Source organism: Hyperolius riggenbachi, chromosome 3, assembly GCF_040937935.1.
Source record: "Hyperolius riggenbachi isolate aHypRig1 chromosome 3, aHypRig1.pri, whole genome shotgun sequence".
NCBI classification, from domain to species: domain Eukaryota; kingdom Metazoa; phylum Chordata; class Amphibia; order Anura; family Hyperoliidae; genus Hyperolius; species Hyperolius riggenbachi.
This window is the reverse complement of record NC_090648.1, coordinates 464,194,585-464,338,763: the sequence shown is the minus strand read 5'-3', so window position 1 is coordinate 464,338,763 and position 144,179 is coordinate 464,194,585. Positions and strand designations below refer to the sequence as shown.

The window sequence follows — 144,179 nt, the reverse complement described above, 5'->3', positions numbered from 1 at the left end:
GGGCACAGTTCAACAGTCCGTGGAAAAGAGGCCTTAGGGCCGGTTTCCACTACAAAGTGATGCGAACGCGGCTATCTCCCGATGCGGAAGTGTATTGGAGGAGATGGGACACGGCTGCGGGCGAATGCGGCCATGCTGCAGATTCTCGGACCGCTCCGCATAACATGCACGCAGTGGAGACTCTTCCATTGCTGTGCATGTGTTTCATGACACCTGCCGTGCGATGCGGCTATGTAGCCGCATCACACCGCTCCTAGTGGAAGCGGGCCCTTGCTGAACAGGAAGAGCTGAGATTCAAATCCAGGTCTCCTGTGACAGAGGCAGAGCCACACTATCCAGCCACAGCTCTTCTAACTTCTCACTATTATGTTGTGCTAGCTCATTGAAGCATGAAGCATGGCTGTAGTGGGGACGCCTGTAGTGAGGATTTCTGTGGGACCTGCCCCCTCTGCCATTTAGAGATGGTCAAGGTTGAAATATGATTGGTCCAATTTCAAGATGCATAAATTTGCATACAAAACTTGCATAACCTGGCATCAATTCGGAATGATTTACATCTAATTGACCATCCCTTCTAGTACTTCCATTATAGCACATTACCACAGTGATCACCTGAGTGGAAGGGCAAGAAGGTGAAACACATTACAAAAACTAAACATTCCGCCACACTGAATTTCTGAATGTCAAATGCCTGTTTTTCCACAGAAATATTAATATTAATTATGCATTATGGGTGGAAAAAAGTAGTCAAAGGCATTAACCCTAAAGTGTACTTGAAATGGAGTAAAGTGCAGTATTTATACTTACCTAGGTGGTCTGTGGGCTAGAGGGAACCCCAGGTGAGTATAAATATTGCACTATAACCTGTCTCAGGTTTCCTTTAAGGTGTTAACCCTTTCCAATTCAGTGTCGGACTATGCCAGATAGTGACCTTTTCCTCTATAGGTTCAATGTCGATCATAGTCCAACATAGGAAAAATGGCTGCCGCTCTATGGCACTGTTGCCAGATAAAACACATCGTCATCCTCTTCAGATCAAAGTGTCTGACTCAGTCCAATACCCTGATGGCCACCGATCCTCCACTGCTGCCCTACATTAAATAAATATTACATGGGCGCATTGGGGCTCGCTGTAAAAGCCCCCCTGCCAGATCTGGTAAAGCATGGCACCACTAGTGATGAGCAGAAATGACCCTCATGTGTAATTACGCATCGTAATCGCAATGTGAAATTTTGAGGGAATAGCGTAATTTATTTCGTAGTTTATTATTCCAATTCGTAATTACGCATGAATTTACGCGTAATTTATGTGACATTTCATGCTGACTTTGGCGGTGAATAACAAAGACCCCATACACGCTATTGCAACCAAAAGGGCTACATATGTTAAGAAGAATAGTGGCTACAAGTTACAAAAATAATTGTTCAAAAAGACCTTGTAGTTTTTGAGAAAATCGATTTAAACAATACAAAAAAAGTTTTTAAACTAATTTTTCTGGGTTTAAAAACCATTTTTCTTTGCATATTTAAAATCGATTTTCTCAAAAACTACAAGGCCTTTTTGAACAATTATTTTTCTTACTTGTACCCACTATTCTTTTTAACATATGTAGCCCTTTTGGTTGCAATAGCGTGTATGGGGTCTTTGCTATTCAATGCCAAACTCGGCACAAAATTACGTGTAAATAACGTGTAAATTAATGCGTAATTACGAATGATTATACAAAGTCAATTGAATTACGAATATGTAATTACGTAAATGCGTAATTGTGGAAATTTACGCGTAATTTTGCATAATCGTAATTAGCAGATTACGATCATCACTAGGCGTCACCCTATCTCGGACAATGTCCAACACTTTGATCCCCTGCCCCCCCCCCCCCCCCCCCCCCCAAGGCCAGAACAATAGAAAAAAAAGTGCAAGTGCTGGGTAGGACGTGGGTGATTGTGAAATAGGATTGGAAAGAAAAACAAATTTAAAAAAAGTGGAATAAAAAAGTTGAGAGAAAGGGAGACAAGGTAAGGGGAGGAGAAGAAGGAGGAGAAAGAAACGTATAGCTCTCTTTTTGTCCAGAAATCATCTATGTGGAGGAATGCCAACAATGGGGACAGAGAATCAAGTTTACTATTTCCAAGGTCAGTTTTTCAGGTTTGCAGTGTAGTGCAGTGATCTTTCGCCTGGCAACCACATATAATTGGAAAATGGCAAATGACACACTATTTAAAAGTTCAAAAGTTAAACTCATATTACTGCCAACAAGAGAAAACAAAATCTGGTAAGTTATGATTGATAGAGCGCTGACATCTTCCGCAGCGATGTACAGAGTATATATTGTCTTGTCACTAACTGTCCCTCAGAGGGGCTCACAATCTAGTCCCTACCATAGTCATATGTCTATGTATGTGTCGTGTAGTGCATGCATCACAGTCTAGGGTCAATTTTAGGGGGAAGCCAAGTAACTTATCTGTATGTTTTTGGGATATCCGGATATCCGGAATCCAGATGAGCATCCCTGCTAATTATTACACCACTGTGTATATCACTGGCATGGGATAAGGCCAGTTATGCTTGGAACACACGATACAACTTAGGCAGGAATTAGACTATTATTTCCGACCTGTATGATCTGTTTCTGCTTGATAAAGGGATTGATTTTTCAAACTTATCAGAAAATTGATTGGGAGCAGTTTAGACATGTACACACCATGCAACTTCCCATCAGATTACCCTCCGATCGGAAAGGAAATTGCATGCTGTGTTCCCAGCATTACACCTGCTTTTGATGGAACAGATGTATCAAAAAACAGTGCAAAAAATAAATAAATAAATAAATGGTACAAAACTTTTAAAATACTAGAATTCTCAATCTGCACTACCTCTGCACCAATAGTCCGGTCTGTCTGCACTATGGCCTCGATTCATAAAGCATTTCCGCATGAGGAAATGCAGAAAGCCGCTCGCTTTACCGACCACACAGCAAAATATGTATTCATAAAGGCTTTTTCCGCATGAAAAGCCGACATCCACGAGCAGAGTGATCAATCACCGCCTTGCGCGGTGATTATCACAGCAAAAGTAACAAATGTCAATTCATAAAGATTAGAGGTAGCGGTATGCGGACGGGTATTACCGCTACCTCTGATGTGGCGAGAAGCGTGCGGAATCCGTTGCAGTGAATGGGACAGACCTCCCAAGCAGCTGCAGAGAGAACACCGCACGGAGGGATTCCGCCTGCTTCTCCGGCTTCCGCATGTCTCCCGACAGCCTAACGCCTGCCTACAGCGGAGTATCTCCGCACGCCTGTCAGAACAGGCAACATTTTTATGAATTACCACCCTGAAGGCGGAAATACCGACAGCGGTGTTTCCCCGCTCCACTTTCCCCGCTCGCAGGCACTTTTATGAATCGAGGCCTATGAGTAGAATTAGAAGCTTTGAGTTTAAAGGGAATATGAACTATTGCAGCCAAAGAGATCAGCAGGATAGCAAGGCAACTGGCATTGCTTAAAAGGAAATGAATATGGAAGCCGTGCTTTAGGTTCCCTTTAAGCTGGCCGTACTCGCATCGATTTTTTGATCACTGTTATCAAATCTGCCCAGCAACGAGCTGCATCGATTGTAATTTAGATTGATTTGCGGCAAGAATCGCTTGAAATTACAATCAGATTGTGAATTTTGGTAGATCGGATGTGGTGGTTGACTGATGGCACATAGCATTGCATTTATACTATGTACGCACCGCCGGCATGCCGAGACCCGAGTAGCGGCTCTAACTTCCGGGTCTCTGATGTCACTGGAGCGCAGGAGGCGTTGCAGCTCTCATTGGACAGGCAAAGGACGCGTTCTCAGTACGCTCTCCGCCGATGTAAACAGTAACCACGTGTGTGTATTGCGTGTCAGCTGATCAGCTGACACGCTTAGCATCTATTGGTTGTTTTCAATTCTGTTTGCTTCTGATTGGTTAGTCCTTGTATTTAAGCTTGGTGAGCGCCCCAGACATCGCCCGTGATAGTATTTAGCTTTGGCTTGTTGCTGGGTGTGCGCTCTCTTTCTGAGGGGGGAGCATGGAGGCAACCCCAGGAAGAAGAAGGGAGGGAAAAGTTGGACCGCCCTCCCCGCAGCTGAGTCCAAGTGAGGCCGTGGCAATCCCCTCCATCTCCCATGGGGGCACCTACCTATCTAACATACAGTGCTGCCCATAATTATTCATACCCCTGGCAAATTTTGACTTAAAGTTACTTTTATTCAACCAGCAAGTAATTTTGTGATAGGAAATGACATAGGCGTCTCCCAAAAGATAATAATATGATGTACAATAGGCATTAATGTGGAGAAAAAAAAATTCTCGGTTTTTATTTAAATTTGAGCAAAAAGTGTCCAGTCCAAAATTATTCATACCCTTCACAAACTGTCACAGTCTGTGGAAAAATCAAATGTTCTATACCATTCCAAATAGTCCAAGCTGTTCTAAAGCATCTTAATTACATTGATTAATTGGGAACAGCTGTTTTAATCAATTCAACAAGAAAAAAAAAACAGCAGCTCTCTGCAGTTGGTTTGTTGACAGTCATGACTAAGACAAAGGAGCTCAGTGAGGACCTGCAACTGTGCATTGTGGCTGCTCACAAGTCAGGAAAGGGCTACAAGGCTATTTCTAAATGTTTTCCAGTTTCAGTGGCTACAGTGCAAAGTATTATGATGTTCTGCACTATGGAAAATCTCAGAGGATGTTGTCGGAAGCCAAAAGTGACACCTGTGCTGGTCAGGAGGATAGTGAGAGAGGTGATAAAGAATCCAAGGATCACCACCAACGCCATCCTGGTGAATCTGGGCTCTGCTGGTGGCAATGTCTCGAGGCAGACAATGCAATGGAAACTGCTGGGTTCCACAGGTGCAGACCAAGGATAACGCCAATTCTCCAGATAAGGCACACAAAAGCTCGCTTGGCCTTTGCAAATGCTCATTTGGACAAAGAAGAAGACTTCTGGTCTTCTGTGAAACAAAAATTGAATTGTTTGGTCACAATGATGTTTCCTTCATTTGGCGTAAAAAAAAGAGAAGTCCTCAACACGAAGAACACCATCCCCACTGTCAAAAATGGTGGTAAGATCCTAATGCTTTGGGGTTGTTTTATCAGCCAATGGACCAGGAAACCTAATCACAGTAAACTAAACGGCACCATGAAAAAAAAGAAATACATGAGGATTCTCAATTATTCTCAGGCAGTCTGCAGAGAAACTTGGCCTTGGCCACCAGTGGACATTTAAGCATGACTATGACCCAAAACACACAGCAAAACTGGTGAAGAAATGATTAGCAGACAATAACATTAAAGAAATACTGTAGGGGGTCGGGGGAAAAAGTGTTGAGCTTACCCTGGGCTTCTAATCAGGGCCGGCCTTAGGTTTCACTGCACCCTGAGCAAAACCGGATTTTGGTGCCCCCCATCCTCTTTGCGCGCGTACACACATACGCACGCACACACACAGGCCCATATATAGCACCAACAATTTGCAACACTCGTTATAGCTGTGGTGCGTCCCTCCCCAAAAAATGCCCTCAGACTCAGTATAGGTTGGTGGGTAGCCAGGTATAGGTGCCTTCAGTGTAGGTAATCAAGCATAGGTAGTATAGTTGCCACAGTAAAGGTAGCTAGTATAGTAGCGCTCAGTATAGGTAGTATAGTTGCCTCAGTATAGGTAGCTAGTATAGTTGCCCCCAGTGTAAGTAGCATAGTTGTCCCCATATAGGTAGCATAGTTGCCCCCAGTGTAGGTAGTATAGTTGCCCCATATAGGTAGCATAGCTGCCCCCAGTGTAGGTAGTATAGTTGCCGCCAGTGTAGTAGCATAGTTGCCCTAGTGTAGGTAGTATGCCCCCAGTGTAGGTAGTATGTGCCCAGTGTAGTAGCATAGCTGCCCCCAGTGTAGGTAGTATGCCCCCAGTGTAGGTAGTATGCCCCAGTGTAGGTAGTATGCCCCAGTGTAGGTAGTATGCCCCCAGTGTTGGTAATATGCCACCATTGTAATAGCATAGCTGCCCCCAGTGTAGTAGCATAGCTGCCCCCAGTGTAGGTAGTATGCCCCGTGTAGGTAGTATGTGCCAGTGTAGGTTGTATGCCCAGTGTAGATAGTATGCCCCAGTGTAGGTAGTATGCTTCCAGTGTAGGTAGTATGCCCCAATGTAGGTAGTATGCCCCCGGTGTAGGTAGTATGCCCAGTGTAGGTAGTATGCCCCTGTGTAGGTAGTATGCCCCAGTGTAGGTAGTATGCGCCCAGTGTAGTAGCATAGCTGCCCCCAGTGTAGGTAGTATTCCCCCAGTGTAGGTAGTATTCCCCAGTGTAGGTAGTATGCCCCAGTGTAGGTAGTATGCCCCCAGTGTTGGTAATATGCCACCATTGTAAAAGCATAGCTGCCCCCAGTGTAGTAGCATAGCTGCCCCCAGTGTAGGTAGTATGCCCCGTGTAGGTAGTATGTGCCAGTGTAGGTTGTATGCCCAGTGTAGATAGTATTCCCCAGTGTAGGTAGTATGCTCCCAGTGTAGGTAGTATGCCCCAGTGTAGGTAGTATGCCCCCGGTGTAGGTAGTATGCCCAGTGTAGGTAGTATGCCCCAGTGTAGGTAGTATGCCCCAGTGTAGGTAGTATGCCCCAGTGTAGGTAGTATGCCCCAGTGTAGGTAGTATGCCCTAATGTAGGTAGTATGCCCTGTGTAGGTAGTATGCCCAGTGTAGGTAGTATGCCCCAGTGTAGGTAGTATTCCTCAGTGTAGGTAGTATGCCCCCAGTGTAGGTAGTATGCCCCCAGTGTAGGTAGTATGCCCAGTGTAGGTAGTATGCCCCAGTGTAGGTAGTATGCCCCCAGTGTAGGTAGTATGCCCCAGTGTAGGTAGTATGCCCCCAATGTAGGTAGTATGCCCCCAGTGTAGGTAGTATACCCCAGTGTAGGTAGTATTCCCCAGTGTAGGTAGTATGCCCCCAGTGTAGGTAGTATGCCCCCAGTGTAGGTAGTATGCCCAGTGTAGGTAGTATGCCCCCAGTGTAGGTAGTATTCCCAGTGTAGGTAGTATGCCCCCAGTGTAGGTAGTATGCCCCCAGTCAATCCCCCCCCCCTTCTGCGGCAGCGGGCCAGGCAGAGACTGACTTACCTGGCTTCCACACTCCAGCGCCAACAATATATACTCTGTACAGCGCTGCAGAAGATGTCGGCGCTATATAAATACTAAATAATAATAATAATAATCTGTAGTTAGAGCAGGGCTACAAGGAAATGGCGGCCGACTGTCCGCATTTCTGGACATCGGCGACCGTGTTCTTGTAGTCCTGCTCTAATTACAGACGGAGAGGACGCAGGGAGAGACAGTGGGGCGGCAAGGGGCGACAGGGCTCATGCGCCCTTGAGAGCTGGCGCCCTGAGCAACCGCTCTGGTCGCTCATATCAAAGGCCGGCCCTGCTTCTAATGGTCCCCCGCAGATGTCCTGTGCCTGTGCAGCCACTCACCGATGCTCCGGCCCTGCCTCCGTTTCACTTCTGGAATTTCCGACTTTAAATTTGGAAAACCATTGCGCCTGCTTTGCCGTGTCCTCGCTCCCGTAGACGTCACCAGGAGCGTACTGCGCAGGCACAGACCATAGTGGGCCTGCGCAGTACACTCCTGGTGACATCAGCTGGAGCGAGGACACGTCTGCGCAGTCGCAGTGGTTTTCCGACTTTAAAGTCTGAAATTCCAGAAGTGAGCCGGAGGCAGGGCCGGAGCATCGGTGAGTGGCTGCGTGGGCACAGGATGTCTGCAGGGGACCATTAGAAGCCCCAGGTAAGTTCAACTCATTTTCTCCCGACCCCTACAGTATTCCCTTAACGTTTTGGAGTGGCCCAGCCAGAGTCCTGACTTAAGTGAATCCAATTGAAAATCTGTGGAGGGAGCTAAAGATCAGAGTGATGGCAAGAATACCCTCCAACCTGAAAGATTTGGAGCTCATTGCAAAAGATGAATGGGCAAAAATACCCGTGGAGGCAATTATAGGAAGCGTTTGATTGCTGTAATCCTACTAATAAATGGGAAAGTTTGGATGTTTGGATGCTTGTTACTCAATCACGCAAAAATGGATGAAAGGATTTGAATGAAGTTTGGCACACACATAGTACACTACCTGGAATAACATATAGGATACTTTTTACTCCCATAACCAAAAAGCGGGCGGAGACAAATACAAATTTCGCTGGCAAAATTTAAACAGCAGCCATTCTTACACTGTTAATGGTAGGGTTCTCAAACTTTGTACAGTGGATCATTGGGTGACTGGGATTAATATTCAGAAAAGTGGGTGGAGCCTACATAACTGTGTTAGAGTTCAGGTCCATTAAATGTAAAGATCCCCTTTTTGTATGTAAAAAAAACAACAATAAAAAATTCCTGTCAACAATCCTTTCCTCTCGGTATGAGGTGACTTTTTATGTGACGATAACAGAGGAAAAAAATTAACAGTGTAATGACAACGTAAAGGTTTTGTTTTGCATCTACTGTTCTTATAAGTGGAATGGTCATCTGGTCATTGTGACCCTAATCTTTTGGGTAAATATTGACAATAGCTATGAGTTATGACCGTCATTGACGCATTGCTGCATTGATTACGTAGCTGAGCAAACATTTTAGAATGGATCTTTTTTTTTTGTCAATGAAGCAGCCATGATTAGTTTTTCCGCCTCATTAGGCAGAGCTCACTTTAGGACCTCTGAGCTGATGCTCCAGAAACAGCAGAGCCTTGGGCAGTGTGACCCCGTCATTCAGACTAACAGAAAACATCCATTGCATTGTCCTGCACTCTGAATGGCTGGAGAGCAGTACATCTGTTAATGACAAATAAGTGCATTTCTTCACTGAAGCAGCAAACACCTCCTCTGATTTTTGTCTCTTTTTAACTGTTTACTAAACAGTAAAATACAGAATTAGGCCAGGTTCACATTAGCGGTGAGCGGAATGGAAGCAGAACGTACACTGTACAAATGGTCTGGTATGCGAACGGATCCAATGTTAACCAATGGATCCGTTCACATCCATCCGCTTGTACGGATCTGTTGTCTGCTCCGCTCAATGGACAGAAAAATGCAGCAGGACCTATTTTTCCGGACCGTTGTGCACAGCGGAAAGGAAACGGAAGGTTTTGCAGCCACATAGGAACAACTAGAAAAGTGACAGTTTACAGCACACTGGCGGTAAAAACTGGCAGTTTTTACCTGATCCTGATGGCTGGATCTGTATGGCCCATTTGGCAAAAAAATGCAAATGTGAACCGGGCCTTATATTAAATATTTATTTTATTTCTAATTGTGGCCTGTGCTGTGTTAACTATTACTGTCTACTATATGCGACTCTTCTCTGTGACTGTTGACAGTACATTAGACAGGGATTCAAGTATGTGATTGTTGCCAGTATACAGCCTTCTGTGTTTATAGGTAATTGTTGTGAGCGACAGTTTGTTGCTGGGAAAGGCATAGGGAAATGATGTTGGCCTTGTGACTTACCGTATTCTATTATTCTTCTTATCATTGTGTGTTTATATTGTTGCTTTGGGAATGTCTGACCCAGTCATGTAGCCTCCGTGGGCTCCAGCAGAAATAGCTGAAGCTGATCTGGTCCGCTCTATTGCGCAGATGCAAAGCAGAGAGCTGACCCAATTGGGCTCAGCTATTGCCAACGGAGCATAAGCAGGAAGCCGCAAGTGCGCCGACAAAGAGGTCTTTCGGGGGTCCCAGCACTGGATCCCCTTTACTGCAGAGGATGGGGAAATCCTCTTTAGGATCCAGAGGCTTCCCCCACCCAAAGTAAGTACTCCCTAGAGGCACTTTTTTTCACTACAGGTTCACTTTAACCACTTGAGGACCACAGTCTTTCTACCCCTTAAGGACCGGCCACTTTTTTTCCATTCAGACCACTGCAGCTTTCACGGTTTATTGCTCGCTCATACAACCTACCACCTAAATGAATTTTGGCTCCTTTTCTTGTCACTAATAAAGCTTTCTTTTGGTGCTATTTGATTGCTCCTGCGATTTTTACTTTTTATTATATTCATCAAAAAAGACATGAATTTTGGCAAAAAAATGATTTTTTTAACTTTCTGTGCTGACAATTTTCAAATAAAGTAAAATTTCTGTATACATGCAGCGCGAAAAATGTGGACAAACATGTTTTTGATAAAAAAAAAACCATTCAGTGTATATTTATTGGTTTGGGTAAAAGTTATAGCGTTTACAAACTATGGTGCAAAAAGTGAATTTTGCCATTTTCAAGCATCTATGACTTTTCTGACCCCCTGTCATGTTTCATGAGGGGCTAGAATTCCAGGATAGTATAAATACCCCCCAAATGACCCCATTTTGGAAAGAAGACATCCCAAAGTATTCACTGAGAGGCATAGTGAGTTCATAGAAGATATTATTTTTTGTCACAAGTAAGCGGAAAATGACACTTTGTGACAAAAAAAAAGAAAAAAAAAAGAATCCATTTCTTCTAACTTGCGACAAAAAAAAATGAAATCTGCCACGGACTCACCATGCCCCTCTCTGAATACCTTGAAGTGTCTACTTTCCAAAATGGGGTCATTTGTGGGGTGTGTTTACTGTCCTCGCATTTTGGGGGGTGCTAATTTGTAAGCACCCCTGTAAAGCCTAAAGGTGCTCATAGGACTTTGGGCCCCTTAGCGCAGTTAGGCTGCAAAAAAGTGCCACACATGTGGTATTGCCGTACTCAAGAGAAGTAGTAGAATGTGTTTTGGGGTGTATTTTTACACATACCCATGCTGGGTGGGAGAAATATCTCTGTAAATGACAATTTTTTCATTTTTTTTACACACAATTGTCCATTTACAGAGTTATTTCTCCCACCCAGCATGGGTATGTGTAAAAATACACCCCAAAACACATTGTACTACTTCTCCCACATGTGTGGCACTTTTTTGCACCCTAACTGCGCTAAAGGGCCCAAAGTCCAATGAGTACCTTTAGGATTTCACAAGTCATTTTGCGGAATTTGATTTCCAGACTACTCCTCACGGTTTAGGGCCCCTAAAATGCCAGGGCAGTATAGGAACCCCACAAATGACCCCATTTTAGAAAGAAGACACCCCAAGGTATTCCGTTAGGAGTATGGTGAGTTCATAGAAGATTTTATTTTTTGTCAAAAGTTAGCGGAAAATTGATTTTTATTGTTTTTTTCACAAAGTGTCATTTTCCACTAACTTGTGACAAAAAATAAAATCTTCTATGAACTCACCATACTCCTAACGGAATACCTTTGGGTGTCTTCTTTCTAGAATGGGGTCATTTGTGGGGTTACTATACTGCCCTGGCATTTTAGGGGCCCTAAACCGTGAGGAGTAGTCTTGAAACCAAATGTCGCAAAATGACCTGTGAAATCCTAAAGGTACTCATTGGACTTTGGGCCCCTTAGCGTACTTAGGGTGTAAAAAAGTGCCACACATGTGGTATCGCCGTACTCGGGAGAAGTAGTATAATGTGTTTTGGGGTGTATTTTTACACATACCCATGCTAAGTGGGAGAAATATCTCTGTAAATGACAATTGTTTGATTTGTTTTACACACAATTGACCATTTACATAGAAATTTCTCCCACCCAGCATGGGTATGTGTAAAAATACACCCCAAAACACATTATACTACTTTTCCTGAGTACGGCGGTACCACATGTGTGACACTTTTTTGCAGCCTAGGTGCGCTAAGGGGCCCAACGTCCTATTCACGGGTCATTTTGAGGCATTTGTTTTCTAGACTACTCCTCGCGGTTTAGGGCCCCTAAAATGCCAGGGCAGTATAGGAACCCCACAAGTGACCCCATTTTAGAAAGAAGACACCCCAAGGTATTCCGTTAGGTGTATGGCGAGTTCATAGAAGATTTTATTTTTTGTCACAAATTAGTGAAAAATGACACTTTGTGAAAAAAACCCAATAAAAATCAATTTCCGCTAACTTTTGACAAAAAATAAAATCTTCTATGAACTCGTCATACACCTAACAGAATACCTTGGGGTGTCTTTTTTTCTAAAATGGGGTCACTTGTGGGGTTCCTATACCGCCCTGGCATTTTACGGGCCCAAAACCGTGAGTAGTCTGGAAACCAAATGTCTCAAAATGACTGTTCAGGGGTATAAGCATCTGCAAATTTTGATGACAGGTGGTCTATGAGGAGGCGAATTTTGTGGAACCGGTCATAAGCAGGGTGGCCTTTTAGATGACAGGTTGCATTGGGCCTGATCTGATGGATAGGAGTGCTAGGGGGGTGACAGGAGGTGATTGATGGGTGTCTCAGGGGGTGGTTAGAGGGGAAAATAGATGCAATCAATGCACTGGGGAGGTGATCGGAAGGGGGTCTGAGGGGGATCTGAGGGTTTGGCCGAGTGATCAGGAGCCCACACGGGGCAAATTAGGGCCTGATCTGATGGGTAGGTGTGCTAGGGGGTGACAGGAGGTGATTGATGGGTGTCTCAAGGTGTGATTAGAGGGGGGAATAGATGCAAGCAATGCACTGGCGAGGTGATCAGGGCTGGGGTCTGAGGGCATTCTGAGGGTGTGGGCGGGTGATTGAGTGCCCTAGGGGCAGATAGGGGTCTAATCTGATAGGTAGCAGTGACAGGGGGTGATTGATGGGTAATTAGTGGGTGTTTAGGGTAGAGAACAGATGTGAACACTGCACTTGGGAGGTGCTCGGACGTCGGATCTGCGGGCGATCTATTGGTGTGGGTGGGTGATCAGATTGCCCGCAAGGGGCAGGTTAGGGGCTGATTGATGGGTGGCAGTGACAGCGGGTGATTGATGGGTGGCAGTGACAGGGGGTGATTGATGGGTGATTGATAGGTGATTGACAGGTGATCAGTGGGTTATTACAGGGAAGGACAGATGTAAATAATGCCCTGGCGAATTGATAAGGGGGGGTCTGAGGGCAATCTGAGCGTGTAGGCGGGTGATTGGGTGCCCGCAAGGGGCAGATTAGGGTCTGATCTGATGGGTAACAGTGACAGGTGGTGACAGGGGGTGATTGATGGGTAATTAGTGGGTGTTTAGAGGAGAGAATAGATGGAAACACTGCGCTTGGGTGGTGATCTGATGTCGGATCTGCGGGCGATCTATTGGTGTGGGTGGGTGATCAGTTTGCCCGCAAGGGGCAGGTTAGGGGCTGATTGATGGGTGGCAGTGACAGGGGTGATTGATGGGTGGCAGTGACAGGGGGTGATTGATGGGTGGCAGTGACAGGGGATGATTGATGGGTGATTGACAGGTGATTGACAGGTGATCAGTGGGTTATTACAGGGAAGGACAGATGTAAATAATGCCCTGGCGAATTGATAAGGGGGGGTCTGAGGGCAATCTGAGCGTGTAGGCGGGTGATTGGGTGCCCGCAAGGGGCAGATTAGGGTCTGATCTGATGGGTAACAGTGACAGGTGGTGATAGGGGGTGATTGATGGGTGATTGATGGGTAATTAGTGAGTGTTTAGAGGAGAGAATAGATGGAAACACTGCGCTTGGGTGGTGATCTGATGTCGGATCTGCGGGCGATCTATTGGTGTGGGTGGGTGATCAGTTTGCCCGCAAGGGGCAGGTTAGGGGCTGATTGTTGGGTGGCAGTGACAGGGGGTGATTGATGGGTGATAGGTGATTGGCAGGTGATTGACAGGTGATCAGTGGGTTATTACAGGGAAGGACAGATGTAATTAATGCACTGGTGAATTGATAAGGGGGGGGGGGGGTCTGAGGGCAATCTGAGCGTGTGGGCGGGTGATTGGGTGCCCGCAAGGGGCAGCTTAGGGTCTGATCTGATAGGTAACAGTGACAGGTGGTGATAGGGGGTGATTGATGGGTGATTGATGGGTAATTAGTGGGTGTTTAGAGAAGATAACAGATGTAAACAATACATTTGGGAGGTAATCTGACGGCGGGTTTGCGGGCGATCTAATGGTGTGGGTGGGTGATCAGATTGCCCGCAAGGGGCAGGTTAGGGGCTGATTGATGGGTGGCAGTGACAGGGGGTGACAGGGGGTGATTGATGGGTGATAGGTGATTGGCAGGTGATTGACAGGTGATCAGTGGGTTATTACAGGGAAGAACAGATGTAATTAATGCACTGGTGAATTGATAAGGGGGGGGGTCTGAGGGCAATCTGAGCGTGTTGGCGGGTGATTGGGTGCCCGCAAGGGGCAGATTAGGGTCTGATCTGATAGGTAAAAGTGACAGGTGGTGATAGGGGGTGATTGATGGGTGATTGATGGGTAATTAGTGGGTGTTTAGAGGAGAGAATAGATGTAAACAATGGATTTGGGAGGTGATCTGATGTCGGATCTGCGGGCGATCTATTGGTGTGGGTGCGTGATCAGATTGCCCGCAAGGGGCAGGTTAGGGGCTGATTGTTGGGTGGCAGTGACAGGGGGTGATTGATGGGTGATTGATGGGTGATTGATGGGTGATTGACGGGTGATTGACAGGTTATCAGGGAAGATAGATGCATACAGTACACAGGGGGGGGGGTCTGGGGGGGGGTCTGGGGAGAATCTGAGGGGTGGGGGGGGTGATCAGGAGGGGGCAGGGGGCAGGGGGGGGGATAAAAAAAAAATAGCGTTGACAGATAGTGACAGGGAGTGATTGATGGGTTATTAGGGGGGTGATTGGGTGCAAACAGGGGTCTGGGGGGTGGGCAGGGGGGGGTCTGAGGGGTGCTGTGGGCGATCAGTGGGCGGGGGGGGCAGATCAGTGTGTTTGGGTGCAGACTAGGGTGGCTGCAGCCTGCCCTGGTGGTCCCTCGGACACTGGGACCACCAGGGCAGGAGGCAGCCTGTATAATACACTTTGTATACATTACAAAGTGTATTATACACTTTGTAGCGGCGATCGCGGGGTTAACATCCCGCCGGCGCTTCCGTATGGCCGGCGGGATGTTACGGCGGGTGGGCGGAGCCAGTTGCCGGGGGAAGCGCGCGTCATCAATGACGCGATCGCTCCCCCGGCATGCCTAAAGGACGCGCCGCCTGAAGGCGTATTGCGGTCCTTTAGGCGTCCACTTTGCCGCCGCCCATGGGCTGTGGGCGGTCGGCAAGTGGTTAAAGTGAACCAGAGATGAAGCACCCTCATGTATTTTACCATATATACCAGTGGGAACAGTAGAGAAAACACCTACCCTGCTTTCTGTTTCATTCTGCACTGCACAGCTTGCTTCTTAACCTCCCTGGCGGTAACCCCGTGTGTGACACGGGGTAAGCCGCCGGAGGGTGCCGCTCAGGCCCTGCTGGGCCGATTTTCATAATTTTTTTTTTGCTGGACGCAGCTAGCACTTTGCTAGCTGCGCCAGCACTCTGATCGCCGCCGGCCCCCGCCCGATCGCCGCTATTTGCTGCGGCGCGCGGCCCCCCCCCCCCAGACCCCAGCGCTGCCTGGCCAACCAGTGCCAGGCAGCGCCGAGGGGTGGCCCGGGACTCCCAATGACGTCCCGACGTCAGTGACGTCGGTGACGTCATCCCGCCCCGTCGCCATGGCGACGGGGGAAGCCCTCCAGGAAATCCCGTTCTATGAACGGGATTTCCTGATCGGAGATCGCCGAAGGCGATCGAAGCGGGCGGGGGGATGCCGCTCAGCAGCGGCTATCATGTAGCGAGCCCTCGGCTCGCTACATGATTAAAAAAAAAAATTTTTTTTAAAAACTGCTGCGCTCCCTCCTGGCGGTATTTTTCATACCGCCAAGGAGGTTAACAGGCCTGATAAAATCCCCGACTGAGCATTCAGTCTGGCTTTGTTCACAAATCTTCTTCTGTCTTCTCTGGTGTCTTTTCAAGCCCAAATCTGCCCCCTGCTGGCTCTGCTCAGGAATAATTATAGCAAAGCCAGACTGAATGCTCAGTCAGGGATTTTATCAGGGCTGTGAAGAAGCAAGCTGAACAGTGAAGAATGAAACAGAGAGCAGGGTAGGTGTTTTCTCTAATGTTCCCACTGATATATATGGTAAAATACATGAGGGTGCTTCATCTCTGGTTCAAGACCTGGTGCAATTTAATGCTGGGATACATAAAGTCTCACTTTGCTAAGTGAGGATACGCCAATTAGAATGAAGACTATGGTGGAGATTGCAGCTTTGGAACTGATAAGAAGGCAGGCAATTCATCAGTAGTGTAGTTGGGAGAATGAATTTGAAAATTCGGATTCATCCACACACCACACTTCAGCACCCTAAGCAGATGACAGCGTCACATAGAGTTCTCTCACTTGTGGTTCTTGCTGGGCTTCATTTGACACCGATGAGTTCTTCTTGCAGCTTCAACCGAACAGCCACACTATCGGCCAGACCTTACAGCAAAATTTTTATTTAGTAGAGTAAAGGATCAGCATTTCAACCAGAAAAGAGCATCACTTAAAACTGGGTTTAATAACGTCAGCTTCCATATTTGTCTCATCCATGCAAATTTATAACAAAAGAACAAATGACTCTTAGAGACAATACAGACCAGTGGCTAAATAGCAAAAAGTGGACAGAAGACTGATGGTAAAATGTTTTTTTGTTTTAACAAAAACAAACAAAAAAGAATATCAAAAACAGATGAATATCATTCGGAATCTACTCTGAACACACCTATTCAAAAAGAAAAAAAAAAAAAAAAAAGCCTCTTCCTCTAAAAGCATGCCAATTAGCAAAGGATTTTTTCCTGCTCCTGCAAACTGGATTTAAAAAAACAGACAGGCCATGACCCTGTCAATGAAAGCCTCAATAGATGTCATAGGATCACTGACTAGACTGAATTACATTTCTTTGTCGCAGTCTGACAAGCATCAGTCAAAAAGACACATGAAAACAATCAAACACATCGAAATAAATGCTGCTTTTTTTAAAATGTATGTTACACAACTAGATACTAGATACAAAATACTAAATATGGATTAAAGCGGAATATAACCCTGCGTTTCAACTTTGCTCTAAAACATTATTTACAGCATATTATATGCAACCGGCATTTTTTTTTTTTTTTTTAGACCAGCATTGGAAGGGTTAAACACAGAGGTTTAAAGTTAGGTGGAGAGATATGCAGAAGTTCAGATAGATACATTTTACTAAATAGAATGTAACAAGTGATAAATGTTACACACTCTTTGGCTGTCCTCCAGCTCCTTCTCAGTCAGAGAGAGTGAGTCACAATCCACACAGATACATTTATGTAAACAAAATGTATCTATGTAAGCTTCGGATGCGTCTGCATATCTCTCCAGGAACTTTAAAGCTCTGTGTAACCCTTCCAATGCTGGTCTAATAAAAAAAAAATGATGGTTGTATATAATATACTGTAAAAAATGTTTTAGAGCAAAGTTGAAATGCAGGGTTATATTCCGCTTTAAAGCCATTTATATTATTGTTAGAAAAGATTTGTGTTTCAAAAATTAATCCTCTATAGCCTTTACACCTGGGAACCTTATAGTCAATCCTTTGTTTCCCTCAAAATGACCTTTCTCTGACACACCTCAGGTCTGCTTTATGTCATGTCATGGGAGTCTACTTGTCATCAGCCTCATACATGTAATTCAAATTACGTGAGAATCCAACAGGAAGAGGGTATTTTTACTGAATAAAAATCAAATCAAAGATAGCTTTATTGGCATGGCCCATATTCATACAGGCATGGCCAAAGCAGGGGGGAATGGGGGACATGAAATGGGGAGGGCAAGGGGTACAGTGGGATAGCAACAGGGCCGGTTCAAGGGGCCCTGTGCCCCCATTGGGCAAACTTCAGTGATGGCCCCCCCCGCACCCCCCATTACCCCTTTGCTCCCCGGGGCCCAGCTGCAATTACATTAGCAGCGATAATTACCTTATCCCCCTCGGGTGAGCGATCGGGCAGCGGCTGCACTAGGAGACATGCTGTCTCCCTCCCACTCTATGACCCAGCACGTGAGCGAGCGGGCAGCGGCTGCACTAGGAGACATGCTCCCTCCCTCCCACTCTATGACCCAGCACGTCATGTGTAAACACGCGCTGCCTGGGTCATAGAGTGGGAGCAAGACAGAGTGTCTCCTAGTGCAGCCGCTGCCCGCTCGCTCACCAGACGGGGATAAGGTAATTATCGCTGCTAATGTAATTGCAGCAGGGCCCCAGGGAGCAGTGCGAGCGGGCGGGCTGGCAGAAGAAAATATCGCAGGGTCGAGGGCCCGAGCAGAGGTCGGGGCCCCGGGGAAATGCCCCTTTTTGCCTCTATGGTAGCGCCGGCCCTGGATAGCAAGGAATAAAAATCCTTTGGCTATTGATGGTGTTTTTCTTCATGTAAAGATCTCTCATGGAGGGGATACATGTCATTGTAGTTAGTTTTGAAAAACACTGATCTGTAGCATGGTCTGGCTCCCTCTGCTGGCTGACCTGCAGTAAAGCATCCATATCTTTATCAGGTCTTTAATTCTGTGATGTTCAAGTACAAGCTCAGTAGTGTAGCTAAGGAGCTATGGGCCCCGGTGCAAGTTTTACATGGGGCCCCCCAAGCACTCTATACATAACAATTGATACCGCGCATCAAAACCTGCCAAGGACAACAACAGTGTCAGAGGTGCAAGTAGGGGATGGGAAACAGCTTGTTAATGATTACCACTATTTAAAGCATCTATAGAAGTTATTATTACCAACACAGGGCCAATAGAGAGCTTATATTGTGCTTGAGGGAGGGCCCCTCTGACCCAAGGGCCCAGATGCGGTTGCTACCTCTGCAACCCCTATTGCTATGCCACGGTACAGGCGTTTAAAAGTCTACCATTATCCCTGCTTCCATTGCCTGCTTCAACTGCCATCATTTTTTCAGACAGTTCTTCAGATTTTGGGCAGTGGCGCCTTCAGCTTCACATTTTTAGGGGGCACAAAGGGGGCATGATGGCTGGCTGGTGGGCATAGCTCCCAACAGTCACTCTTTTGGAGGGACAGTCCCTCTTTGGGAGCCATGTCCCTCTGTCCCTCTTACCTCCTCATTTGTCCCTCTTTCAGGACTATGTTAATATATATATTTCTCTACTGAAAAATGTGTTTGATTGACTCAAACTTCAGGGGTCGAGTGGGGCGTGGACGCGGGTGGACGGCGTCCACTTACTATTTCCCGAGGGTGGACGCCGTCCACCCTGGCAAGGCTGGCATGTGTGTGGAGTGGAAGGAGAGCTGTGAGCAGTGGTGGAGAAAGGGGGCCATCCCCCCCTTCCCTCACCTTAAGGCTCTCCATCCCTCGCTGTCCCTTCCAGAAGTAATGTGCGGGCAGCCGGCAGCGGGCGGGACTTACCTCCCCTTGTTCCACCGCCGGATCTGCGTGCCGCTGCTCTGGTCTGGAACAGACCAGTCTAGCGGCAGTGGAGTGCTCGCGCCGAAACGAGGAGAGGTAAGTCCCGCCCGCTGCCGGCTGCCCGCACATTACTTCTGGAGGGGACAGCGAGGGATGGAGAGCCTTAAGGTGAGGGAAGGGGGGGAGATGGCCCCCCTTCTCCACCGCTGCTCACAGCTCTCCTTCCACTGCGCTGCTCCCCTCATGCTGGAGGGACACCTGACTACCTATTCTGGGGACATATACCCCCTGACTACATATACTGGGCACATATACCCCCTGACTACATATACTGGGCACATATACCCCCTGACTACATATACCGGGCACATATACACCTGCCTACGGCGCAACCTCACAAATTTGCCCCAGGCAGCCCTGGCCCATACACACGGCGTACAAATGTCTGTAAGGACACGTGTCGCGCAACAGTTCATTGGTGTGTATGCATTGTGCGACAACGACAGTCTGCAAACAAGGTCTTGTCCGGGGGATTAAACTGCTCGCTGCTTTTGTTGTGCAGACCGTCGCGTAGTCTGTAGTTGTCCAGCTGTGTCTTCAAAAATCTTCTACAGATGGCAGAGTTGCTACCAACAGAGGTCTGAGGAAACATCCGGTGGAGAGTCGGCTCTATGTAGTCCATGGCAAACAGCTTCTGCCGTGTCTTCACCTTGTTTGTTGTCGTGTGTGTACAATTGTCCCAAGCTCAAATTGTAGTTTCTAAAATGTACTCTGTTGTCTCTTGTCTGTTTGTCGCTACAGATAAATGTATGCCGTGTTTATCTGCCTTAAGCCTGCAGTGCCCACTGACAGAACTTCACCTAGACTAAATACAAAGTGACCACTGTTAGAAACTCTGACCACACTATAGTGCTGATGATGGACTTACCTGATTTCCTGCAGTTCCACTCTTGTACTGTCGTCCTCTGGGAAATGCTTTTGGTCTCTGATGTGAACAAGGTTGACGTTTCATACCTCATGCCATTTCAGCATGGAGGATTTTTTACAGACCCTTATCCTGTTCAGTGCATGCTTCTGGATCCTGGAAACAGCTAACTGTATGTTACTGAGCAGCGGGCAGATGGCCAAAAACTTCGTTTCGCAAATTTCGCGAAGTTTTCCGCATCGTAAAACTTTGCATTAAACTTCGCGTAGTAATTTACGAAGTTACGGGTACAGCGTAGTTACGGCTACGATACTACGCGTGTAAATGAAATTGCGTAACATAATTACGCATCACTTAACTAGCCAGTGCGCATTCGCATACTATATTTTAATGCGTACAATCATGCTTATGATGCGTATAAACATACGCATTAAACAGCGCATGCGCGTCGCTAAAATTTGTAAGCGTGCATCAATGCAAAATGACTAATATTGTAATGAACCGAAATTTCGCGAAGTTACGAAGTCATACGAAATTACGATACATAATTACGGTCCACACGTAATTTATTACGCATCCTCCCGTAAATTTCGCATTATGATTACGATGGAAAACGGCGAATTACGATGCGAAATTTCGTGCATGCGAAATTTCGAAGCACCACTGGCAGCGGGCGGATTCAGAGGGGCACAGTGATCCCCAGGGTGGCCATTGCCCCTGTGTAGCACCATCACCGATTTCGGGTTATAGCTACTGTTGTGTTGGTGTTCAAACTTGGGTTATTAAAATTCAGAAACCTGAATTCGTCCATTACCTTATCACACTCCAGTACCCAGACATGTGGACGGGGAGGGGGGGGGGAATTTATGTGCGCAAATAAACAAACTACCCCTGACCCTGCCCACATTTCTAAGTGTGGTGATGGACAGATTTGGGTATTCAAGTTTCGATAACCTTAATTTGAATGCCATCACTATTATATAGCGTCTAATTGTTCCTGATAGGGCCTCTGCTGTGACTAAATCACTAGATCACTGGATGGCGTTAGTCAAGGTAATGCCTCTGCCATGCGTGGCTTGTTTGCCATATCATCACTCCTAGCAGGGACAGATTTATACATTTTACCGCCCAAGGCCACTATCACCAGCTGCCCCCTGACAAACAACAAACCCCCTTCCACACACACACTTTTATTGGTAGTAGTAATGCATATAAAGATTCTTATTAACGATGCAATTTTACTGAGTGATCAACCTTCTGATTGATTGGATTGGTTAGTGTTGATGGTGCCAATCGACAAAAAAATGACCAATTTATCAATTATTTTATCAATCTGCTTTGTGTATCGATTACATCAGAAGTGATTGGAATAGTTATAATTGTGATTACATGTATAGGCCAAATCCATGCTTTCTGCTCTGATAGGTTGGATCTGTGTGGAGGGCGGAGTTGGAGTCGAAGAGCAGCCGACGATGATGAGTGGCAGCTCAGGTCACAGACAATAAACTGCCCACATTTGCTGCCACTTCATCCCATGAGTCCCAGACACTTGCCCAGCTGCTGCAGTTTACATGTTTGGCATGACTGCATGAAAGTGCCAGCCCGCCACTTGCTTCCTGGGGCCCTAGGCCATGGCCTTTGTGGCCTTGTCTGAAATCCGGCCATGGCTCCTTGTCATATCTCATTCCATTTTCTTGCAGCCTGCATTTTTCCTGCCTTGTCGTCTGACTGCTTCAGTTTCTGCTGTTAGTCATTTGCAAGCTGCTTCCAGCTGAGTGATTGAGAGGGCTGAAAATCAGGAGTTTCCATACAGGCAAGTCAAACTTTTTGGCAGTGGGTAAGGAGAAGGGCCAGGCACTTCATAGACTGATTATGACAAACATAATAAAAACTTGTTGCTTGTAGAATATGTAAAATGTTGCATATGTACAATTCATGCAAAGAAGATTTTTACTGTACACATAAGGAATAAAATGATGTATTTCTACACAATATGTATTAAGAAAGTAGCTAATGTCTGCCCATTGTTAAACCTTACCTCACCCTTTCTTAAAGTAAACCTGCAACCTTCTATGGCGAGAATGTAGATACTGACCTCAGTAGAGGGAAATCTCTAGATTATCCAGAGGCTTCCTGCGTCCTCCTCCCGCCCACCGCTGGACATCAGTACCCCCTGAAAGTCCATAGGCAAACACAGGGGGGGGGGGGGGGAATTACAGCTGCCCAGAATCCCCCCTCAGACCAGGGTCAGTGCAGTGTCTGGGGACAGGCACAAGCTGAGACACCAGAATATCTGCATGCATCCTGCAGCTCACAGCACTGCCCACTTTCTTTCCCTGCTACAGTTGACAGCGTGTGTACAGAGCATGGAGCAGCAGCGTGTGAACAGAGCATGGAGCAGCAGTGTGTGTACAGAGCATGGAGCAGCTCTGGGGAACTTAGCAGAGTCAGGTATGAGCACAGCCCTGTGCCCTGCTGTGTGAATGCTTCACTTTCCCCTTCATTTGTAATGTAAGCTGTCCTCATTATTATCTGTATCCAAACTGCTCCTGCTCGATCCTGTTAACGATTGGGAGCAGATCGGACATTTAGGAAATATATGTTAGATCCCGTCGGCCGGACGGGAAATTACATTATGTGTACTCAACATGATGTCCTACCAAATAATTATACTGTATTGTGCGTGGCTGAGGGAGACCTTTCAGGAACCCTCCCCACCGAAAATCCTGGGTTTGCCCTTGAAGACTGTGATGCTGGCATCTCCACTCCTGGCAAGGTGAATCACTGTAGAATATCAATGCCTTTCCTCCTCTGCTCCCAAGAAGTGTTCTGGAGGAGAAGTCTCCATGACATCATACCCTAAGCTGAACATCACTGCGAGGTAGGAGTTACCTACCAATACTACATACAGCAATACATATCCTGTAGCTATTATCAGCATTTCTGATGCTGAAACCAGGAAAAATAATGTAAAAATGGGTATTTAGAATAACGTATTGCATCCTACTATATGTCATTTAAAGCAAGTCTGTGAGAATAAAAATAAAAAACAGGTACCTAAGGAGAGGGAAGGCTCTAGGTCCTATAGAGCCTTCCTATTCACCTCACAGTGTCCCTTTTCTCCCGCAGGCTCCTCCGTTTAAATCTCCTGCCGCTGGAGACTTCGGCAGTCTGCGGCTCTGTACTGCACATGCATGAATGCGCAAGAGAGGGCGATAGCGTGTGCGCAGTACGGGGTCCTCACTTGGGCTTCCGAAGACTCCCGAAGCCAGCCCAATGTGAAAGAGAGCAGCAGTCTACGACCCACCCCAATGTGGAAGAGAGCAGCAGTCTACGACCCACCCCAATGTGGAAGAGAGCAGCAGTCTACGACCCACCCCAATGTGGAAGAGAGCAGCAGTCTACGACCCACCCCAATGTGGAAGAGAGCAGCAGTCTACGACCCACCCCAATGTGGAAGAGAGCAGCAGTCTACGACCCACCCCAGTGTGGAAGAGAGCAGCAGTCTATGACCCACCCCAATGTGGAAAAAAGCAGCAGTGTACGGCCCACACCAATGTGGAAGAGAGCAGCAGTGTACGACCCACACCAATGTGGAAGAGAGCAGCAGTCTACGACTCATGGGTCATAGACTGCTAACGGGGGAGCCTGCGGTGGAACACGATCACGGTGAGGAGACTGGGAAGGCTCTATAGGATCTAGAACATTCCCTCTCCTTAGGTGACTATCTGTTTTTATTCTCACTTCAGACTCCCTTTAAATCTGAATCTGCTGCCAAGTGTGTCCGGGTGCACATAACAGGTTTAGAGCCTGCCAGGACTCATTTTGCTAAGCAGAAAGGTAAACATGCTGCTTCCTCTTTGTAGCACAATCTCTAACTAGCCATATTTGCTCCTGCAATGCATTTTAACCGGTGCAGTTTATGACTATTTTATTGTTCCAGTCGAAATGCAGATTGTTCTTGTTTTCACCTTCTCAGTCATCAATATCTGAGAATTAACAAAAACCCCAAAATTAAAAGTCTCCATGTACAAAAATAACCAAGCCCTTACCACCTGCATGCATAGCTCCCAACTGTCCCTCTTTCGGAGAGACAGTCCGTCTTTGAGAACCAAATCCATCTGTCCCACTTTCTTCCTCATTTGTCCCTCTTTCAGGACTGATGGACAGATCTGTGTTATTATAGTTTTTTTTTTCTACTAAAAAATGTTTTTAACTGACTCTAAACCTTATTCCTTTCAATTTAAGTGCACCTGAACTCTTGCACAGGACAGAAGGAAAACATGTATCCTGTATGTATTTCAAGAGTTTAGCCTGTCTAACACCCCCCCCCCCCTCATCTGTGCATAATCACAAGCTGTAATTTGATCCCTCACTTGTGTCACCTGGCTGCCATGGCAGTGATTGCAGATAAGCTCATTTGAAAGTACAGGATGTTAACAATATGTCTGCCTCCATGAATCAGGAAGTAGACATAGTGCACATTTATTTTAGGATTTGTATCAGCTGTAACAAAGAAATGTTTTTTTGTTTAAAGGCTATCATGCCGTTGTGTGTCTTTAGAGCAGAGAGGATGTTCCGAGTTCAGCTTCACTTTAAATTGACCTATTTCTAATTTTCATATGTAAAATGAAGAAAAACTACAGATGATAGAGAGGACCAGTGTGGTTTGAATAATAAAACTATATTGTTTGGTTCTGAATTCTTTGTGATATCCATGACGACAAGGGGTGTGGCGGGGGCGTAGTTAGAGGTGTGGCAGGGGCATGTCTTAAAGCGTCCCTCTTTCTTATCTCAAAAAGTTGGGAGGCATGTCCATGTGATAGGTTTCAATAATGGATTTTTTTGTTTAAATTCTGTAACCTCCCTGAAGCAGTAGCCGAATGACCACTAAGCAAAGTACTACCCCCCCAGTGACAATAATAATCCGAACATTTGTATAGCGCTTTTCTCCTGTCGGACTCAAAGCGCTCAAGAGCTGCAGCCACTGGGACGGGCTCAAGAGGCCACCCTGCAGTGTTAGGGAGTCTTGCCTTGAACTCCTTTCTGAATAGGAACTGACCCTAGCCAGGATGTGAACTGGTCTCCCATGTCAAAGGCAGTGCCCTTAACCAGTACACTTTCCAGCCACAATAAGGTGCCGTACGCTATTCTGAAGGAACAACACCATGCAGATGTACAATAGAGCGAGACATGAGTACACAGATCAACAATAAAACATTTGCAAAGAGCTTTTCTCCCGTAGCACCCAAAGCATGTAAGCTTCTCTCAAATTAGAGCGTAGTGATGTGTTGCAGGGGGGAAAGTTATGTGATCATAAATACCAGACTAAACAGGTGGTTTTTCCGTTTTGATTTAACCGTGTCCAGGGTTGGAGCTGTTTTGATTGGGTGTGGCAAGGAGTTCCAAAGGGCAGGGACAGCATGACAGAAAGCTCTGGCTCCAAAGGTTTTCAGCTAGACTATGCAGATAAGTATGTTGTGGTGAAATTACTTAGCTAAATGGTAAGATTTTTAGGGGGGAACATCCAAACTTCTTGTAGATGTTGACCTGGCTGGGAAGGGTAGGGTATAGTCCCTCTACCCTTCACCCCCACCCGCCAAAGCCATAAGGTCAAAGAAAATACAGGGTGAGCAGCAGCAAATTTCTCTATCCCCTATTCTGGTTTGATATCCCCTGTAGCCTAATAAGTTCAGAGTATGCAATCACATCTCTTCCAATTTGTCGTGAATAGGGTGTAGTCCGTCAGGTGTATGGCACAATTGTGGAGCTTTTTGCATTTACAGTTTGCATTGGAAAAAAAATGAGTGGGAAATTGCCGAATCGCCAGGGAAACTGCATAGCCGTGCTATGGCTATGGGATTTTCCAGTGCTCTTATAAAGGTATACGAGCTGAACAGCACAGAAAACTTGTCAGGATGATGACTGCGCTCGGGAGAAAATCGCAATGCAAACGGATCGCACTTATGGAAGCGGTTCTCCGAGATTTTCGTTGTAATTTTTTGCATTCTCCGATGCAAAAAATTGACAAAATACTCCTCGAAAATTGGAAATTCAAAAATCTGAAATACAGAAAATTGGAAAAACGGAAATTGGCATTGGTGATAGTTGGAATTTCCACCGAATTGGAAACAGGCATTACTGACCATCCCTACTCGCATTAAGGGTTGAATCGCATATCGCTGGTAGTGGAAAAGGACCCTACCAAGGGAAGAGAAACATACTTTCTGGTAAATAATATACAGCATTCACTAAATAAACTTCCCTGTCATATCGAACATGGTGGATTTATGGCTATTTTTATATCTCAACAGTTACAACAAAATGTTCCTTTCAATGCAGTCTAAAAAATTTGCAGTCAACATTTGGAATCAATAACCCGTAATACAGCTAATAATGTATACATATAACGAAAGAAAAACTTGGAGGAGAAAAGAACAGTATTTCATCAAAGGAACAAGAATGACTCTACTGCATGAAAAGAAATCTGTTTTATGCCGGGTAAAGTCAACTTAAATTAAGACAATTACCCCAACAATGGCATGCTGGTGCAAATCACAGACGTGAAATATGCACAGCATGAGAACTGCTGCAAGTACAGAAAACTTCAAGTAATTCATCTGATATTCCTCCCATCTGTTTATATTGCACTTGAAGTTTTTAAGTACTAGCCATCCTAAATCCCAGGCAGACATCACATTTACTTAAACGTTTACAATGAAGTGTTCCAAGTCCTTCGGAGAAATTATGTCTGTAAACACTTAAAATATTATCATGTGGTTGCTGGAATGTACATCTCACTGAAAACTGCTTTATTCAGCGAATCCAGAAATCTGGATCCAAAAAAACTGATGCAGAACTGGTGGAAATAGGCCCTTACTATCGTTTTTATGATGGAAGTTGTATGTAGTGGCGGACGAAGCCAACGGTGGGCACCTGTGCAGAATAAATGTAGGGGGACAAATCTAAGTGGGTGTGGTCTCATAATAGATCATGGGTGGGTCCAAAAATTGTCAATAGTTTAAAAGTATGCGGACCTCGGTTGCATTCTGTATGCAATGGGTTAATGTGCCACTTACAGCAAAGTCCCCGTTATCCGGAACTCAGTCAACCAGAAGTCTCAACTAGAGGCCTGCATTGGGTCGGGTACCCGCGGGTTACTTGAAATGCGGGTCGGGTTCGGGCATCCATTTTGATTTTAATCAGGTTGGGTGTGGATAGCGGGTCTGCAGGTGCGAGTCGGGTGCGGGTACTAGATTCCCCACAAAGCGGGTCTGAAAAACTAGACCTGCATAGGGCATTAAGTCGGGTACCCGCGGGTTACCCGAAATGCAGGTCGGGTTTGGTTACTCGCTTTGATTTAATCGGGTTGCGGGTCGGATGCGGGTAGCAGGTCTACAGGTGCCGGTCGGGTGCAGGTACCAGATTCACCAGAAAGCAGGTTGGGGGTAGCAGGTGCGGGTCTGAAAAATTAGACCCACGCAGGCCTCTAGTCTAAACTAGTCGGCATGCTTGAGGGGACAGTGCTTTGGGGAGTTTTGCAGGGCATAAAATACTCACCAGCGTCAGTGCACTGCTCCTGGTGTGTCACATGACATGTCGGGAGTCGTACTCCGAGGAAAAGCCACTAGGAGCTACAGGAAGGTTTAAAGATAGCGCTGAACACTCGGTGAGTGTTTTATGCTGCTGAAGGGGGTTGTGCTTTTCCGGCCAGTTGCTCGAGCAACCGGCAAGCACATGTATGCGGCATCAGGCCATCCCTGCCGGTGCTGGATACTGGGGACTTTGCTGTATTTTCTATCAATTCACTAAGTCTCATACCTGACTGGGACAACACTAATCCTCAGAAAGATGAACGCTTGCAAAAAATGTAAATAGTCCTAAAAAAACATACCATACCATTATAAATAATATTATTATTCTGTATATAGCCCCAATATCTTCCTTAGTGCCTTTACAGAGTACAGTCATGTTACTCATTTACAATCTAATCCCTACCATAGTCAGAGTCTAAAGTCTCTCTACCATATTAATTATTGCATTAGTGCTGCCATCTCCTGCAGCACATCACAAAGTACATAGTCATAATGAGCGACAGTCACATGATGAAAATTACATGGAGTGAAAGACATCTACATGGAGGGTAGTGATGTAGAGAACATGGTGTTCATGAACGGGCGAATCTGTTAACCGCCATAGACTTCAATGGGCAGGCGAATTTTAAAACCTACAGGGACTGTTTTTGGCAACAAAAGTGATGGAAAAGTTGTTTCAAGGTGCCTAAGACCTGCACTATGGCATGCCGGAGGGGGATCCATGGCAAAAGTACCAGCAAAGATTACGTAGTTGATGCAGAGTCGTGTTTTAATCTCTAAAGGGCAGAAATCCCAGTACATTCCTAAATTTGTGGAATGAAGTACTTTAAGACGTCAACGTCTGGTTGATTTGCATATATTCAGCAGTGATGCACTGGCAGACATCTCGGAGCTCACTCCACCCTGAATTATCGCAAATTCTTTTTGTTTTAAGAAAGCAAACCTTTATTTTCTTTAGCATTTTAGTAAGGGGGCTTTTTGGACCATTATAACCCCTTACACACTCCAATGAGTTCTGGTTCAGATGAGAAGATCCGCAACGTCTAAAATCGTAATTTATTGAAGCTCTTTTAAAAAATGACAAAGCATATAAAGGTTCAGTGTGAGCCGGGTCTCATGACGCACAGCTTTTGGATCCAATATCCTTCCTCAAATGAGAGCCATTACACACTACATGCACTAGCTGACATCCTGTCTATATATCCCCCATAGGAGGACCTGATAGAGAACTCCATCATTAGCATACATACATATTCATATTGTCAAATGCACTAATAGCAAACCTGCATTTAACCACTACCAAAAAGCACATTAGGTTTATTAAATATAGATGAAATCACTCAGAAATCCTAAGTCCAAGCCAGCCATTACAAGTGCATCAAATTGCACTCAATAAGGGTGAAAATGTGTCAAAACCCATTTATCACACCTAAAAATCATAGTGCACAAGCGCTGTCAGGACAATTGCGGGGTCAGCCAGTAAAAATCCCGCCGACAACGCCCGCTTCACTGGATAATAGGACTTCACATGATTCTGGCCAATCATATCACAGGCTACAACGTCTGCTTCTAGACTGCGACAAGCCTTCCCAGCCGCCAGCCAATCAGCGTAAAGCCTACAGCGTCCGCCGCAAGACTTCAATGCGGGGAACTAAGTGTCCCGCCCACTGCACCACATCCAATCAGGAACTTGCCGACAACGTTCGCTTGTTCCCAGTGCGACCCTATAAAGCATGTGCCGATAGGGTCGCATCATTACAAAGATAATGATGAGGTGGCAGGGACACATTTAGGACATAATGTAACTCATAATAAAAACCGGCTATCATCATATTCAAAGCCTTATAACACTAATGACAGCGCTCATGCACTATGATTTTTAGGTGTGATTAATGTGTTTTTACACACTTTCACCCTTATTGAGTGCAATTTGATGCGCTTGTGATGGCTGGCTTGGACTTTAGGATTTCTGAGTGATTTCATCTATATTTAATATACCTAATGTGCTTTTTGGTAGTGGTTAAATTCAGGTTTGCTATTGGTGCATTTGACAATATATGCTAATGATGGAGTTCTCTATCAGGTAATTTCTTGCTTGGTGGGAGCTTTAATTGCATTTTATTGATAATGTTGTGAAGATGCACTTCACAAATCATGTCTCACTGCTGCACTGTAGAACTGCTATTAAGCGCTTCTTAATTGCAGCAGTTTATGGATGGATTTGCACTTTTGTTAACTGTAGTGCAGTTCTAGAAATCCATGGTAAATTGCTGCTATTAAGTAGGATTTGAGAAGCTTCATATTATTATGCAGAACAGTTCCTCACTAATGCTTTGATAAATCTGGCCATCAGTGCTGTAAGGCAAGAGTGCTATCCACTACATGAACATTCTGTTCATAGATAAACTCTGCCAAAAAGACTCATCATCAAATATGGAGGATCAGAAGTTTCAACATCGTTCCCAGGCAGAGGCTGGAGAGGCTCCAGCCTCAGGGCGCAGTGTAGGAGGGGGCGCACAATTCATTCAGTTGTCATTCCCAATTGTGTTTGAAGCAGAAAGAAATAGGAAAAGGGGATACATGGCAGTGACTGCAAGTCAGATAACTAGAGATTAAGGTATTAGGGAGGTTGGGGGCCCTGGGGCGCCTCTTAGTCTAGTAGCAATCAGTGTGTGACGGCTGGGGGGGAGGGATGGAGGGGCGCACTTTGGTGTCTCAGCCTTGGGTGCTGAAGGACCTTGTCCCAGCTCTGATCGTTCCCCTCTAGTTTTGTAATAGTGACTTTGTTGGTCCTTCTTGCCGTTCATGTCTGCCATTTTGACATTAGTATAATCGTCCATTTGGCCACTAATTTCAAAAAATCTGATTTTTTTTTACCAGAACACATATTTTCGGTTTATTTGCTTAAAATACCAACTATAAAGCCTACTGGATCTTCAAATCAAACCTTTGATGGAAAAAAGAGGGAAACGTCTTACTACAGTAGAGGGAACCCCCTTGATAATCCAGAGGCTTCTCCAATCCTCCTCCACTAGTCCACTCCACCACTACTTGCGGGGATCCTCGTTTTATCCATGGCCATGCTCCTGTCCACGTATGGGCGTGGCCGCACTGCACAGACACAAGCATGGCCAACAAGGTAGCACAAATACACTCATGCACAGAGAAAAAAGCCATGCACAAGGGGCTCTATGCTACTGCAAAGGCATGGACCATACTTTGCGGTACAGCTGCACTTGTACACCGATTGTGAAATGGCAGTAAGAACATATGATATTTGAAGAGGCTTGTTAAATATTTTCAGAGAATCCCAGAAGGGGTCCCCAGCAAAACTTTGATGGGACTTACCCCAATGTTTAGACTGTTTCACTTGCCAACCCCTTGTGACCCTCACAGCCCGGGGACCATCTCGCAAGGGTCATAAAAAGTGTGGCCATCATGATTTTCACATCCATAACAAGTGTGGGCACAAAAACTTTTGATCTGAAGGATGGACTCCTTTATCAGTGGGAGTGAAGTAGTAGTTGGGATAGTAGCAGGGACTGCTCTCCTCTAGTTAAGCCCCTGAGTCCCAGAGATGGAGCTGCAAGGTCGAGGAGGATGAGATACTATCCAGACTCAGCCCCCAATGAGCTAAACATGGGTAGATATAATACTAACATTTGTTAGAATCTGCCTCTGTACACCTTTAATTTTATTTTTTTCCTTGAAATAGGTAACAGAGCAGTGTATGCAGAGAAAGCAGGGGAACAGCAAGTGGAATACAACCTAATCTTTCCTGAAGAGTAAACAACAGCAAAGTTTTACTTGAATGAACAAACACTGCTGATTTTATTAGATTGCATTGCACATTGAAATGGCTGCTGTACACCTTTCAGAGATCAAATTTAACATTTTAAGGTACATCAGAACTGAGTAAAAAAAAAGTGACCTCAGTGGTGGGATGCCCCTGGATAGTCCGGGGCTTCCAAGGTCCTCCTGCAGCCCCCTGTTCCAGCAATAGGTTCCTCCATACCTCTTATACTTGTGCAAGTAAAGGATTCTTCCGGCCATGCAGCCTTGGACAAGCTCATCTGGACTTTGCATGTGTAAGTAACGTCTGTAGAACAAAGCTGCTCATGCACTGACACTTTCTTCTACTGGACATATGTGGAAGAAACCTATTTGACACAAATCGAATAGGTGAGGAGAGACCCTGTGTTATAAAGGTGAGCTATAGGAAGATCTGGGAAGATCTTCACACTACTGAACGTTTTTTTTTTCTTCATTTCAGGTGTACTTTAATTTGAAAATAAAAATATGAGACTGCAGCTAGTAGAGCTGCTCAAATCTGGAACCAGGAGACATCCGGATAGTTCTATCCAGATATCTCCCAGTTACCTGTGCGGGGTGGGCGGGGGGGGTCAATCTTACCTGTCTGATGTCTTCTTCATCCGTCCCTCGGCACCACCCACGATGCGGTCCAAGCGGTGGTCACGTGATTACAAACACTTCCTACTTCCGGGTTGAAGGAGGAAGTGTTTGTAATCACGTGACGCGCGTGGAGCGCATCGTGGGAGGCGCCGAGTGACGGACCGAAGAAGATGTCAGACAGGTAAGATTGACCCCCCCCCCCGCCCACCCTGCACAGGTTTACTGCGAGAAATCTGATAGCAACTATCCGGGTATCTCCCGGTTCCAGATTTGAGCAGCTCTAGCAGCGAGGTTCTATATAATATTGCTGCTACACATGCAATAAATTATCTCATAAGTTTATTTTCAGTTCAGGGTTGTTAAAGCAGAGTCCATTCCAGTGGTAAATCTACAATCCATGGGACCCCCCAGCAAATCTTTGATGGGGCCCCTGAATGTTCCCTTGCCTCCCCTTGGTGCCTTTCATGGTCTTGAGGCCCATCTCACAAGGGTTATAAAAGAAGTGTGGCCATCATGATCATCACACCCATATCAAGCATAGCCACAAAACCACCTGATCTGAAGTATAGTCCCCTGTATTGGAGGAAAGGAAGGTCAGTAGATAGGGTCCCCCATCGATCGCAGGGGCTGCTCCCCTCTAGTTACACCCCTGGTCCTTTCTTAAAGGGACAATAAAAAACTGGAGCACCTGGCGCTCAAACAACAGACACACTGTGATCAATATGATCCAGATATAACAAGCCCTGTCAATGTGGCAATATCTGATGTAGCAGTTCCAGCACAGTTCATGTGGGAAAAAGCCTATACTTGCTCAGACTTGATATTGTGTCCGTTCACAAATGAAGATGTATCACAGTACCTTTCCTAGATGGCCAATACTTTCATACGGAAACCTCTGATCCTACCGTCCGTTTCAGCGTGTATGGATAGTTCCTATTCCGCGCGGCTCGGATCCGGGCTCGCGCGAGACAGCTCACAGCCTCCGTCAACTTCCGCCGGCAGCAGCGTCACCCTCTGCGTTCCAATACTATCCCGGGTGGTGTTGGCTCACTTCCTGGGTAGGGATACGCAAGAGGGACAAACAATAGGACCATCCCCTGATGAAGGCGTGAGGCCGAAATCCAGATCGGGATATTGATTTTATTACATGCAATAAATCCAAGAAATCGTCCGTAAGTGTGTTTCATAGCGCAGCGTCCTCAACTCACGGCGCAGTCTGCACTATTGTTACTATCCATATACGCTGACACGGACGGTAGGATCAGAGGTTTCCGTATGAAAGTATTGGCCATCTAGGAAAGGTACTGTGATACATCTTCATTTGTGAACGGACACAATATCAAGTCTGAGCAAGTATAGGCTTTTTCCCACATGAACTGTGCTGGAACTGCTACATCAGATATTGCCACATTGACAGGGCTTGTTATATCTGGATCATATTGATCACAGTGTGTCTGTTGTTTGAGCGCCAGGTGCTCCAGTTTTTTATTGTTTCTTCCTTTTAGGGCTTGGGGACTGGCCTTGAGTACACCTGTGCTGCTCTATATTTACCCTGCACCACTGCCCACATATTTTATTATACTTTCTTAAAGGGACCCTGAGCACTCACTAAAAATGAAATAGTGACTTAACTTGGGCTTCCTCAAGCCCACTGTAGGCCGCAAGGTCCCCCTGGCATCTTCCTGGATCGTCTCCCGGCTCGTTTCTCCGTTATGGGTCAACTTCGGCCTGAAGTCATCAGGTCTGCTTCCCACTTTGCCGATATGCGTAATTATGCCAGGCTGGCTATGTGTCATCACAGTGTGAGAGTCTTGCACATGCGTGGTTCAATATTAGAGAACCGCAGGACTCTCACGCGTAGTAGGCTAGCAGGTTGTCGCAAATCGAGGAAGCAGCCCTGACGACTTCAAGCAGACGTTGTCCCATAATGGAGCCGCAAGCCTGGACCGGGAGAGGAGCCGGGAGGACTCCAGGGGACCTTGTGGCCTACGTTGGGCTGGAGGAAGCCCCAGGTAAATCACTGTTTTCGTTTTAAGTGAGTGCCCAGGGTCCCTTTAATAATCGTACTATTGTGTAAAATCTATCGAAGAAGAAGAGAAATTTTGAGAGAAATTCTTCACGGTGTTTTTAGAATACTTTAAACACAAATATATGTGTGTGTGTGTGTGTGTGTGTGTGTGTGTGTGTGTGTGTGTGTGTGTGTGTGTGTGTGTGTGTGTGTGTGTGTGTGTGTGTGTGTGTGTGTGTGTGTGTGTGTGTATATATATACACAATCATATGATATCAGCAGACTAGTATATATACATACAGGACCCTATCCTAACAAAAAAAATCTAATCACTTTAAATGAAGAGTGGCATATTTGTGTCAGCCATATGGAATTTCACCATTTTATGAAATTGGCTTCTTCAATTCATAAAAATCCAATAAAACGCACATTTTAGCTTTCACTCACTTTTAAAATACGGCAATAAAATTATCTTTGCTCGCTGTACCTGTTACTTAGCGCAACAGGCATTCCTGACTCCTCCACCATCCCCTTATGTCACAGCTGTCCGAAGGATACACTCGGTGCAGCGCACTCAAGGTGATCGCAAATCTTCCCGTCATAACGTTAAACTCTCCCTCATGACTCCTGGACGCGTTATTCATCCGATAACCAAAAACACCTGGCTACAAGGAATTTCCTGCTACAATTCTGCCTTCATTTCCTCCAACAGTAAAAACTTAATGCTCGCAAAGGTGAAAGAAAACAGCCGTTAATCAAGAGACTCACCACGGTTGCCACCATAACATTGATACTGGACTTAAATTAAATTTTAATTCCCATCTGATGGTCCACTATGAATTATTTTTATTTGAACCATTCTGTTCATATGCTTGTGAGTACGGATGATTTGTAATGGTTCCATTAGCAAAAGCTATCGCAGATACCAGATTTTCGAAGTTCGAGGCTGAGTTGCTTTTATGTGTTGGGCCCTAAATTGAATACTCAGCAGTTTAGCCTAATGTGCCAGAGGTGTAGGTTACTGATTAGCCATTAGCCAATGATATGGATTTTCTAAGAAGACAAGGATTACATGAAAATATGGAATAACAATTACCAAAACAAATAACTGGTATAAGCAATTTGCTGTAATCGGCATGATATTATTATCCTGAGTCGGTACCTATTCAGTAAGAAAGCAAGACTTCCTAACACTGCAGGGTGGCCTCTTAAGCGTGTCCTTAGTGGCTGCAGCTCTTGAGTGCTTTGAGTCCAACAGGAGAAAAGCGCTACCAAAATGTTAGGATTATTTTTTATGCCTTCTTAAAGTAAACCAGAGGTGAAAAAAATTACAAAGTAATGTATACCTGCTTAAAGGATACCCGAGTAATGAAAGAGTGTTCACCTACTTACCAGGGTCTTCCAGCCCCTGTAGCCTTGTAGGTCCCTCGCTGTCCTCTTGTTCCTCTTCCTTGATCCACCGTGCGACTTAGCCATGTAAGGCACTACTGCAAATGCGCCGAGCCGGCGGCACGCTTCCTTGTGAACGTGGATGGGAGTGTTCCGTACATGTGCAGTTACAAGTCTTAACAAGCTGCACATGCAAAGAACGCTCCCAGCTAGAGGAGCATGTGGAGTGCGTGGCAGTACGCAACTTGACTAAGTCACACACTTAACTGGGCCGCACAGTGGATCAACAGGTTTCAATCAGTGAGATGCAAATAATACAGAGTTGGTTCAGATTCATTCAAATCGTGTGTGCAATTTTATGCTTGAAAATGTACCAATAAAATCCTGGAGTTGGATTCAGCTTTCAGGCTCCAAAAATGTACATAATCCTGCATCATCCTTAAAGCTGGCACACACTTTCAATTATGATTGGCCAATTACTGACCAATTTTACCACCCCCATGTAGTATAAGGGTATACCTACACAATCTGCTCATAGTAATTAATATTTGTTGATCCTCATACTACAGGGACTCGGGCAAACCCAGGATTTTCAAAGGGGGAATTCCTGAAAGGTCTCCCTCAGCCATGCACAATACAGTATAATAATATGGTAGGATATCATGCTGGGTACACATAATGCAATTTCCTATCCGATAAACCAACAATGGGATCGTTTGCATACAGATAATAATGACAGCCGACATTGGTAATGAAGAAGGAAGCAGAGGCACAGGGCTGTGTTCATACCTGACTCTGTTAAGTTCCCTAGAGCTGCTCCATGCTCTGTACACACGCTGCTGCTCCATGCTCTGTACACACGCTGCTGCTCCATGCTCTGTACACACGCTGCTGCTCCATGCTCTGTACACACGCTGCTGCTCCCTGCTCTGTACATACGCTGCTGCCCCATGCTCTGTACATACACTGCTGCTCCATGCTCTGTACACACGCTGCTGCTACATCTAAAGTCAACTGTAGCAGGGAAAGAAAGGGGGCAGTGCTGTGAGCTGCAGGATGCCTGCAGATATTCTGGTGTCTCAGCTTGTGCCTGTCCCAAGACACTGCACCGGCCCTGGTCTAAGGGGGGATTCTGGGCAGGTGTAATCCCCCCCCCTGCGTTTGCCTATGAGGGAGGTGGTAAAATTGGTCAGTGATTGGCCAATCATAGTGTGTACCAGGCTTTAGAGTTTGACTACTTGTTATGAGGCCTGAACAGAGGAACAGGTAATGACCACAATGTGCAGTGATACAAAAAACTAAGGCCATAACATAAGGTGCAAAGTAAGGTTTTATTGTGAGCGGTGTATAATATAATGCAAATAAGAAGATGCAACCACATGCACAGCAAGCTATATACAGACATCCAGGGAATGCAATGACAATAATGCAAATATGATGCAAACGGAATATATACAGTGAAGCTTCCACAACCAGACAAACAGTGTGCACACATACAATTAACCCCTGACTATCTGACTAGCTATTTACAAGCAAACGCACACAGGATAATATATACATACAGTATATATACAATAGCGTGGTAACAAAGGGAGCAAGCAAAGACAGGTCAATACACGTATCAGGGTCAGCAGCGGTAATGCAGATATATTGAGGTACAAAGGAATGAGCAGAGGCAAAGTCAGGACTAGCAAGGTTCAGCAACAGGTAATCAGATCAAGGAACAGGTTACAAAGAACAGGACTCAGATACAGGAGTGACCAGGAACTCAGACCTACAGATTGATGTTCTGGCATTTGCTTGGAGAAAGAGGCAGTCTAAAGCCTCGTCTACACGAGGTTATCCGGCGGCTCGATTAGCCGCCGGATCGCCTCTTCCGCATCCCCGCGCGTACCTGCCGTGTCCCCACTCGCCTGCACGTGCGCCGGATTCAATCCCCCGCTCGTCCCCGCCGGCACCGCTCAATTCCCTGCCATTGTCCCCTCGTGGGGAACGAGCAGGAAATCGGCGGTGGCGAGATCCGACCTGTCGGATCTTATCAATCGAGCCGCATTAGCGGTTCGATTGATAATACACATCGGAGCGTCATCTATGCGTGTAGATGAGGCTTTAAATAGAATCAAGATGCAGCTGGTGGTAATTAAACAAAGTCCCATAGAAGCCTCTGCAGGACAGACAAAGAACTGCAGCTCCTTAGTACAGGCAGCATACAGCCACCTGCTGGTGGAAGGTGGAACTTCAGGGCTGCTAAATGTCCACTAAGCCCTCTGCTGGTGGCACAGTGAAAGTCCAAAGTTCTCCAAGTAAAAGTTGCCACCAGCAGGCAGGAGAAGGCAATGCATAATTCCTAACATTACTGTAACGGCAAAGGTGAGCAATGGTGTCAGAGTTCAGGTACTACAGAGCTGAACGTGGGATTGTTGCGGTGCATGTACAGCCAAGTTATGGTATCAGCTATATCTGGGTAAATCGTTTTTATTGGTCATAAAAAAGGAACAGAAATAACATAGAATACACAATTAAAACCAGAATGAGGTATATAATCACGTCAATGTCAACCCCATGTACTAGAAACTCACAGCCAGGATATATACATCCAAAATACCTGGCACAAGGCTCAAACTCAAAGTCCATTAGTGGTGACAGTGCTTGTCAAATACTACGACATCAGGACATCTTGAACTACACAAGAGTCATAAAATGTTCAGAGTAGAGACAGGGCCACAAGAGTCATAAAATGTTCAGAGTAGAGACGGGGCTATCAAGTTTTCATGCCCGTCTCTAATAAAGCAAATTTGTTACGTGAGCCAGTCTCATACAGTGTGGCAAAATATCATCCAGATATCATGCAGGGGAAAAATTATATAAAGCAAAATGAAATAAATCAAAAGAAAACAAAAAAAAAAGAAACACAAATTGAAAGTCATATTGAATCTAAGAAAAGGCTCAATAACCACCATAAATAGCATTACACCTGAAAATTCATATGTGAATCCAAATGCTGGAATCACATTGTTGTATCACTATTAAAAAAAAAAAAAAAAAACCTTATCCCCAGGGCAGAATCCCCCACCCCCCGTACACTAACTCGTAAAGCAAACCCTGATATAACTTATGTACAGTGGCTTGCAAATGTATTCGGCCCCCTTGAAGTTTTCCACAATTTGTCACATTACTGCCACAAACATGAATCAATTTTATTGGAATGCCACGTGAAAGACCAATACAAAGTGGTGTACACGTGAGAAGTGGAACGAAAATCATACATGATTTCAAACATTTTTTACAAATCAATAACTGCAAAGTAGGGTGTGCGTAATTTTTCAGCCCCCTTTGGTCTGAGTGCAGTCAGTTGCCCATAGACATTGCCTGATGAGTGCTAATGACTAAATAGAGTGCACCTGTGTGTAATCTAATGTCAGTACAAATACAGCTGCTCTGTGACGGCCTCAGAGGTTGTCTAAGTGAATATTGTGAGCAACAACACCATGAAGTCCAAAGAACACACCAGACAGGTCAGGGATAAAGTTATTGAGAAATTTAAAGCAGGCTTAGGGCCCTTTTACACTTAATCAGTTGCTCTCAGTTAAAACGGAAAGAAAACTGATTTTCAAAGTAATGCCCATGTTTTCCTACGGCACCTTTTACACTTAACGCGTTTTAACTGAAATCTTTTTCCCAATGCACTGCTATGGAAAAACCGTGTACTAACGCATACCAACGCGTACTAACGCACACTAACGCACACCAACTGATTAGTGTAAAAGGGGCCTAAGGCTACAAAAAGATTTCCAAAGTCTTGAACATCCCACGGATCACTGTTCAAGCGATCATTCAGAAATGGAAGGAGTATGGCACAACTGTAAACCTACCAAGACAAGGCCGTCCACCTAAACTCACAGGCCGAACAAGAAGAGCGCTAATCAGAAATGCAGTCAAGAGGCCCATGGTGACTCTGGACGAGCTGCAGAGATCTACAGCTCAGGTGGGGGAATCTGTCCATAGGACAACTATTAGTCGTGCACTGCACAAAGTTGGCTCTTATGGAAGAGTGACAAGAAGAAAGTCATTGTTAACAGAAAAGCATAAGAACTCCCGTTTGCAGTTTGCCACAAGCCATGTGGGGGACACAGCAAACATGTGGAAGAAGGTGCTCTGGTTGGATGAGACCAAAATGAAACTTTTTGGCCAAAACGCAAAACACTATGTGTGCCAGAAAACTAAGACTGCACATCACTCAGAACACACCATCCCGACTGTCAAATATGGTGGTGGCAGCATCAAGCTCTGGGGGTGCTTCTCTTCAGCAGGAACAGGGAAGCTGGTCAAAGTTGATAGGAAGATGAATGGAGCCAAATACAGGGCAATCTTGGAAGAAAACCTCTTGGAGTCTGCAAAAGACTTGAGACTGGAGCAGAGGTTCACCTTTCAGCAGGACAACGACCCTAAACATAAAGCCAGGGCAACAATGGAATGGTTTAAAACAAAACATATCCATGTGTTAGAATGGCCCAGTCAAAGTCCAGATCTAAATCCAATCGAGAATCTGTGGCAAGATCTGAAAACTGCTGTTCAAAAACGCTATCCATCTAATCTGACTGAGCTGAAGCTGTTTTCCAAAGAAGAATGTGCAAGGATTTCAGTCTCTAGATGTACAAAGCTGGTAGAGACATGCCCTAAAAGACTGGCGACTGTAATTGCAGCAAAAGGTGGTTCTGCAAAGTATTGACTCAGGGGGCCGAATAATTACGCACACACCACTTTGCAGTTATTGATTTGTTAAAAAAATGTTTGGAATAATGTATGAGTTTCGTTCCACTTCTCACGTGTACACCACTTTGTATTGGTCTTTCACGTGGAATTCCAATAAAATGTATTCATGTTTGTGGCAGTAATATGACAAAATGTGGCAAACTTCAAGGGGGCCAAATACTTTTGCAAGCCACTGTATCTCTAGGGCCTCCAATAAAAAGAGCAAGTCACTTAAGCCACTGGGAAAAGATACCAAATAGACACAATCATGTAGTTGCGTTCCAGTGGCCAGGAGGAAATGGACAGCTTAAAAATGAGCGTGAAGTCCTTTTACTATATATCATCAAGAAACGAAGTGCCCAAAGCTTGTACCCAGGATGGGTACAGAACAAAGCTCTTCCCCCACCTAGGGCACCCCTCAGGAGAAGATACACTGTAGCTTTGTGCTTGCGTGCATAAAGTTTCAAAGGAGGTCAAGGTGCTTGCAAAATCCCCTTTTGAAGGACCCCAAGCAGCATTAGCGCTTGGAGCCTTCGTAACCAGTTACCGCCCAAGAAAGTATAGAACTTCAGAGGGATAGGTGAACAGTTATTTTAATTGTGACCAATCTACCCTGTTCCATGACAAGGGGTAATCATCTATTCCTGCCGGAAGTAACATATTGTTGAATGCTGGGCATAATGGGCCCACATAGGGGGAATCCAGGGTGACCCTTCCCTGAGAAACGAGAAAGGGAGTCGTCACAGTAGGTTTCATTCACAATTCACAATGCTAAGATGTTATTTAAATATCATTAGCAGTATTCAATTAACAGCAATATCCAGCGCCCTAATTACCATTCCCAATTTGGTAATATCCAGCGCCCTAATTACCATTCCCAATTTGGTAACTTCAAGAAGTCTACTATTTCGCAAGTAACCAGAGTTTTGATCATGATAGTTCCCTCCACAACCCTGCTCTGCCCTCTGCACTGTAGCAAAAGCTGGGAAATGAATGACATTAGAATGCAGTGTCGGACTGGGAGGTGGAAATCCACCTGCTGGGCAAGCGGCACAAACCCTGGGTTTTCACTCCCAGTAGAAACCTGCAGCAAGTCTTCACTGTGAGCAGCAACACCTGATTACTGCTGCTTGGCCAGCATGTGGGTTTCCTCAGCTTTTCCAGCTCCCAGTCCCACACTGTTAGAATGGAGCATGCCAGCATTGTTACTGCTTGAAAGTGCAAGTGGTAACTGGAATTATCCAGAGGTCAGAGGTGCTCATTTAGCAGAGTAGCCACACTGGGTCCCCTTTTATAATCTTAATTAGCACATCAGTAGCAAGGATCACAACATTGTTCCGCTTATCAGGTTTCCATTGTGATGCTAATCAGGAGGTGGCCATAAGGAAGCTGAGGAATTACTGGGCAACCTAGGCTTCACAGCTACATCTGAGAGCAGAATACACACTGAGCTATATGTAGTCCTCCTTTCAAGGGCTGGAAAGTCACCAGATGGACACTTATATTAGCTCAGCTGATTCATTGCTGAGTGGTGTCTATCGAAAAAAGGGGCGTGGAAATTTGGGCCCCAGTAATCCTGATTAAAGTGTAAAATATCTGTATTAAACACCAATATTATACTATGGCTAAACCTAAGCCTACTACTAAGCTTTCCCCCAGCACAAACTTTCTACCTGATGCCAAATCCTAATGCTGGAAATACATGGTTCGTTTATGGTGCTCGATTCTTCGCTCGATCGTGTTTGCCGCTCGATTCTGCAGTCGATTCTCTCATCTTCCGCTCGTTTTTCTTATCGTTTTCCATTCACTTCTATCAGAAATCGAGCGACGTTCGAACGGGAGATCGGATATGTCAGAAATTATCTATCGAGCCATCTAAATGGCTCAAAAACGAACCGTGTATTTCCAGCATAAGCCCCAGTCTGCACAAACTTCCTACATGAAGCCTAACCCTAAAACCCCCTGCACAAACACCCTAACTGATCCCTACCCCACCACTCTCCTCTAAACTTCCTACCTAATTCCTCACCCTACACTCCCGCACAAACACCCTGATGCCTAACCATAACCGTCCCTGCCCACAAACTTCCTGCCTAATCCTAATTCCCCCCCCCCACTACACAAGCACCCTAACTGAGCTTAACCTGAACCCCCCACCTGCACAAACTTCCCACCTGACGCCTAACACTACCCCCCCCCCCCCTTTACAAACACCATAATTGAAGCCTAACCCTAAACCCTCCCACACAAACTTCCCACCTGATGCTGCTCAGTGTCGGACTGGGAGGTGGAAAAACTGAGGAAATCCGCCTGCTGGCCAAGCAGCAGAAACCCTGTGTTATCACTCCCAATAGAAACCTATAGCAAGTCTTCACTGTGAGCAGCAACACATGAATACTGCTGCTTGGCCAGCAAGTGGATTTCCTCAGCTTTACCACCTCCCAGTCCGACACTGCTGATGCCTAACCCTAAACCCCCAGCACAGACACCTAACCCTAATCCTTCTCCCTATGCAAACACCCTAACTGAAGCCTAACCCTAACACACCCCCCCACACACACACACATACACCCTAACTGAAGCCTAATCCCCTTTCCGCTGCACAAACTTCATACCTGACGCCTAACCCTCCCTCGCACAAACTTCCTACCTGATGCCTAAACCTCCCTCGCACAAACTTCCTACCTGATGCCTAACCCTAAACCCACCTAGCACAAACTTGCTACCTAAAGTCTACCTCCCCACCACAAACATCCTAACTGATCTCTAACCCTAACCCCCCCACACCCTTACAAGAACCCTAACTAACGCCTGACCCTAACCGCCCCTGCCCACAATCTTCCTACCGGATGCCTGATCCTACCCGTCCCCCCAGCACAAACACCCTAAATGAAGCTTAACCCTAAACCGCCCCCTTTACAAGCTTCCTTCCTGATGCCTAACCTTAAACACTCCATATGCACAAAATTTCCACCCGACACTTAACCCTAACCCCTACCCCCACACAAACACTCTAACTGACACCTAATCCTAACGCCCCCTGCACAAACTTCTTATGTGATGCCTAACCCCAACCGCCCCCTCTGCCAATTGCCATCTTAGCCTTAACACCACTCCCCCCCTCCCCCGCTGCCAATTGCCGCTGACCCCGCCACAAGGAAGAAAAAGTCGTTTCTTTGGTGCCACCTTAGGTACCTATCGTAATATCGGCATTGAAGCACCTATGGCGGCACCCAAACTTCTGGTGCTAGCAGGTGCCCAAATGGCCTGTTTCAGGGAACGTGGCCCTGTATTAAGGTGGCCATACATGGTTATATTGCCATACAACATGGCAAACAGATCAACCCCTCTTAATTTGAATCTGATCAGAGATGGATTGAATCCCGACATACATGACACCCAGATGTTCAATAAATTTCTCCATAAAACCTATCGAAAATCTGCAGCGTTGCACTGTTTGAGATTTAAAAAAGCTGATTACAGCCATTTTGCGGATAGCAACAGCACTGCGATTTACGTGTAAATCACAGTGCTTATTTTCCATTACTTTGCATCATTTTGCCCTGATCGCAATTGCTGGCCTGCGTGATTTTCAGCATGATCTCCCTTCATTCCTGGCAAGTGGATATTGTAGGGCTCACAATCGCGCTCACATGGTCTGGAGTGTTCTGCGCAGGTGCAGAACGACTGCGTCTGCGCAGTACACCTTAAACCACGTCAGCGCAACCGCGAGCGGCTCTCGTGCAGGCGCAGCAGATGCCGAGATCTCCAACGGAGGACACACCGGAGCTGCGGCGAGGGACATATCGGCTTCCAAGGGCTGGAGGAAGCCCTGGGTAAGTAGATCTTATTTTATCTATATTGCCTGATGTTTCCTTTAAAGGGAACCTGAACTGAGAAAAATTATTTAAAATTAACACATGATGTAGCTGCAAATGAATTTTACATACTTACCTCACCATCATCTCAGAAGCTCACCATTTTCTTCTTATAGTGATCTCTTCCAGTTCTGACAAGATTTTGTCAGAACTGAAATATACCAGTTGCTGTCAGTTATATATTAGCTGTTGTCAGTTACAACTGAATGTGCAAGGTAATGTCCATGTTTCCCCATGGCTCAAGTAGGCGATGTAACAGTTTAACAGTATGCTGACCAGGAAGCTGTTATGGGGTATGGCAGGGGCGTAACTAGACTTAATAGGGTCCCCTTGCAAAAATGATAGCATGGGGCACCCTTTGTCCCTGAACTCCACGGGATTGGGGGCCGGCGGAATGCAGCAGAGTGTTCTGTTGTGAAGCAGCCTCTGTAAGCAGGAAAAAAATTACACATGTTCCTGCACACGTTTTTGTGAGTGAATGGGAAGGTTATTTTGCTCATTGGGTGCATGCACTTGCGGTTGGGTAGCGGGAGCCTCTGGGCCCCCCTGCAATGGCTGGGGTCGCAGGGGTGATTGCTACGCCTATGGGTAATGGCCATTTTCAAAATGGAGGACAGAGAATTCCATTGATCACAGTGGACAAAAAGGACACAGCAGGAGAGAAGAAAGAGATTGAGGAGTAGACCACATGGGAGGTGTGTATGAACTGTGTATGTTTATTTTGACTTTATATTTTCAGTTCTGGTTCTCGTTTAAATCCATATTTAATTGTTCATGGTGCATTGTCAGTTTTGCTACATTCACATCTGCCTGGTTACAAAGTGTCCACAGATAAGAGGAAGCTCTCTCTATATATAAAATGAACAAGCTGTCAGGGCTGCAAAGCAGGACTGGCCAATACAGCAGAACTTTGTATTTTGCCAATAAGGAAGCCCACACGGGCGGCCAATGGCGAGCTGCGTTACTTTCCGCACGGCACAGTAGTAGGGAGAGCCTCTCCGCCGCCTATAATGAGACATTTCTATTGCTCTGTCTCCGCTGACAGCCTGTGTGTACAGTACAGGATGGGATGTGCCGCTCCTGGCCGCGGTGCATTGTGGGACTCTACAGACACAGCCTAGTCTGCCCAGTTCATGCAGAGACTAGAGAAGAAGGCAGAGTAGACATATTGCTGCTGGGGAGCTTTGCGCTGTAAGTAACTGACATGCATGCTGCACGCTGCTGCTGGGAGGCGAATGGGGGGATCCTGGATCCTGTAAGGCGCACGCCGGGCCAAGCCTGGGGCGGTCAGATGACAGGCTGCTGCTGCTGCTGTCATTGCAATGCTTGCAAGTGCACCTGTCTGCCTTGTCATTATGCACAGGCAGCAGCCGGGTCCCTGAATAGGCATACCAGCATAGGGAGTGACTTGTTCTGTTACAAGCATAGGCTGCAGTCAGAGTGCAACACTTCAGCCTAAAACCAGTCATTACAGGATAGAATGATTTGTTCAGCAACTTGTGGCACTTCAATATTAGACAGCTGCTGTTCCCCTGCGAGACTGTAATACACTCTATAATTATGTTGTCAATATTTGTAAGACTGGGATTCAAATGCAGTCAATATTTATATTAGGGTGAAGGGGACAAGCTGTGTTGGTGAAGGTTGGACACCATTCAGGTGCAATGCTAAAGGATCGCTAATGCAATAAAAATTCTAAAATTTCCATTACATTTAGGTCTCATTCACACCTAAAATCGAGAATGCAAGCATATTGTGTTTTTGTGCGCTTCTCCCCCCCCCCCCCTCTTGGCGCTCCACTGTGCGCTGCGTTTCTAGTAAAAGTGCTTTTCTAAGTGCTTTTCCAGAGTGGTTTTGTAATTCACTCCCTGACGCAATTGAGGAAGTGAACTTTTGGCCCCGGAAAATAATAAATACAATGTATTTATTCTTAAAAACTCGAACGCAATCACTGCACAAAACGATTTTGTGAGCGTTTGTGTTTTTCCTATATCTTACATTGACCCAAAATCGCCTCAAAAATGGTACAGGCACCGCTTTGCTGAACACCCAGCGCACGAACCGCGCTGATATGGACCTTCTCATAGACATTCATTGCACAAGCGTTTTGTGTGCGCTTGAAAAAATGGCAGAAAACGCCACTAGTGTGAACAAGCCCTCAAAGTTACCTTGAACAGACTGAAAAAATGGAATACTGAACTTACCTGGGGTTTCCTACAGCCCACCATAGCCCACAAAATCCCTTGATGTCCTCTGGATCCCCTATGTTATCCCGCTGGCAGCTCCATTAGCTACACAGCCTAGCCGGAAGTCCTGCGCAAGTCCCAATCTTGTGTCGTGAGCGTTCTGCGCATGCACGGTCCTCGAAAGAATGAATCACGCATGTGCAGAACGCTCATGGCAGTAGGCACATGATTGAGACAGCTGTGCAGAGGGCCGAGCATGTGCAGTTGTGCTCGATTCCCGGCTGGGTCGCGCAGCTAACTGAGCTGCTAGCGGGAGAACGGAGGGGACCCAGAGGTCACCGAGGGACCTCGCGGGCTACGGGGGCTGGAGGAAGCTCCAGGTAAGTTCAGTATTACATTTTTTAGGTCTTTTCAGGGTCATGTTAAAGGGAAGGTTCAGGGACTATGAAAAAAAAAAATTATCATCCACTTACCTGGGGCTTCCTCCAGCCCGTGGCAGGCAGGAGGTGCCCTCGGCGCCGCTCCGCAGGCTCCCGGTGGCCGACCCGACCTGGCCAGGCAGGCGTCCAGGTCTGGCTTCTTCTGCGCTCCATTGTGCGTTCCACGCCGGCGCGCTGACGTCATCGGACGTCCTCCGGGCATGTCTGCGCAGGCTCAGAACTACTGAGCCTGCGCAGTACAGCCCGGAGGACGTCCGATGACGTCAGCGCGCCGGCGTGGAACGCACAATGGAGCGCAGAAGAGGCCCGACCTGGCCGCCGGCCAGGTCGGGTCGGCCACCGGAGACCACCGGGAGCCTGCGGAGCGTCGCCGATGGCACCTCCTGCCTGCCACGGGCTGGAGGAAGCCCCAGGTAAGTGGATGAGGATTTTTTTTTTTTCATAGTCCCTGAACCTTCCCTTTAACCCATTCGCGTTCCGTCGTTTTCACTTGAGCAATGTTCACCTTCCATTGATTAGCCTATAACTTTATCACTACTTATCACAATGAACTGATCTATATCTTGTTTTTTCCGCCACCAATTAGGCTTTCTTTGGGGGGTACATTTTGCTAAGATCCACTTTACTGCAAATGCATTTTAACAGGAAGAATAAGAAAAAAACGGAAAAAATTCATTATTTCTCAGTTTTCAGCCATTATAGTTTTAAAATAATACATGCCTCCATAATTAAAACTCACGTATTGTATTTGCCCATATGTCCCGGTTATTACACCGTTAAAATTATGTCCCTATCACAATGTATGGCGACAATATTTTATTTAAAAATAAAGGTGCATTTTTTCCGTTTTGCATCTATCACTATTTACAAGTTTAAAATAAGAAAAATATAGAAATATTTCATCTTTACATTGATATTTAAAAAGTTTAGACCCTTAGGTAAATATTTACATGTTTTTTTTTTTTAATTGTAATTTTTTTTTTTTATATTAAACATTTTATTTGAGTATTTTTGGGAGGATGGGATGTAAACAATAGTTTTATAATGTAAATGTGTCTTGAGTTTTATTTTTTTTACTTTTAGTTGTCGTTTTACTTTTTGGCCACAAGATGGCGGCCATAAGTTTGTTTACATGACGTCACTCTAAGCGTAACATACGCTTAGAGAGACGCATGGGGGAGGCAACAGCCAGAAAAAGCGCGGCTTCCGAGAGAAGTTGTCGCTTTTTCAGCGGGGGAGAGGAATCAGTGATCGTGCACCATAGCCCGATTCACTGATTGCCTGGCTAACGAACCGGGGGCCGGGAGCGCGCGTGCACGTGCGATCGGCCGCGGGAGCGCATGGTTCCTGGACGTAGTTTCTACATTCAGGAACTAAAATGGGTTAAGGTAAATGTTAATTTCTTCCAGTAAGGCTAGGTTCACAGTGGGCGTTGCGTTCCGTGTAAAAGTGGAACCGCACGGATTCCGTGCATTGCATACAGTGAAGCGTACAATCAATAGAAAGTATGATTCACTGTCAACCTCCTTAGCGGTAAACCTGTGTCAGTCTTGGGGTGGAAAACTGCAGCTCAAAGCGGTAACCCTGACCTAGACTTGTGGTAGCTTCCAGGAGGTCCGTGCAGCCAATTGCACCCAGCGGTCATTCTCACTCTTCTCCCGGGGGTTCCAGACAGGCCGGCAGCCATTCTCATTCCTGTCTTCCGAGTCCCTGCATCCCTTCGAGTGAGATCGCCGTTTGTCGTCATGTCAAACGGCGATCTCACTCGAAGGGCAGCCGTTGATCTTGTTATAGGGCTACAGCGCCACCCAGAGGACGGAGGGAAAACTGCAGCACTGGAGCCCAGGGAAGCGAGTGAGAGCAGGGGCTGCTGCAGAGACTCTGGCGGCATGATTGATTTTTTTTTTTTGCTTTTAGGGTCTAAAAGCAAATGAAAAAATTGAACTGCTTTTAGACCCTAAAATCAGGAAGGAATCAGACCGCCAGGGAGGTTAATATGCAAGTTTTGCAGTAATGCACTGCAAGCAGTGTGTTGGGATGCTGGGCATGCCAGATCTTTATGCGGCCTCAGGTGACACCTGTATACAAGCTACATTCTTGGCCAAGATGGTGCTAAATGGCTTATCCTAGTGTCGTTGACCACAGTGTTTCTCAACGTTATTGTCACATGTACCCATTTGTAAATGACTGCCTTGTCCAAAACCGCCCAGATGGAGGTAACTTGATCTCAAGTACCCCATCAAACATGTATATTTGTTAGGATTAGTCCTTAAAGTGGTCTGAAAGTCAGCATTTCTACTTTGCTCTAAAAGATTCCTTACAGCTTTAAGGCAAGTTACACACCGGGACATTGCGTTATAGTGGACGTTATGGTCGCATAACGTCCCCTAACGCAACGCCTGCTGGTGTTGGTAGAGGACGTTGAGTGAGCCGCGTTAAGCGGCTCTTTCCACATTAGGGCAGTGAGAGTGGCGCTGATTGGCCGGCGGGACCACGTGATGCGGAGTGAAACACTCCGCATCACGTGGTACCACCAGCCAATCAGCGGCCACCAGTGCAGTGCATATTGAGTAGCCATCCCCGCCTCCTCTCAGCCCCAACACTGAGCATGTGCAAACAGTCTACCGCGGCTTAAGCCGCTGGAACGCTATAGTATGCTGCACGTTCTGAAGAACGTGCAGCGTTACATGTAACGCAACGTGGGCAGTGTGAACAGCCCCATTGACTTTGTATTGCTGTGAGTTGGGGAACGTTACAGGCTGCACTAACGTGCGCCTGTAACGTCCCTGTGTGGAAGCAGCCTTAAGCTACGATCCCAGAAAAAATGTGTTGCAGAACATCATTGAAACCATTGAACACAGCACCTTTTCCTGCTATGGGAAGGCTATTCAGCTTAAAATCCGCAACCAGACTGGAGATAACAATATCTTTGTTTACATTCCAATGTTGTTACATTTGTGTGTAAACAACTGAAAATACTCTCTGAGAAGCTGCCTCTCTGCTTCAGGCACACACACAGTTAAGAACATCTCACTTGAAGATTTTAATATATAATAAAAAACAGCTGAAATAAAATGCAATGGCAGCTTTCAGGGCAAGATAAACTACACTTTGGAAACTTGTAATTTGTAGACAGACAATATTACAAAAGCAAACATAACTGTATGAGTAATAAAAAGCAGGAAAACACATTTTTATTGAATGTTATGTCAGAGTTTCAGACAACTTTAATTGAGTATAAATGCTTTATTGACAATGCTTGGTGTTATGACAACATGCCAGTTTTTTTTTTTCCTTACAAGTCTCTGCTGCCTTCCAGTGCACTGTCCCGTCCCCTTGCAGAAAAGAGCCATGGAACTTCAGTGGCATTTTTTCTGTCTTTGATAGAGAAAGCGATACGGCACTTTTCTGCAAGGGGGCGGGGCTACACACTGCAAGCCAGCGGACATAGACCTCGTGGAGAGATTTGGAAGAGATAGACCCAGCAGGCTGTTATACCCTTTTATAGGAGAAAACTAATGATTAAATGTGTAATTTAGACGGAATCTGCGCTTAAAGAAAACCTGTACTGAAAATTAAAAGTCAAAATAAGCATACACAAGTCATACTTGCCTTCCATGTAGACTACTCCTCAGTGTCTTTCTCCTGTCCCGCATCCTGTTTGTTCACTGTGATGAAGGGAATTTTCCGTCCTCCATTTTGAAAATGGCCAATACCCATAACAGCTTTCTGGTCAGCACACAGTTAAACTGTAACATCACCCACTTGAGCCATTGGTAAACATGGACATTACCTGGTACATCAGTTTTCCTCTCAGCTATAACTGACAGCAACTGATATTTTACTGACAGCAACTGATATATTTCAGATCTGACAAAATTGTCAGAACTGGAAGGGATTATTGTCAGAAGAAAATGGTAAGCTTCTGAGAGGAACTGATGGCAAGGTAACTATGTAATGTTCATTTGAAGTTACCTCATGTGTTTATTTTAAATATTTTTACTCAGTACAGGTTCTCTTTAAAGCAAACCTGTGAGGTTTGCTACTGCCAATTTTGAATACTCTTCTCAGGAGGGCAAAACCTGTGGACATTGGAGAGGCTGCCCCCGTCCTCCTCAGCCAGACCGATCCAGCAATGAGAACCCCAAAGTGTGGCCACTCTACGCATTAGCATGGAAACACGAATGGAAAGTTGAGCCTGATCGCGTCTGTGCTATTTTGCAGTTGGCTTACACATGTGCAGCAGCACATTCCCCAGCAGGCTCTAATTTTTCTGGTGGTGCCCGAGCAGGTCTGTACTGCTGAGCATGCGTAAGCTGTGGATAAGCGACTTTTTAGGGGCCCAGCGTTGTAACAGGCCAGTGGAGGAGAGCAGTGGAAGCCTCGTCCACCTCCTAAATTGAGTATCCCGTAGGGGCACTTTTTACCTACAGGTACACTTTAAACTTTATATATTTACTCAGGTTGTTTCTATATGATTTCTTTCTTTCTTTTGTAAATTGAAATCTTGCTATCATGGATTGACTATGACCACTTGAAGTACCCCCTGAGCCTTCCTTAAAGGGACACTTAAAGGGACTTTGAAGTCTCTAAAAAAAAGTATTTTCATTTCATAAATATGTTTAATATGTGATCCCTAACTAAACCGCCGCATCCCCCCGCCGCTCTAAACTAAACTCTAAATCCCTTCCTAACTCCCCCTACCTCTCCCCTGCAAAATCCACGACTTTCTTGGTCGTGGATTTTGCTGCCCTCCAGTCCTTGTGAGGCAGGGCTATGAGCTTCAGCTCTGCCTCACACGCGTCTGTCAGCGGCGAATCTCCGCCTCTCCCCCGCCCCTCTCAGAGAAGGAAGACTGAGAGGGGCGGGGGAGAGGCGGCGATCCACTGCTGACAGAAGCATCTGAGGCAGAGCTGCAGCTCATAGCCCTGCCTCACACGGAAGCGCTCCCCGTAGTGTGCCCCGGGGTGTTTGGGGGGATTTAGATAGTTTATAGCGGCGGGGATGTGGCAGTTTAGTTAGGAATAACATATTAAACATATTTTTGAAATAAAAAGACTTGTTTTTAGAGACTTCAGAGTCTCTTTAAGTCAGGAATAAAAAAAAAAAGTTTTACTTGCCTGGGGCTTCTACCAGCCCCCTCCAGCCGTCCCGTGCCCTCGCAGTCACTCACGGAGCCTCCGGTCCCCCGCTGCCAGCTAGTTTCGTTTTCGCTGACAGGCCCGACAAGCCTGGCCACGCGTATTCTTCTTCATGTTCCTGTCCTCAATAGCATCTGGCACAGGACGCTATTGCGGACAGGAACGTAAAGAAAAATACGCGTGGCCATGGCCTGTCGGGCCTGTCATTGAAAACGAATCTAGCTGGCGGCGGGGGACCGGAGTCTCCGTAAGTGACTGCGAGGGCAGTAGAAGCCCCAGGAACGTAAAACAGATTATTTTTTATTTTTGGCTTAAGTGTCCCTTTAAGTACCCCCTGGGGTGTGCGTACCATGTGTTAACCTCCTTAGCGGTATGCCTGACAATGTTTCGGGCATGCTGCTGCAGAAAGTTCCTGACGATCGGGACCCCCCAGAATTAATTTATTTGTTAAAATGTGTCCTTTAGATACTAGCTAGCACTACGCTAGCTGTATTGTCTGACGGCACCCCCGATTGGCCGCAATCCCCCCCCCCCCGGATTGCCCGCTGGATACATTACCACGCTGGGATCCAGCGATCAAGCAGCCTCTCACTCAGCTCCAGTCTTCACTATGGGGAAGATCAGGACTGCGCATGACATTAGTGATGTCACTGACTTCATGTATGATCCTTCCCTTAGTGAAGACTGGAGCGAGCGGGAGGCTGCACCTATCGCGGGATCCAGGCAGGGTAATGTATCCAGCGGGGGATTGTGGGGTTCCAGAGGTGCCACCAGACAATACTAGCTAGCCTAGTGCTAGCTAGTATCTAAAGGACACATTTTAACAAATTAGCGTGGGGGGGCACGGACAATGCAAAACCTCGTGAGTGGCGTAACATTCAGGAGGTTAAGAACCTAAGATCTACCCTTTGAAAATAAGACAGTGTCTTACATTTAATATTTGCTCCAAAAGATGTGATCAGGCTTATTTTCAGGAGATGTCTTATATTTCTATCAGGAAGTGTCTCTCAGCAGAACATTTACAGATCCTTTGTACTGTGCTGTTCCTAGATTTGAAGGTATGCTACTGTACTGATCAGGCACCTGCCCTGTCAGCCCTACACATAGCTAATAACCTTGCTCTGTGCTGGGATGACAGGACCGGTGCCCAATCGGCACTGCACTGCTTTGTCACCGCTTGCTGGCCGCCTCTTCCTCCTCTTTAACTTCCACTAGGGCTTATTTTCGAGGTAGGGCTTTTATTTCAAGCATGCTCAAAATTCCAGCTAGGGCTTATTTTCAGGGTAGGTCTTATTTTCAGGGAAAGAGGGTAGTGTGTGTAGCTCGCTTATATTTGGCTCGAATGTATGTTCACACACAGCAGAGGATAGCAGGCAAATGAAAGCGGAAGTTAGTGATCATACTGATACAGCAAAGTCCCTGGTATCCGGCGCCGGTGGGGATCGCCTGATGCCGGATACATGTGCTTGCCAGGTTGTTTGAGCAATTGGCCGAAATAACACAACCCTCCCCCTTGAACTACTGAGGCTCCAGCGATGGCTGTCAGTCTTCCGGAACCTCCTCGCGGGCTCTGAGAGGGTATCCGGCTTCCCCAGTGCACGGAAGCAGGAGTGTCAGCTAACCCACATCGGGTCATGTGACACTCTGGCTTCCGTACACAGATGCTGGAAACCAATAGGAGCCCCCAAGGTTGTTCAGGGTCACTGACAGCCATCACTGGAGCCTCGGTAAGTAGTTTTAAGCCTGCCTGCCCCCTCAGAATGCCCCCCAAAAGAGGTCCCTGTTATCCTACAGACATGCCGGTTAGTTGAGACTTATAATTGATAACGGAGGCTTTGCTGTAGTAATACATCAGCTGATTTTGAGTGTGTATATTTTATTGGAGCAATTACAAACTGTAACATTTGCGTGGAATTAAAAAAATCCCCTAAAAATACTGAACTGAGAAGATCTTTCTCTTGGCTTACTTTTATGCTTTCAGTTTTTAAATGCATTGAGTCTTTCTCCAGGCAAACACACCATCACATACAAACCTTGGTGTGCACAAAGCACAACTGACTCCCATCTGCAGCATGTAAAGAACAACTTGTGCAGGAGACGCACAGGATAAACATGTCCGCTAGCTCCTCATTACAGCTCTTGTGCTGATGAGCTAATCTTTTCTTAAAGCGGATCTGAGATGAAAAACTAACTATAACAAGTAACTTGTTTATATATCTTATCTAAAGTTTAGATAGTTTACACAGCAAATCTAGCTGCAAACAGCTTTAATAGAATAAGAATATTTCTTCCTGTGATACAGTAACAGCGGCCATGTTGTTTGTAAACAGTACACAGAGGCAGGCTTATCTGTATCTTGAGCAAAGAAAACTAATCCCCGCTCCTCCTCCCTCCTCTCCTCTGCCTCTAAAATCACTGGCTAGTAATACCTCCCCCTGCTCCTGCCCAGACTGAGCTCCCATGAGCCCTTGCTACTGTCTAAAAGTGCCTTGGCTCTCTGAAAACCTGTGGGCGTGGCTTGTTTAGTTTATAGGGAATTAGCGTATTAAAACAAAACAAAAAAAGTATTTGGCTTGAGGAATGCCCTATAAACAATAGGAAAGGAACACAATTATGCGATGAGTAAAAGTTCATCTCGGATCCACTTTAAAGAGACTCTTTAACAAAAAAAAGTTCCTCTGGGGGGTACTCCCCTCGGGAGGGGGAAGCCTCCGGATCCTATCAAGGCTTCCTCCTCCCCTGTAGCTGCAGGCAATCCAGTGCTGACTCCCCCGAAGCGACCCGCAATCCTGGCTCGACAAGCCTGACAAGGCTTGACATATTTACCTTCCCGGCTCCAGTGGGGGTGCTGTTGCACGGAGATAGGCGAAAATAGCCTATCTCTTTCGGGTCTGCTCTACTATGCAGGCGCAGGAGACTTGCCAGATCAGATTTTTTATCGATTAGAAATGCTGGAAATTTGTCTTCAATTTTTCTAAAGCTTGTATGGTGTGTGTTAGATTGCCAATTTATTAATATACACACCCTAGCAATTTTCTCAGTTTCCAATTTTTATCCTAATTGGGGAAAAAATGAACATAGGCGTGTGGTACATTGGTCATATATTTGAAATGTTACAATCAGTCAGAAAAATTGATTGCAATTCCTGAATTGAACAGATATTTAATTACACAGATATTTAAAAAATTGTATAGTGTGTGGCCACTTTTATGGCCATTTTCAATTTACACACATTTAAAGCTCAACTCTAAAGCCTTGTACACATGTACGAGGTCTGCTGCATGGTGGAGATCGACAGCCGATCCCACAGACAACATACTAGGGCTGAGGCTGTACAGACGTGTCGCTAGCCTGCAGGCTAGCAACACTTTATGTTACTGTGGGAGGGTGACGGACCCCCCCCCCCCTCCCATTTTTTTTTTTTTTTTCCCCCTGGATATGTTCTAGTAACTACAAAATATAACACATCCATTGAATAGCCCCATATGTAATCCTTTCACTCATTGTTAGATTGCCGGTGACAGGCAATGAGTGAGAGGAAAATTCTTGGCGTATGTATATGTATGCTGCCGGTGAGCTGGGTGCAGGGGGAGCCGAATGATAGCTCGCCCTGCTTCCGCTCAAGTCCCCGGCAGCGCAAAATACTTTTCCCCTCCGAGTCGTCGCAACTTACTGATGGTCTGGTGATCGTGGGAGCTCCGAATTACCCTTACGCACCCCGCTCAGTATCACATTACTGCTGTGGTGGTGGCTAATTTTGGCTCTGAGCGCCGTGCTCCAAATCCACCTGTTTCATATTCTTTTCACAGGAAAGTAAAGATAGGTACATTTCAGTGACTGGTTGATGGAAGTCTGCATTCTCACACCTTCCTCGTTCCTATGTATCTCTTGGATCGAGCTCCAGAGATTTGGCACAGCCGGCACCACCATAGGCCGTAATAAGAATTACGGCTATAACGGCGCACAGTGAGTAACTTTGGCGCAGTCAGAAGATGGAGCTGAAGTTGCTTCTAAAACACTGTAACACCTGGAGGGGAGAATAGTAATTAACGACAAATTTCACTGCACAGAATAGCGGGTCTAATTTTTTATGATTGTTTTCGTAGTTCTTAGCGTTGGTACAAAAATCATCCGTGGAGTTGGTAAAAAAAAATCATCCGACTCCTCAGTTTATGAAACCACCGACTCCAACTCCTACTCTAGGTACCCAACAATTGCTCAGACTCCCAGGGCTGTGAAGTCAGAGTTGGAGTCTGAGTCGAGGAGTCGGGGCAATTTTGGGCACCCGGAGTCGGAGTCGTTGATTTCATAAACTGAGGAGTCGGAGTCGGATGATTTTTGTACAAAATCCACAACTCTGTTAAGTATTAGGCTAAGGAGTCGGAGCCATTTTGGGTACCCGGAGTCGGAGTTGTGGTTTCATAAACTGAGGAGTCGGAAGATTTTTGTCCCGACTCCACAGCCCTGCCGACTCCTTAGTCTTATAATTACCAGGGCTATGATTTGGTACAAAAATCATCCGACTCCCTACTTCGACTCCTCAGTTTATGAAACCACCAACTCAGATACCCAAAATTGCCCCGGCTCCAACTTCAACTCCACAGCCTTAGTGCTTAGTAATGTAATTCAGGGTGGAATGCATTGAAGTCAGTGGGGAAGATAGATTCTGAATACATTTAAATGCCTTAAAGCTGAAAGGGACTTCCTTCTCAGGGCTGGTGCACACCAAGAGCACTTCTGAGCACTTTTAAAAACACTAGCGCTTCAGAAAGCGCTTGGCTAATGTTTTTAAATGGTATTGATCATCACACCAGAGCGATGTGATTTTTTTTCCCCAAACACAAATGCGGGGTCCTGCAATATTTTTGAGGCGATTAAGCCTCAATGTAAAGTATAGGAAAAGTGGAAAATTGCTCTAAAAAGTGCTGAACAGAGAGATTTTGCTAGCATTTTTAGCGATTAAAAAAAGGTTGCTGCTTCTTTCATTATTTCCTGCCCCTTTATATAGTTGTTCTTTGCTTTCTGTACTGGATTTTACTTCACTATGAAAAATGTTTCTAATAATAAATAAATATCACCATGGAGACACGACGCGGAAATCGGTGAGCAACTTTGCAGGGGGGGGGGAGGGGGAGATGGAGAGGAATCCTCCTACCTGTCAAGGGTCCAAAGTAACAGCGGGCCTGCGGGCCGTAGTTTGTCCAGCGCTGAATTAGACAGTGGTGATGCGTTTCGTGGGTTCAACCCACTGCATCAAGCCAAATTCTTTTGCCTTAAAACATCAATATGATATTTGCTCAAAACTGTGCTCATCGAATATTATAGAGTACACATGTAGTCCCCGACTTACGAACGCCCGACTTACAAACGACCCGCCAATACGAATGGCATGGATTCTCTGTTTCCATGGGAACAAATACAAATTTTTTTTTTAAATTGGACTTGTATTTTTGACACAGAGGGGGGCACTGGAGGCACAGGGGGGCACAGAGGAGGTGCAGGGGACAGAGATGGCACAATGCTCCAACTTAAGAACAGATTCAGGTTAAGAACGAACCTACAGTCCTTATCTCATTCGTTAACCAGGGACTGCCTGTATAGTAAAATAAAAATATAATAATACAGTAGTACAATATACTTTATAATACCTTATACAATATACGTGACCCTAATCAGTGGTGCCATATCTTTACAACAAACATCTATAAGAACTGAAAACATAAAAACTTGTAATAATAACCAATGAACCACCGTGTGTCCATTAAAATCATAAGAATCATGAGCATATATTTGAGAGATGTAAGCATGTACATATAAAACACTTGGGTGAAATGATAGTAAAGAAAATACAGATAAATTGTTGCTGAAAAATCTTTCAGGTGACTTGTCACTTACATGCAGTGGCGTAGCAATAGAGGATACTGTGGTTGCGACTGCACCGCACGCAGACAGGAAACTGTACTCAGAATTTCTTTGTGGGAGGGATTTTACCACAATATCAGCCATACAGCGCCCCTTGATGGTCTGTTTGTGAAAAAGAATAGATTTCTCATGTAAAAGGGGGTATCAGCTACTGATTGGGATAAAGTTCAATTCTTGGTCGGAGTTTCTCTTTAAGTGTTCCCTGTAGAGCATACACAGGCAAATGTATAATGGAAGGAGCCCATTGGAACTTTCTCTTAGTGGAGACCAAAGCTGTCTCTTCACATACAGAGAACGTTGGGGATTCAGTGGCCCTTATTCAATTCACGTTTTCTCTTTGGGGATCATTTTTCATCTTCTTTTTAAAATACCTTTTGCTTTCTGCAAATGAAAAGTACTAAAAAGTAGGTGAAAAGGTGCTGTCAAAATTATTTTGAGCATTTTCTTGCCTAAAAGGCATTTTACCGACAAGGGCCCATATGCAATTCAATTTTTCACTTGAATTATCTCCTAGGAGATAATTTTCATCTTTTTAAACTAAATTTTCAGTGTTTTACAATTAAAAAGGTACCCAAAAGTTGGTGAAAAAGTACTATCAAATTTATTTTGAGTATTTTCTTGCTTGTTGGTGTCTTAACCTCCCCGGCGTTCTATTGAGATCGCCAGGGAGGCTGCGGGAGGGTTTTTTTTCAATTAAAAAAAAACTATTTCATGCAGCCAACTGAAAGTTGGCTGCATGAAAGCCCACTAGAGGGCGCTCCGGAGGCGTTCTTCTGATCGCCTCCGGCGCCCAGAACAAACAAGGAAGGCCGCAATGAGCAGCCTTCCTTGTTTGGCTTTCCTCGTCACCATGGCGACGAGCGGAGTGACGTCATGGACGTCAGCCGACGTCCTGACGTCAGCCGCCTCCGATCCAGCCCTTAGCGCTGGCCGGAACTGATTGGTCCGGCTGCGCAGGGCTCGGGCGGCTGGGGGGACCCTCTTTCGCCGCTGCTCGCGGCGAATCGCCGCAGAGCGGCGGCGATCAGGCAGCACACGCGGCTGGCAAAGTGCCGGCTGCGTGTGCTGCTTTTTATTTGAAGCAAATCGGCCCAGCAGGGCCTGAGCGGCAGCCTCCGGCGGTGATGGACGAGCTGAGCTCGTCCATACCGCTCAGGAGGTTAAAAGGCATTTCATGACAAGTTGTGAAAATATCACCTAGGAGAAAACTTAGAACAAGTAAATTGTAATTGGCCCAGTGGCCCATATGCAATTAACTTATTCTCGTCATTTTTCTCCTAGGTGATATTTTCACACGTCAATAAAGTGCTTTTTAAACCACCAAGGGAAAAAAAAACAATTTTTTGGTACTTTTTTCAATTACAAAGCACTGGAAAGTTACTTTAACCACCCTGGAGTTCTATTAAGATCGCCAGGGTGGCGGCGCAGCACTATTTTTTTTTTTTTTTTTTTTTTTTTAAATCATGTAGCTAGCCTAGCGCTAGCTACATGATTCCCCCCTCCGTGCGGCGTCCTCCCAACCCTCCGACTGCCGCCGGCGCATATGCCTGTCCGGAAATCCCGTTCTGAACGGGATTTCCTTTAGGGCTTACTCTGTCGCCATGGAGACGATCGTGACGACGTCATCGACCCGATCCACCCCTCAGCGCTGCCTGGCACTAATTGGCCAGGCTGCGCACGGGGTCTGCGGGGGGGGGGAGGCCTCTTTCGCGGCGGATCGGCGGCGAGCGGTGGCGATTGACCCGAACATGCAACAAGCAAAGTGCTTGCTATGTGTTTTTTTGTTTGTTTTTTTTTATGATCAAAATCGGCCCAGCGGGGCCTGCGCGGCGCCCTCCAGCGCTCATTGACGAGCTGAGCTCGTCAATACCGCCAAGGAGGTTAAAGAGAAGTTGAAAAATGTTCTAGTAGAAAACTCAGGAGTAAAAGTGATTTGCATATGGCCCAGTAAGTTGAAGCTCCAGAAGAGCAATAGACCAAAAATATAAATCGGCATTAACAATGTTACTGTTTCTTGAGATAGTGGAAAAGTGCATCTGGTCATCAGATGCTCATAAATGTATTATTTCTCCCTGGGAATTATATAGACATGAGAAACTTATGCTCTAACTTTTTGTCCTTCTCTATTGTTGACTTAAGTTCTAGTCTGACGAGTCCTGGAATTCTTTATGATTTTTTTGGGATGATTTATATGGTGAAGCCATGTGACATAATGCAAACAGCATCCAATTACTGCTCATTTACTCTAGGATGACATAAGTAAAGTGAGTTTGCTTTTCTAGGTGTTCTCTGTAACAGCAGATCGAATCTAGTCTGTTGTCACACATGCACCATTCATTTAGCCTTGTGTCGCATTGTGTGCCTGTCTAACTTCTAGTAAGCCATCATGCCTTCTTCTTGAATGAGTGAAGTGGTGTTCTGTGTGTCTAGCTTAGTTGGTTAACCTAGTTGCCTCACATGATAAGGGCAGCTCTTGCATACTGTTATGCCACTCATGTGGCCTTCCCTTGGATTGTTCTCCATAAGCTTAGACCTCCAGGCCATCTAGTTCTGATGCACACAGAGACATGCAACCTACTTTATGTATTGTTGTGATCATGTTACAGCTATATGGTTTATTTCATGTTGGACTCAGCATGACAGGAATCCTTATGCTACGTACACACATGCGACAACGATCGTTCGTTGAGAACGACGAACGGACTTTTAATTGATGAAAGAACAACCTATGTAAAGATAGTTTTAAAAGGTGTGTAACGATCTGATCGTTAGAACGAACGTTACATCACGTAAAGCAACTATTGCGCCTGCGCATAGAAATGAGAAGTTTCACAGAGAAATAGTGAAATGCGCATGTCAAGCCTAGTACGAACGACCGTTTCCAACGATGTACTACTTTTGCAAAAGATCGTCGTTGGTTAAAATCCGCCGAGACAGAACTTTCTTTTGTAGCGATTTGGCTCGTTCGTCGTTTGCCTTAATAGTCGGTGGTTCGTTTTTTGTAACGATCGTCGTTGGTAAAGATCGGGGAACGATCGTTACAAACGACTATAGTCGCATGTGTGTACGCACCTTAAGAAAGACCAGAAATCTGTGACCAGACAATATAGTGACATGGTTGCATGATCTCTTGTTGGGATCTTAATGGACCTTAGTGAGGTCTGCTGAATTGTTAAAAGAAAACCTGAAGTGAGAGAGATATGGAGGTTGCCATATTTATTTTATTTTAAACCATACCAGTTGACTGGCGTACTGCTGATCTTTCTGGGATTATCAATGTCTGAATCGGCCACCTGAAACAAGCATGCAGCAAATCCAGTCAGACTTCAGTCAGAGCACCTGATCTCTGCTGCATGCTTGTTCAGGGTCTATGACTAAAAATAGCCATCAGGAACAGCAGGATAGCCAGGCAATTTGCATTGTTTAAAAGGAGATAAATATGGCAGCCCTCATATCACTCTCAAATGGGATGTACTTGAATAAGTTAGCAGTTGTGTGATTGCAGCCTCATGCAAGTGCCTACAGTGGGGACATTTTATTTTAGTAAAATTAAATTATCCTTGAATTTTTTTTTTTTCTCTTTTAAACCTCTTTGTAGGAAGGAATTCTATTGGTTTGTGTACAGACAAATAGATATCCTTGGTGTAAAAGTACAAGATGCTTTTGCAGTTCTTAGTACTGCTGCTATAAAGTATAAAGACCCACTAAGGCCCAGTGCACACTGAGCGGATCCGCCGGCGGCATCCGCCTGTTAATCCGCGTGGCTAATGTAAATGAATGGGCTGGTGCACACCGGCAGTTTGACTTTTTTTGCAAACCGCAAACGTGCCTCCTGCTGCACGTTTGCAGTTTGCAAAAAACCTCAAACTGCCGGTGTGCACCAGCCCATTCATTTACATTAGCCACGCGGATTAACAGGCGGATGCCGCCGGCGGATCGCATCCAAATCCGCTCGGTGTGCACTGCGCCATGTCTGCCCTCCGCACCCAAAACCGCTAGCGTTTTGTGGATCTGCTATCGGTTTTGGTGTGCACTGGGCCTAAGAGATTTTTCCAAAGATTTTGCATGACAAATGATTTTTTTTGCGATATCGCGCAACATTGCTTGACGAAAATTCAATAAACGATGTCTCATGATGCATGCCACCCTCAACGATTTTTAGTTTTTGTACGACCGCCATTTCTGGTTAAATCATGAAGGATTGTTCCAATCCCCATTGAGTTTTGCAGCATTTACAGGCAGGGCTGTGGAGTCGGAGCAATTTTGGGTACCTGGAGTCAGTGGTTTCATAAAATGAGGAGTCTGATGACTTTTGTACCGACTCCATAGCCCTGTTTACAGGATTGTTTGTTTCCATTGCCGCAATTGGCATGTGCAGATTCGTCCGGGTGCATCGGGGAACTATCGTTCGTTGGCGGAGATCCCCGATCCATCTGGTCTTGATTTGCTAGTGGATACTTAGCTTAAGGAGCTGAAGAATAAAGGATCTTTGAATCTCATGGCAGAGCTTCCTATTCCCATTGTTCAGATCAAAGGATAATTCTAATTGGTCCAACCAGTAGAGTCGACCATAGTAGAAGCCCATCAGGAGGTTTAAAGGACAACTAGTGAGAAGAATATTGAGGCTGCCTTATTTATGTCCTTTTAAGCAATACCAGTTGGCTGGCAGTCCTGGTGATCTATTTGGCTGCAGTAGTGTCTGAATAACACCTGAAACAAGCATGCAGCTAATGTTGTCAGATCTGCCGATAATGTCAGAAACACCTGATCTGCTGCATGCTTGTTCAGGGGCTGTGGCTAAAAGTATTTGGCAGAGGAAAGCTTATGTCGATGGTTCCTGTGATTGTTACAACCCCAGCCTCATCCTTGCAACCACCATCAGAGCAGAGCACCTTGGTTTTCCAGGTCTGTAACAGGAACTGGTCGGTCGCACTCTGAATGTTCTTTAGGACAACTAAAAAATGATCACCTCTAAAGAGGTATGACAAGACACTTCAGTGTTCTCCCCAGAATTTGTTTCCAGCCGGGTGGCATTAAATAGTAGCCGGGTGGCATGAAAAAGTAGCCGGGTGGGGCGAGATGAAAATGCAGGGCAACTCTGCTTACAGCATAGGAGGAGGTGAGGAGCTGAGCCGATGATAGCCGGGTGGTCACCAAATCTAGCCGGGTGGAGCACCCGGCTAAAACAGCCTGGGGAGAACACTGCACTTAAAACAAGATGGCGATGCCCAATGCATAAAAGATAGGCTAACAAGCTGTTAATCTTATAAACAGAGAGGTAGTCTTACTAATCTTGCCTCTCTTGAAGAATTTTGACGAGTTTGTTAAAAAAAGGTCTTTTATTAGAGCACATAAAATTGACAACATGTTTCACGGGTGCTTGCCCGCTTCCTCAGGTCGGTGCCCTTTCTGCTGTGGCCGTGTAGCAAGCATGAGCACCTCTTTGTCAAACAGACAGAGAGGCACTTATGCCTGCTACGCAACCGCAGCAGTTAGAGAATGGGTACCGATTCCCTAAAAGAAAAGCCAGCTACTAAGGAGAGGGAAGGCTCAGTCCTAATGAGCCTCCCCTCTCCCCTCCCGGTGCCCGTTCCAGCACTGGCTCCCCCGTTGCAGTATTTGACTAAATTGGTCAAATACTGCTACTTCCGCCGCCGAAGGGAGGCTTCGGCAGTCTTTGGGAATCCGAGTGCTCGCGAAGACGGGCCGCTCCAAACTGCGCACGCGCGAGCTCCCTCTATCGCGTCATCGCACATGCGCAGTATGGAGCCGCCTGTCTTTGGGAGGACTCAGCTCCCGAAGACTTCCGAAGTCCCCGCGGCGGGGGATTTAATTGGGGGAGCTGCCGCTGCGACGAGGGCATCGGCAGAGGAGAGGGTAGGCTCATTAGGACACAGAGCCTTCCCTCTCCTTAGGTAAGTAGCTGTCTTTTTTTTTTTTCAGTAATTGGGAAACATTGGCTTTAACCACTTGCCGACCGCACACTCATAACGCGCGTCGGCAAAGTGGCAGCTGCAGGACCAGCGACGCACACCTGCGTCGCCGGCTGCAGGCTAATTAATCAGGAAACAGCCGCTCGCGCGAGTGGCTGCTTCCTGTCAATTCACGGCGGGGGGCTCCGTGAATAGCCTGCGGGCCACCGATCGCGGCTCGCAGGCTAAATGTAAACACATGCGGAAATAATCCGCTTTGTTTACATTTGTACAATGCTGCTAACAGTAGCAGCGTTGTACCAGATCAGCGATCCCCGGCCAATCAGCGGCCGGGGATCGCTGTCACATGACAGGCAGGGGCCTGTTAGAGGCTGCACAGGACAGATCCGTTCCTGTGCAGCCTCCAATCTCCGGGGAAGGGAGGGAGGAGAGGGGGAATCCTGCAGTGGAGGGGGCTTTGAGGTGCCCCCCCCCCTGCCAGCCACACGCAGGCAGGAGCGATCAGACCCCCCCAGCACATCATCCCCCTAGTGGGGAAAAAAGGGGGTCGCTCTGCCTAATGTTTGATCTGTGCTGGGGGCTGTAGAGCCCACCCAGCACAGATCTCAGTAATCAGCGCTGGTCCTCAAGTGGTTAAGGCACCGTTTTTTTCACTGATCTGAGGAAGCAGGCAAGCACCCTTGAAATGCTTTGTCAATTTTATGTGCTCTGATAAAAGACCTTTTTTTTTTTTTCAATAAACTGGTCCAAATTCTTCAAGAACGGTAAGATTACCTCTCTGTTTATAAGATTAACAGTTTATTAGCCTATATTCTATTATTTTATGCATTGGACGCCTCCACTCCTGTTTTAAGTATTAGAGGCAGAGGATTAAGGAAATAAATATGGCAGCCTCCATATCCCTCTCGCTTTACTTCTTTTAAGACTAGGCCATATTTCCGTTAATTGGCCACTGCAGCTTTAAGGCCTCGCTGTAGGGCCGCACAACTCGGCACACAAGTGATCCCCAACCCCTTTTCATCTGCCCACCAACAGAGCTCTCTGTTGGTGGGGTCTGATCGCTCCCCCAATGTTTTTTTTTATTTTTTTTTATATAAATATATATATTTTGTTAAATAAATGTATCTCTTTTTTTCTGCTCCTTCCTCCCCCCAGCCAGCCAGCCAATCACGGCGATCGGCTGTCATAGGCTTATGCCTATTAGAGCCTATCGCTTTCCTGTGTCCTGGGGGACATCCGTGTCACACCGCTGTTCCCAGTACAGTGCTGTCTTAGATCACTGCGCTGTACAGCCTAATTAGACGGTGGTTTCGCTGTCTAACAGTCTCCTGGGAGACTGAAGATGGGGTGGAGCTCCACTTTCCAAGCGGAGATGCGCGTGCATCAGCGCCTGCGACCTCCTGCATACAAGGCCATTCACTCCAATCGGCGTCGAGTGGTCCTGAGGCTGCCGCCATGTTCACGCCAATTGGCGTGGAGCGGTTGGCTAGAGGTTAAAGATGTTTTTTGCCTGGACATTTTATACTGTATACAGAAGATGATGTCTCTGGATCAAGTATGTAGAAGAAAAGAGGTTGAACAACAGGTCGCATGTGTACAGCTGCCCCCGACATCATGACTGATGAGTGCATTGTTTCTCTCTTTACCCCTCCGGCTGGAAGCTGCACCATCATGTCCCCTACAGTCGTTTCTCCTTTCCTGTGCATAGCAACAGTACACTATGGTTTAGTTGCGTGACCTGTTTGTATACACCTGTGTCTGGAACTGTTACCTGTAGCTGTGATGTCTGTACACAACTATGGGGTCCCTTTCTACTGACGGTTGCAATTGGAAATGCGCTACGAAATGATAGCAGATTTGCGATTTTACAATTGGCGTTTCTCCTGTGCATTGTGGTATGACTTTTTTTTTTTTTTTTTTTGCAATTGTGTGCATTTTCACGCTGCTATTGCATTTATGTTTTTATGCTAAGTTTGTTACCCAAAAATTGAAAATTGGGAAATCGCAAGTGGATTTGGAATGCAATTTTCTTTCGCTCCTGTTGACTTGCAGTAGACGCTACGTTTGAGCATAGCTCCCAACTGTCTTTTTTTCGGAGGGACAGTACCTCTTTGAGAACTAAATCCCCCTCCCCCTCTTTCTTCCTCATTTGTCCCTCTTTGATGACTGACATATAGATCTATTTAAATATATGTATTTTTGTACGGAAAAATGTGTTTGATTTACTAAACTCTATCCCCATCCAATAAAATATCCTATTTTAAAATGTTAATATGAAGTAAAATAAACCAGAATAAAAAAGACCAATGTGGTTATAATTATTAAAATATTTTTCTTATGAAATCTTTGTGGTATGCGTGACTAGGGGTGTGGTTGGGTGTGTGTCAGGGGGTGTGGCTTAAAGAGGAACTCCAGTAAAAAATAATGTAAGAAAAAAATACAATAATTATGTATAAATTATTTAGTCAGTGTTTGCCAATTGTAAAAGCTTTCCTCACCCTGATTTACATTCTGACATTTATCACATAGTGACATTTTTACTGCTGGCAGGTGATGTCAGTGGAAGTAGCTGCTGCTTGCTTTTTTGGCAGTTGGAAACAGCTGGAAACCGCTATTTCCCACAATGCAATGAGGTTCACAGACAGGAAACTGCCAGGACCATGGCCCTCACAGTTTTCTGTGGGAGGGGTTTCACCACAATATCAGCCATACAGCGCCCCCTGATGATTCGTTTGTGAAAAGGAAAATATTTCTCATGTAAAAGGGGGTATCAGCTACTTGGGATGAAGTTCAATTATTGGTCATGATTTCTCTTTAAGTGTCCTTTTTTTATCAAATCGAATTAGTGAAAAGGGGGCACAGTAATTTCAATGGTAATCACAGTTGCCTTGCGATTAGTGAACTGCAGACCTATTCTGAGCAGTCTGAATATCGCATTAAATCCCACCCGGGCGCCAGGAAAGCTGCAGTTAACATTATGGTCTATAGGGTGCGCATTTCACCGCAGCAATGCTGCCACCCAGATTCCCTGTTTTGCAGTAATGGGACAGTGAAAGGACCACTCCAGGAAAAAAAGTAAGCAGTTAAAATCTAACATAACTGACTCTCAGGGTAGGAACACACTAGGCAGAAGCGCATGAGTTTTCCCCATATCATAGTGGAAATACATACGCAATTCTGCCTAGTGTGCTCCTACTCTCAGGGTCTTCTTTGTTTTCAAAAGCATTCCTGAACAGCAGTTGCTAAGTCTAACTCACAAAATAGTGTGCAAACATGTAGGGAGGCTGGCTGGTACCTTACTATTTTGGCAGTTAAACTGCCATTCAGGAAATGCTTTTGAAAACAAAGAAAATCCTGAGAATTCCCCATGAGGACATGGACTAGTCCAAAACCTGTCGGTTCTGTCAGATTTTAACTGCTTGCTTTTTTCGCTGGAGTGGTACTTGAGTTTATAAATAGTATACAGCAGGGGTGCCCACACTTTTTCGGCTCGCGAGCTACTTTAAAATTTGCCGAGTCCAGGAGATCTAACAACATTTAGGTAGCTAGGTATACGTGCCTTCAGTATAGGTAGATAGGTATTGTATAGTTGGGTATAGGTGCCTTCAGTACAGATAGCTATGTGTAGTACAGGCCTTCAGTATAGTTAGCCAGGTATAGTGTATTTAGCCAGGTATAGTGTAATTAGGTGTAGGTGCCTTCAGTATAGTTAGCCAGGTATAGTGTAGTTAGGTGTGGGTGTCTTCAATATAGTTAGCCAGGTATAGTGTAGCTAGGTGCAGGTGCCTTCAATATAGTTAGCCAGGTATAGTGTAGTTAGCCAGGTATAGTGTAGTTAGGTGTGGGTGCCTTCAGTATAGTTAGCCAGGTATAATGTAGTTAGATGCAGGTGCCTTCAATATAGTTAGCCAGGTATAGTATAGTTAGCCAGGTATAGTGTAGTTAGGTGTGGGTGCCTTCAGTATAGTTAGCCAGGTATAGTGTAGTTAGCCAGGTATAGTGTAGTTAGGTGTGGGTGCCTTCAGTATAGTTAGCCAGGTATAGTGTAGTTAGGTGCAGGTGCCTTCAATATAGTTAGCCAGGTATAGTGTAGTTAGGTGCAGTTAGGTGTAGGTGCCACTAACCTCCCTCCAGTTCCAGCTGCATTGTCTGGGGCTCCTCCTGGTCACCCCTCCTTCGGCCGCGCTGGCTAGAGATGGGCGGCTAAATGAAGACTCCGGCGAACGCAGGGGGCGGCGGGCAGCGTGCCTTGATGCATAGTACCCAGCGCCGCCCCAGGTATGACGTCGCGGCGTCCTCCTCTCCCGCTGTACCACCTCTCTCCTCTCTGCCTCTTCCGATTGGCCAGCGGAAGTCTGATAGCTGCCGGGCACAAAATTTAACATAACCAAATAGGCGGCCGCGATCAACCGGTAGATCGCGATCAACCTATTGGGCACCCCTGGTATACAGTAATAAGCAGGTTGTTTTAGTAAGCAGAAGTACTGATCTTTGCATGTTTGGGAGTAGGGTTGTTGGTCTCAGCTAGAAGTTTAGGTTATATGACGCTTTTTGGCACCAGTACTGTTCTATCTCCAGTGATCTGTGAGTGAGCTCTGGTGGGAGGGTCCTAACTGCAAGCCTAGACTTGTCAGGATACATGGGACTTAAGAGGCACATACCCAAAATAAATATTAATATAAAACTAAACACACCAACTTAGTGGATAAAAATTGGCCGTAAGGCGTTGTTTATTGCGGTTTTCAAATTAAAGTTGTTCGATACTTTTATTCAATGAAATACTTTAAATATTAATTCAACCTTAACTTTATTAAAACTGTAAAAAACATAAATAATCCAAAGTTAATCATATCCAAACACACATCATAGTCGAACAACTTCTAAAGTACTTAGCCCGCCCACCACCGTGGGCAACTTTTACCGCCAATAAAGGCAATAGCCTACGACAGTCCAGAAAGTCCAAGAAGAGGGAGGGTGGGAGGGGGATCACAGCTTGTCCTGACAGACACTGAGGAGAGAATGACATCCCACACTGATCTGTGACAGGAGCTCAAAGTTCATTGGCTGCCGATAACCCCACTCCTTCTGACAGCTGCCAATCAGGAATATCTCCAGGTGCTCTTTGCCCAGATACCTGACAGCTTCAGATATCACCAGCCGGCCCCTGAAAGAAAGGAGGGAAAGAGCAGTACCACAGAAAACCAAGTGCATAAGAACCTATGCAATTACACAAGCAATGTCACAACCTGTATTTTGTGTGGCCACAAAGTCCCAAGAGCCCCTTGCTCCATTATGTCGCTCAGGCCTTACAGAGGAGGATCAGTCCACAGCATACAAGAGAAGAATCAGCACAGTCCTGCCTAGCTATCTGTTAATTAGGTAACCTCTTCATTGATTACTGCAAGCATGCTGATACTGTGAGATTTGTCACACATTATTACTGCTATGCCTAGAATGCATTTTTAAGCCTGTATTGAAAAAGAGCTTAATGTGCAGGATGCATGTACAGATGTATAAGGTGATAAGATCTTTCCTGTTTATGTATTTTCTTATTTGTGGTCTGTATATTTTGTTGGTGCTCCTGAAATGTCTAAGCTATGATTTTTCAGATCTAATTTGTAGAAGGGCAACTGACGTGAGAAGAATATGTATTTTCTTTTAAACAATACCAGTTGCCTGGCATCCCTGCTAGTTTATTTGGCTGCAGTAGTGTCTGAATAGCACACCAGAAACAAGCATGCAGCTAATCTTGACAGGTCTGACAACGTCAGAAACATCTGTTATGCATATGCTTGTTAAGGGTCAATGGCTAAAAGCATGGACCCACTACATAATATTTCCGACGACCGTTTTTTTCTTTTTGAGTGACGAGCAATCGTTTCCACCATCTAGCACCGTGAGTACAGGAGAGCTATAATGAGAACGACATTTGTGAAGAACAACCGTCACAGCAGATTGAATCTTTAAGATCCCAGACGACTCCCTTTGCCATCACTTGAAATCTTGTTTGCACCCGTCGTGTGCTGTAGTGTGACATTGCGTATACCCGCCAGCAGGAGGATGGATCCGGGCATGTCACTGTGATCCATCTTCCTGCGTCATTAGGTGATTATTCAGCTTTAGAGGCAGAGGATCAGAAGGATAGCCAGACAAGTGGTATTGCTTTAGGCTGGTTTCACAGTAGGACATTAAAGTCCCACGTTACAGCAGCCAGTAACGCAGCCTAACTCACAGCACTGTTAAATCAATTGTGCTGTTCACAGTGCCCACATTGCGTTACATAGTAACGCAGCACGTTCTGGGAAAGTGCTGCATGCTGTACGTTATACTCAGCTATGCCACGTTAGACTGTTTGCACATGCTCAGTAATGTTGGAGGAGGAGGTCTCCCCTCATTCTCTGCAGCCAGCCACATGGCTAATTAATATTCACTGCACTGCAGAGACTCGTGGTAGGACTGTAGTGTTGTCCGGATCATGAACGAATCGTTCATTTGATCCGGATCTTTTTTGTGAGTCGAATCATCCGGATCATCACAATGAAAGATTCGGTTCACAGTGGATGTCTGTCTGGAAGAAACAGGAACATACAGAATGTACAGTGCAGGGAAAGTCCTGTTCTGCTAGTCATTTCACCCAGTCTACTTCCCTAGTAAAATGATTCAAATTATTCGGTTCAAAGATCCGGATCTTTTCAATGATCCCATTTAAATGATCCGAAACCTTAAAAAGATCTGGACTTCCTATCACTAACCTGGAGCGGCTGCTTTGAGAGCTGCATAACGCAGCTCAATCTGACGTCCAACTTCAACACCACCATACGTTGCATTAGGGGCACGTTATGCGACCATAACGTCCCCTAAAACGCAACGTCTTGGTGTGTAAGTAGCCTAAAAGGAAATGCATAAGGCAACCTCCATATTCCTCTCACTTCAGTTGCCTTTTAAAGTGGACCTGAACTCTTGCACAGGACAGAAGGAAAACGGGGAAATGAACCCTGTATGTATTTAGAGAGTTTAGCCTGTCTAATTCCCTCTCATCTGTTTTTAATCACAAGTTGTTATTTGATCTCTCCCCTGTGTCACATAACTGCCCTGTCAGAGATGGCAGATAAGCTCATTTGAAAGCACAGGATGTTAACAATATGTCTGTTTCCATGAAAGCGGAAGTAGAAACTGCAGATTTATTGAAGGATCTGTATGAACTGTAACAAGCTGCATGCTTGTTTCAGGCGTGTGATTCAGACACTACTGCAGCCAAAAGGTGGTCACACACCATACAACTTTATTTCCTTTCAATTGAAGAATTACAGCCAATTTTTTGATAGATTGTAACACTTGACAAATCTGATCATGTGCCATACCACGTGTTCAATTTTTCCCCAGTTATGCTGAAAAATTGCTTGGATCTATACATCAAGAAATCGACTATCTACACTACACCATTCAATTTTCATAAAGATTGATCAGAAAAATTCACCACTCTTGATCGACTTTAATAAAAAACAAAAACTACTGAAAATTTGATCAGATTTCTCGAACAAATTAAAAAAAATCTTTAAGTTTTGCTGTATAACTGATCTTTTTTTTTTATCAAAATTCCTGTAAAATTTGAATCATTTTATTGTATCGTTTGTGGCCTAGGGAGATCACCAGGCAAGTATAGCAGCCACCATATACCTCTCACTCAGGTGCACTTTAAACAAAAAATATGACTGCTTGCTAGGAGAAACTACTGCTACAATGGATTCCCGAAAAAGGCACCAGACTGCAGCTTTATCTGTTGCACAGAAAATGTTTTTCTAGATTAATTGAAGATTGGAATCCACTAATTCTGTCACTGATATTGCATGACTAGCAGTGGCAGCACCTGGCCAATGGGGCAGCTTAGTGGGGCAGGAAGAGGCGAGCACAGTTTGTTTCACACCATGAACATAAAAAAGTCTATTTCAAAGCAATGCAAAATAACATTGAAGGCAGCGTTGCAGTCAAATGCTTCAGTATGTCAGTGTTCCCCGTCACTCATGTGAACCTAGCCTTAGAACCACTGACTTTAATTTTCTAGATTGCTAGAAATAAGTCCTATAAAAGCTAAAAAGTGAAGAAAACCCTTTCCAGTGGGTACAAAGACAGCACTAATAGCCTCCAAACAAAAATTCTTGTCCTTTTCTGTGCTAAAATTACAGCAAACCTGACCTGAAAATAAACTATGTATGTGTGGTAACAAAACTATATAGAACCTCCCTGCAGTCTCATATTCCTATTTTCTATTTAAAGGGTGAAATTTAATCTCTGAATACGCACAGCAGCCATTTTAGTGTGACATCCAATCTGGCTCATTCAGCTGTTAACAAAAAAAATAATGAGCATTTAAACTTTTCAGCTATCAGCAGTGTTTGCTCTTCCAGATAAAAGTAATTTGCTTCTGCTTACTCTGCAGGGCCTTCTGACTGCTTTATTTGTATACAGATAGCACTGCTTTGTTATCACTTTTTTTCTTGGGGGAAGGGGGGGGGAGTTATATATTAATTAGCCATGTGGAGTACATCACTAAACTATTTCTGTCTTTAAATCAGTTGACAGTGTGATAACGTAGCCAGGATGTCGAGCAGGGGTGGAAAAAAGAAGACCACAAAAACCTCGCGGTCAGCGAAGGCCGGGGTTATATTTCCCGTAGGGAGAATGCTACGCTATATAAAGAAAGGACATCCCAAATACAGGATTGGAGTGGGAGCCCCCGTGTACATGGCTGCCGTCCTGGAATATCTCACTGGTAAGTACAGGGGAAGATGTGGGGTGGTCCGGCAGTGTATCCGAGGCGAACCATAGTTAAGAATACACATCCTTTCCCGGAGAATAGGGAAGCCTCTGGATCCTATGGAGGTTTCCCATGCCATCCTCTAGACCTGAGTTGCTGCTCACGGACCCCCTCTGAGAAATCTATTATGGACTTGTCAGATTGAAAATGGGGGCTGTGCATCTATTCAGGAACAAACGCACCTGTACTGTGCCTGCATGAATATGGCCACGCCTGAACAGTAAGCTGAAGCCACTCCTACACGGGCAGCTCTGTGCTACTGTGCAGGCACAGTCATGCTCATGCATGAAGAGGAGGGCAACCTGATGTTCCAGAGGGTCCTGGTGAGCGGTAGCAGCTGCGAGGAGGCCACAGGAAGTGTCTACAGTGTCAAGAGGTTTCCCTCTTCTTCCATAAGTATGTATTTTCTTAGCCAAGGTTTTCCTTGAGTTCTCTTTAAAGGATGTCCAAGGCGATTATTAAAATCTAGCTTACCTGGGGCTTCTTGCAGCCCCTGGAGGTCATGTGTGTTCTTCAGCGCAGCTCTGGTCTTCTCCTGTGTCCTGATGGCCGCCTCTGAAGTATCACCCACCCTCTATTTGTCGGTGTCCTCTGTGCATCCGTAGTACGCTCCTGGTGACATGGGTGCGCAGCAGACACTGACCCATCCGGGGTCACCAATAATTCAGAGGATGCCAGTGGGACCCGGGAGAAAACCAGAGTTGCGGCGTGGGACACACGTGACCTCTAGGGGCTGGAAGAAGCCTTAAGTATGTAATGCTAGTTTTTAATAATTGTTGGATATCCTTTATGGTATTAAATTAATGTAAAGTATCTCGTAAGAGACAAGGAAAATTTATTTTTTAGGTACATTCTTCTAGCATAACTTATTGTAAGTGGTAACAGTTCATCATACAAAATTATATCCAATGTTGTTTTCAAGTGGATACATTTCTATATTTCTAGAGGCTGTTTCGCCACTAATCAGGTGGCTTCCTCAGTTCAGTTGAGATAAAATACCTAGAATTGTTTGTTTATTAATAATGTAGTAATTTGAAGCAAACTTGAATTGAAAATAAACTTATTAAATACCTGTATCTGTAAAAGTAATCCTTATTAAAATTTTCCTGGAGTCTCTCATTCTTATTTTCCTTTTGAGGGATTAAAACCTAGAGCTGAAGCTTCAGCTGGAAATAACATTATACTAACATGGCTGCTGTATATTCATCTTCCACACAGAGAAATGATGATAGACTGTGCAGATAATACACTGATGTATTAACCCAGAGGTGGGCATACTTTTTTTGGCTGTGGGCTGAATTCCTCTCTCGGCCTTCATGCCTGACGCATTCCTTTCCTGTCTTCTCCTCTCTCCCACACTGCAGAATTGCAAGTGTGCTTAAAGAGAATCTGTACTCTAAAATGTTTACAGCAAAAAGCATACCATTCTATTCATTATGTTCTCATGGGCCCCTCTGTGCTGTTTCTGCCACTCTCTGCTGCAATTCTGGCTTGTAATTAACAGTTTTAGGCAGTGTTTACAAACAAACTAACCAGCTTGTAATAGGCTCACATAAGCAGAGTGTGTGAGTCATACAGAGCCTGCAGGGGGCCTGGAGGGGGTGTGTATAGCTTCTGCCAATGACAAGCAGTGCAGCACATTCCACACATTCCAGCCTCTGCCGACAGAGCCGACAGAAGAGAGAAGATTAGATCATATAACAGAGATAACACAGCAACTGTGCAATTAGGAAAGGCAGCAGTAAGCCAGAGCACATTAGAACAGGCAAAGGAACTTATAGGATAGAAGAACTAATCCTGAAAATTTTGTTACAGAGTCTCTTTAATAATTGGTTTGACTCTCCCAATCGCACTTTCCTGCAGCGATCTCCATGGGGGCATCATGTGACATGTTGGCATGTACTAACAGCGTGTCACATGATGCCGCTATGGCCATGGAGATTGGTGGCGGAGTAGAAAGACTCAAGAACTCCTTAAGTCCTACTCCGCCACCATCGAGTCTGTCCACTGCTCCTCCATCCTCGTCTGGTACGCCAGCTCCTCTGCTAGTGACAGATACAAAATCCAGAGGGTTATTCGATCAGCGGAGAAAATAATTCAGGAAACCCCTTCCCTCTCTGGAGCTCATTCACAACTCCAGAATGTGCTCCAGAGCTATGAGGATCACCAACCATTCATCACACCCAGGCCATTGTTTCTTCAGGAGGCTCCCATCAGGCTGGAGGTTCCGGGCTATCTCCACCAAGACATCAAGGCACAAGAACACTTTCGTCCCCACAGCGGTGATACTCTCGAACTCTCTTCAAGCTCCCTTGCCCCCACCCCACCCCCAGGATAGTTGCACCTTTGTCGCTGTCCATACTACTGGAAGTGATTATACATTATTAACCATTTCAGCCCGCAGGGATTTTTCACCTTATGCAACAGAGCAATTTTCATCTTCCACTCTTTTGCCAATAACCTTATCACTAATTATCACAATGAATTGATCTATATCTTGTTTTTTCCGCCACTAATTAGGCTTTCTTTGGGTGGTACATTTTGCTAAGAATTATTTTTTTTCTAAATGCATTTTCACAGAAATATTAAGAAAAAATGGAAAAAAGGATTTCCCATTATAGCTTTAAAATAATACATGCTACCGTACTTAAAACCTATGCATTTTATTTGCCCATTTAAATTATGTCCCTATCACAATGTATGTCGCAAATATTTTATTTGGAAATAAAGGTGCATTTTTTCAGTTTTGCGGCTGTTTACAAGCTTATAATTTAAAAATTTTTCATATTATATCCCCTTTTCAAGCACATATTTAAAAAGTTCAGATTCTTAGGTAACTATTTATGTTTTGTTTTGTTATTTTTATTGCAATTTTTTTTGTCAATGTAATAATGTGTGTTTTATGTATTGAAAAATGGATGCAGATGCAGTTTTACTATTTGGCCACAAGATGGCCACATCGAGATTTTTTTTTTTTTTATGTGGTCCTTCTCGCTTCCAGGAAGCAAGAAGAGGACGGGAAACTTTTTTTTTTTTCTGCCGGGGACATAGATCAATGAACGGGAACCATGCTCCCATTCATTGATCTCCGGGCTATCGGGGGGCGCGGGCACGCAACACAGCAGCCGCCTGGACGTGAGGATCATGTCCAGGCGGCATAAATGGTTAATGTATCTTTGCACTCACTATACCTACTGGTTGTGGTTTGTCTATCATTATGTTTGCACTGTCATTGTTTTTGTTATTGTCACTTACGCCTGCTATAGTAACTTATTTCTTTTCATCTGTTTGTCAGTGTGTCATTGACAATCTGTGTTTTCTTTTTATTGCCTATGGTGCCCTGTTGTTGCTAAAACCAATTCCGGGCATGACCCAGTTATGCTTGGCGAAATAAACTGATTCTGGCGCTAGAAAGTGCGATTGGGTGAGTTAAACCTATCAACTCACAGGGAGAGGGGAAAAGTGGAACTTGCTCCCTCTATATGCGGCCGGATTCATAACATTAGCAGGCCAGATCTGGCTTGTGGGCCGTAGTTTGCCCAGCCCTGTATTAACCCTCCTGGCGGTTTGCTAAAAAATCGCCAGGGGGCAGCAAATCTTTTTTTTTTTTTTTTTTTCATGTAGCGAGACAAAGTCTCGCTACATGATAGCCGCTGCTCAGCGGCATCCCCCCAGCCCCTCCGATCGCCGCCGGCGATCAGGAGATCCCGTTCAAAGAACGGGATCTCCTGGAGGGCTTCCCCCGTCGCCATGGCGACGGGGCGGGATGACGTCACCGACGTCGTGACGTCAAAGGGGATTCCTATCCACCCCATAGAGCTGCCTGGCACTGATTGGCCAGGCAGCACACGGGGTCTGGGGGGGGGGGGCGGCTGCGGCGCGACGGATAGCGGCGATCGGGCACTGCACGCAGCTAGCAAAGTGCTAGCTGCGTGCAGCAAAAAAAAAATTATGCAAATCGGCCCAGCAGGGCCTGAGCGGTGCCTTCCGGCGGCATAGCCCGAGCTCAGCTCGGGCTTACCGCCAGGAAGGTTAAACCCCTACATTGCAAGTAAATAAATAATTAGAAACACATGCAAGTTCTATGTAGGATTGGTACTATATGTACACAAGTTTTTGTCATTATTTCACATGACGCTTCAGGTACACTTTAATGTGAACTATGACAAAAACTATAACACTGAAAATACATATGTACATAGATATTCATTTGTTCGAGAGTAAAAGGCATTGGGCTCTATTCATAAAAAAGATGTGGCGAAAAAACTCCTGGAGGTAAAATACCGCAGCGGTATTTTACACTTCTGGGTGGTCATTCAAAAAAATCTTGAAAGCTGCGATGCAAGAGCGGAGATCTCCCGCTGAAAACTGGCGGTAAGCTGTCGGAAGGCATGCGGAAACACTTCAGCCGGCAGAGTCCCTCCGTGCACTGCTCTCTCTGGGAGGTCTGTCCCATTCACTTGTATGTAATCCGCAAAATCAGAGGAAGCGGTATTTCCCGTCCACATACCGCTTCCTCTAAACTTTATGAATGGCCATTTTGTTACTTTTTTCTAGATTAATCTAGAAAAACACTGGAGAAGGCGGACATTTCTCGCTCTGCTGGGGGATTGTAGATTTTCATGCGGGAACAGCTTTTTTGAATGCCCACTTTGCTAAATGGACGGGAAAATCCGCTGTTTTGAGCGGAAAACTTGCGGTAAGGTTTTATGAATAGAGCCCATTGTAATGAAAATTATCCCTGTTGCTGGGAGAACTGGCCTAAAGCAGCATATGGAGAGCCCAATGCTCCAGCGGGCCTCCAAGCTGAATATGGATGGACTGAGCGGCAGCAGCGGGACAGGTGAATGGCTATGCGGACGTATTCACCGCAGAAACGGACGCAGAACATACAAGGAATTTATTGCAAGTGGATGCAAAACGGATGGAACGCGTCCGCCTAGTGGATGCGATTACCGTTTCTGTTTTTTATTCGCTCTAGTGTGAACCGGCCATCCATCACCCCTAAAAATATAAAATAAGAGCTCCCAGCACAAGTGATTTTCACTTGGGCAATTTTCCCATAATTTATTTTTTTAATGTTGTTCTTTACTGCCATATATAAAAAGCACCCTTTTGTATTACAGCTGAAATTCTAGAGCTGGCTGGCAATGCGGCAAGAGATAACAAGAAAGGCAGAGTCACTCCTAGACACATCCTGCTTGCAATAGCCAATGATGAAGAATTAAATCAGGTATGTAGCTACGTATACGGCTGAATTCCCAGAATACACTGCGTATATTGATAGACCAGTCATTCTAAATGAAATGGGGTCTGTCCTCCTGATTGAGGCTTCGTTCACAGGACAGGCGCCCAGTGCAGGTGGTAACAGCTATGTCCGTTGCATCGGATATGTCATGATAGCGTTGCTATTAGGACATGTCCGACTTCCTTCCGGTGTCTGGAGAAATCATGTAGGTCAGGACCGTGCGTTTCGTCACTGCAGAAGGAACATGTCTACACAGGTCTGAATAGTTCCTGTATCTAACATAGGATCCATCAGAATGTCCGTCATCCATTGTGCTCCTTTCCATGGACCGTAATTTTTTTACACCTGAAGTGTAAATAGAGCCTAAAGCTACCAATGATTTTTCAAATGATTTTTCCCACGACCGATGATTTTTTTGCACAATGAGCAATTGTTTCCACAATCTCGCAACCTAGACCTGTGTGTGCAATTAGGCAAACGGCGCTTTGTGACGTGCAGCGATAACGACCGTCACAGCGGATTGGATCTTTAACCACTTTACTACCCTGGTCATTTTCCCCGTTCAGCTCAGCTCTGATTACTTTGGCAATAACTTTATCAATAATTGTCACAACTAAATTATCTATATATTGTTTTTTTCAAGACAAATTAGGCTTTTTTGCGTCTAGTATGTGTTATTAGTAATTACCTTATTTTCTATGCACTTTAAAAGGAAAATAAGGAAAAACGTGAACAAATACACAATTTATCCACTTTCATACATTATTGCTTTAGGCCTCTTTCACAGTGGGACGTTGCGTTTGATGCAAGGTTAAAGTCGCACAACGTGCCCCTAACACAGCGCATGTAGGTTATGAAATTGGACGTTATTTTGCACTGCGTTATGTGTCTTTTGGTGCGACGTTTTCGTTGCATACTGATGCAAAAAAAAAAAAACATTACTGAGCATGTGCAACACATAACGCAGCAAATGTATTGCTAAACACACAGCATACAGCACTTTATAAATATTGCTACGCGCTACACACAACGTGTGCACTGTGAATGTCGCACAGACTTTGTATTGCTGTGCCTTAGTCCGCGTTAAAACATTTTCTAACATGTGACTTTAACGTCGCACTGTGAAAGAGGCCTTAATGTAAACAGTTGTACATTAAACACATAAATTGTATTTGTCTTCTCTCTTGTTTATGTAAACAATTAATTTGTTTTGATAATATATTAGATGTAACAATTAAGTAATGTATACAATCTACTGTCTGCTCCTGGAATGTGTATTTTACACTTGTTTACTAATGAACTCTGCCATTGAATTCCATGGGAGGAAGAGAAGGGTTTGCTGTAAATGCTTTTCAACTCTGTTATGCTAATGAGTTGCTGGGCATGTGATGTTGCTAGGCAGTTTTAAAATCGCAATGCGTGAAAAACGCGCATAAAAATGCATACGTATTTAGATTCACAATGTTCAGATTGCAATGCGATTTGCAATGCATGCTAGTGGAAATAGACCCTTAGCGTGTGTTTGCCTGAGTTTCTTCAGAACCCCCCAAATGGACTTATAGGACTAATGGCTTTGATAGGGACTAAGAACCCTTTTCCACTAGCTGCGTTTTTGCCCAAACCGCAAAACGCATGTGTTTACTGATGCTTAAGTGCAGCCTGTTTAAAATAAGAATCTTGGATGGCCTTTTCCACTGCTGCGTTTCGATTTAAAAATCTGTGCGATTTTGATGCGTTTTGCTTTTCAATTTAACGTATAGGAACGCATGAAAAACGCATAGAAATGCATTTGCGTTTTGTGTTGTGTTGATTTAACCACTAGTATCTGTTTTCAAAAAATCAAGACAACACTTGCCAATCAGAAAAACGGAAAAGCACAAAAAATGCACATCAAAACTGGTCAAAGTTTTGCAGTGGAAAAGGACCCTTAATTGTGAGTCCCTCTGAGGGACAGCTAGCAACGACTGTATACAATGTAAAGCACCATGGAAGATGTCAGTGCAATGTATAAAAAATAAATGAAAAAGAAATCTATTTTGAGAATAGCAGGCACTTAATATTCACTCATTTGTGAATTTATTCAGTAATGCCAGTAATTACTGTTTGCATACTGCAGCAAAGTCTGAAGCCCTTACAATGCTGCACTGTTTTTTTCTATTCCCTCATAGTAGTGGCTGCAGATAATTTCTCAGTGAACACTAGAGTGCGCTCTGGTACTACTAATCGCCTCATCTGTGTCACTCTGTTTATTTCAGTATGTGTTGTTTTGCCAAGTCCCATTACCATTCACTGCCAGTGTGTTCTGCCTGTGCTAGGTATGTTTCTCCCTACCAGTCATTTGGGAAATCTTTGGACAGACACAGCTTAGGCTGAACAAGCTGGCAATGGAAATTCTTAGCGTGACATTTGCAAACTGACAAATTCCATTACCGAGGCCCAGATACATTAAGCTTTTCCCTTTTTTTATGTTTTCACCTGCATGAAATATTTCAAGAGTTTTGATTTTAACTTTAACTATTTACCAGTCTGTATTGTACCTTAATTAAAGGCTAATTTTTCATACTATGTTTTTTTGGTAGCAGGAAAAAAGGGCGCCGATGGCTAGTGGACGAAAAGGGCGCCGCCATAGACTCTAATGCATTTATCGTTAATACGGCGCCCAAAGCAGAAAAAAGGGCACCCAATAAATATCGTTAACATTAGAACATTAAAGTTTTTGAGATATGTTTTTATTTTAGATGCTCGCACTGTTTATAGTTTGTCATATTATTTTGTTTGTTTGTACAGATTTTTTAACCAAAGGGTTATGGTTAGGGTTGGGCACCACCAGGGGGGTGGTTAGGGTTAGGCCCCATTGGGTGGTTAGGCACCACCAGGGGGAGTGGTTAGGGTTAGGCACCATCATAGGAGTAGTTAAGTTTAGGCATCACCAGGGTAGGGTTCTGTGTGAGAGTAGGGTTAGGTTAAAGCGGATCCGAGATGAAAAACTAACTATAACAAGTAACTTGTCTATATATCTTATCTAAAGTTTAGATAGTTTACACAACAAATCTAGCTGCAAACAGCTTTAATAAAAAACGATTATTTCTTCCTGTGATACAATGACAGCAGCCATGTTGTTTGTAAACATTACACAGAGGCAGGCTTATCTGTATCTTGAGCAAAAAAACCTAATCCCCACTCCTCCTCCCTCCTCCCCTCTGCCTCTGAAATCAATGGCTATTATCACCTCCTCCTCCTCCTGCCCAGACTGAGCTCCCATGAGCCCTTGCTACTGCCAAGGCTCTCTGAAAACCTGTGGGCGTGGTTTATTTAGTTTATAGGGAATTAGAGTATTAAAAGAAAAAAGTATTTGGCTTGAGGAATGCCCTATAAACAATAGGAAAGAAACACAACTATGCAATGAGTAAAAGTTCACCTCGGATCCACTTTAAATTGTATTGTTAAATTACGTACCAATTTTTAACGTTCTATCTTTTCATTTTCATCTCTTGTCTGTTTTAAAACAGTATTTATCGTTAACCAATTTCATTAGCGATGTTTATCGTTTTTGAGATTTCGCTATCTACCGGCACCAATTTGTTATCCAGCTGGGCCTTTTTTTTTCTGGCGCCGTTTTTTCATGCACCCGTTTTTTCGGTTTGTGCTCTATAGTTTTGTTTTGTGTTGCTTTTTTTATGATCTACAGATATTAAAAGATAAGGGAAAGAAACTCATGAGAAAAATTGAACTGCGGCCACAAAACCCTTTTACATTGTATCAAAGTGTACTATCGTCAGTGTTGTCTTATTCCATGGAAAGATGTAATAAAATATTTACAAAAAATGCGAGAGGTGTTTTCCCTTTTGCGAGATACTGTAAATCTCTGCAACCATTTGTTAAAATGAGCAGCTCGCTTTACATGTATTTTTACGTATCTTTTATAGCTGTTGAAAGGCGTCACCATTGCCAGCGGTGGTGTGTTACCAAATATTCACCCGGAGCTGTTGGCCAAGAAACGGGGAACCCGAGGGAAGCTGGAGGCAATCATTACAGGGCCACCTGCTAAAAAAGCCAAAAGCACGTCGGGAAAAAAATCAACGTCAAAAAAGCCGGGTGCCAAAAAGGGGGTGAGAAAATCCAAGGTAGGTTTCCTGCAGCTGGGTCAGCAAAATAACATTGCTAAAGCAGCGTTAAAAATCTAAGAGCAATGAGCTTTCACTGTCGCAAGACATGTACATTTCTTCAAAATGCACTGAGCAAATATTCAATAATATAATAGTGCACTATTCAGTTTAATGCTATCAATAACAGATCCTCAGTAACCAGTTTAAAACTCCCAACATCTTTCACTCACCTTACAGAGCAACCCCCGCACGCAGTAGCAGGGAGTGCAGTGATTGGCCCCAATGATAGAGCCATGGTCCCGCCGTCGAGTCCTTGGCTCCTATTAACCACCCTGGCGTTCTATTGAGATCGCCAGGGCGGCTGCGGGAGGGTTTTTTTTAAATAAAAAAAAAACTATTTCATGCAGCCAACTGAAAGTTGGCTGCATGAAAGCCCACTAGAGGGCGCTCCTGGAGCATAATTCCGATCGCCTCCGGCGATCAGAATTAACAAGGAAGGCTGCAATGAGCAGCCTTCCTTGTTTGGCTTTCCTCATCGCCATGGTGACGAGCGGAGTGACGTCATGGACGTCAGCCGACGTCCTGACGTCAGCCGCCTCCGATCCAGCCCTTAGCGCAGGCCGGAACTATTTGTTCCGGCTGCGCAGGGCTCCGGCGGCTGGGGGGACCCTCTTTCGCCGCTGCTCGCGGCGAATCGCCGCAGAGCGGCGGCGATCGGGCAGCACACGCGGCTGGCAAAGTGCCGGCTGCGTGTGCTGCTTTTTATTTGATCCAAATCGGCCCAGCAGGGCCTGAGCGGCACCCTCTGGCGGTAATGGACGAGCTGAGCTCGTCCATACCGCTAAGGTGGTTAAAAAGGTCTAGTACAGCTCCCTCCAATCCCCCCCCCCCCCCACCACCAATTCCTATTGATCAACTATTTCTGATTGATGAGAGCAATGTGGCTGCAAGTATACAATATAAAAAGACTAGGGTACAGAGGAACAGAGACACCGGAGGACACGGGGAGAAGGACACGGGGGAATGGGAGACACAGGGACACAAAGGCCATGATGACACTGGAACACAGGGGAATGGAGGACTTTTGCCATCTTACAACATACACCGCACCGGTCTGAATATTGTATTATTCGGACTATAGGACACACTGACTTTTTCTTCCCACTTTTGGGGGAGAAAAAGTGCATCTTATAGTCTGAAAAATATGGTAATATCTTTAATAACTCTGTACAAGTTGTCTTTGCAAGCTTTCAAAACCTAAAGTTTCTTCTTTAGGCATGACACAGAACTGATACAGTTCTGTAGCATGCCTGACGAAGAAACCTAAAGTTTTGAAAGCTTCCAAGGAAATGTATGACATTTATACATGAAGCCAGCATTGCAAGCTCAGCCAGGTATTAAAAAAATGCAAAATTGTGGAATTCACACATTTTTGTGTATTGAAAATTAATCTCACACACAATGCATTAAAAAAAAAAAACCTGAGCAAGAGCTTTAAAGTGGAATAATTATCAGAATGTCCCCTCTACTGTAAAGTATTATCCACACAATGACACTGCAGGGACCAACTTTTTATTATTTTTATTTTAATTTTTATAAAAAAAATGTTGACAGGGCTAATAGACTGTGCTTCTCTTTGTTCTGGAGCTTATTAGTTATGGTTCGTACACACCTACCAACTATCTGTCCAACTATCTGCCAAACTTGTCTGTTATAGCAAAATACTTTTTTTAGTTGTTTCAACTTGTTTCACAACAAAAGCTGTTTGACAATTGTGCTGCATTAAAGACCGCTGTTGAGCGTGTGAATGGGGCTTAACCACCCTGGCGTTCAATTTCCCCAGGATTTCTGTGCAAAAAGTGCTTCAATTAATTTCCAATAATTTTCAACCTTTTTTTTTTTTTGCAATTAGTTTTTTTTTTCTTATTGAATTCAATACAAGTTATTGTATTGAATTTAATTTTAAAAAAGTGTTTTCTGCAAGATGTTGATGACGCTGTTGTCATCAACGCCGATGGCCTTGGTGTCATCAACGCTAATCAACGGGGGACATGTGATCCGCGAGGGAGAAGCAAAATCCACCAAGGGACATGGAAGAAGACACTGGGGAAGCTATCAGAGGTATGCGACGAGGGATCAGCACGCCAATGGTGAGTAGAAGACCCAGATGTATAGGTAGCCAGATGTGCAGCCACGTATAATTAGCCAGATGTATAGGTAGCCAGATGTGCAGCCAGGTATATAATGAGCCAGATGTGCAGCCAGGTATATAGTGAGCCAGGTGTTTAGCCAGATTTATAGGTTGCCAGATGTCCCCCCCCCCCCATCCTAGCACGCTGTGGTTAGTGATCTGTGCTACCCACAACGTGCAGAACAAGCATCCAGCCACCCTAGGGAATCCCTGGGCAGCCAGCGGGGCAGAGAATGTGCGGGGGTTCCCCCTTGTATGCGGAGGCAATGTGGAGGGGGATCCCCCTCTGTGCGGGTGGGGTGATCCCCTTCAATGGCGGCTATGTGGGCGGGGAGATCCCCCTCTGTGCGGGTGGTGGGATCCCCTTCAATGATGGCCAAGTGGGTGGGGGAATCCCTTTCAATGGCGGCTATGTGGGCGGGGGGATCCCCCTTCAATGGTGGCTATTTGGGTGGCCTATCCCCCTCCAAACCCTCTCCCTCCCGATTCCCCCCCCCCCCCCTGTCTCAACCCGTTGAGTAAATAGGTGTACTCGCCCGAGGGCTTTCCTCAGCGCCGGCTGCAGAGCACTCCCTCCTCCATCTCCGAAGTCTCGTTCTCCGTACAGTTACATTACGAGACTTGGTGACGTCACCAAGTCTCGTAATGTAACTGAACGGAGAACGAGACTTCGGAGATGGAGGAGAGAGTGCGCTGCAGCCCTCGCTGGAGAAAGCCCTCGGGTGAGTACACCTATTTACTCAACGGGCTGAGACAGGGGGTGGATCGGGAGGAAGGGAGGGGGTTTGGAGGGGGGTAGGCCACCCAAATAGCCACCATTGAAGGGGGATCCCCCCACCCGCACAGAGGGGGATACCGCCCCCCGCCCACATAGCCGCCATTGAAGGGGATCCCCCCACCTGCACAGAGGGGGATCCCCCCCCCACATAGCCACCATTGAAGGGGATTCCCGAACAGAGGGGGATCCCCCCGCCCACATAGCCACCATTGAAGGGGATCCGCCCACCCGCACAGAGGGGGATCCCCCTCCACATTGCCTCCGCATACAATGGGGAACCCCCGCACATTTTCTGCCCCGCTGGCTGCCCAGGGATTCCCTAGGGTGGCTGGATGTTTGTTCTGCATGCTGTGGGTAGCACAGATCGCTACCCACAGCGTGCAGTCAGGCATCCAGCCATCCTGGGGAATCCCTCTGATGAGAAAAAAATGCAGCCGGCGGGGCAGAGAAACAAGAAATCTCCCTGTCGGCATGGACGAGCTCAGCTCGTCATTACCACTTTTTGCAAGTTTTTGCTGGACGAACTCAGCTCGTCCATACCACCAGGGAGGTTAACAGACAGGTTTGGCAGATAGTTGGTAGGTGTGTAGGAACCTTTACCTTCTCCCACAGAAGCTGCCCATTTTGTTTCTCAGATACTAATTGCAGTTGATATGGAGGAACAAACGCAGAACAGAGTTTTTCTTTTTGTTTAGCAGGATTCAGTGAATTTGGTGAGAAACATACTGTATCATCTACATGCAAAGATTTCTGAATGTATTTGATTATACATGCAGTGGTAGATGCTAACAATGCTTTTCTGTGAGCTGTGATTTTTATACAGATTCTATGACTTGTGGACAAAAGTCAGTAGGATAACTATATGGGCAAGAAAAAGTAGGAAAGCAAAGTTTTTATTGTATATATTTTACTGTACATAATGTGGGATGTGCTATGTGCTTCTTTACTTGGGTAAATAGTATGCAAATGGCGTACTACACATTACACTAGCAATGTGCACATTGTAAACATAAGGGCCCATTTCCACTAGAGAGAATCTGCATGCATTTCCTGCATGCAGATTCCCATAGACAATACAAGTGGATGGGACTGTTTCCACTTGTCAGGATTTCTTAGCGTTTTTCTGTGCAGAAAAAATCTGCATGGCAGAGCCATCAGAATTCGCACACCACAAAGCGGTGTGCGAATCGCATACAATGTAATTAATAGGAAAAACGCGTGCGTTTTTGCCATGCGTTTTTTCTATGTGTTTTTGCGTAAAAACAATATAAAAAGCACACCAGCATTGACATGGTTAAAAACCGCTTGGCCCCAAAACGCATGCGAAATCGCATGGAAAAACGCATCCGCATCCGAAATCGCACATGCGTTTTCCGCACTGGAATCGCAACGCACAGGTGGAAACGGGCCCTAAGTCTTCTCTATTGCACATGGCAATTTGACGCTGCTTTGTGAATATAACATTTTATATTTCCTGTCAAAAATAATTGTTTGCATATATATACATTGTTAGTTTTTTGTTGTTTTTTTTCCCCCTGTATACAGAAGAAGCAGGGAGAAGTGAGCAAAGCAGCAAGTGCAGACAGTACAACAGAGGGGACCCCCACCAATGGTTTCACAATTCTTTCCACCAAAAGTCTTTTCCTGGGACAGAAGGTAAGCTTTACATATATGTTTAGAAGTAGTAAATAGATAGATAGATAGAATATATAATATTTTTTTCATAATTGTGTTCCTTTCATATAGTTTATAGGGCATTCCTCAAGCCAAATACTTTTTTTGTTTTGTTTTAATACTCTAATTCCCCATAAAGCCTCGCCCACAGCTTTTCACAGTGCCTTGGCATTTTCAGACAGTAGCAAGGGCTTATGGGAGCTCAGTCTGGGCAGGAGGAGGAGGAGGTTACTAGCCAGAGATTTCAGAGGCAGAGGGAGGAGGAGAGGGGACTGAATTTACACACACGCAAGCTGATAGCATCTCCAGCCCTCAGCCTGTGACAAACAGAACATGGCTGCCCTCATTTTATCACAGGAATAAATATTCATAAAACATTAAAGCTGTTTGCAGCTTGATATGCTATGTAAACTGTCTAAACTTTAGACAATATATATAGACAAGTTACTTATTATAGTTATATACAATGAACAGAGGCGCCAAAAGTATAAGATTAGATTAAATGAGCTTAAAAACCAACTTAAATGGCAAAATTGAAGGAGGAAGTGGTGGTCTTACCTCCCTCAAGCAGACACGACAACGACTGCGATTCAGACAGTCAAACACATTTATTAGGAACTCCAAAAAGAAATGCAACGCGTTTCGCAGGTTCAACCCCGCTTCATCAGGCAATATAGGGAGGAGTATCAAACAATCTGCACAAGGATTCAAATTAAGCGCCTCTGTAATTATAGTTAGTTTTTCATCTCGGATTCACTTTAATCACTTTATACACATCTACATTTTTTATTATTTTATTAAACTAGCAGAATGTCGGATTGGAGCAGAATGTCGGATTCTTGTTATGAGCACCAAGTAGTTAGTTATGTACCCCATCTATTAAAGCGCAAGTTCACAATTACGTAAGATGGCCAGACACTGATTATATCTGCCTGAAAATTATCCCCTCCCACACTGTAAGTCGATAAACTTCCAACTGATTTTGGATAGTTTGTCCACTGGAAGTGTGATTTGGAGCAGTAGTAAAGTTCAGCCAATCAGATAGGTGGGGGGGGGGGATTGTTTAATGGATCCACAATGATGTACTTCGTTTAGGCCTCGTCCCTACTTGCACATCTTTAGCAACTCTAAGGCCTTTTTCAGATGAGCAGCTGACAGGTGGCGGATTCACTGCCTGTCAGCTGCTCTCCTGCAAAGCCGGGTGCTTGTGAGCATTCAGTACTAGTGCTGGACAGGTGACCCCCCAAAAAATTGAGTCACATCTGTGCTTGCCTGCAGCCATGCTCAGACGCTATAAGTTGTAGTTCACTTCCGCCAGGTATCACCACCGCATGTCAATCACTGACACGTGTGGTGTTAGAATCGCTCACATTCAACCGCATTTAAATTGCACGTGAATAGCACTCGTGGGTGGCACTCGTGGGCACTGGACTGCTTGGGAATCACACAGTTCAGTGGTCCTTTTGAAAGAAGCCTCAGAGTGTGCAATATATGCAAGCTCATCAGAAGTGCATAAACTGCACTGCCTGATGTTCCCACATATGCATTGCAATTGGATGCAGTAACGCAACACATGGTTTCATGCATGTTTGCGCACAACGCAGTGCAATCCTGTTTATTACAAATGAATGGGATTCACACTGCAATGGAGAGCAACCCAAGTGCCGTGGTTTGCTATTTAAGACGTACAGCCAACTGCGTTGCAAGCAGTGCGCAAATGGGTAGGAAGCCTAAATGGTGCATATCTTGCAGAACACTAGTGCAGTTGTTTTATTTTATTTCTTTATCTAAAGTTCTGATTGAATTTGAATTCTGAAACATTGTGCACCAATTCCTACTCTCCCACTGACCTGTGATCTGGGAATAGTTGATTTATTGCCTAGTCTGTGCTCGTGTAGCTGCTTTTTATATGTTTTTTTACCTATAGCATATTTGCTGTGCTTTTGGCATATATTTTATTACTTCACTTTTCCGCTTTCCATGAACCTTCACTTGGGTGGCTCCTTCTGGTCCGAAATTACTCATAGACTTAGATGACAGTCACTTGAGGCAGCCATTTTTGGTTTAATTGCTCCAAATCTATCTGTGGAGTACCAGATAACCAAATGATAAGCACTGTCACACTTGAGATGTCATTGGGCATGATTGAAAGCCACATCGGATCATTACTGGCAAGGGAGAAGGGAGTGCTCAGCTTAAAGCAGAATCTTTGTTGTCATCAGGAAAATCCTGCCAAAATTTTGCCAAAAATGTTGAGTGGTCGACATGCAGCTTGCAGCTTTGTCTCTTGATGTTATGCTTCAGTCTCTGATCCCATGCAGAGGCCAGACTGGAGTCACATGACTGAGAGGACAGGGCCTCCATCACCAAAACCTTCAGTAAACCTGAACACGCAGGGTCCACAGATAGAAAGTTTTTTTCCAACACGGGTTCCACTTTGTAGTAGTTAAGAATGTTCTTAAAGGGATCTCAGCAGTACATATCACATCAGTGGCAGACACAATGCCACACCCTCTGTATCCAAATGGTAATCTGCAGCAGTGTCCTGGAATATTTACCATTAATTTTCATGCACTTTCTCCTGTTTTCATCTGACTCAGAGCTGCTATGTTCAGGGGGAAGTTTGGTGGAAGCTACCGCTTCCCCCTTTTTCCTACCCTTAGCCAGCATTCCTTCTCTCCCTGCCCTTAGCCAGCATCCCTTCTCTCCCTGCCCTTAGCCAGCATCCCTTCTCTCCCTGCCCTTAGCCAGCGTATCTTCTCTCCCTGCCCTTAGCCAGAATCCCTTCTCTCCCTGCTCTTAGCCAGAATCCCTTCTCTCCCTGCCCTTAGCCAGCATCTCTTCTCTCCCTGCCCTTAGCCAGCATCTCTTCTCTCCCTGCCCTTAGCCAGCATCTCTTCTCTCCCTGCCCTTAGCCAGCATCTCTTCTCTCCCTGCCCTTAGCCAGAATCCCTTCTCTCCCTGCCCTTAGCCAGAATCCCTTCTCTCCCTGCCCTTAGCCAGAATCCCTTCTCTCCCTGCCCTTAGCCAGAATCCCTTCTCTCCCTGCCCTTAGCCAGAATCCCTTCTCTCCCTGCCCTTAGCCAGCATCCCTTCTCTCCCTGCCCTTAGCCAGCATCCCTTCTCTCCCTGCCCTTAGCCAGCATCCCTTCTCTCCCTGCCCTTAGCCAGCATCCCTTCTCTCCCTGCCCTTAGCCTGCATCCCTTCTCTCCCTGCCCTTAGCCTGCATCCCTTCTCTCCCTGCCCTTAGCCTGCATCCCTTCTCTCCCTGCCCCTAGCCTGCATCCCTTCTCTCCTGCCCTTAGCCAGCATCCCTTTCCTCCTGCCCTTTGCCAGCATACCTTTTCTCCCTGCCCTTAGCCAGCATCCCTTCTCTCCCTACCCTTAGCCAGCATGCCTTCTCTCCCTGCCCTTAGCCAGCATCCCTTCTCTCCCTGCACTGTCCGCTGTCAGAAAGCCAGCATCTAAGGGCAGGGAGAGAAGGGACCTTTTGACTGTTGTTCAGATAAGAACCATGCAAATCTGCAATAAACACTGATAACAGCATTGTGAACTATTGTTATCTGACTGCAGGAGCAGGGAAACCGATTACACAGGCCATGCCTCATGCTGGGAATACACAATGAGTTTTTTTTTTGTTTTTTTTGGTAGATTTACTTTCCGATCGAATTTCCGATCAGGTTTCTGATCAATTTTCTGATCGTTTCTCTGATTGATTTCCATCCATTTCTATGAGAGAATCAATCAGAAAAACAATCAAAATCAAATCAGACCTGTCAGAAATTATCAATCGAAAAAAACTCATGCTGAACTCTCAGCATTAGGCTCGATTTTCACTTTTGCGGAGAACGGACATTTTTTTCGTCCATTATCTGCTCATCACTAAACAGACAGTGAATGGCTCTTATTTTACAAGTAGGAGCCGTTCCTACTTGTCACGCTGCAGTGGATCCGCAGGATCCTTTGCAGTGAGTGGGCTGCACTTCCGTGCCAACCAGGATAATGCTGTGCAGGCGGATGCATTCCCCATATAGCTTATGGGGGTAACTCCTCTGCCCAAGGATACAGCTGGACCATGCCGGACTATTGGACCGGACACTGCACTGTCCACTCCCGCTGGCCACACATGGGCCTCAATTCACTAAGCAGTTTAGACTAGTCTACAGATGGTTTTTAGTCTACTGATGGTTTGGTCAGTTGCTTCAAAGGGGAATTCACTATTACCAAATGTTTTAGACCTGTTTTTAGATCTGGTGTAAACCATTTGGTAATTAGGTGGGTAAAGCAGGGGAAATGATCAAAAGATGCAATTCACAAACAAGTAGCTATGACATCCTTCTCCTTTGAGGCGCTCTCCTTTGCATACAATTAAAAGCCTGCATAATTAACCCTCTGGGCGATACAATTGCATCGCCCAGGAGGGGGCGCAGCACTTTTTTTTTTCATTTTTTTTTTTTAAATCATGTAGCGAGCCCTGGGCTTTTTTACTTTACCAACTTTACCAACTTTACTGATTACTTTACCAACGAAAATCAGCTGGTCTAATCTCTTTCAGAAAAAGTGGGCGTGGTTACTCCTTGTTTGCCTTTGTGAATTGTGTAATTGCTGAATGTTAGACCAGGTCTAAAAACAGGTCTAAAACCTTACACCAAACCATCAGTAGACTAAAAACCATCTGTAGACTAGTCTAAACTGCTTAGTGAATTGAGGCCATGGTCTGGTTCAGGTGGGAACACAGCCTCATGACAGCCAGTTCCTGCAAGACTTCAATTTTGTGGTGTACTTACAATATAAAGTTCCTAGTATACTTTGCTGCGACCCTCCACTCGTGGCACATAAGGGCAGCCTGGGCTGACAAAAAAAAAAAAAGTATCATGGGATTTATTTATTTTTAAATGAGACATGAATTCTTAGTGCCCTTTAATTCAGGCTTACTAATGTAATGTTTTAACTCAAGTTCAGGTCCACTTTTTTTAGCTACGTGTTTTGGTTAAAAAGAAAGAAAAAAAAAAAAAAACACCCATCCATGAAGTTCAACCACAAGACCAAAAAAAAAAAAAATATTACATATTTAATTTTAAGGAAAGGTTTAGCTGCAGTTTTCGAAAAAAAAAAAAGCACAATTAGTATAACTCCTTTATCATTTACTAAAAGATATTACAATAATATTGTGACCTTCCAAAGGCAAAGAAAAATGTAAATGACATTAACTTTTTTTGTGTTTAAAAGGCAAGCCCTATGCATGGTTCTGCCTATTTACTAACTGCTCCTGCTTGTATGATCCTGTGACATTTTAATTTGATGATCCTGCCTACATCTGTACCGCTTGCTCTTTTTTCTGCTTTACCTCTTGCCACTGCACTACTATCTTCCCGCTCGTGCTTTTCTTGCAGCTGAACCTCATTCACAGTGAGATCACTAATTTAGCCGGATTTGAGGTGGAGGCTGTTATCAATCCTACCAATGCTGACATTGACCTTAAAGACGATATAGGTAAATGGGGCATGGGTCTTGTAAGAGCTAATGGTCGAGTGATAATTATAGATTTCAACATTTTCTAAAGAGTAAACAATTATCCTAGTTATAGAGATTAGAGATGGTCAATGAGATGCAAATAATTTCGAGTTGATGCAGTATTATGCAAATTTTGTGTGCAGCTTGAAAATGAACCAATCAAATATTGCTTGGGTAAAATTTGATTTGCTCATTTTTAAGCTGCATAAATGTTGCATTCAAAGTTTGCATAATCCTGCATTAACTAGAAATTACTTGCATCTCATTGACCATCCCTAATAGCATCCGGTCAATGAGATGCTGTTTTTGCAGATTGCATGCACATTTTCATACAAATTGTACATAGTTTAGAATTGGGCTAATCACATGGGCTTCCTGCTAATTTGGATTGGTGCAGTTCCAAGCTTTGTGCAACTTACATCCAAGCTGGAAAATGTTGCATTTCATTGACCAATGCTAAGCAATGATTCTGTTTAATTACGCTCACATTAAGTATTTGGCTTTGCAAACTTCTTCTTTCTATAATTATCTCTCACTGTTAGTTGCTTTTGTCCTTTTTTATTTTATTTGATTTGATTTTTTTTTTATTTTGCCATTTCGTGGAAGATAGTGTCTCACTTTTGCTACAGTTGACTTGAAAAATTGTTTTCATTGGGAAATATTAAAGGTCACAAAAAATTATTTTTTAATAATCAATACAAAATCATTATAATGGTAGTTATATTGGTTGGTTGGAAAAAAAAACCATGGACTGCAACAAACGTTTGTGTATATTTGATCATAAGCATATTTTATTACACTAACCCCTTATTAAGATATTATGATGGAGATTTATATCGAAATACCTTAATTGCTATAAATTATTTTTTTCGAAGATTTTATTGTGATATCTCCTAAAGGACATTTATTGCAGAAAATTCTATTTCACATCGGTAATGAATGCTTTGGTTTGTAAAATATTTGCCTTTGTTCCCTAAAATATTTCAATCAGTTTGTTTATGGAAAAACTCAAACAGGCAGTCCACTACTTCCAAACGGCTTGAGTTACAACTTGTCATACTTATTAACAAAGTTGTCTTCATGTACAAAATACATACTATTTTTGTTATGACATATTTTGTTGTTACATGTTACAATTTTAAGCTGGTATAAATACATCACATTAAAAACACATTGAAAACAACAACAGCAAACCCACTGTTTTTACTATGTGTCAGAGTACCCAGCAAGCTCATGGTGAACCAGAACTCATAAGAGTGTGCAAGGGGCTACAATTGAATAATTTCTGCTTTAAGAAAGCAAACTTTTGTTTACTATATGTCCAAATCTAGAGCTGTCCAAAAGTAGATCATTATCCATTTTTCACTATCCATATACACAGAGGTTAGATCCATACACACGCTAAATTAAACTTGGTGGGGGCAGCCATTAATGCTGCCTATGCCAAGAATCCAGGAAGTGTACGGCTGTCCCTGACCCCTCTTTAGACACCATGCATTATTATTCAGTGGTGTACGCATCACAAAACTACAGTTGTAAAGATCTAAATGTATTTCCTGGCCACAGAAGTCCTGCTGTTACAAGGTATAGATTACCTGCAAAATTGTGATTACACAATCTTGCAAATCGATCTGCAACTTTCTTTAAATTGTAAAAAAAATTGATTCTCCCCTACTGTAATGGCACAGTCCAGTTTCCACAGCATTGAATTTTTCCATAGAAAAATATGCTGACTTTTAGGTTACAGAGTCAAAGCTTTTACAAAGCTTGTCATTGTGACAATTCTTGTATTCTTATATGTGTACAGTACTATAAGAAATAGTATATATAAAAAACACCAAAACTTATTTTTTTCATTTTTGTAATCATTGTCTTTTCTTTAATTGGTTCAGTATTATTTCAGTATTTAAATTACTTTCATAAGCCCTTATTTTATGTCCCTTAGGCACTGTTCACAGTGCTAAGTTGTATTGCAGAATAATTCTGCATGTCAACTCGCTGCCCATACAATTCTGTGGACCTGTCCACAGTAAGGTTACTTTCACATTAGGACGTTGCGGTTTGATGCAACGTTAAAGTCGCGCTGCAAAGTAACGACGCAACGTGGGCAAAAAGTCGCAACGTATCGTTACAACCGCATACAGCATGTACAGTAGAAAATACAGGCAATGAAGAGTATGTCACCAAGTGTTACTGAGCATGTGCAAACTGTCTAACGCAGCTAAAAATGTGTATAACGCACAGCATGCAGCACTTTCATTTAACGTGCAGCGTTAGACACCAATGCAACGTCTGCACTGTGAACAGGCCATTGATTTTTCATCGCTGTCAGTTATTCTGTGTTACATGTTGTTTTAACATGCAACTTTAATAACTTCGCACTGTGAAAGAGCCCTAACAGAGCACGTTATTCTAACTCGCTGCATGCAGGCTTTGTATTATAGTCTATGTCCAGTCTCCATTGCAGTTCACACTCATTATAACACATGAATTATGCAACTGACCACTGTGAACCTATCCTCAATCTATGTCACTGTTAAGTGAGCTGTCCATATAAAATCTCCATATTAAAATGCTATTTGCTGCCTTCAAATTATAGCTATAACCTCTTTTTTAAACATGCACGTTTGTGATTTGAAATCCCCAGTTTATTTGTTTCATCCACCAATAGATATACACTGAAGACATAACTTGTAGTAACAAAAGCTGAGAATTATCTTCTACTGAAATCAGTTATTTTTGTGTAATATTTTTCTTTAAATGTAGTTGGCAAAGTTGGATGTAGCTTGTTAGGATACCCATGCCCACATGATCTGGCTTTATATGTATTGTTAATATTATGTTTGAAAATATGGAACGAATATAAATTCATAACATGCTTGTTACTTATTTCAGAAATGAATACTTTTTCAATTACTGATTCCCTCCATATTATTAGAGTTCTATATAATTTGTAACAATCCAAAAACAGCGAGATAAATATAAAAGTAGGTATGACCCGACTGAGCACCAAATCACATAGGATAATTATTCCCAAAAAGTTTACTTTATTAATCAAATTATATCAAACATTCTTAAAAAATGGCCAATAAAAATGTACCCACCCCGCACCCCCTCCCACACCCTCCCAGGGGACCTCCAAACCCTCCACAACCTCTACCAAATCTGTATAAACAGTGATCAGAAGCTTCAACAAAGCAGTATATATAAAGGTGCTGGTGATCCAGTAGACAGAGCATAAAGTTCAATTGTGAACCGCCCATTAACACAGTAGATGCTTGAAGAGAAACTGGGGGCTGCAATCAGCCAATCAAAGTCCTCAGTGTTGTTATATTGCAAACAGGCCCAATATACACAGCAGAATGGGCCAGTAAGGCAATGTGTTCACAGAGAGTTCATACAGAACGGTATAGCCTGAGATAGCAGCCAGCAAAGCAGCATTCTTACTGTTGATATAATGGACATAGCAAGGTACGTTGAAAGAGCAGTGTATTCACAAGCAGTTCCAGGCAAAGCAATAGTGGCTCCCAACAAAGCACATCAGAGGGGAGCAGTTCCAATACATGCAGTCCAGCAGACAAAGTGATATCCAGCTTCTGCATAAGCAAGGCTTCATAGTCAGCAAGAGTTCAAGTAAGTATATAATTTCTAGTCTGTATAAAATATAATGGGCCCGATCCAATTCACTTTTTTTTCCTAGAAGATCATTTTTCGTCTTCTGTTTAACTTTTGCACCCTGCAATTGAAAAAGTAGCAAAAAGTAGGTTTTCTTGCTTCATGGTGGCTTAACCACTTCATGACAAAGGACATTACATATATACGTCCTGTGTATTTGTGGACAATGCACCACCAGTTTGTTACTAAATGTGGCACATGTGGTATAATTTTAACCATGACGAGTTGTACAATACATTTTGGTGTCTTAAAGCTTGGACCCACGTCACATTAAAAAAAAAAAAAATAATAGGTAGGGACAAACTCAATCAAAACATAAAATGTAATTTTCAAAATTATGATCAAACTTGGGAATGTTGTAGAAAAACTACAAGAGACATGTGGTAACATTTTAAGCATGATAAGTAGTAGAATAGAGTTTAGACAGTTTTAGGGTTGAGGCCCATGTCTTGTGCATTCTTTTTAGTCACAAACTGAATCAAAAGCAATTACATTTTCGCATAGTCTGTACCAAAATAACAGAGTAATCAAGCAGCTCGGGGTGACCCAAAACACTAGGAATGTATAGGGGGATAAAAGAGACCTAAAATCCCTCTTACTAATAAGCAATGCTTGGTGAAATTTGCCTTCTTAAATCTGAAGGAAATGTGTAATAATTCAGCTGTAAATGAACATTTGGACCAAAATAAAAGACTTGCAAAATGATAAAGTTACAGAATCTAAAAGAAAAACCTATATTCTTACCTTAGGAAATTTGCTTTTTAAATTTGTATGCCATGAGGGTATATTACTATTATTTTTGCAAATGTGGTCTTGTAATCATCGATGGTGTACAATGAGAAAACAGAAAAAAGACACCTTTATTTCCAAATACAATAATGCCACCATATATCTAAATGTTATATTAACCAGGATGAATAAGCAAATAAAATGTGTGGGTTTAACTTAAAGTTAGCCCTGTGTATTGTAAAGCTATACTGGATGTAAATGGAGAAAAAGTGTGTGTGTTTTTTTTCCTGATTTTTCCCTTTAAAATGCATAGAAAATAAGGGATTTTACAAAATTAACACATGCTAAAAACCTAATTTGTCCTGAAAAAAAAATAGATAGATAATTTAGGTGTGATAAGTAGTAATAAAGTATTGGTGAATGAATGGGGGCAGCGCTGTTATGGGAAAATTCTTCTCATCCTGAAGTGGTTAAAAGGCATTGTATTGATAAGGTGTGAAAATATCACTTAGGAGAAAACTTGTGAATTGAATCGGTCCCGTTGTGTATAAAAATTTCAAATAACAGCTGCCAATAAACTAAGGGCCATATGCAATTAACTTTTTCTCCCAGTGATTCTCCTAGTCATTATTTTTCTTATTTGATTTAGACTCGCATTGTCTAGGTAACGCAAGCATTGAGTAATGTACACTGCGAGTAGCATAATATGTATTACCCTAGCAATGTTCAAGTTACACAATTAACACATTTTGTGTGAATTGTGCTACACTATATCACTTGCCAGGGTAAATAACGGTAAAATTGCTGTGCGCTTCATTACAGTTATCTGGTTTGAGATAAGTGCACTGCTTTTGGCCTCAGTTGGCAGAACTCATTGTTCTGTAAATTCTTGGAATCTTTTTATCTCTGTCTGCTAGCAGAAAATCTAGAAACTGAAACAGAAGTCCTCTATTATTGTCTCACAATGCACTCTAGAGGCCATAAATACACATTACAGTGGTACTAATTAGAAGCAAGGAAATATAACAAATAAATTAAAGTGCGAAAATTGGCCTGGAGCACTTGCAAGCCTCTAAATAAATTGGCTGCTAAAGGGTTAAAGTACATTGCTAATCAGAGGAGAATATACAGTATAAACACCATTTTATAAACACCTTTTAATAAAAAAAAAAAAGACATCCAGAGTTCAGATACGGGTAGAAATAATATAATAAACTTTTTTTATTAAAAGTATCATTTCTGGAATTCTCACTGGATTAAGAGTATGTACATAATTTGGGAGATCATTTATAGTCCAAAAATTGTCACAGTTCATGAAGCTACAACCAGCTTTCCTTCCTTTAGGACCGCTACGCAATTCCAGCTGCCATTTCTCGCCAATGTTAAAAATAGTGTCACCAAAATGTTACGAAAAGGTTAAAGTTGTCTTCACAAACATGTCCACATCTGCTCCTTTCAGTATGTTTAAAGAGAATGTGGATTTCAGTTATATTGCAGAGGTTTCAAGGTAGCATTGCAAGGAACAAGGCAGAATAATTAATGCTCTCAATTTCCCTTATCCAACCCAGTTGATGTACATGTGTTTGCCTATTATAGTTGCAAGTTGTAAAGGCTGACATTGCCAACCTCGAAAGCGATGCTGTCGTTCATCCGACAGGCTCTGACCTCTACACCGGTGGTGAAGTAGGTAATGACAAAGTTTAGTGATGCAGCATTTCATCTCTCTTTAATTCTATGTATACATGCATGGTCATTTAGGAGCAACATTTTACTTTAGTTCTGGTAGATTTAAAGGACTTACGAGGCCAGATTTGTAAAAAATACCGTATTTTTCGGACCATAAGACGCACCGGACCATAAGGCGCACCTAGTTTTTGAGTAGGGAAATCAAGAAAAAAAAAGATTCTGAGCCAAATTGTGTCCTAAAATATTTTATGCAGTATTAAAAACCACAATAACAGTCCTGGACACATGTAAACAAAGTGAACAGCAGCATAGAACTATTAGCAGCATAGAACCATTATTATAACAAATAACATCAGTAAAAACACATTGACAAGAGACTGTAGTAATAAAACAGAAAACATTGAACTTCAAGGTCTCTGGTAAAAGTTTTTTATGGGTATCCGAAGAACTCCTCATCATCAGTGTCGGAATCAAAAAGGTTCAGTTCCTCACAGTCACTAGTATTGCTGGTAGTTTCGTCACTACTGTTGGCATTCTCAAATAACAGGTCATCCTCTGAACCATCCAAGGCATTGCTGATGCCGCATTTCTTGAAGGACCGTACGACAATTTCCTCCTTTACCAAGTCCCATGAAGCTTTTACCCACTCACAGACTTGGGTAATTGTGGGCCTCTTCATTCTCCCTGTCGGTGTAAGATCATGGTTCCCAGCACTCATCCATCTATTCCACTCTTCTCTCATAAACACTTTAAAGGGTTTGTTGATAGACACATCGAGTGGTTGCAGCTGGCTTGTAAGTCCACCAGGGATAACAGCTAAATGAGTCTTGACATCTTTAAAGTGCTTTTTTGTAGTGTCAGTGATATGTGCTCTGAATTGGTCAAGCACCAATAAAGATGTTTTTTTCAGAAGCCCACCAGGACGTTTGGACCACACCTTTTCAATCCAGAGCCTCATTCCCTTTTCATCCATCCAGCCTTTGTCATGGACATGCACCACAACTCCCCGAGGAATCACTTCTTTGGGAAAAGTTTTCCTTTTGAAAATGAGCATTGGTGGCAATTTGGTACCATCTGCACAGCAGGACAAGACAACCGTGTAATGTGTTTTTTCATGTCCTGAGGTTTTCACGGTTATAGATTTTGCTCCTTTGTGATCTACAGTCCTATTGGATGGGACATCAAAAGTTAGTGGGACCTCATCCATATTCCCTATCTGGCTCATTTCATAATTATTCCTCTTTCTGGCATCAATGACAAATTTATGAAAAGACAGAATCTTGTCTTCATATTCTTTTGGCATTTTTTGAGCAATTCTGGTTTTGGTGCGCATAGCAAGGCCAGATCGCTTCATAAAACGGTAGCACCATGATGGCGAGCCGGTGAAATCTTGAATGCCTTTCTCCACAGCAATGCGCTTGGCTTCATACATTATCATTTTGGTTGTGACGCATAAGCCATTTTCTCGGTGACGAGTGATCCACTCCTTCATGTCCACCTCCAATTCTGGCCACTTTGCAGCATGCCCACGTAAGGTGTGCTTAGTTTTGTCCAGCTTTTGCAGCTGATCCTCCTGTTTCCTCCATTCCCTTATCATCTTTTCAGAGGGAGGTGGGCCAAAGTGTCTCTCCGCTGCTCTGTTTCCATGCTCCTTGGCATATTTTATCACTTCCAGTTTGAATGAAACTTTATATGACAGTCTCTTTTGCTTTGACATCTTAGTTTCTGCAACAAAATCCAGAAAGAACTGTCAGTAATACCAATACATTTTTTCCATTCCCCCACCCCCATATTCCATCAAGTGTTCTCATATTCCCCATATCCCATCAGGTGCTCTCATATCACCCCATATTGCATCAGGCGCTCTCATATGCCCCCATATTCCATCAGGTGCTCTCATATGCCCCCATATTCCATCAGGTGCTCCCATATCACCCCATATTCCATCAGGCGCTCTCATATTCCATCAGGTGCTCTCATATCCCCCCATATTCTATCAGGTGCTCTCATATCCCCCATATTCCATCAGGTGCTCTCATATTCCATCAGGTGTTCCCAAATTCAATCAGGTGCTCTCACATCCCCCATATTCCATCAGGTGCTCCCATATCCCTCCATATTCCACAAGGTGCTCCCATATCCCCCATATTCCATCAGCTGCTCTCATATTCCATCAGGTGTTCCCAAATTCAATCAGGTGCTCTCACATCCCCCATATTCCATCAGGTGCTCTCACATTCCATCAGGTGCTCCCATATCCCTCCATATTCCACAAGGTGCTCCCATATCCCCCCATATTCCATCAGGTGCTCTCACATCCCCCCATATTCCATCAGGTGCTTCCATATCCCTCCATATTCCACAAGGTGCTCCCATATCCCCCATATTCCATCAGGTGCTCTCATATTCCATCAGGTGTTCCCAAATTCAATCAGGTGCTCTCACATCCCCCATATTCCATCAGGTGCTCTCACATTCCATCAGGTGCTCCCATATCCCTCCATATTCCACAAGGTGCTCCCATATCCCCCCATATTCCATCAGGTGCTCTCACATCCCCCATATTCCATCAGGTGCTCCCATATCCCTCCATATTCCACAAGGTGCTCCCATATCCCCCCATATTCCATCAGGTGCTCTCACATCCCTCATATTCCATCAGGTGCTCTCATATTCCATCAGGTTCCCTCATAGCCCCCATATTCAATCAGGTGCTCTCATATCCCTCCATATTCCACAAGGTGCTCCCATATCCCCCCATATTCCATCAGGTGCTCTCACATCCCCCATATTCCATCAGGTGCTCTCATATTCCATCAGGTGCCCTCATAGCCCCCATATTCAATCAGGTGCTCTCATATCCCCCCATATTGCATCAGGTGCTCTCATATCCCCCCATATTGCATCAGGTGCTCTCATATCCCCCCATATTGCATCAGGTGCTCTCATATCCCCCCATATTCCATCAGGTGCTCTCATAGCCCCAATATTCCATCAGCTGGCCTCATTGCCCCTCCCCCCCAATATTCCATCAATTGCTCTGAAACCCACCACATGTCACCTAATGCTCTCATTAACCTCCCACCTTCCCCACACTTTACGGTGCTGTAATCACAATCTGGAAACCAGTACTGTATATTGGGGGGTGCCGTAAGTACGGTACTCAGCCTGTTATTTAAGGTACTGTAGGGGAAAAAGCACTGTCTTTTCTGCAGTTCTAACAACAAAGTATATACGGTACATATGAAGGGCAGTGTCCCAAAAATAGTGCCCATAAATCATGCAGAGACTCTCCGCTATCCAGCAATCTATGGTAACTTGTATTGTCACACAGTGTAAATCACTCCAGCTTCTCTCCCAACTCTAAAAGCTGTCAGCAAAGTTCAGTGTTACCAGTAGGATGTGTGGATACCCAAGGGCGTAGGGCCCGTGGTCGCAGCGGTCGCCTTGGCGACCGGGCCCGGCTCCTGAGGAGGCGGGGGAGGGGCCCGGGGGGCCCATCTCCGTTTGGAGGGCCATGCGCCCGTTCGCGCTGGTAGGAGGGAGCCGCAGCCGCGGGGAGGGCAGCCCGACCTCTTCCTCCCTTCCTCTCCCCGGGGCCCCCCCTCAGATGCAGAGTAAGCGGCTAACGGAAGCGCTATAGGCAGAACTCACCTCCCTGCGTTCCACTCGCCGCTGATCTCCTCTCTGGCTGGCTCTGCATAGATGTTGTTACACACGCAGCTTCCAGCTAAACGGGAAGCTGCGTGTGTAAGCATCTATGCAGAGCCAGCCAGAGAGGAGATCAGCGGCGATTGGAACCAGGGACGGAGGTGAGTTCTGCCTATAGCGCTTCCGTTAGCCGCTTACTCTGCATCTGAGGGGGGGCCCCGGGGAGAGGAAGGGAGGTAGAGGTCGGGCTGCCCTCCCCGCGGCTGCGGCCCCCCCCCTCCATTATGGGGACGGGCAGCTACCTAATCTATCCTGGGGGGCAGCTACCTAATCTATCCTGGGGGGCACCTACCTAATCTAACCTATACTGGGGGGCAGCTACCTAATCTATCCTGGGGGCAGCTATCTAATCTATCCTGGGGGGCACCTACCTAATCTAACCTAATCCTGGGGGGCAGCTACCTAATCTAACCTATACTGGGGGGCACCTACCTAATCTATCCTGGGGGCAGCTACCTAATCTATCCTGGGGGGCACCTACCTAATCTAACCTAATCCTGGGGGGCAGCTACCTAATCTAACCTATACTGGGGGGCACCTACCTAATCTATCCTGGGGGGCAGCTACCTAATCTATTCTGGGGGGCAGCTACCTAATCTAACCTATACTGGGAGGCACCTACCTAATCTATCCTGGGGGCAGCTACCTAATCTATCCTGGGGGGCAGCTACCTAATCTAACCTAATCCTGGGGGGCAGCTACCTAATCTAACCTATACTGGGGGGCACCTACCTAATCTATCCTGGGGGCAGCTACCTAATCTATCCTGGGGGGCACCTACCTAATCTAACCTAATCCTGGGGGGCAGCTACCTAATCTAACCTATACTGGGGGGCACCTACCTAATCTATCCTGGGGGGCAGCTACCTAATCTATTCTGGGGGGCAGCTACCTAATCTAACCTATACTGGGAGGCACCTACCTAATCTATCCTGGGGGCAGCTACCTAATCTATCCTGGGGGGCAGCTACCTAATCTAACCTAATCCTGGGGGGCAGCTACCTAATCTAACCTATACTGGGGGGCACCTACCTAATCTATCCTGGGGGCAGCTACCTAATCTATCCTGGGGGGCACCTACCTAATCTAACCTAATCCTGGGGGGCAGCTACCTAATCTAACCTATACTGGGGGGCACCTACCTAATCTATCCTGGGGGCAGCTACCTAATCTATCCTGGGGGGCACCTACCTAATCTAACCTAATCCTGGGGGGCAGCTACCTAATCTAACCTATACTGGGGGGCACCTACCTAATCTATCCTGGGGGGCAGCTACCTAATCTATTCTGGGGGGCAGCTACCTAATCTAACCTATACTGGGAGGCACCTACCTAATCTATCCTGGGGGGCAGCTACCTAATCTAACCTAATCCTGGGGGGCAGCTACCTAATCTAACCTATACTGGGGGGGCACCTACCTAATCTATCCTGGGGGCAGCTACCTAATCTATCCTGGGGGGCACCTACCTAATCTAACCTAATCCTGGGGGGCAGCTACCTAATCTAACCTATACTGGGGGGCACCTACCTAATCTATCCTGGGGGGCAGCTACCTAATCTATTCTGGGGGGCAGCTACCTAATCTAACCTAATCCTGGGGGGCAGCTACCTAATCTAACCTATACTGGGGGGGCACCTACCTAATCTATCCTGGGGGCAGCTACCTAATCTATCCTGGGGGGCACCTACCTAATCTAACCTAATCCTGGGGGGCAGCTACCTAATCTAACCTATACTGGGGGGCACCTACCTAATCTATCCTGGGGGGCAGCTACCTAATCTATTCTGGGGGGCAGCTACCTAATCTAACCTATACTGGGAGGCACCTACCTAATCTATCCTGGGGGCAGCTACCTAATCTATCCTGGGGGGCAGCTACCTAATCTAACCTAATCCTGGGGGGCAGCTACCTAATCTAACCTATACTGGGGGGCACCTACCTAATCTATCCTGGGGGCAGCTACCTAATCTATCCTGGGGGGCACCTACCTAATCTAACCTAATCCTGGGGGGCAGCTACCTAATCTAACCTATACTGGGGGGCACCTACCTAATCTATCCTGGGGGGCAGCTACCTAATCTATTCTGGGGGGCAGCTACCTAATCTAACCTATACTGGGAGGCACCTACCTAATCTATCCTGGGGGCAGCTACCTAATCTATCCTGGGGGGCAGCTACCTAATCTAACCTAATCCTGGGGGGCAGCTACCTAATCTAACCTATACTGGGGGGCACCTACCTAATCTATCCTGGGGGCAGCTACCTAATCTATCCTGGGGGGCACCTACCTAATCTAACCTAATCCTGGGGGGCAGCTACCTAATCTAACCTATACTGGGGGGCACCTACCTAATCTATCCTGGGGGGCAGCTACCTAATCTATTCTGGGGGGCAGCTACCTAATCTAACCTATACTGGGAGGCACCTACCTAATCTATCCTGGGGGCAGCTACCTAATCTATCCTGGGGGGCAGCTACCTAATCTAACCTAATCCTGGGGGGCAGCTACCTAATTTAACCTAATCCTGGGGGGCAGCTACCTAATCTATCCTGGGGGGCACCTACCTATTCTAACCTAATCCTGGGGGGCAGCTATCTAATCTATCCTGGGGGGCAGCTACCTAATCTATCCTGGGGGGCAGCTACCTAATCTATCCTGGGGGGAAGCTACCTAATCTATCCTGGGGGGCACCTACCTAATCTATCCTGGGGGCAGCTACCTAATCTATCCTGGGGGGCAGCTACCTAATCTAACCTATACTGGGGGGCAGCTACCTAATCTAACCTATACTAGGGGGCACCGACCTAATCTAATTTATACTGGGGGCACCTACCTATCTAACCCATACTGGGGGCACTTACTTATCTAACCTGTATTGGGGGCACCTAGCTAGCCTATACAGGTGGCAACTAAACTGGCTACCTATATTGGAGGCACCTACCTAACTAACCTATACTGGGGGCACCTACCTATCTAACCTACGCTGGGGGCAACTATTCTGGCTACCTATTTTAGAGGCACCCACCTAGCTAACCTGTACTGGGGGCACCTATCTATCTAACTTATACCGGCGGCGCCTGCCTATCTCACCTATACCGGGGGCAACTATACTGGCTTACCTATGCCTGACTACCTATACTGGGGGTACCTATAGCTGGCTATAGGGATTTTGATATGTGTGTGCATCCGTCGGGTGTTGTCGGGGGAGGGGGGGCTGTTGTTGCCGGGGGGGGCACATCCAGATTCCGCATCGGGGCCCAGAGGTTTGTAGCTACGCCACTGTGGATACCCATCATGCAGAGAGAGTCTCTGCATGATTTATGGGTATAGCCAAACATCTAGCACTGAACTTTGCTGACAGTTTTAGAGTTGGGAGAGCTGGAGTGATTTACACTGTGTGACAATACAAGTTACCATAGATTGCTGGATAGCAGAACGTCTGTGCGTGTTTTATGGGCCAAGTACACAGTATGGTTTTTTGGGTAGCAGTGAATATGCAGTACACGGTAGGTAACTTCTGTGCTGTTTACAATAGCACACAGTGTAAACTTCAGGTTCAATTTTCTAGAAGCCACTTTTTTCTCAGCAGCGTTACTGTACCTTATAAACTGCTGCTGCCTGTTAAGAACACTCGTGCCGTGTGACGGTGGGCGGTGTTATGCCCATTCAGCAGAGCATCCTGATGTGGGCGGAGTGGTGGGCGGTTTTCTGCCCGCAGAGCCTCCAGATGTGGGCGGAGTGGTGGGCGGTTTTCTGCCCGCAGAGCCTCGTGATGTGGGCGGAGTGGTGGGCGGTCTTATGCTGGCAGTGCCTCCTCATGTGGGCGGAAGAGTGATCTATCCATGCGGTGGGCGGAGATCACCAGCGATGAAGTGGGCGGAGATCACCCGTCACTCAGGGCACAGGCATCCATGCGGTGGGCGGAGATAGGCTGTCACTCGGGACACAGGCATTCATGCGGTGGGCGGAGATAGGCTGTCACTCGGGACACAGGCATCCATGCGGTGGGCGGAGATAGGCTGTCACTCGGGACACAGGCCTCCATGCGGTGGGCGGAGATAGGCTGTCACTCGGGAGTTTCAGCGCGCAAAGAATGTCACCGAACACCGGGCAAAGTATCGGCAGAAAGAGGGGATGAGTGGCGGTGGAAAGAGGGGATGAGTGGCGGCGGAAAGAGGGGATGAGTGGTGCCAGAAAGAGGGGATTAGCGGCATCGGAATTCAGAGCTGAGGAAACTTTGCTGGCAAGGAGTAACGCGGATTGGCGGCAGCGTGGAGCAGGGTGACTGGCCTCATCAGTGATGTACCGAACACATCGGGCAAGGCAGCATGGCTGAAGTGGGGGTCAAGGTAGGATGTTATGTACATGGCTACAGCAGGGGCATGATTAGCAGCAAAGCGAGAAGCAGGAGTGACATGTGAGACCGCACAGTAAGGAACGGTTTTGTTTACAACATGTGGAAATTGCTACATTCGGACCATAAGACGCAGGGACTTTTTCTCCCCTCTTTTGGTCCGAAAAATACGGTACATAAAAAAAGTTAGATACCTGTGTGTGTTTGCAAGGCACGGAGGACGCCGTCCGCGCCCTCCGTGCCGTTCCGCCTGGTCCCCGCTGCTTAATATGCCCCCGAACGGTCCCCGACCGCGCGGCCCGGGTCGTGCTCCCCAGTCTGTACCAAGATGGCCGCCAGAGCTTGCCGCGGCTGCGCAGTCCGCATAGCCGCGAGTGCGGCTGCGCAGCTCTAAGGCCAACCCCCCGATCCACGTAACAGTAGCGTGGAACTCGCGGCTATGCGGACTGCGCAGCCGCGGCCAGCTCCGGCGGCCATCTTTGTGAAGGCTGGAGAGCCCGACCCGGGCCGTGCGGTCGGGGCTCGTTCGGGGGCATATTAAGCAGCGGGGACCAGGCGGAACGGCACGTAGGGCGCGGACGGCGTCCTCCGTGCCTTGCAAACACACACAGGTATCTAACTTTTTTTATGTATTTTTTACAAATCTGGCCTCGTAAGTCCTTTAAAGGAAATCAAAAGTGAAAATAAAAAATCAATTTAACTTACCTGGGGATTCATGCAGCTCCCTGAAGTGATCCTGTGCCCACAAAGTCCCTCCAGCAAGTATCGACGATCCCCCGCAAAGCTGGATGGCCACGCACCTCCTCACCTCATTCCCGAGGCTTGGAGCATTCTACACATGCACAGTATGTGAAAATTGCTATTGCACTTGCGCAGAGCACTCCTGGCAGTGGGGGCGTGATCAGGTTGCATGCAGTTTTCGGCTGCACATGCACAGTAGCCGCCAACTAGCAGCCGCTGGCCAGATTTGCGGAAGTTGCCACTGCTCGATGGAGGACTCTGAAGGACAGCACAGGATGACTCCAGGGGGCTGCAAGAAGCCCCAGGTAAGTTACAATGGTTTTTATTTTGACTTAAGTAACCCTTTAAGAGGATTCAGTCTAATGACAGAGTAACCATATTAACCCATGCCTGTTGCCTACAAGCAGAAGCTGGATGATTCCTATGTAGTTCTTAATCACTCAATATAGACAGGTGTTGTACAGATGCTTATAACTGTTCTGACTGTTATAAAAGAGCCATAGTAGCTCATTTAACCTGTCCCTCTTTTTTTGTTGTTGGATCTTCGCCAAACACATTCTTTTCCCTTCCAATAGAAATGGGTTGACAATCTGTAACAGTGGAACTTTTGCACATCTGTTATTTTGATTCCTCTAATATGAAGCACTGAATATAGTGTTATTACATTAGTTTCAGTAGTGTAATGACCTCTAGTGGCCAGTGGTGGTATTGCTGCTGTTAAAGCCTGTTTAAAAGCAAATGGTAAAAACTAAACACAGGCAAAAGGCGTGTTGGGATTGGTTATTTAAGCTTTTTACAATGACCACTTCTGGCCCATTAGGCACGGTATTCATTGGTAGAGATTACATCACTCAACAGATGTTAAGTGAATATTTGTTTAGTCTTAAAATGACTCCATCAACTTTTCTGTAGGCAACAGGTGTAATCAGTTTAATGATGCTAAGTACTAACAACTTGCATGATGTTACAATCTCATTCGATGGTTGGCAAATCAAAATAGCTACCTTAGTCATCCAAAGTCTATTTTTGTTTAAACCCAATAAGAATAACATTTGGACGAATAATTTGCCTTCAATCTATTATTTCCAGTAAACATGTACTGCTGGTCTCCAGACAACTAGGTTAACTAGAAAAATGAAATTGTCTCCTTTCTCACTTAGGCCTAGTGCACACCAGAGCGGTTCGGCTGCAGTTTGCGATCCGCTTGCGGGTGCGGATCCCCTAGGCTAATGTATTTCAATGGGCTGGTGCACACCAGAGCGGGAGGCGTTTTGCAGAAACGCATACTCCCGGGCTGCTGCAGATTTTGGATTGTGGATGCGTTTCTGCCTCAATGTTAAGTATAGGAAAAACGCAAACCACTCTGAAAAACGGCACTTCAGAGCGGTTTGCCAGGCGTTTTTTGTTACAGTAGCTGTTCAGTAACAGCTTTACTGTAACAATACATGAAATCTACTATACCAAAACCGCTACACAAAACCGCAAAACGCTAGCTGAAACGCTGCAGAAAAATAAGACAAAGAATTTCTAAATCTGCTAGCATTTTGCGGATCTGCTAGCGGTTTTTGGTGTGCACTAGGCCTTTGAGTTATCTCACCTAGCAATTCAACATTATTACATTGTACAAAACCATCTGCCCCCATAAGAGGGTATTATAGCTGGCCCTTTTATTTATTTATCTTTTATTTGCTGTTCGATGGGGCTGTTTTCTTTCTAGGATGCACAGAGGGAGATGGGAGATATTTTTGGATATCAGGTATTCAGTTACATAGTTTCTTTGGTTAAAAAAAGACATACGTCCATCGAGTTCAACCAGGTTTGAACTCCTGTGATTGCAGTTGCCTTGTCTTGATGGTCCTGTTTGGCAGTCATCAGCCTTCATCTGCAAGATATCAGAACATATTCTGATGACAAAATGAAATGGACAGAGAGAGAGAGAGTCCTTTGCATGTTCCTTCAAAGTAACCCTGAAAGGGAAGAAAAGTGCCTCAAAGGGGTACTCACCTCGGGAGAGGGAAAGGCTTCCCCTGTCCTCCTCCATCATGACGTTCCAACACTGAGACTCCCGAAAAATGGCCGCATTGCGCCTGCTCTGTAGCACAGACCCACTCTGGTTTCAGCAGAAAAAGCCAAGCCTGATCGGGTGTGTACTACACGTGTGCAAACCATCTGCATAGTAGCATGGACCTGATTCGGCTCAGCTGATTTCCACCAAAGCCTGAACTGGTCTGTGCTACTTCACCGCGCTCATGATTTTCTGGGGTCATCATGCTGAAACGGCCAAGCCGAGGACAACAGGAGAAGCCTGTGGAGGATCCAAAGGCTTCCCCCACTCCTGAGGTAAGTATCTAAATGTCAAGATTGCAAACCATGCAGATTTTTTAAAATGTTCTTATTTTTGTTTGCTTTACCCTACTGAACGTGCTGAACTAAAGCAGGGAAAAGTGGTTGTCCAAGTAATCAGAAGGATGATGAGGTTCATGAAGTACAGCAATTATAACTGTTAACCCTTTGTATCTGGAAAAGGGCAGAGTGGTTTGCTTTTAAATAAGCACGAAATATAAAGTTATATATATATATATATATATATATATATATATATATATATATATATATATATATATATATATTGACATCACTTATTACAAGGACCATAGTTCCCGTATGCCTCTGTTTCCAATTCTCAAGGTGTGGTTTCTATGCAAATAAAAATAAATGTATGCTGAAACCTGTGAAGGGGATAAAGAAAGATAAGCTGTTTAAAAAATGTGATACCGTGAAACAAATGTGTGTGGTTTGTATTATTTCTACATAGGTAGTGCCTTAGAGAAGAGGGGAGGTAAAGAGTTTTTGGAGGCAGTGATTGAATTGAAGAAAAAAAATGGACCGTTAGATATTGCAGGAGGTAAGTGTATTATACATATTGTATGTATCAATGGTGCATTGAAAAGCAATTTGGGGCTAAATCAAAATCTTCCCTACACAGGTCTTCTCCTACCTTTTAAAACCTATAAATATGAGTTTTAAAACACACACATATCCGATCGCAATGTAAATGTGCATACCCATTCGTGAACCATGTACCTGCCAATCGTACCTGCTCCACCTGCCCTCAACCTGGTCAGCTGACAAGTCACAATAGCAGTGACTGCTGGCAGAAGACCACTGCAGGTATGCGGCTTGTACTACTTTGGGGACATATAGGGGCAAAAGGGGACACAGAGGGTCAGAAGGTGACACAGAGGGACAGAGAAGAAAACGTGGGTCGAAGATGACACAGGAGGGGGACAGAGGAGAGTACACGAGACAGAGGAGGACACGAGACAGAGGAGGACACGGGCAACACAAGAGGTACTGGGGGACATGAGTTACAAGGGAAAATAATAATTGGGGGGAGAAGCTCCACAAGATGCCCCTGCTTCATGGACGCGCCAGGTTTAGTATATTTTTCTCCTGACTTTTGTCCTCTAAATCTAGGTGCATCTTCTGGTCCGAAAAATATGTTGTGTGTGTATGCATATATGTATGTACGTGCGTGTGTGTGTATATGTGTATAGATATATAGATATAGATATCTTTTTCTTTTCTTTTTTTTTTACTTCAGACTCCTATCCTATACTGAATAAAAGATTTTGGGAAACTTTTTGAAAGCGAAACTTTTGAGCGTAGCTTGGGTTACACTAGACCATGTACCTTTTTTCCGGAGCTGAGAAAGACAGATAAAATAACAGGTCAACAGATTCTATGTTCTCTATAGGACCTGTTCAGAAATGTCCATTATTAATGTATCTGTGGTGTCCATTATGACAGTGGAACGCAAACACCCACTTGTATGACTTTATCAACACTACATATGTCCTCCGATACAATGAAAAGTTTCCAGCTTGAGCTCCATCAATCCTTCCTCGTCCAACCAAGCCATCTTGGATGCCACAAGGAGAGAAGGCAGTCCAGGCAGAGGAATTTTCCTCCATGACCAGTATTCGTCACTTCAGGGTGGAAGATCTGATTGTGACACCTTGCCCTATATAATAAAGTCCACCCTGACCACAAGAATGTGGGGAAACCCTCCCAACACTGTAAAGTATAAAATGAAAACATTTTAAGGACGGCGAGGGAGCCAGTGGCTTGCAGGGGGCTGGGGAAAGCCCCCAGTTACATCCCATTTTTTTTTCTCGTCTCAGGTACACTTGAACATAGGTTCCGTTTACACATCTGCTTCCACCCCGCTGGTTTGGAGCATATTTTGGCCCATTGTGAAGTGGTCTCTAAAGACCGGGAAACAGTATATTGAAACATAAGTTCACCATGTGAACTAGGGATTATGGAATTACTTGGGCAATGTTCCTGTATGATGCTGCTGTTTCAGGGACTTCCTTTTTGAAAATGTCAGTTACTTGACCAAGGTATCTCTGTGCAAAGCTACAATTCCTTCCCCAGTACAGAGCCATCACCTGACCTCACCGACTTCTTTTTTCCACTGAAGCACAAGCAAGCGACGGGCAGGGTCAGCTCAGTGAGAAAGTTTAGCTAGTGCTCCCTCCCATCTTCTCCCTGACTACCTCCTGTGAGAGATGAAGGATAAGGGAAGGAGTTTGGACAGCTTACAAGCTGTTCTCTCTGGCAAGCAGTATACAGTATGACATTAGCACAGAAGACTAAAAAAAAATTCTAATTAAGTTTCTGCACAGCACTGATTAACCTTCTGAGCGTTACGCCACTCAGGAGGTTTTGCCAGTGTGTGCCCCCCAGTATAATAAATGAGATCCCATGCCTGAAAAACCTTTAGCTAGCACTAGGCTAGCTAGTACAAATGCCCGGCACCCCCCTGATCCCCGCCAATCCCTCCGTTAATACATTACCCAGCCTGGATCCAGCGATTGCACAGCCTCCCCGCACAGTTCCAGTCTTCATTATGGAGAGGATCGCACATGACATCATGACAACCCGATCCTCCCCATAGAGAGACCAAATCTGTGCAGGGAGGCTGCGCCATCGCTGGATCCAGGCTGGGTAATGTATTAACGAGGGGATCGGCTGGTGCCGGGCACTTGTACTAGCTAGTCAGGTGCTAGCTAAAGGGTTTTCAGGCATAGGAACTCATTTATTCTGCATGGGGGACTCCTAGGGCCAGGAAGCGGTATGCCCGACACAGTGTTGGGCATACCACTAAGGAGGTTAAAATAACGGATTTAAAAAAATCATGAGACCGAACTGATGCTACGTACACACATGCGACAACGATCGTTCGTTAAGAACGACGAACGAACTTTTAATTGATGAAAGAACGACCTAAGTAAAGGTAGTTTTAAAAGGTGTGTAACGATCTGATCGTTAGAACGAACGTTACATCACAGAAAGCAACTATTGCGCCTGCGCATAAAAATGAGAAGTTCCATGGAGAAATAGTGAAATGCGCATGTCAAGCCTAGTACGAACGATCGTTTCCAACGATGTACTACTTTTGCAAACGATCGTCGTTGGTTAAAATCCGCCGAGACAGAACTTTCTTTTGTAGCGATTTGGCTCGTTCGTCGTTTGCCTTAATAGTCGGTGGTTCGTTTTTTGTAACGATCGTCGTTGGTAAAGATCGGGGAACGATCGTTACAAACGACTATAGTCGCATGTGTGTACGCACCTTAAGACTTTAACTGGTTGTTGTTCCAGGACGTAGATTCTATGTCTTAATTAGTGCTGCTTTAGGCTTTAGGATGTAGAATCCTCGTCCCGCAATAAAAAAATGCCACCTGCTGCCGCGTGTACATGCTTCCGTGCGTGCTCGTGATTGAGCGCTCTCCCGTGACCATGCATTGTCCTAGCTAATAACAATCATTCAATAAAGTTAGGGCGTGGGGGGAGTTTTAGAAGTTTATTTTAGTTTTATTTTTTTAAGTGACATGGTCCCAATAAAATAGTGTTTTTTTTTTGTTTTTTTTTTAATCCCCAGTTAATTGTTAACCCCAGCCTACCCTAATAACCCATTATTAACCCCTGCAATACCTATACCTGTTTATAAACGTCTAATGACTGCCACCTGTAGCGATTGGATGCGATCACTAAGGTAAAAGTTTGAGGCCCAATGCCCTACAGATGTATCCCTCTGCCATTGCCTAGCGATGCATCTGTACAGCACTATACCCCCTGAACTGTCACCCTAGCGAAGGCATTTGATCTCCACAGATGGACAGGCTGGGGATAACGGTCTGCCCCATGCTCAGCTAGAAATAAAATATGGCATATGCAGTATCGTTTTAATCGGGAATACCCAAATAATTCATTTTTGTTTGTTTTTTAACTGTGGGACGTGCCGTGGAAATTAGGAAGGGTGAATCTTCTGCATTTACGCCTAATTTTTCCCCATAAAATTACTATAAAATAGTTTTGGGAGAAATATATTACCTAAAGAAAGCCTAGATTATACTGAAAAAAATAAGATCTATATCACTAAGGTGGCATAAGTAATTAAAAAGTTATAGCTGTATGAAAACACATCTAAAGTGTAAAAAATGTCAGGAACCTTTAAGGGTAAAAAGTGTGGACCGCGAACCAGTTAAAAGGGGATTGTCAGCCACAAAATCAAATTCCTTTTTCTCACTGCTCTGTGTTTATTGTGCAGCCTGGGACATCACCCTGCAATGCCAGCTCTCCAATCGATTCATAAATGTTTCTGCTGTAATAAATCTTATCTCAGTCAGACTGGCTCTATTCTCGCCATCACTGAAGACAGTGAGAGAGGGAAGCTTGTCATGTCCCCTCCCACATTCCTGCTCCTCACTGATTGGCTGAGGGGCAGTTCAGTGCTGCTGAAATACGATCTCTATGCTGTGGTCTTATGTATTTACAAGCGAGCAGCTATGACAGAGATTGTAGGAGAGAAAAAACAAGAGAAAGGGAGGAAATTACATCAGTATGGACTACAGTCAGAACCAAGATGGCAAATGCTAGAAACAGAATTCTCTTTATTTACTATATATAATTAACTGGAATCAAAATGTGGACAGAACAATGCACCTGTTATGTAAGTAGAACAAGTATCTACTTATATATGTGTTTTTTTCCTGGCATAGTATGGCTGACCCCTGCTGCTTTGAAGCCCACTTCTGGTAAAGCTTTTAAAAGTGGTGGCTCGATAGTGTACTAGTTATAAGCTCTGCCTCTGACACAGGAGACCTGGGTTCAAATCTCTACCTATTCAGTACCTATTCAGTAGGAGACCTTGAGCAAGACTCCCTAACACTGCCCATAGAGCCCGTCCTAGTGACTGCAGCTGTGGCGCTTTGAGTCCACCAGGAGAAAAGCGCAATAAAACGTTGTCTTGTATAAAGCACCCCTAAATTGGGGTAAAATCTATTGAATATCTATTAAATGATGCTCATGGTGGGCTAGATTACCTTTGTAGAAGTGTCATGGCTCTACTCCTTGTCCTCGGGGTTCACCCTGTTCCCCAGTCCTAGTAGCTCCTGCACCTCCCAGAACTTTCTCCAAGCGGTGCAGAGCTCTCCCAAAGCGTGCAGACGGAAGGTTCAAGCATTCTATGTGCTCAGGTGGTTTGGAACTTGCACCTGCACAGGCCTTGATTTATGCACCATTGCTGTGGGAGTTCTCATATTCGACCAAAGGATTTTGTCACACATGAAGACAACTTGGGAAAGGGGGGGGGGGGGGGTTGCTTTGGACAATGAACAGTGCCAGAGTACTTCTACAATGGTAATCTAGCGGACTATGGGCTTCAGTCATTTTTTTTTTTTTGTCCCCAGGACTGGGGTATTTTAACAGACTCTATTTCACCAAAACAGAGAAGTTTGTTTTGCATGGAGATTTCTTTTATAACAATATGTTGAAGTCCATGCCATTGGTCATTTCAGTAAGAAAAACGGTCTCCTAGTCACCAAACGTTTTTTAACGACACATCCTCCATCAGGTGTTTCATAACATCAGCATTAAGCTATGCAATGCTCTGCACTTCAAAACACGAGTCCTTTAACAAATGTGATGCTAGCCCATTTATAAAATTGGGGTCTCCTCCCGTTAACTTGAAAAGTTCACTGAGCATAAGCAGTTTCTATTTTTATTCACAGCAAAACTCAACAGCCACGCATCATGGTTTTGATTCTCACCCCAGAGTAAAAGTTGCTGCACGAAGGTGAAACATTTAAGTTGCCACATTGGCCACATTTTGCATATAATTCCCCATCTGATTACAGGAATGTCAGGTTGTTTTATTAGATTTCTCCTGAATTTATGACGCATTCTCCATATGCCAAATGAAACAGTGGAACATAAATTAGAACAAATTGGAAATGTCCAGAGCTCAACTTCTTCAATATGTTACGGAACAACGCCCAAATGCAGGATTGTTCTTGGTGCTCCCCGTACTCTATGAAATTTATAGGTGACCCCAGTTTTCCTGAAAACTCTTTAATTTTGGTCCTTGATGATGGCCCTTTTATGTCTATGCAAGAAAAAAAAAGAAAAGCAATAACTGCCAGAGAGGGAGTATGTTCATACCAAATAAAAGCAGGGTTTTTTGGTCACCTCCTGGAAGATGTTGATTTGAAGAGCATTGACTTTCAATTACTTGCACATACTGCAATGTTAATGTGCACCAGTGTCTTGGACTGTTTAATGTTAAACTTGCAGATGAATGGTGACAAAGAACAGCAAATTATTAAGATCATTGCTGTAGTAGCCTTTTATGGTCATGATTCCTAAGAAATGTAAACAAAAAAAAATGTAACTGTTAAAAAGCCAGCAGTGTAGGTGATTGAGTAAGCCTTGCAGATGTGTTTGCTTGTATTATTATTGTACTTTTTGGACAGGATCAAAGAGAACCTGTCAACCATTGATGATGGAGGCAGGCATTTGAGGCTACAGATATGATTCACAACGCTTTTCTCACCTTAATACTTATTCACTTCAACCATAATAGACAATTCATGAGATAAACAGATGAGGAGAATTAAAACATTTAGGGCCATGTGCAATTACAATGTTCTCCTGCATTATCTCTTAGGAGTTAATTTTCATCTTCACTGTAAATTAAGTTTATCAAACTTTTCAGCAATTTAGAATTGAAATAGTACCCCAAAGTCAGCGAAAAGGTACTTTAAAAATTATTTTCAGTATTTTCTTGCTTGCTGGTGGTTTAAATTACATTTTAAGACAACTTCTGGGAATACACCATACAATTTTCTGTTATTCTGGGCATACATGGCTCGATTTTGCTGCTCGATTCTCCCTCTCGATCGATTCCCCGCTTGATTCCGCAGGTGATTCTCTTCCGCTCATTTTTCTTAGCTTTTTCCATTGTCCTCAAAGCAGAATCGAGTGGCAAAATAATCGGACTACAGAAATGATCTATCGAGCCATCTAAATGGCTCAGAATCGAGCGTGTATTCCCAGAATTATGACTAGTACACACCATACAATTTTCTGTAAGATTTTCTGTTAGATTTACCTGCCAGATAATTTCCAACATGTTGGAAATTATCGATCTTACCATCTATCTGCCTAGAAATTAGGCATTGTTCTTTTCAGCAGGAGATAACCAGAAGACAATGCACCAGAGATAATGACCAGTCTCTACAGAAAATAATCTAACAGAAAATCTAGTTGTGTGGTGTATTCCCAGATATGCAATTCATAGGATAAGTTTTGTGTATCAATCCCAAGGAGAACAGATAAGAGCACACTATTTATTTAGTTTTTTTTTTTTTTTTTTTTTTTTTTTTTTTTATAGAGTTTTTGGAGATACTTCTTTTTTTTTAATCTTGCCTACCAATTAATGTTTTAGCATTTAACGATTGAAAAACTACTAAAACATAGGTAAAAAGTAATATCAAACTTTTGTCTCAATAGAACAGGCTACTTGACATAGAATCAAGCAGAATGCCTATGCAATGATTTCATTTAGAATGTTCTTAGAAATTAACACACATATGGATGGAACACACACTGGAATGAGTTTTTCAGCTGCAGACTTCCATCCCATGATGCCCATCCTGACCTTTAACCTGAAGTCAATTGGCTATTAGGTATGGACTAGCCATGTTCACAATCACACTTTCCCATCGAATCTCACAGCTTTCCGGACTCCAATGGCAAGCTGACTTCAGGTCGGAGGTCATGCTGGACACTACAGGGTGGAAGTTTGCCGCTGGTGTACCCATGCCATTGCAAATGCCAACCCTAATCCAAAATTCCACTTTAATGAAAACCTGATACAGACTCTTCTGGACATCAGCCGTAGTCCAGTTGGTCATCTTCTTTTAGTACAAATATTTTAAACATAAAGCAAAGACAGCACTAAAACACCATCTGTGATACATTTAAGAAAGTCAATCCGGGTGAGGAAAGATATTCAAGTGACACTGAAGCTAAAAAAAAAAAATGCTTATGATATAATAAATTGTATGTGTAGTACGGGTAATTCATAGAACATTAGAACAAAGAAAAGTGTCTCATATTTTTATTTTCAGTCATATAGCTTTTTTTTCATAACAATCAATCTCTAATATTTGCAGTTTACAAACTATACTCTGTATTTTAAACTATGCAACAGAGCAGGAAAGTTCAAGGGGTCATTAGCTCTGCAGTAAAACCTTAAACAAACAAGAAACAGTTAGAGACAGGTTGAGATAAGTGCTTCAGAAAACAGCACTGCTCTCTGAATAAATTAATCGGAGATCTCAGATAAGCTAATTTGCATAGATAACAACTGAAGTTTCTTAACCCTTCCTGCACTGGAAACAATATGAGACTCATATCTGTGCTACTGATGTTCTATTTCTTAGCTTTACTGTACACACAAATCACTTCAGATTCCCTTTTAAAATTGGCAAAACATGATTAAATAGTTTGAAATATAATATTAAAAAAGTCAATTTTTTTCATAATTTTATATACAGTTTTTGTTCTGATATTGCTGCTAACATTCTTTGACACAGATGGGATGAAAATCTACAAGGCGTACCATCCCATTCTGACCATAAGATGCACCTAGGTTTAAAGGACAAAAAAACAGGCAAAAAAATATACTAAACCTGGTGCTTCCATAGTGCAGGGGCTTCTTGCGGAGCTTCTCCCAGTTACAGTAATCTATTAATTCTGGAAACAGCCAGAATTTCAGTAGGGTCCCACACCACATGTAAAGAGACACAGTGAAGATTGTGCTGAGTTGATCCACATTTACATGCAACTTTCACTACGTAGCTGCCCGTCACTGTGAATGTTGAAAGGGTGAGGCCTTGTCTGCCAAGCACTAAAATTTTTGACCCCCACAGCTCAGAAATCCAGTACTGCTAAAGAAATAAACCAACTGACAAGCACAGCTGTGCATAACGAAAGCTGTACAGTGGGTCCTGTACTAGTCATCACTAGTCTACGTACGCACATTTTTTTTTAAACTTCACCCATCTGCTCTACTAAAGTGAATCTACCAAGTCTCAGAATGCAACCTATGCAACAGTACCACACAGCAATGATTTTGTGGTGTTCGAAAGTATCTCTTCTCAAACGCAAATCATCATTGGTATCCCTGCCATATTCGCTGCAGGAGGACTTTATCTCTCTGCACTTGAACCCTCACCGCTTCCAGTGATAAGCTTGCACAGTCTGATCTGTTCATTGGTTAACACATGGCTATTCCTGGGCATTTTGGTTTTGTAGATGAGATATCAACTGCTATCTAATCCTTAGGACTATGTTTTGGCACAATTTTCATTCCTCTGTGTGATGTGACTTTATTGTAGGGTTCACCATCATCTGATTCCATTGCTGAAAGTCGCTGAGAGGTGTCCGACACAGCGCCTCCTACAGCTTCAAGCCACTGGGAGATCCGTGCTTTGTGTATAGGGCCTGATCCAGCCACACAGCAAAGCCTTGGTCCCCCGGCTGCAAGAGTGGAACAAAGCTTACATCACTCAATGCTGGAGGCTGCTGGTAATTGGTACCGATTACCAGCAGCCTCCAGCATTAAGTGATGTAAGCCTTCTCCCACTCTTGTAGCCGGGGGACCAAGGATTTGCTGTGTGGCTAGATTTGGGCTCTATGCAAAAGACACGGATCTCCCAGTGGCATGGAGCAGCAGGAGAAGCTGTCGGGGACCTCTCAGCAGCTTTCAGTAATGGATTCAGTCTGGTGACAGCAGACTGGTGTGGTATCTACTTGTGATGGGACACCTGGCACCAGTCCGAATTGTATTATTCAGACCATAAGACACTGACTTTTTCTCCCCACTCTTGGGGGAGAAAAAGTGTGTCTTATGGTCCAAAAAATATGGTAATTGGCAGATATTCATAGCTTTTTCTTAATGAAAACGTTTTGTGTTTCTGCTCTAAAAGTAATATAAATGCCTTTAATGATCTACCGTATTTAATTTTTGTTGAGTAGAATTTTGAATGTTACTTATTATGTGTGTGCTATGTGTATACTTATTTGTGTGTGCGTCCGTTTCTTTATAGCTGCGGTGAGTTCAGGCCATGGACTGCCTGCAAAGTTTGTAATTCACTGCAACAGCCCAAGCTGGGGATCAGACAAATGTGAGGAGCTACTGGAAAAAACTGTGAAGAACTGCTTGGCTTTAGCAGATGAGAAGAAAATTAAATCGATTGCTTTCCCCTCAATTGGAAGTGGAAGGTGAGTGCTTTGCTATTTCAATAGTCAGTGGGTGGGTGCAGTGCTGGCCACAAAGAGTTAAACTCTCAGCAGTACTGGAAGGAAGCGTGCAAGGGCGGGAAAAGACTGATTGCTGCCTTCTCCAATTAGAGTTTGGAGAAGTGGTTTGCCGCAAGGACAGGGTACCTGCCCTGATAAAAAAACAAAATGTGTGAGAGTGAATAAAAAAGACCTGCTTTATGTGTATGTGGAGGTACCCAGAGTTGGGTGCCAGGTGGTGCCGCTACTAAAAAAAATATTGGTATTTTAAAGAAACTCAAAGACGAACTTCAGTTCAAGTCTGATACTTACCCAAGGTTTCCTCCTGCCCCATAAACATGTCTAAGTCCCACACCGTCCTCCCGCGGTCTGCCGTTCAGCCACGGCGATCTCCATTACCAGCCTCAGTCGATGCCAGTCAGGGTCTACTGCACATGCGCGGACCTCCCGCGCATGCACAGTAGATCCAGACTGACGTCACTGAGGCTGGTAACGGAGCTGCGGGCGGACGGCGTGGGACTTAGACTTGTTTATGGAGCGGGAGGAAGCCCCGGGTAAGTATCAGAGTTGTACTAAAGTTTGTCTCTGAGTCTCTTTAAATTACCCATATTTTCGATGCACCCATTCGCACTTGGACCCTCCTCTCCTAGTGCCTAAAAAGAATCCTGCACCTAATGGCTAACCCCCCCCCCCCCCCCCGACATCAAAGCCCCCACATAATGCCTTACCCTATCCTAAGTGTCTAAACTGAACCTCTGAACTCCGGTGCCCAACTGCTAGTTGTAGCCAATTGGCTACATCCATTGATTCCTAAGTAGGCTACTAGCCACATCGGGTGCCCAACTCACCGCTTGGATGTTTTATTCCCAGTAATTATCACACTTGTCTGTTAGCCACCAGTCAATCCCTGCATTCAAATGACCTGATCCGGACCAGAGAGGATAAAATAATTAAACCATTAATAAGGGGAGTAAGTGATTATAGTACTAAATGACTGAACCTAATAGGTATTAGTTCCTCTGTGTCTCTGTTCAGCCATTCAGCACTGGGACCTGAAAATGTTGGCAGAGACCAATGAAATGCATCAATTTATGTACTAATGAATTCCTTTAGACTCAAGACAAGACACAGAACATGTATATTGTGTTTTTCTCCTGATGCCGGGACTACGTGAGATATGTTAGCATACACCGATATATGTGGACGCAGAGGAGCAATGCATTATCTGATAAGCGGGAGGTGGAGCCACACCGGGGCTCTACCCAGGTTATGGGTGGATGCTAGGCATTTAAACAGCAGCAGAGGCGGCTGGTCAGCTCTCACTGGATCTGGTGCTATAATATTGATGTGACTTTTGAATTGGGGTCTGTGTGTGGTAGGCCATTATGTATGTTAAGAAACATGTTGGTAAGTTTAGTGTAGTTTTTTGTACAGCACATTCACTTCTCTTATTAGTCCTATGTACACACTGTAGATTTTGCCATATATGTAGGTACTAGGTTATGCTTTTTGTGGCCTTACCGATGGACAATTTGGAACAGACTTGGAGTAGATTTCTGGAAGGGGGGGGGGGAACCCCTACGGACCCTCTGACCTCTTCTAGCAGCTTATAAAGGGATAACCCTGTTCCTTATTTATGCTAGTACCAATGAGGTCACACTTCCTAAGAAAATCAAGGTATCAATAAGTACAGTTTCCTTCACCATTGAGGAACCAAGTCTAACGAAGGATTTTTATAAGCCGAAAGCTCACTGTTTATTCATCTCTAAGTTAGCCAATAAATGGTATCATCCTGATTCAAAACTCTTTGCTTCACCATTAAAAGACACTCAGAAACTGGGGAAACCAGTGACAGAGAGAGGTCTGGCAGGCACAAGACCACAACACCATCTGAAGACCAGTTTCTGAGAGTCAACAGCTTGAGTGATAGGTGGCTTACTGGCTTTAAGCACAGCTTAATATTTATTATAGTAAACCAGTCTCAGTTTCAAATATACAGAGAAGACTTTAAAATGCAGGTTTGATAGGTCAAGTCAAAGCAAGGAAGCCATTGCTAAACCATCAAACAATGAACAAGAGGATTTCCTGGGCCATGAAACACAGCCAGTGAATTACTGAAGAAATGAATAAGGTGGTATGGAGTGAGTCATCAAAAATGACCCTTTTAATTCATCACACAGGATTTTTATACAGCATTGAGTACACAAAAAGAGGGTTCCCCTTGTTCCTCTTGTGTGTGTGACATCAACTGTCAAGCATGACTGGACAAAGTGTGATGGTCTGGTGCTGTTTTCCTGGATCCAGTTGTTGATGACTTTTACAGAGTAAGAGGCACCCTGAACCATAATAACTACCCCGACATTCTGCAGTGCAGTATCTTCTGGTATGCACCTAGTGTGCCAGAAATTCATCCTACAGCAAGATAATGACCCAAAACAGAATAGTCTAATTTATGCCAGAAGTACCATAGGAAAATAGATGGTAAGCTTGTAAACATGGACTGACCAGCACAGTCTCTAGACCTAAAACCCCATTAAGCTGGTTTGATATGAACTAAATGGTAGAGGGAAAGAAAAGCGGCACACATGTATGGAAACTTCTGCAACATAGTTGGGAATAACTTTCTGAAGGAAATTTCATTTCCACTGTCGAAAGAATGCTATGCATGTGTTCAGCAGTTATAGCTACCAAATCAAAAGCTTAGAATACATTTTTATTTATACATGGGTTCCATGAGTTCTTTTTTAAATGCAAGTGTTTATTTGTTCTATACATTCATTAACGATTACAACGTATTGAACTGCTTGAATTTCAAAAACAAAAACTGGAAAAATTGGGGTGCTCTAAAACTGGTGTGTGCATTTATCTTTAGTTACACATGTGACGCAGAAATATATATATATATATATATATATATATATATATATATATATATATATATATATATATATATATATATATATATATTAGTAGACAAATAGACTGTTTTACCATATGATGCTGGAAGAGTACAGTGAAATGCATTGTTGGTAAAATCTTCTTGTGGATTATATTTCTGCTTCACGACTATCACTATAAATTAGAGGTACCTTAATAAATGTAGATATATACAGTGTGGGAGATAATGATTTGATCCCCTGCTCAATTTTGTCCACTTACAAAGAAATAAACAGTTTGTAATTGTTATGGTAGTTTCATTGTAATAAAGATAGAATTTCAACAACAAATAATAAAAGTTGTAAACTGCATGTCACTGAGTGAAATAACTATTTGAGCCCCAAGCAGAACAAGACATAGTACTTGCTGAAGAAACCTTTGTTGGCCAGCACAGTGGTGAAATGTTTCTTGTAGTTGGTCACCAGGTTTGCACAGGAGGTGTTTTGGCCCGCACCTCTTTACAGAAACTCTCTCCTGTTTGCTTCAGCTCCTGCCACAGATTTTCTATTGGACAGAGAATTTGGAGACTGGCTTGACCTCTCCGTGACCTGAATGTGCTTCTTCTTTAGTCACTCCTTTGTTCCCTTGGATGTACAATATGTTTTGGGTCATTGTCATGCTGGAAGACCCATCCACAGCCCATCTTGAGTCTTCTCCCTGAGGGAAGAAGGTTTTCATTCACAATGTTAAGGTTAATTGGCCCATCAATGCGGTATCCTGCAGTTGTCTTGTACCCTTAAAAGAAAAACCGCTGCAAAGCAAAATGTTTCCACTTACATGCTTGACCGAGGAAATGGTGTTCTTTGAGTTATAATCAGTATTTTTCATCCTCCAAACACAGCTGTTCAAGTTGATACCAAAGAGCTCTATTTTGATATCATCAAACCACAGTATTAACTCCCAAACCTTCTCTAAATTACTTTTCTCTGGCATACTTGAGACAGGCCTTTGCATGTGCCTTCTTGTGCAGGGGGACTTTCTGGCTGCTGCAAGATTTCAATACATAAGGACGTAGTATGTCACCATTGGTGTTCTTGCTGACTGTGCTCCCAACTTCCTTTTGATTATTAACTTTCTCCTTCGATGTAGTAGTTGGCTGACCGCTCACCATTCTTATGCTCATCCTCTATGAGGCAAAATTTTGCATGGAGCTCCAGACCAAAGGCGAATGTTGCTCTTCCATTTCTGAATTGTTGTACCAACAATTGTCACATTCTAACCAAGCTTCTTGCTAATGGTCTTGAAGCCCATTCCAGCCTTGTACAGGTCTACAGTACAATCTTGTCCCATATGTCCTTCAACAGCTCTTTCTTCTTGCCCATGGTGATGGAAAGGTTGTAAAGGAAGTACCTAATTCTGTGGACAGGTGTGCTTTATGCACATGAGTCTCTTAAATTGATTGTAATTCTTGTGCTACATGGGCACATAATCAACCTGTGGGAGCCAGAACTCTGTTTGGGTTGTAGGGGATCAAATACTTATGTCACTCAATGACATAAAAAAAAATCATAACTTTTATTTAATGTGGATTTTTGGCAAATTTTCTGTCACTTTTTAATAAAATGAAGCTACCATACAAATTTTAATGTTCTCTTTTACTATTGATTGGGCACCCCATGTTAAGATACTATTGGTTGATTTAGGGTTCATAATAGTGTATAAGAACTATGGAAATGTTTTGCTATGCAACATTTGTGAATTGAAGACTGCATTATAGTTATCAGAACACATTCTTTTCCTAACATGTAATGTCAACAGACAGCCACGTCAAATTCATTTATGCACTGATTCTGTGCAGGTCTCTTGTGGCAATATAGCTACGAAATATAGTACACAATACATTTGTTTAGACTTTAACAGAACATTTATGATTTCATAAACGTTTGAAAACAAAGTGGTTAAGGCTTATGGATATCATCTTAGAGGAGTTCAGTGAAATTATGAATTGACAATCCTGTCTGGCCAAAAAGCTGAAACCATTTTGTGATATTTATCTAACACTCACCATTTGGGGTAGACTGCGAGAGACCTCCCGCTGCAAGATAGTATAGTAGCCATCAGCTGTTAACAAAACACTTTGGCTGTTTGATGTTCCCTAAAGCATGACTTTCATTGTTGTTCATCATTCAAAATGCATGTATTTGTATTTTGGGCTTGGAGAATATTGGTGAGGCCCCTGGATGGTAGACCTGACCAGTCAATAATACTTACAGAACTGAACCCAGAGTGGTTACTAGAAGGACTAATGCTACAATTTCACATGCAGCTTATCAGCATCTCGAGGGGGAAGGGAACTTTTCATGTAGGAGAGGCACTCCCTGCTAAACGTCCACTGGGAGCATTCCTGAAAAACCTTCTCCAGCTGCCATTGGGCAGTTCTGCCGCCAGTCCCCCGCCTCTGCTCTGCTCTGTGATGAGAGACACAGAGCAGAGCTTGCAGCATTGTGACCCCAGGGGTCACGGAAACTGAAAGTAATAGATAGCAGACCACAGGAGTGGCAGAGAGTGTCCGGGATTGTGGCTACCTGATCTAACCATCCCCCTTGATCATGTAGCATGTGTTTTTAGCTAAAACCCCCACCTTGGGTTCACTTTAACAGTAGGAAAAATTGAAGAAAAACTGAGAAGGGGTTGTCAGAGGCTGAGATGAAAGACATATGTAATAATAAAAACATGCCCTTGCAACAGTTTTAAAAAAAGCAGTGATTGACAGACCCATCTTTACATATAAAAGTACATGTGTTAACATACCAGACTACAGGTATGGAGGTCTCTCTGCGTCTCCTCTATTGCACATACTTAGAGCCTCTGATGCTTTTGCAAATGTACCCCTCAACTTACCCCAATGCTTTAGAGGGTGTGCAGAGATAGGCTCTCGCGTTCACATTTGGTGGAATTGTCGCAAAGTATCTCTACTTTGGACTAGAGTAGCGGGCCTCATTTCTAGCCTTTTGAATAAACTGATCACCAAAGATATAAAAATGTTACTTCTAGGAATCAAGCCCCATGGCATGAAACATGCCCTTCATAACCTAGCTCCTCACACTCTGGCGTCTGTCAAGGTCTATATAGCTTATCAATGGAAACAGCCCACTCTGACTTATGACAGGATTGAGCCCTATGTATATAGAAAAATAATTTATGAACTCATCACCGCCAGTAGTTGGATGTGGGTGTCAAAAACACCCTCTAGTGAAAAGATACAGGAGATAAAAGTGGGAGCCCAATGGTGTAGTATGTCAAAAACAATGGAACGTAATAAAAGTAAGACACTACTCACAAAGGTGGGTTGCAGAGGGACAACCGACCACAGGAAGCAGGTGGAGACAACAAACCCGACTCCACTCGGGGTGGTCCCTAGGGACCTGGATGCGGTCGCTCTCCTTGGTAAAAGAAAGGGAACAGATATCTGCCGTGGTCGAAGCCACGTGTGGTCTGTACCCACCCCTCAGACGGGTGAAGTAAGGGGGTATGATTGCACAATAAGGGTATAAGAGGCACCCTGGTTTAATAAAAGCATCTAAAAGCAGTTTAAAAACGGGAAATAAATTTGAGGTAGCTTACCTCAGTGACGAAAAAATCTTTGTATTTTACACATATAACATTTTAACATGTTATTGGCCTGAGGAAGCGGGCTCTGACCCGCGAAACGCGTTGCGTGTGCTACTGATAAAAACCTTTGTAAAATACAAAGATTTTTTCATCACTGAGGTAAGCAACCTCAAATTTATTTCCCGTTTTTAAACTGCTTTTAGATGCTTTTATTACACCAGGGCGCCTCTTATACCCTTATTGTGTCATCACCGCCAGAATTGCGGATAACCTTCCTCACTTTGAAAAAGTGTGGCATCCTTGGATAGACTATAGAGCAGGGGTCTCAAACTCAATTTACCTTGGGGGCCGCAGGAGGCAAAGTCAGGATGAGGCTGTGCCGCATAAGGGATTTCACAAAAAAAAGTCCTCGAATGTCATTATTAACAGTTTTAATTATTTCTTCTGAACATGAAGTGTCCGAACTATTTTGCCTATTTTACCTTATAGTTCGCTTCAGTGCTACCATTACAAGTAATCCGCCGAGTCCCCACCGCAAAACGGGGGCTGCAGAGCCCCCAAATCCCCCGGGGGGCAATCCGCCGGCATTTCCTAGGAGGGGCAGAGCTTTCTTGACGTCAATCACGGCGGATCGCCACCTCTGCCCACCCCTCTCACTCTTCCTTCACAGAGAGGGGCGAAGAGAGGCGGCGATCCATGCGACGATTGACGTCAGGAGGGGCACAGCTACAGCTGGAAGCTCTGCCCCTCAGCGCAGTAGTGGATGTTTGCCCGGGGGATTTACGGGCTCTGCAGCCCTCGTTTAGTGGCGGGGATGGGGCGGATTACTTGGGAGCACTGAAGCGAACTATAAGGTAAAATAGGCAAAAATAGTTCACTTCAGTGTCTCTTTTGCTTTTGCCGGCGCGGGCCACAAAATATTGTACTGAGGGCCGCAAGTGGCCCGCGGGCCGCGAGTTTGAGACCCCTGCTATAGAGGAAGCCTACACCTATCCAATGCTCTTAATGATTGAACCCTTAGTGTTTTGACACCTGAGCAACCCATGTTCCTTTCTATTCTCTCACTAATTTTTGGATTCACTTAGTATCAGATCAAACCAGTCTAGTCAAACTCTTCAACCCATTATTTGGGTTATTCCCTATTCTCAAGACCAGTGTGAGATGGTTGTTTCTATTGTTATGCCAGGCCAGGCGTCACGTTTGATGGAAAGCAGGAACCGCTTATCACCAGGCCAATACCATCCCTACAGTGAAGCATGGTGGTGGCAGCATCATGCTGTGCGGATGTTTTTCAGCATCAGGAACTGGGAGACTAGTCAGGATAGAGGGAAATATGACTGCAGCAATGTACAGAGACATCATTAAACTCAGACTGGGGTGATGATTCATCTTTCAGCAGGACACACACCCTAAGCGCACAGCCAAGATATCAAAGGAGTATTAATTTGTGATTGTCCTTGAGTGGCCTAGCATGAGCCCAAGGTGCGTTTGTAGTTTCTTGGGGGGCTCAGCGCACCTGATTGGTGGCCATTTCGGAGGCGGCCTGGTGATGCGCTGATCCACCTTTGCGCAATTTTGAATTTTTTTCTTGGTAGCGCACCCAGGCTATGCATATGCATATGCATATTTTAGGATTAGTTAGTGTTAGGGCCCCTCCCATGGGGGATGACTTCTTCGCAGTGGGAGGGATGAGTACTTAATAAGTTGCATGCAAGCTATTACAGAAACCAACATCCTCCAATGGTAGACAGGTGTATTTTATTTTAATGCTGGGTGTGTATTTTATCCCACTAGTGGGGCTTGCACTCTCAAGCAGGTAGTCATAAGGATGCAATCTGTTTTTAAGTAGCGCTGTTCCTTTCCTCGCCATGTACAAGAGCCAAGACTTGAATCTGACTGAACATCTCTGGAGAGATCTTAAAAAGTCTGTGCACCAACGCTTTCCATTCTCCCTGATGGAGCCTGAAAGGTGCTGCTAAGAAGAACGGGTGAAATTGGCCAAGGATAGGTGTGCCAAGCTTGTGTCATCATATTGAAAAAAAATTGAGGCTGTAATTGCTGCCAAAGGTGCATCAGCAAAGTATTGAGCAAAGGCTGGGAAAATTTTAAATACATTTGCCAAAATCTCAAGTAAACTTTTTCACGTTGTCATTATAGGGTGTTGTGTGTAGAATTCTGAGGGAAAAATGAATTCATTCCATTTTGGAATACGGCTCTAACAACAAAATGTGGAAAAAGTGATGCTCTGTGAATACTTCCCAGATGCATTAGGTGATGCAGATGTAATGGCAGACTGTATAGATGAGACTTTGTGAAGAAGAGGGGACATTTCTCACGTAGGTTCTTTGGGGATGTGATGTAAGGTTTCCAGCAAGATGGGTTACATACACTGTTAACCGTACGGAATAACTGGGAATATTTGTTGTATTATTCACCAAGAGGAGTTTGGCTTTTTGGTGGCTCTGAAAAATGCATTGGAGCTTCTTGGAAAGTCAGGAAACAAAGTTGTTGGGTCCAGATCTTTCGGGATCTTAAAGCGGAATATAACCCTGCATTTCAACTTTGCCCTAATACATTATTTACAGTATATTATATGCAACCAGCATTTTTTTTTTTTACTAGACCAGCATTGGAAGGGTTACACAGTGCTTTAAAGTTCCTGGAGATTTCTGCAGACGCATGCGAAGCTGAAATAGATACATTTTGTTTACATAAATGTATCTAAGTGTTGAATGTGACTCATCTCTCTGACTGAGAAGGAGTTGGAGGACAGCCAAAGAGTGTGTAACATTTCTCAATAGATACATATAACTAAATATAATGTAACAATCTGAACTTCTGCATATCTCTCCAGGGAACTTTAAACCTTTGTGTTTAACACTTCCAATGCTGGTCTAGTAAGAAAAAAATGCTTTTTGCATATAATATGCTGTAAATAATGTTTTAGAGCAAAGTTGAAATGCAGGGTTATATTCCGCTTTAAAGTTTGTTTAAATATATTACATTATGGTATAATGTGTTGTTACTGTGCGTTATACAGTGCATTTTAGTGGCTTTCCAGGTGATCTGCAGAAAAGGGTATATTCTTCCATATATCACACGGTAGCGTGATAAATTCTGCTATGCTGTCAGTCAGACTGTACATCACTGAGATAAGGCATGCTTTTACAGTCCTAATAGCTTGCTTATGTAGAATATATATTGTGTAATGCATTGCCGACTGCTTTCTGGAGGCCATAACAGTTTATATTTCAAGCAAAAGTCTGACATTTTGTGTTTTGGTTCCCTGAAATTATATCATTGTAAAACTGTAGAAAATGTCGACATGAAGACATTATGAAAATGAATTTATATCGAGAAAAAGCTCTAGGTCAAAATGCGTTGGGAAAACAACATACAGCCCCAGAGTGGGCATTGGTGGAACTCGAAACATCTGTTGAGCAGACATGACTTCTGAAAGCAACAGAAACAGCTTAATTCCTCTTTATAACTGGGGAATAGGATTATGCCTTAAGCAGGAGGATCAAATAAATCACATTCTACTTCAAGGAGAGAAATAAGAATTATGCTCGTATAATGGAAACAAAACACAGTTTTTACACAATATTTCTATCACAGCAGTGTTGGTACAAATCCCACATTTGTAGTATAAGAGCCTACTTTTTACATTTTTTTTTCTTTTATCCATTGTAAATACTCTTGCTGTCATTATCTATTATTTCCTTCATAGCGAGATAAATCGGTAACATTTTTCTGTTGCAGAATTTTTATAAACTTCAGATGAGTTTTGTAGATGATGAAAAAGCACAAGTCAAAACTCATAATAATCAATAAAACACTAAAACTTTTTTTCGAGCCATCTTCTTACCATTCCTGAATTAAGGCATAAGACACACAGACCTTGAGGGTGGTACAATTTAGGAATGTGAATAACTTGAAGTGAAGCTGTTATAAACATCTTCACATATGATACTAGCCCTACTAAGAAATTATGTGAAGTGCCTGTTTGTTTTCCAGTACAGGAAAAGTTTAATATTGAGTAGTTACTATGCAAAAGAGCTTCTCTGAGCTAGTTGACAGCTTTGTTGAAGTCAGTCCCGCTTTCTGAATAGCTTAAACATCCACTAAACAGCAAGAGGCAGCTTGAGATAAGATTTTTACTTCGGGAAAGTTAAAAGGATCATTATAGCTTAAAAGGAAAATAAAAAAGTGAAGGTTCTAAACTGCAACTGTGACAGTCTGATGCAAAGTTAGAAATAAAACTATATAATTAAAAATAAAAATGACTCTTTTATTTGTTACTTATGTTTTATTTATAATCCATGTTACATATACAATTCATTATCTCATACGTTTATCGCATCAGGTTCCTTTTAACTATTTTGCATTCCTGAGTTTTTACCCCTTATGATTCCTGTGTTGCTATTGATACAGCAATAACTTTTTTATTATCTGTGCCAACAAAGAGATACATACATTATTATTTTTTTCAGGACAATCTAAGTTTTCTTTAGGTTACATTTTTTTCCAAGTATTGTTTAATTTCACTGGCATTTTTTAGCAGAAAATGCAAAAATGACAATTTTTTTCATGTTTTAGCCTTCCTAATTTTTATTTGACAAGGGCCACAGTTTTAAAACCCCTCACAATTAATTATTTGGCTCATACTGGTTAAAACGATAACCATATATGCCATATTTCATTACTAGTTGGGCATGTAGCGTCCATTAGCGCCAGCCTGTGTGTCTGTATCGATTTGCATGCGATCGCTAGGAAACACAGTTTGGGGACCCCAGTGTTGTATAGATGCATTGCTAGGCAACAACATTCCACTGCATCTATACAGCATTGGGCCCCCGAGCTGACACCATAGTGATCGCATCCAATCGCTATAGCCGGCAGCCATTACAGGTGTCCATGTATCTTAAGGCCAAGTATAGGTGACACAAAAGGGTTAATAAATCTGGTAGTGGTTAACACATCACACACTAACAAAAACTTTATATTTTAATGTGGCACTGTCACTTTAAACCCTTTAAAAAAAATGTTTTACCTGTAACTTTATTTGAATGATTGTTGCTATGAATGGGTACACGAGCCTGTGTATGTGCATGCATGAGCACGTGAACAAGCAGCGGGGCCACGTGCATGATTGTGGCAGGGTTTTCAGTGCTGGACATTAGTCTCGTGAACAGGAATCTTTAAAGTATCACTGGGAGGGAGAAGGCGCCCCAAAAAATAACCATGGAAGTAATAAATATAAAATGGCTTACCTCTAAGAAGAAGGGGCAACGCCAATATAGGAAAGAAATTTTAATCAGACACAAAAAACAATAACTCGTTTTGCAGAGCACAGTCCGCTTCCTCAGATTAAATAAAGAAGTGTCTGAAAAGATGAATATTGTAGACACTCCTTACCACAATACACCAAAATACAATATTAAAATATATATAAAAACACAGCGCTAAAAAATTAGAAAGTGTCACAAATGGTGGTGCGCTATTCAAGCAATAGAAGTCTTTATATTATATATCACAGCGCACATATGACTGTCCACAGGGAGCCTCAGACCCAGACGCTATAGACCGACGTGTTTACTCATTAAACTGCTACAATCCGTGATGCGGGTAGCCTCCTTTAGTGTGTCCCACCAACACACCCTCAAGATGGTGCACTCACCGCTATATATTGACCCTCTGTCAGATTGGGTCTTCAGCGCTTTAGGGCAAATCAAGGCCTCCCTCTGCCTATCACGATCACTGCAGGTCCTCTTCAATGCTCTATTGTGACTTCATACCCAAAGCTCCTCAAAGTAAACCAATAGGCTCCATAGTGCCTATCCATACCCGGATCACAGACTGTAGCAGTTTAATGAGTAAACACGTCGGACTATAGAGTCTGGGTCTGAGGCTCACTGTGGACAGTCATATGTGCGCTGTGATATGTAATATATAAAAAAATACAATATTAAAATGTTAAATCAACATAAAGGTAAAATGAAATGGGTAAATAAACCATAGGTATATTTCATTTTACTTTTATGAAGCATGTATAGAACCGCTCATCGCGATCTAAATGCTACTTTTTCCAGTGATTTTTCCGCGTTAATTGCTAAAAAATCACTCCCGCTAGCGGTAAGCGATTTTAGATGTGAACGGGGCCTGAGAGCACTAGTGATTTAAAAAGCTCCTGCTAATGTGATGCTATGGGGGATGTTTACAAAATCGCATCTCTCCAGTGAAAACAAACACATAGCATTACATTAAACATGAACTTTTAAAATCACAAAGCGCTTAGAAAAGCTCTTGAAGTGTGAACAATTCCTAAAGGATACATGAGCGAAAATGAAAAACAGCTGATCTACATACCTGGGGCTTCCTTCAGCCCCTTGAAGTCTCTGTGTCCCTTGTCGCAGCGCCTGTGGCAACCACTCTTCTGCGTTCCCCTCCGTATCAGGGGCATCGCCCCGGCCAGGTGTGCAGCTTCTGTGCATACACAAGTGCACGCATGCGCTGAAGCTGCTGACCTGGCCGGGTTGATGTCCCTGATATGGAGGGGAACGCAGAAGAGTGGCTGCCACCGGAAATGTGCTGAGGGACACCGTGACTTCAAAGGGCTGGAAGAAGCCCCAGGTAAGTAGATTAGCATTGATTTATTTTATATGTATTCTTTAAGGGCTCGTTCACACGAAGGGCATTTTCGGGCCTTTCTTCAAGTGCAGGCGAGTTTCAAAATTGCCCACAAAACGCTTGCATTGATTCTCTATGTGAAAGTTCATATCAGCCTGTACCATTTTGAGGCGATTTTGCTCTAATGGAAGATATAGGAAGAACGCTAAACGCTCAAAAAATCGCTTTATCCGGCGATTGCGTTCGCATTTTTCTGAATAAATACATTGTATTTATTCACTTCTGGGTGAAAGAGTTCACTTCCTGACTGATGTCAGGAAGTGAAATAACTGAATCGCTCTGCAAAAGCGCTTTGCACAAAATCGTAGCGTTCAGTGGACTAAAAAAAAGTGCACAGAATCGCAAAATCTTTGCATTCGTGATTTCGATTTTAGATGTGAACAAAGCCTTTGGGCTGTTTCACACTGAAAATCACCAATTGGCGTAGCTGAGTGATTACTAGGCTGTTTTTATTATTATTATTTTTTAACAAGCAATGTCACAACAATTTTGATATTTACGCGTCTCTATACTTTTAACACATTTCGATCACTATAAAAATGAGTTGTGTTTTTTGTAGGAAAAACAAATTGTTCTAGTGTAAAAACTGTCATAGGATTACATAGTCAAAGGGCTTTTTGATTTGCCGGCATGGAGAAAATTGCTAAAAAAGTACTTGTAGTGTGATACAGTCCTAACTAGGTTGTGAGCCCCTCTGAGGGACAGTTAGTGACAAGACAATATACTCTGTACAGCGCTGCGTAATATGTCGGCGCTATATAAATACTTAAAGGGACGCTATCGATTAACATGTTTATTTCAATTGAGATAGAAAATGTTTGGGAAGTGCTGCTAAGTACTGGTGTATAAATTTCACTGCTTATCTATTTCATAACTGTTATCTAATTCCTTTCACATTTTTCTGACGGCAATTCTGACGGCAGACTCAGCCATGAGGGGAGGGGGGGAAATTCCCTCACAGAGTGTATCAGTTAACTCTGTGCAGATAGCTCAGTCAGAGACAGGCAGAGCTTTCTCTCACAGAGAGCAGAGGAAATGTATCTTTTGTGCAACATAAACATTTGTAAAATACTGCAGTGTGTGAAACCTGATCCCTGTTTTCAAATAATCTGCTTCAATATTACACTGTTCTTAGTATGTCAGACTGCAGAGATTCTTACAGATTCATACATCTGCAAATGAGACATTCCAAACGTAGCTAAAATCTACACACAATGAATTACAGCTTTTGCCTCTGATATTTAACATGAAAAGTAGGTAAATGTTAACACAGCTACGTAGACATTATTTTTACATTGTCATTTTAGAACACTTTGGAACTGATAGTATTCCTTTAAATAAATAAATAAAAATAACTGTGGCAAATCTCTTTTTTTCATGGGCTTGCCCACTCATTTTATGTAACTGTACTCCTGGTTACACATAATGGTGTAGTGTTTCCCATATACATGGTTGTTCAGTGATCTGTGAACATGCAACAGCAGTGATTCTAAAGGCCCGTACTCACGGGCTGCAAAACTCGCCTGTCGCCAGCACACGTGAGCGTGTGGGCGACAGGCCGGCGACAGCTTCTCGCCAGGTCCCTCCGCGTACACATGCGGAAGAGGGACCAGCGGCAAGGCGGAAGCTGTCGCTGACGTTCCTCCTCCCCCCGCCGGAAGGTCTGTGAACCTCAATGGAGGTTGCTGTCGCTAGTCCGCGTACTCACGCGGACTAGCGACAGTTGCGGCGGGGGGGCAGCGGCGACTGTCGCCATGCGATTGAAAGTTTCAATCGCATGGCGACATAGCGACAGGCGACAGTTCGGGGGCGCGCGGGCGTGCGACGGCCCATACTCACGGGCGACCTGTCGCCGCAACACGCACGCGCCGCGTGTTGAGGCGACAAAAGTCCCTCGTGAGTATGGGCCATAAGAGCTGTTGGAGGAGGAGAAAGTCACACCAAACATTCTTCTGTGTCCCATTCTTTCCAGCTGATTAGGGTATGCAACTGCATGTGGGCTGAGCAGCAGCCACTGAGTCTGAACTGTATCCTAGCTGCTTAGGTCTCTTCCATCCCAAAACCTCCCTGCAGAGCTGCATAACAAGCAGAGCTTATCCCAACCTCCTTGTTCCTGTCTATCCTGTTGGGGAGGATAATCCCACAAGGGAGTTGAGAACTCTCACCCAGGAGCTTGCACTAGCAGCTGCTGGTCCTTCCACTGGTCATTTCTTTTTGCTCTGCCAGTGCCTGCTTTCTGCAAGGACCCAAGTGGCATTTCTTAAAAGTGGCATCAGACAATGGGAATATATCCATAAATAGACATGAGCTCTGCATGTCACATTCCTAATAAAATGAAATAGGGGGTGGTTAACTCACCATTGTTGCTGCCTATAGCCGATGCACTCCACATCGCGTTCCATCACTCCAATACTTCTTCTTTCAAACCTGGAAGGAGAAAGTATTGGAGTGATGTGGAATGGGAGAAACACAGCAGGTATAGGCAGCGGCAAGGGTGAGTTAACTCCCCTGCTGTGGCATGCAAGTTTAAGGGCTTTGTTTTGTTTCTAATCCAAACTGCAGAGCTCATCCCTATCCATAAGTTCAGTGCCTGCTCAGTCAATGAGAACAGAGATGTGTAGCACAGCTTGCCAAAACCAAAGGACTTTTACCACTGAGAACAGAAAGAATCACCCCTGTTCATCCTCCTGCCCTAGGCCACGGCCTATGTGGCCTATCCAGAAATCCAGCTTGTCCAAAAATTTGGGCCATCCAGTAGTTATCTCAGCTTAGGTCAGGCCAGGATTTTCGCTATCTCGTGTATCACAGAGATGTCTACTATGAATGTTGAATGAAGGACTTGTGTTTAAGACAAAAGACAAATAACATTTATCTCGCACTTTTCTCCTGGCGGACTCAAAGCGCCAGAGCTGCAGCCACTAGGACGCGCTCTATAGGCAGTAGCAGTGTTACGGAGACTTGCCTAAGGTCTCCTACTGAATAGGTGCTAGCTTACTGAACAGGCAGAGCCGAGATTTGAACCCTGGTCTCCTGTGTCAGAGGCAGACCGACCCCTTAACCATTACACCATCCAGCCAGAGGCAAATGCTATAAATGTATTTTTAATGCTCATACTGTTATGAGAAAAGGGGTTGAAAATGTCTAGGAACCTTCTGGATTTCTACAAGTATGGTAATTTTATTTTCATGTAAAAATAGTCATGTGTAAAAATGAACAATCTGATTTTGCAATCCATGATGTAGTTTCGAGTCTTGCTTGAGACCATTACATCCCATTATCATTAAAAGCAGATAAGAACAGCACTGACCACTCTGCACCACATTTTCCCTTTAGTAAAACACACCATTCATACTGCTTGCGTTTTTATGTACCACTGTAAAATAAACCTGCGGCCTAATTCACTTGCACATAGTTTGCCTTGTAAGTGTTGGCCCATGCAAACTTGCTGCTTAGGTCACCTGAAATAATATTCCAGAACTGTTTCACATGCATGTTTATTAAATAAGTTTCCCCTGACAAGAACCAACAGCTTATTAGCAATTGTAAGTGTATGGTCAAGGTCGCTCTGATTCCAAAACTGGAATCCAGATGCCTATAGGATAGAAGAAAAACCAGGAACCCAATGGTACAGTATTGTTAGGTTGTTTGGGATGTAACAGAATTGTAAGTGTGAATACTCACAAAATTTGGTTGCAGGTCCTTCAACCACGAAATGAGCTTGCAGGAAAATGACCTCCCCGCTCTGTTTTCCAGATCCTCCAGGATCTGGGTGGTCGCTTTCCTCCTCTCTTCTCTGATTATAGATAACTACAGATAGGGAAGACTATCACCTCCTTAGGAGGTGAGTACTAAGTGAACACAAGGAGTTTTTATTTGTAGGAGGCGCCTGGTCAGTAATCATAGATAAAAGCCTTATCTTATGAGCTATGCTGAGTGTTGGCGCCTCTATCAATAGAGGCGCCCATGCCCCCCATAGCTCTTAAAATAAGACTTTTATCTGTTATTATTGACCTGAGGAAGCTGGCAAATACCTGTGAAATGCATTATCAGCAGCTTAATAATTTTGAATAAAAATTGTTTCCAACGTTTTGATGTAATTCATCTGAAGAGGTAAGATACCTCTTTTGTTTATATTATAGAATACAAATCCATTACGATTTTATACCGGGCACCTTCTACAAATCCCAAAAAAAATTAGCGATTGGGCATGCTAGAAGACCATACCTATTTTTATGTAATGCATCAGACTTTTATCCCTACTATGTTTGTGGTGCAACACGTTGCTTAGAAGATAACTGAGCAGTGTGTCTATATGGAAATGATTGCAAAAACCGTGATTTCGGGTGACCATAGCTGCAAGAGTGTAAGGGCCTTAAGGGCTCTTTCACACTACAGGCAGCGGTAAAAGGCTAAAACGCTGCATTTTGGCTGCTGGCGTTTTTAAGGCATTTTAACGCCAATACATTAGTGTCAAATCTAATGAGAAATGCCGCGGTCAGCCCTAAAAAAAGCTCCTGGGAGCATTGAAACGCAACGCTCCAAAACGCAGCGTTGGATGTGAAAGGTAAAAAGAAAGTCTATGGACTTTCATTTTACCTAGGAAAACGCCAACTTCGGCCGTGGCGTTAAAACGCCAAAAAAGCCGTCTGGTGTGAAAGGGCCCTTAGTCAAACCAGTTCATGTTTTTGGATTTACTTGCTGAGATGTATTTTTTGGTATGCTTACTGTGTACATCTATAAGATACAATGTTATTGTTGCTTTTGATAATGGCTGTGATTATACAAGTTATTTTTATATTAACCGTTACCTTACTTTTGTTACCTTCAGAAATGGCTTTCCAAAGCAGATGGCTGCACAGCTCATCCTGAGAGCTATTTCCAACTACTTTGTGTCTACGATGTCGTCTTCAATCAAAACAGTTTATTTTGTGCTGTTTGACAGTGAAAGCATAGGCATATACGTGCAGGAGATGGCAAAGCTTGATGCTAACTAAGCTTTTCTGTCCAGCAGTCCCCTCTTCCCTCGTTGTTTCCCATCACTAACTCTACAACTTTTTTTTTTTTTTTCGCAAGACTGCACCACGATTTGTGGAAACCTGCTCATTTGGGAAATTGAGGACTTCACTTGATCTTTATAAAATATTTTACATTGGCACTGATAACCGGTATAACTTCTGTTGATGCACTATGTCTGAGGCATTGTTCAAACGTAGTTGATTTAGGAGATTTTTTTATAGTTTTATTTTAATGAAGTATGGAATTATACAGATTGTAGTTGGGAGTATTTTGTCTTTTGTATGTGAATGACACGAAAGGACTATTTTGTAAATGTGTTGTGGTGCTTTTACTGTATATTATGTGGTGTTGTATATTTTTCTCTCAATATGAACGAAAAAAAAAATCTACACTCTTATAACCTGTAACATATGCATATTGTGGTATTGGATTCATTTATTTATACTATTAGGCAGAAATAAAAGTAGGCACACCTAGCGCTCACGTTATAATTTCTATTTTGAAAAGCATGAATATAATTTATAGCTGGAATCTTTTTGTTTTTCTCAGGACAACACTGTCCCCTTCTTCCAGTTTTTATTACAGGACCACAATTGTAAAAAATGAAAAATGTAAAATAAATATATAAATAATGTACATTTCTCCCAAAGTAAAATGCACCATATTTGTTCATGATGCTGTCACAAGTGGTAGTAAAATGCTAAAAAATATGCCAGACTTTGGATTAGTCCATCTCCTCATAGGAGATTCCCAGTATTACCTTTATTGTTTAAAAAAGCACTCCCTGGAAAATATCTATACAGAGATGTCAACCAGCTTTCATACTTTCTTTCACTCTTTTTTGGCAGTTGGACTGAGCAACTGCAGTTTAGTGCTTTTGTAAATAAAGAAATAACTGAGATTCACCCATGAGGAGATGGACTAGTCTGTCAGATTTTCACTGTCTTCTGTAAGTGACAGCAGCATAGGAAAAAGGTGATTTATAGTGCATGTTACACAGGGAGGAAAGTACATTTCTGTGTATGAATTTAACATTTTACAATTTTCCACAACAGTTGTCCTTTAAATTGCCCTGTCTATAGATACTTACAGTATGAACTCCAGGTTTCTCAGAATACAGCAAAGAGCTTGAGCCAAGATATATTTTTTGCTAAATGTTTAGCATTAGACCTCATTGCATAACTTAGAAGCACAAGGCAGATTTGATAATTAAGGAATCTATTTTTGAACACAATAACAAAAGATGCAATGTATACCTACAAAAATGTGTATTTATTAGGGGGCTTTAGAGCTTAAAATAGGATTTTGCCAATAAAGCAACAGATCAGTTCTAAGCATTTAAGTTTACACCATGGTCACCTGACATATACTTATACAATTATTACGGTTTTAATATATTTATGTAGAAAGCTAATCAAATCATGTTTGGTAATAACTCTAACACTGGTTAAATTCAGTGGAGCAGTAACTGAACAGAAATTTGTAGTCTCTTAGCCTTATTAGTGTGTTTACAGTTATATGAATCAAATAAAAACTTTTTTGTGGTTTACATGCACCTTCATATTTAAGCGAATCTCTAATATTTTAACATTAGAAAATGCGTCCTTGTGTAGTGACTGGTAATTAGGCCATTGTTCAATTCAATAAGTTTTATCCTAGGTGATATTTCACACCTTATTAATAAAATGCCTTTTAAACCACCAGCAGACACGAAAATACTCAGAATAATGATTTTGACAGTACCTTTTAACCAACTTTTTGGTACTTTTTTCAGTTCCAGAGAGCTGAAAATGTATTTTAAACAAAAAAAGAAAAATTATCTCCTAGGAGAAAACTCAGGAGACAAGTGAATTGAATAAGAGCCATAATCTCTGTTGTTCTCTGTGTCACTAAACTATCTTGCTGGCCACTGAAACCAACAGGTGAAGTGTTAAACAAATATTCATTTAGTTTTATATTTTATTTAAAAAAACACTCTTAGGCTACTCTTCCACTTGCAATCGTGCAGCATTTTTGATCCTACAAGCTTTTTTTTTTTTCCACTCCCCATGATTGCACCATGAGCTAACGGGAATAAAACGAGATCGCACCGAAAATCGTGCAGGCATACAATCGCATTCTTGAAAAAAATCAGGCAAAAAAATGCATCAGCCTGACGGAAAAGAAGTCCCATGATTTACATGTTAATGGTGGTGCTGTTTCGAGTGGCAAAATGCTAGAGATCTGCTTTTTTGAGCGTATCGCAGAAAGTGGAAAAGCAGCCTCAAGAATTAAACCTAATTAATGCAAAACTTAGAAATCGCTATTCATTCTCTTATATACTGGCTCCACTGACAAATCTTATATGCACTGAATATTGTAGTCAGTGCATATAAGTGGCCTTCTTTTTATGTCATTGTAATTGCTTATTTCTCAGCTTCTCAAATTTGCTTCAAAAAGACTTGTATATGTCACGGCCAGAACCCGAAGTGTGGCCACTTCTAGTTCTGGCCGGCCACTTCGGGTTCTGGCCGGCCAATGTGCGAAGTGGCCACAGCGCAGCAGCCAATGTTAGAAATGTAATGTTTACGCCGTCTCGCTGAAGCCAAATTGATGACAACTTGCTTAATTTAATAAAATATAGCCGGCGGCAATGTAATAGATGAAGCTGCCGGCTTTCACACTGCCTCTCTCCTCTCCACCCCCCCCCCGCCTCCCATACAATAAGTAGCAGCCAGCAGGGACACGCGTGTCCCGAGAGTCGTTCGTCACGGCAGGGGAATCCTGCCGCTCGTGCAGAGCGGGTGCTGGCAGAAGCAATGTCTGCAGCCTCCCCGCTCTGCTGCCCTGCTGCGACGAACGACTCTCCGGCTGCATGTCCCCGGCTGCTACGTATATTGTATGGGAAGCGGGGAGAGGAGAGAGGGGGGGGGAGGAGAGAGGCAGTGCGTAAGCCGGCGGCTTCATCTATTACATTGCCGCCGGCTATATTTCATTAAATTAAGCAAGTTGTCATCAATTTGGCCGCAGCGAGACGGCGTAAACATTACATTTCTAACATTGGCCGCTGCGCTGCAGCCACTTCGCACATTGGCCGGCCAGAACCCGAAGTGGCCGGCCAGAACTAGAAGTGGCCACACTTCGGGTTCTGGCCGTAACATATACAACTCCTGATTTGATTTGAATTATCTGTGAAAATGTCCCATCACATTTTGGATTTTCTCCATGGAATGCCTGTGAATTTAATCATTTTGCCATAAGATCAGGTCTTTTATGGTGAAGCAAATAAAGTGTGGTTCAGTGTTAGTTGAGAAGCAGAAATGCTGACATCAAACCAACAAATGTTGATTCGGTGATACCATTAATGAGTTAAGGTAGAGACACACCATACAATTAAAAGATCCAATTTTACACCAATTTGATAATTACGATTGGTTATTCTGAAAAATCAAAAGCTTTTTTTTTTCCATTCGTTTAAGAAATCTGAACGAATTTCCCATTTGTATTCGATAAAAGAAGATCGGGAATGTTGGATTTTTTTTATCTGTTTTTATCAAATATGGTGTGTTTACTTAATTGATTTTTAATTTTTACTTAATTTTTTTTCTACGAACCATACGGTTCTGATCCAGTTCTGTATAATGCCTGAAGAAGAAACTTAACGCTTGGAGAACTTGCAATAAACCATGTGCGTCATTAAAGGTATCACCGGAAACAACGTTTGTTGGTTTGATGTCTGCATGTCTTTTATGGTTGCGAGTGTTGTGCATTTGGTTTTATCCCTGTTCGTAGAAGGTCACAATTCCACCATAACTTGTTAACATGCAGCTGTCATTTATGACCTATGTTGGACTACAATTATGTACCATACTATTAATTTGTTATGCCTAGAATTTTTCAACTTTTAAATAAAAGTTTATACATGGTGCTTATATGCCATATACCCTGTAACTGTATTCCTATACGCTATAGAGATACAGTTACAGAGCACGCTGCGTTCATGGTCATGGTCTTCAAATATATTTGCACTTTTATCTGTGGAATTACTTGAAAAATGTAATGCTAGGTACACACAATACATAAAATCTGTCAGTTGGACTATTTCCAACAGGTCCAACCTGATTTCCAATCGATTTTCCATAGATGTGAAAGGCAAAATCAGATTTGTTAGCACTAGTGACTCTGGACACATAGCAAAGTTTGACGTTTTCATGGTAGGCAATACATGGGTTAAAAATGTCATTGAATTCATATTTTAATTCTATAAAATGCTCAATTGATGAAAGTTTTTTTTTATCTATTTATTAATCAATATCAATGAGTTGTTTTGGAATCTTAGGCTGAATAAATGTACTGAGAGGTTTGTAAGGTTGAGGTGATGAACACTAGTCTTTCTTTTTAAAGAGACACTGAAGCAAAAAAAAAATATGATATAGTGATTTGTATGTATAGTACAACTAAGAAATAAAACATTAGAAGCAGAGACATAAGTCTAATATTGTTTCCAGTACAGGAAGAGTTAAGAAACTTCAGTTGTTATCAATGCAAAAGAGAAATTGAGCTCCACAACTTTCAAAGTCGCAGAGAGCTCTGTCTTCTAAAGCTTATTATATCAAGTGTCTGGAACTGTATTTGTTTTTCTGCAGAGGACAGGTCAAAACTTTGCTGGCCTGCTGTGTAAAATCATATAGAATGCTGAGTAGTTTGTAAACTGCAAATATTAGAGAATGATGCAATGTTATAAAAAAAAAAACTGTATAACTGAAAATAAAAATATGAGAATATTTTCTTTGCTACTAATGTTCTAGTAATTTCCCCTACTACACAACCAATTCATTATATCATATTTTTTTTCACTTCAGTGTCTCTTTAAACCTATTTAAACTGTAGCTATGAAGGAGAATTATGATCCAATGGACTGGAAAGAATTGAGCTGAATTTAATTGTAATAGTATGATTTGTGTAAGGCTTATTAGTCTTAAAGGTATGAAGAGTAAACCTATTTTATATTGTAAATTGATATAATGGTGAACTAAATCTTTATACTTTTGACACCTGTGATCATATGTTTAAAGGGAACCTGAAGTAAGAAACTATGGAGGCTGCCATATTTATTTATTTTTCAGCAATATCAGTTGCCTGGCTGTCTTACTGATGTCTATGGCTGCCGTAGTGTCTGGTCACCTGAAACAAGCATGCAGCTAATCTGTTCAGACTTAAAGTGTACCAGAGCTGTAAATATAAGAAGAACCAATACTTACCCTCTGCTTCCTCCTGGTTGCATAAACTCATGCGAGTCCCTCGCCATCCTCCCAAGGCCTGCCCTTCAGTCCCGGTAATTGGCTCAGTCGGGATCAGTCTGGGCAGACCACGGCAGTACGACGAGGGACTCACACGTGTTTATGCTGCAGGAGGAAGCAGCAGGTAAGTATTCATTCTTCTTATATTTACAGCTCTGGTTTCCTTTAAGTCAGAAACTCTGATCTGCATGCTTGTTCAGGGTCTATGACAAATAATTACGGCAGCCTCCATATCCTTCTCACCCCAGATTCCCTTGAAATTGTACTGATCACTGACCACATAACTCACAAAGATTGACGCTTTATAAATCAATAATAATAATGATATATTGTTCTCCATGACCTGTGTGTCGCCTCCATTATGCATACACCCTAATTTTGGGAATCTGTTGCCATTTTGACTGCGCTATTGCTATCACCGTTACCACTTTTGTCCAGACAGGTGATCTTTCTCTTTGATTAGCCCATTAATCATTATTTCTGCAAACATTCTGCAAAGCTTAAATGCCATGATGATAATTTGCATATAGAAATTATTCAGTCGACTCTCGTACCCTTGATCACAACAGAAACAAGCACAGGAACCTGTGGCTGCCAAGGAGCCTCTCAATAGCTAGTTCCCAGGACTTTAGTGTAGTTATATACTCTGCCTCAATGGTTCTACAAACACAGGTTGAAGGAGAACCTACAAAGATACATTGCTGAGTGAATGCCTATTTTAAATGCAGCTTTTTATACATTGTGCTGTTTTCTTTGGCTGTGATAACGAGAATTTGTTCTTAGGTCTGTTTTAATAAATGTTTTTTCTCTGTATCCAAAGATTCAATCCACTGTTCTTTTTCTCTGCCAATCACTAAGTTAATTATGTTTTCTTAGAATGCTTATTACTCACAATGCAAATCTAGAGGTGTGTGTAAAATCTATAGTTTATTGCCAAAAATCATGTTGAAATACAG

General features: G+C 44.0%; 1 protein-coding gene across 2 annotated transcripts; it reads left to right on the top strand.

Annotated features, from left to right (window-relative positions):
- Nucleotides 1–45,322: 45,322 nt before the first annotated feature.
- Nucleotides 45,323–140,420, top strand: MACROH2A1 (macroH2A.1 histone). 2 transcript variants are annotated; one of them, XM_068277939.1, is made up of 9 exons: nt 45,323–45,438; nt 72,443–72,639; nt 77,811–77,917; nt 81,859–82,056; nt 86,553–86,663; nt 92,076–92,175; nt 109,911–110,000; nt 119,557–119,731; nt 137,757–140,420. In XM_068277939.1, the coding sequence occupies exons 2-9, from the start codon at nt 72,468–72,470 to the stop codon at nt 137,920–137,922; spliced, it is 1,119 nt and encodes a 372-aa protein (XP_068134040.1). In that variant the 5' UTR covers nt 45,323–45,438; nt 72,443–72,467; the 3' UTR covers nt 137,923–140,420. The 2 variants fall into 2 exon arrangements, with proteins under 2 accessions (XP_068134040.1, XP_068134042.1); XM_068277941.1 differs by lacking the exon at nt 92,076–92,175 and adding an exon at nt 98,197–98,287 and having other exon boundaries at nt 45,324–45,438.
- The last annotated feature ends 3,759 nt before the right edge of the window (nt 140,421–144,179 follow it).

Bases quoted from the DNA above. Each gene is read 5' to 3' on its own strand.
- MACROH2A1 (XM_068277939.1), top strand. From the start codon at position 72,468: ATGTCGAGCAGGGGTGGAAAAAAGAAGACCACAAAAACCTCGCGGTCA. The intron at 82,057-86,552 runs GTAGGTTTCCTG...CCCTGTATACAG, and splicing joins AGGGGGTGAGAAAATCCAAG to AAGAAGCAGGGAGAAGTGAG. The intron at 86,664-92,075 runs GTAAGCTTTACA...CTTTTCTTGCAG, and splicing joins GTCTTTTCCTGGGACAGAAG to CTGAACCTCATTCACAGTGA.